Source organism: Dermacentor andersoni, chromosome 10 (assembly GCF_023375885.2).
Source record: "Dermacentor andersoni chromosome 10, qqDerAnde1_hic_scaffold, whole genome shotgun sequence".
Classification (NCBI taxonomy): Eukaryota; Metazoa; Arthropoda; class Arachnida; order Ixodida; family Ixodidae; genus Dermacentor; species Dermacentor andersoni.
In genome coordinates this window covers 60,097,851-60,221,545 of record NC_092823.1, presented here as the reverse complement: position 1 = coordinate 60,221,545, position 123,695 = coordinate 60,097,851, and the positions used below count along the sequence as shown (strand labels likewise).

Here is a 123,695-nt window from a genome sequence, read left to right as displayed (position 1 = left end):
AGCATAAATTTCCTAATAGCTATTGAAATAGTATTGAATAGCGCTTAATTACCTGCTAAATAAAATCAGGAAGGTCATATTGAATGGGTAATAAATAATTTAAAAGTAAAAAGAAAAAGAAAGGAATTTAGCAGGGCATTCGTTTAGATTCCGTAAGAAATGATCGGACAGCGAAGCATGCATCCCTGTGGCTGAATCCCAAAGTGGACGCTCCGAACGAAAGAATTGAAGGTTCTGTCAAGTCCAGGCCAATTCTTCGAAAAGGTATTTCCAACCATCTTTTTCTAACCGCAGTAAAGCGGCGACAAGATAGAAGAAAGTGGTGTATCGACTCTTCCTCATAACAAAAAGAGCAGAGGGGGGAGGGAACCAAACCCGACCTGTGTAAATATAAATTCAGCGAGGGTACGCGGCAGCGTAATTTGGTGAGGCAGACCTCAAGCATCTTTGTGTCACAGGATTCGCTATGCCAGGGAAATGCCAGGTGCTTATACTCTGGAGAAGCAGTCAAATGTGGGTTTGATAAAGCTAATCTTATTGATCGCATCCGAAATCTTGCCGCCGTGATCTGTGCTGTCACTGGTAGAATAGGAAGAACAGGGCCGGATAGTGATGCATTTGCCAGTGAATCAGCAGTTTCATTAAAAAACAAACCTTTATGCCCTGGCACCCAAATCAAATGAACACATTGCACATGGGCTGGAACTAGTAAGTGGAATAGTTTTAGCATGGGTGACTCATTAGTAGCGGTAAGGCAAGAGCATACTGAAAGGGAATCAGTCAGAATGGCAGTCGTTGTAATAATCGGGTCTAATTTGCGTAAAGCTAGGATTACTGCTAACAACTCGGCCAGAAAAATAGGCACAAAATCAGGCAATCTTAAAGAAAAAGACCAGTCGAGTGCAGGAGAAAATATTCCAATGCCAGCTTTTTCCTCGCACTGTGAGGCATCTGTTGCAATGATAACGTTTGTTTCTAGGCTGCTTAGGTGGTCTTGCAACATGGCGTTTAAGATGCCGTTCGTCCGTTCCGTTAGAAAAAGCCGCGCGCGTGGTCTTCGTGCCGTCATCGTCCTCGTCGTCGTGCCGGTCTTGCAAATGATTCCACAAGCTTCGCACTACAACTGATAGCGCTTGTGGCAGTTTGTGCTATAGCATTAGATAAGTTTAGAGCCGGATGAATCGCTTAAGCGTCTTTTTTTGTTCTTGCTGGTGATTTGATGAATGAGCCCACCATCGATTTGCTTTGCTTCTATGGAGATTTGTTTACGTTCAGCGATAAAATCTCAGTGGACATTTTCTTAGACCACGTCGTACTAACCATGCATGTCCTCATTCATAAAGTGCTCTAAACGCTTGTCTATTCATGGACCACATAATCTGCAAGGAGTATCCAGTATCACCGCCAGAATGAAACGAAATTAAACACAGGTGTCTTATTAATGCGTAAGCCATCTTTGGCGACCTCCGCAGCCATGTTACGCAATAAGTGTAATGCCTCGTATCTGCTGAAAAATGCGCAATTTGCAAAGTTAATTCATTTAATCGTTATGGTAGTGTAAATGTAGATGATTGGTAGCTTTTAAGCGATACGCAACAATTTCAAGCAAGAAAACATACATAAATGACGAATACACATAGAGATACATAAGGCTCCTAAGAAACTGCATGGGGAAGATTATAGTAGGGGTGGGCCAATTGAAATTTCGGGGTGGGCCAAGTTGAAATTTGGTACTAGGTCAACTTGGAAGTTTGGATGTGGTCCAACTGAAATTTGAGTGTGGCCCAACTTGAAATGTTGGGTGGGCCGAGTTAAATTAAGGGGCAGGCCAACTTAAAATTTGGGGGTGGGCCAACTTGAAATTTGGACAAGGGCCAAATTAAATTTTGGGGTTTGGCAACTTGAAATATGAACGAGGGCCAAATGAAATTTGTGGGTGGGCCATGTTGAAATGTGGGGGCGGGCCAACTGAAATTTAGGGATTGGCGAACTTGAAATTTGAGGGTGGTCCAACTTTAAGAACGGGCAAACATTAATTTGGGGGTGGGCCAATTTGGAATTCGGTTTGGGCCGACTTGAGCTTTTGGGCTTGACCAATGTCCAGTTGAACGCTGCTGAGCGTCCTTGAAGTTACGAACACCTAGTGGGCAAGCGAGCGCGTTGAGAAGCATGGCGCGTTTTCAATAGGCCTTACCATTGAGCAGTCAGAACGCAGGCAAGAGCTTGCGTGGACTAAGACGCGTGCATAACAAAGGCTTGCGAGAGCGACATCGAGGCGAAGTCACGAGGGGGACGTGGCATCGCGGCGAGAAAATCTGAACAGTCTACTAAATCTTAAGCATTCTTTGCCACCGGAAATGCCATGTGAAGACGCGCATTAGCTAGGAATAGCAAGTAATCAAAACTAAGCAAAACGAAGTCACCGACGAGCGGAACAATGCTCACGCGTTAGCTGACAATTTTCAGAATTTTCGCACCTTTTTTTCACTGCAAGCACTAAGCTCTGTTGCACTTAGCAAGAGTAAATGAATTAAATTTCGGCTGTAAAGGGGACATATTTTTCATCCGTCCTTATTCCGTTCTTGTAACTGTTCCTGCGGACTGAGTGCTTTGTACCCTCCAGTTTCTACTTGCATCGTACCGTGACACGCATCAAGAGATGTGACATGTGCGCCGCGTAATTTCGCTACCAGTGTTACCTCTTTGCAATGCGTTACGGCGCCTTGTAACAAGGCACGGAGCGCTGCTGAAGAAGCGACTCGTATAGCTACGCGCGCAGCTACAACCAGTCGGAGGTGCAATACGGTTTTTAACTATGGGAGCGCCTTTTGTGTTTCATATCTATCAAAACATGCAACCACCTTGAAGCAATTAACTTCGAAACTTTGAAACGTCGGGCTCAGCAGACCCCTGTGCAGATAGGATCACAAGTCGCAGGTCCTCGCCAAAGCCGAGCAAAGAGCTTAGTTCGTTCTCGAGAAAAGGACGCAGAACGACATCGCCGCCGAGACCGCCAAGTGCAAGCTGCCGAAAAAAAGCCACGACAGCTTCTACAGGAGCAACCTCACGTGCGGTCAGCTGAAAATGCGACCCGGCAGCTTCACCGCGAAGATCCTCACTAGGAGAGCCACTTCGCTTGATGGCCTTTACAGCAACAACGCTGAAGACGACTTCACGTTTTACCACGCCTCCGGAAACCCAGATCGAGCACTGGCTGTTGAATTCCGCAGACATCCCCCTCACACAATCATGCAACGTTGCATTGCACTGCTCGATCAGCACCACTGAGCCCTGTAAACGTACGTTCTCTGGAATGAATGAATGAATGAATGAATGAATGAATGAATGAATGAATGAATGAATGGAAAACTTTTATTTCCACTGAAAAGGGGCTGTCTCAGCCAGGGCCCGGCACACAGGCCGAGGGGGCATCGGGGATTTTCCCGCAGGCTAAGGACTAGCGAAGTCGCTTCTTCACGCCCTCAGCCTTCATACGGATGGCTTTCTGCTGGACGTTCGGTTCTTCGCTCCGCAGCCAGACCTCCCAGGCTTCTCTACTATCTATGTTTTGGCTGATCCATGGGGAACCGGCACATTCCCACATTATTATTATTATTATTATTATTATTATTATTATTATTATTGTTGTTGTTGTTGTTGTTGTTGTTGTTGTTGTTGTTGTTGTTGGGTTTTAGGTGCCAAAACCACTTTATGATTAGGAGGCACGCCGTAGTGGAGGACTGCGGAAATTTCGACCACCTGGGGTTCTTTAACGGGCGCCTAAATTTAAGCACACATATGTTTTCGCATTTCGCCCCCATCGAAATGCGGCCGCCGGGCCGGGATCCGATCCCGCGACCTCGTGCTAAGCAGCCCAACACCATAGCCACTGAGTAGCGACGGCGCCTATCGCCGCAGTCTCCGCATTTGGCGTCATTTTCGTCCCCTGTCTGCGTAAGATAGACCAAAAATGGGCAGAGGTAATTACCAGCTTCCAATCGCCTTCATATGCGCGCCTTGGAGGCGGGAGGTTGGAGGCGGGAGGTTTCTCCTTTCAAGTTTGTAAAGTTCAGTGATTTCATTATATGTGATTACACTATCTTTCATTTCCTCGTCTTGGGGCTGTTCCGCAGCCGCCCGGTGGTAGAGAGCTGGTGCCAGCTCGTGTGCAGCCTCATTGCCTGGGACAGATTCGTGCGCGGGTATAACATATAATGGATATTTTTCTATTCATTGGGTTACCTAGGAGTATGCGTCTAGCTTCCTCCGATATTCTTCCTTTACAAAGATTCCGAATAGCTGTTTTGCGATCACTAATGATTATGTTCGCCTGTGTACCAGTGCAAGCGAGCGCTATTGCGACTTCTACAGCGAACTTCTCTAGCGCGTGAAGAGGCCGTGATTTTGGGTATTCCGGCACCGTCTACGACAGCCGAGACTGCAGCCCCATGTCTACCGCACGCTGCGTCGACGTAAGCTACCTCATCAGCTTCACGTCACGCATGACTACACCTTAAATAAAAAGAAGACCAAGGAGATCTATATAAGAAATCCTAAAATGAAAAATACGTACTTTGTAACTGATTAAATCAAGCAGGCTAGTTAACTGTTTGTCGCTGCCCCGTTTGAGAGGGGATGTCAATAAATCGTCGTCATCATTATCATTATTGTCATCGTTTGCATCGCATCGTGCCACTTGTCACAGGATGTGAGATGCGCGCCGCGTAGCATCGACATGTGAACTTGCATGTAGCAGCTGCACGTTTCATGTAGCTGGACCTGGTCAACAAAAGCAGGCGAGCTGAATATTTGTCACCGCCTCTTTTCAAAGGGGAAATAACTAAATGATCATCATCATCAACAGCGCCGTATATTACCGCGGGTCAATGGATGTGACATGTGCGCCGCGTACTCGTGACACCTGTGTATGCCCTTAGGTGCACTTTACAACGCCTCCTCGCGAGGTACGGACCCTCTAGTGCGTAGTGCCGAAAATGGAGCTGCTATGGAGGCGCTCCTCCAGTTTACGCTGTGACTGTGCTGCCTCTGCCGCGCAGGCCTGATAATTTTTTGATTCGTTATGTTTGCTCACTATTGAAGGAATTCGTCACCGGCACAGGTCTTGCTGGAATATCGAATAAGGGAAAAGCTCGACTGCATCACATCGACCACCGCAGCAGCAAACGCCGAGCCATGCACCGAACGTCCAAGGAAACAAATGGATACTTGGTGTCGTGCGCGATTTACAAGGAAAGCGCTTGGTCACAGTGGACGCAGATCAAGGAACAGAACGGCGGCCTCATGACCAATGGCGACGTCGGAATACTTCGGCTCCAGAATTGTGCGACACCCACAGCGTAACACCCCGTGAAGGATTTTGAGAAGAACATAAAGATGATTCTCCAACTCCGCGAACTGAACCTCTGCGGCGCTCAATGTGACAGCACTGTCCTCCAGCGCGTTTGCATGTATAGGGGGAGGGGGGGGGGCGAATCTGTGGTATCATCATCACTAGCTCGCTAGGCTCGTACCGGTCGCCCTATGAGCGTTCTCGGTTTTGTGTGGTTCTGGGCGGATGTGGAGTTAAGTAACATTCCACAAATGTCAACTCACTGGCTGTCATCCGCCCCAGAGCAAACCAACGCAAACGTTTTATGGAGTGTACAGGCACGAGCTAGGGCAACTTACCAAACGCCACTCTTCAAAACGACGCGACAGCGCATCCAAAGGCTTGAAATAATTCGTACTTTAGCATCAGAAAAAATACAAGATTTCCGTAAAGAACTGGTTAAACTTGTAGGAGTGTAGCACACCCTATTGCCCAACCTACATACGAAGCGGCAATCCCTCGCATCAAAAGGCCACGTAAAAAAGAAAAGTACTGCCTTCCAAAAGACCTATATCGCGTTTCCGGCGAGCTGAAAGTTCGTCCCTCATAACTGTATTGGTGCAAATATATATTCCAAACTGCAAAATGCAAACCATATCTACGCACGTTTACTGCACAAATAGCTACGAGAAACGAAGACGCTCTCCATGCCAAATAAATGGTTGGTGGCAGATGTGGAACAATCTAAATGGGCGGTACTCTCGGTCTACGTTGAAAACTTTTAGACGTTTCGCCAACGCGCACCGACTGCCGCCGTTGCTCACTTTCTTCGCACAGCGAAACGTGCGAGCTTGATCGTTTGCGTGCGAAAGCCATTTCTCTGGGAACCACAGTCCATTCCTCTTCCGCATCCGTTGGTACAAGGACGAGACCCATGTATAAACTTGCGATGGTCACCGCTATCACTCCTCTCGGGATGAGCTTTAGATGTAATGGCAGCACCCTTTCCATGTGCTTCACGAGTGCCCCCATCACAGCGCCCAGGGAGCCGCACACGAAGGCGAAAGAAAAGCCCATGCTCCTCATTCGCGTGTGGAAAATTTCCACGGTATGGATGCAAAGGAAGACGTAGGACAAGTTGAAGATCAAGTATGACAGGGTGAATGCCCACGCCAATGGAACCATCAGACCGTAGCCGGTCATAACTAATTGTGCTGCCACCGTAGCTGCGCACCAGTGCGACAGCACGACGAGCGGGGCACGGTAACCACAGCTCTTAGTGATGAAATACGTTGACGACATTGCGAGCATGTTGAGGGACAGTGCGGTCCACGTGAGCTCTTGAAGCTGCCGGCCGACTTGATCAACCGGAAGGCTGAAGTAGCCGACGTGCATGGTGAACCAACAGCCGAAAGTGATGAAATACACGTAGCGTCCGGCTCCGCTGAAAAGGGCGTAGAAGCCGAGGCTTCCGGGTCTCGTTGGTCGCTCGGCAGAGCCTGCTAGTCCCGCCGTGATTACGGCCAACCGTACTTTAACAACCTCAGGCTCCTCGTGGTTCAGTGCTCCTGCACAGAGTGCGGCCCGCTCGGCGTCTTCGAACTTGCCGCTGGCGGTGAGCCAGTCCAGGGACTCCCCAGCCAGGTATACAACGATTAGTAACAATAACGGCGCCACCAGGGCCAGGTGCAGGATTCTCCAGTAGCCCGCTAACGAGGCCCCCGCTGTATAGTAGACTGGAGCGAGCACCACCGGGACGCTCGCCGCGAGTGCGACAAACTCCTCCCCTTTACGGATAGGCGTTGACTCGAACAGCAGGATGCTAGTGGTGAGCTCCAGGACACTTGAGGACGCTGACTGCAAGAAGCCTAGCCCGACGTAAGTGCCCAGTGTTGAGGTGAAGCACTGAGCCACGCAGGAGCAGTAGAGTACGGCCACCGACGCGTGCAGCACAGGTCGCTGACCGTACCTGTCACAGGCGAGCCCCATGAGAGGCACGCACACGACTCTCCCGCACATGAAGATGGCACGGGCGAGCGCTAAGAGCCAGGTGCGATCGCAGACCAAGTTCCACTCTTCAACTACGGTGTGGCCATTTGAGGTCATGTTGTAGTTCCAGTGTTTGCAGGGCACCTCGGTGGGTCTAGACATGGAACCCGGTAATCGGGGCCGCTCGTAGTGCGAGCAGTGGCTATAGCTGCCGTCGCGCCGCTGCAGAATGCTGGAGTTGAACCACTGCGCCGTGGACATGTACGAGTAGTCGGTCGGGGGCCGCTCGTAGTGCGAGCAGTGGCTATAGCTGCCGTCGGGCCGCTGCAGAATGCTGGAGTTGAACCACTGCGCCGTGGACATGTACGAGTAGTCGGTCGGGGGCCGCTCGTAGTGCGAGCAGTGGCTATAGCTGCCGTCGGGCCGCTGCAGAATGCTGGAGTTGAACCACTGCGCCGTGGACATGTACGAGTAGTCGGTCGGGGGCCGCTCGTAGTGCGAGCAGTGGCTATAGCTGCCGTCGGGCCGCTGCAGAATGCTGGAGTTGAACCACTGCGCCGTGGACATGTACGAGTAGTCGGTCGGGGGCCGCTCGTAGTGCGAGCAGTGGCTATAGCTGCCGTCGGGCCGCTGCAGAATGCTGGAGTTGAACCACTGCGCCGTGGACATGTACGAGTAGTCGGTCGGGGGCCGCTCGTAGTGCGAGCAGTGGCTATAGCTGCCGTCGGGCCGCTGCAGAATGCTGGAGTTGAACCACTGCGCCGTGGACATGTACGAGTAGTCGGTCGGGGGCCGCTCGTAGTGCGAGCAGTGGCTATAGCTGCCGTCGGGCCGCTGCAGAATGCTGGAGTTGAACCACTGCGCCGTGGACATGTACGAGTAGTCGGTCGGGGGCCGCTCGTAGTGCGAGCAGTGGCTATAGCTGCCGTCGGGCCGCTGCAGAATGCTGGAGTTGAACCACTGCGCCGTGGACATGTACGAGTAGTCGGTCGGGGGCCGCTCGTAGTGCGAGCAGTGGCTATAGCTGCCGTCGGGCCGCTGCAGAATGCTGGAGTTGAACCACTGCGCCGTGGACATGTACGAGTAGTCGGTCGGGGGCCGCTCGTAGTGCGAGCAGTGGCTATAGCTGCCGTCGGGCCGCTGCAGAATGCTGGAGTTGAACCACTGCGCCGTGGACATGTACGAGTAGTCGGTCGGGGGCCGCTCGTAGTGCGAGCAGTGGCTATAGCTGCCGTCGGGCCGCTGCAGAATGCTGGAGTTGAACCACTGCGCCGTGGACATGTACGAGTAGTCGGTCGGGGGCCGCTCGTAGTGCGAGCAGTGGCTATAGCTGCCGTCGGGCCGCTGCAGAATGCTGGAGTTGAACCACTGCGCCGTGGACATGTACGAGTAGTCGGGCGGGGGCCGCTCGTAGTGCGAGCAGTGGCTATAGCTGCCGTCGGGCCGCTGCAGAATGCTGGAGTTGAACCACTGCGCCGTGGACATGTACGAGTAGTCGGTCGGGGGCCGCTCGTAGTGCGAGCAGTGGCTATAGCTGCCGTCGGGCCGCTGCAGAATGCTGGAGTTGAACCACTGCGCCGTGGACATGTACGAGTAGTCGGTCGGGGGCCGCTCGTAGTGCGAGCAGTGGCTATAGCTGCCGTCGGGCCGCTGCAGAATGCTGGAGTTGAACCACTGCGCCGTGGACATGTACGAGTAGTCGGTCGGGGGCCGCTCGTAGTGCGAGCAGTGGCTATAGCTGCCGTCGGGCCGCTGCAGAATGCTGGAGTTGAACCACTGCGCCGTGGACATGTACGAGTAGTCGGTCGGGGGCCGCTCGTAGTGCGAGCAGTGGCTATAGCTGCCGTCGGGCCGCTGCAGAATGCTGGAGTTGAACCACTGCGCCGTGGACATGTACGAGTAGTCGGTCGGGGGCCGCTCGTAGTGCGAGCAGTGGCTATAGCTGCCGTCGGGCCGCTGCAGAATGCTGGAGTTGAACCACTGCGCCGTGGACATGTACGAGTAGTCGGTCGGGGGCCGCTCGTAGTGCGAGCAGTGGCTATAGCTGCCGTCGGGCCGCTGCAGAATGCTGGAGTTGAACCACTGCGCCGTGGACATGTACGAGTAGTCGGTCGGGGGCCGCTCGTAGTGCGAGCAGTGGCTATAGCTGCCGTCGGGCCGCTGCAGAATGCTGGAGTTGAACCACTGCGCCGTGGACATGTACGAGTAGTCGGTCGGGGGCCGCTCGTAGTGCGAGCAGTGGCTATAGCTGCCGTCGGGCCGCTGCAGAATGCTGGAGTTGAACCACTGCGCCGTGGACATGTACGAGTAGTCGGTCGGGGGCCGCTCGTAGTGCGAGCAGTGGCTATAGCTGCCGTCGGGCCGCTGCAGAATGCTGGAGTTGAACCACTGCGCCGTGGACATGTACGAGTAGTCGGTCGGGGGCCGCTCGTAGTGCGAGCAGTGGCTATAGCTGCCGTCGGGCCGCTGCAGAATGCTGGAGTTGAACCACTGCGCCGTGGACATGTACGAGTAGTCGGTCGGGGGCCGCTCGTAGTGCGAGCAGTGGCTATAGCTGCCGTCGGGCCGCTGCAGAATGCTGGAGTTGAACCACTGCGCCGTGGACATGTACGAGTAGTCGGTCGGGGGCCGCTCGTAGTGCGAGCAGTGGCTATAGCTGCCGTCGGGCCGCTGCAGAATGCTGGAGTTGAACCACTGCGCCGTGGACATGTACGAGTAGTCGGTCGGGGGCCGCTCGTAGTGCGAGCAGTGGCTATAGCTGCCGTCGGGCCGCTGCAGAATGCTGGAGTTGAACCACTGCGCCGTGGACATGTACGAGTAGTCGGTCGGGGGCCGCTCGTAGTGCGAGCAGTGGCTATAGCTGCCGTCGGGCCGCTGCAGAATGCTGGAGTTGAACCACTGCGCCGTGGACATGTACGAGTAGTCGGGCGGGGGCCGCTCGTAGTGCGAGCAGTGGCTATAGCTGCCGTCGGGCCGCTGCAGAATGCTGGAGTTGAACCACTGCGCCGTGGACATGTACGAGTAGTCGGTCGGGGGCCGCTCGTAGTGCGAGCAGTGGCTATAGCTGCCGTCGGGCCGCTGCAGAATGCTGGAGTTGAACCACTGCGCCGTGGACATGTACGAGTAGTCGGGCGGGGGCCGGCACCAGTACTGTAATGACTTTGCAGTCACCGCCTGGACCGTGATCAGAGTGTGGGACACAAACATGGCTACCTGTGCGAACGCCACCAGGAGCCCTTGGAATGTACCGTTGCCGAAGATGACCACGCTCTCAGCTGTGAGCTCCGAGCTTCTGCGTTCTTGCTCCCGGAGGAGTCCGAAAGAACCGCTGCTGGGGCCCCCTCCAGCTTTGTCGGTAAAACTGCGGTGAGACGTGGCAGTAAATGTTGCGCTGCCTGCCCGCGTCGTTACTGATGACCGCATCCTTCGCTTGCTCTTCTTCTGCGTGCGCAGGTGTCTGCTCGTGCATTGTATACCGAGGATGATGATCTTACCTCGAGGTTTGTAGCAAACAGACCTAATTCATTGATATGCCAAAAAATACGTTTACTGTTATTTAGAGCCTGCCTTCTTTATGCTTGAACGCAGTACGAAAAATCAACTGTCACATATAGTCTTCCTGCCTTTTATAGCGAAGTTCTCTTTTCCGCTTCCATCGATTGGCCGCTTCTTTCGCTGCCTGCTGTCTTGCGGATTAGCTCCCCACAGTACGGCACGCATATCTTCACTACGCCTACTTTTGAACATTTCTGTGTTGTTGTTGTACGATTGTGATCCCTGCTAGCTGCAAACTGCCGTCTTCCACGAGTGGGCGGTACCGGGTATAGTGCATGCAAACACCGGATGCAATCCGAAGCGAGGCGGCCCAAGGAGGCAGTTGATGAACATAGGCGAGAATGTCAGCTTCAAGACCAACGCACCCTTGTTGCCATGCAATCGTCGTCAATTCATCAACTATGGTTTTCATACCCTCTTGTCCCAGCATAGTCGTTATTGTGTCGTCCTTACGCATTTCATCATACCTGTGTGATGATTCCTTCTTGATCATTCCTCTGCCGCAGTCTGTGCGTTCTTTTATCGTCATCACTACGGCGCAAACTTCTGGCTGTGCTCATCATGTCGTCGTCATTATTCCATCGTCAGTAGTCTGTCATCATCATTTTATTGTCAGTGCATTGTTGTAAGAGGGCCACTGCCATTCCATCGTGGTCATTCCACTGTCATGAATCCTTTCTCGGCAGTCGGCAGTCGATTTACCGTTGTCGTCACAAAGTCATCGTCATTCCTCCATCTTCATACAAATGACATGCCGAGGCCGTCATGCCATTGTAATATTAACATCGTAATCCCATTGCCGCCATGCCGTCCTCTTCATTACTGCTTCATCAGGCCATCGCCATCATACCGGCGTCAGTATCATGATGTCTTCGTGCTGTCGTCGCCTCTCCAGCGCTGTCATGCTATGGTTTTCATACCGTCTTGTCACGTCGTCGTCGTCATTGTGTCGGTGTTGCGTATTTGTCATGATTCCGTCGTGGTCACTAAATAGTCATTTTGCCATGGCGATTCCATTGTTGTCACGCTATTGTCGTTATGCAATCGTCGCCGTTCCGCCTTCGTATGAGTCGTTGTCCTACAGCCATCTGGTGTTTATCCTTGGATTTCTGTTAACTAAACATGAGCTATCGCTATATCCGATATACATTTCGCTATATACAATATACACTGTCTTTGCGGTTACCACCACTTTGCTTTCACACTAGCTCGCAGGGATCTGCCATGGCCATGACGGCTTGAGGACGAGTGTGGGACGAGGAAACAGACGCAAATGAAATGACGCCGACAAACAACGAATGTGGCGCGTATGACTACGACCGCGACGCGACAATTGGATGGACATTTCATAATTATGGCAGTCTTATAAAACCTGCAGCGTGACTACGACGGCAGTGGGACAATGTTACAAGTCTGCGACGACTGTGGCGTGAAGACTATTATGTGGCAACGACCACGATACGACAATGTCGTAACGACTACGCATGACCACAATCGTACGAATAAGCTCGAATGACGATGGAACAGCCACGACGGCACCGCGACGTCGGTGCCAATATAACCGCATCACCGATGAACGAGGCTGCGGAATCACTACTTGGAAATTATGAAGATGGCATAACAACTGCAGCGTAACAACGACAGCATGAGAACAATAGGATGACGATAGATGCGTGACGAAGACTGTGTGACGATGACAGCATGAAGGGAATCAAATCACGAAGCTGACATGACGGCTATGGACGGATCACGACTGCATCACGACGCCGGCGTGAAAACTGTGGATTAACGCAACTGTGAGATACTACGCAATGAGGAAGATGGAATGAAAACCGCGTTAGTGTGACGCCATTGGCCTGAGAACGACATCACGGCGAGAGCAGGATGGCAAGCCAGGAATCAAGGAAAGACGAAGACGCAACGACAGCTACGGCATCACGACCACACATTGTATTCTATTCGGTAAACTTCAGTCTACGAATTTCCCAAAATATGTAACCGCATAGATCTATGAATTTATACGGGATAGAGCTTTATTGTTGCCAACACGGTAGTTCGACGCCCAAACACAAGCAGACAAGAGGTGTACAACAGGATTCCGTTCTTTCCCTTATATTATTTAATATTTTACTAAGCACAATTCCTTTGTATTCGGAAGTACATGCTTATGTTTACGCGGACGATATCGCATGTTTTACATCCGCAAATAATATACATTCACTACAACAGTCGTTGCAGAATTACTTAGGAGTGCTGGAGCTAGAGGGGTTATGTATGTCGTTAAATATTACCAAAGTGAGGCATTAGTATTCGCATTAACTGCACAGGTGCATATATATTTACAATACTGACAGGAAATCATTCCTCAGGTTGACGAAGCCAAGTACCTTGGTGCTATTTACGATGGCAAGCTCACCTGGCGCAGTCACATTGAACATATTAAAACAAAGGCAGAACGTGCCGTAGCTATGCTCCGCCGGCGCATCCACCATCGCTGTGAACTACGCAGGGATACCTTACTGGTGATATACAAAATGCATGTTCGGCCCATATTAAAATTCGGCTGCGCAATATTTTCCGGTGGCCCCGCCTACAAAATTAAACCTCTCGTACTTTTAGAAAGATAAGCTCTACGGTAATGCCTCGGGCTACCTTGATTTGTTGCTAACGCTGTTTTATAGCAGGAAGCTTATGTACCTACCCTAGATTGCAGATTCAGCGTTCTTATGGTTCAGGCATTTTTAAAAAATTATTACTTTTTAAAAAGACGTACGCAATATTCATTTATCACTCTCATTTATCACTCGCATTTACCACTGTCATTTACCAGCCAAATTGCAGTCGTCGAAACGTTCTGACGGCAGACCTGCAGCACGAAAACATTGTAAAGTGGAGCGTCATTTGCACGTCGCGGTTCCAAATGACATATTATGCAGCGACCCGTGCAAGCTAGAACTGATATTAGCGCTTATTTTATCAACACAAGGCGATACATCTGTACACAGGGACCTGCTTGGAAAACCAGTGAACAATATGTGTAAGACCGCGATCCCACCGGCTTTCAAGGGAAAAAATACGCCTAGTTAAATCACTGGTCGTTCACGTGCCTGCTCAAGACTGTCAGTAACAAGCCTTGTACATGTAAGTAGCAAAAGCAAGTTGATCCACACAAGTTGATACATGGAGATCCATCGCGTCGCTGTTCCGAAAGTTATCTGCCTTTAACGCACACGCATGTGCATACCTTGGATAATGCTTAAAAAAACGCCGAATTCCATTCCTTTCGCCTTTAGCTTATATTCTTTTACACTGGAATGGTTGTTGCAGCACGTGACAGCGCATCACATCATTTATTCGACGCGCCATTGCGACAGAACGCCGGTGCTTCCCCTCGCTGCAGAAAGCTGCCCGGTCGCCCCCGTTCGTTATACCCTGTACTTTCAGCGATGCATAACCAACGAACGCAGTCTTTGACTTCTGCTCATGTCTGCTTCTGCTTTGAATCTGCTCATGTCTGTCGTACACGCTCCTTGCTTTGATACGCACTGTGGTAGAATACGAAGGTAGTATATTCGACCGCTCACTTTCCAGGATATCATTTGCCCTGATTAGATAAACTAGCGGAGGAGATTCTAACCACTCCAATGGTTCGCCACGTTGATGGTTACGCCGCGGAAACGCGAGAATGTCGCCGACGTTATCGACTGCCCGCTGTCATTGAAAAATAAAGCGTTTCACAAAAGGGCCACTTAGGCGAACACCAATAAAAGTCACTGTTTTGCTTTGACGCTCTTCTAGAGTACCTGAAATGCCCCACTGCAGAAACGCTGCCCATCGTAGTCTTGTGCTACCTCTTTTTATGCCTAACTCCCCTTCCTCACGAGTACGGTGGCACAATGGCCGAAGTCCAGTTAGCATCCCTGCGTTTCCATTACCTTTTCGCTTTCTGTGCTGAAATCGCAACCTTTGTCTGATCCGCACAGAGACGGTACTGACATTGAACACAAAGGCATAGAGTAAGTGATCTACTCAGAGAGCACGTAGGGCACCGTGGTAACATAACTCTGAGATGGCCGCGATATACACATTGTGTAGCAGCTCGTAGTCAGCAGTGGCATTGTTAAAGCCTACCCCGTCACATTTCAATACATGACACATACTAGAATAGCACCTTTACCTGATACGTGTACCACCGTCACTTTCGTAGTTCCCTGTGTAAGGCACTGGTTAGCAGGAAGATGGAGTCTTGAAGGGCTTAACAGTGCTAGAACAAGGACATGTAGCTCAAGCCAAAGTTTAAGCACGGCGACGCGTCTTCGTCAGGGCAGTGATTCCTTGCAGAAGTTGCTACCCTGACGAAGACAGTCTGCTTGTCCGAACGGTGGCGTCAGCTACATTTCTTGTTCTATCACTGTTAATCGTCTGCATATCTCAGTCATCGCAGTTCTCGAAACGCAGACGCAGATATTTCCAGCGGATCCCTCAATCAACTGGTTCCCATCGTGCGTACTGTACGTATTCAGACTGCGTCAGCATCGCACAACATCGGTTTTATTTTCCGCGCCGAGTTCAACAAGTTACTGAACAACAGCGCACGTGCATTCCATTGCTCCCCACCGGATCTGGGAACCTTTAAAAGGCATACCGTGCTGGAGCAGCTCGTACGACTGCCCATCGATTTAATCTTCTCTGCACCAATATTTAAAACTAGAAGGTATCGCCGTTTCGCTGCCACATATGCGCATTACTTCTACAACGATCGTCTATGCAACCAGCTACTTTGAATAATGAAGATTACGCCACATTTGATATTGCGACGCGTCGACCTTCGGGTACTCTGCAAAGCAGACCGTACACAAGCCCCACTGCAGGTCCAGCCACGGCGCGCAGTTCTCTATGTGTAGCCGCACCCTGTAGTCGTCCGTGCGAACGCTTCGTAACGCCGGCAGCAGGGCGAACACATTATCCAGGTCGGACGGAAGTTCTTGCAGTCCGGCGAGGCCGCTGCGGCCGCCCACGTTCGTGTGGAGCGTGAGTCGTTCGATACAGTCGAGGGTCCGGTGTTCGAAGGAGAACCGCGGCAGGCCGACGATGAACGCCGTCGTCAGGGCGTCGTCGTACAGTTGCAGCTCGGCCAGACAGGGACACGAGCGGAGAAGTCCGAAGAACGTCCATTCGCTCATGGACCTGCCGATGCGCAGCGTGCGGAGACACTGGAACACGGTGTTCTCGTCGATCTCCTCGTCGCGCACGACGCATTCGCTGAGACCGAGACACTCCAGGCCGCGGCAACGCTTTGCTATGGCCGACACGCTGACGTCGCCGATGTTGGTGAGCCGCAGCGATTCGAGCGTGAGTCGGGACAGCGCGTCCACGACGTGGGGGTCGAAGCGGCCGTAGCTCGTCAGCGAGGCGAAGCTGAGAGACAGGTCCGTGACGTTGGAGAAACTTGCGGCGTCGGCGAGGGAGCGCTCCGCGGTTGTCGTCAACTGCGAGAGAAGGCGACGGATCGTGGGCTGATTTGCAGTCAGCGCAAGATCGACGACATTATTAAAAAGAAACTGCATTACCCTGGCTTTATAAGCAGATAAAGAACGTAAGTGCTTTATCAAAGGCTTAAACGCATGATAAGTCAACATTGTGTCAGGTTGCTCGCGACAGGTGAGTGAACTGGCGTCGGGGGAGCTTCCGTCGTCTGAGATGGGTGCTCAACATCCTAAAAAGAGTAAACTGGCGCATCTGGCGGTTGAATCGGAAGCATGCATATAACTTGAGCCTTGCGTGCACCTTTCTATTTAGATAGCAGATCGGTGCAGAGCGAGGTGACCTAATAAGCAGAGCGTAGCTAAATTGAGTTGCAGCCATATTCCGGCGTCGGTCTCGTTAAAGACGCTACCCGCCTCCAAAGAGCTACCGAATCATACGTCTGCTATATAAAAGACGTCCTCGCCTTTTGTAAATCTACGCGTGTATGGCAGAGTCCGACAAAGTAGGACATATCCTAAAAGGCATTGCGGATGACGCATTTAGTCTCCTGCTTTTTAACAACATTTCTAATGTCGACGCCATCATAAAGGAATGCCGCCGCTTCGACCAGCGAAGAACTTCGTGCTACCCATCAATTTTCCCGCCTGCTGAATACCGCCGCGACATCTGGCATCGACCAAGCCCGCCACCCTCATACGACAACGTGGCTTGTGCGTCGCGAACTCGAAGCTGCGTTTCCCGCCTTGGCCCTGCAGATGCCCTGGGACAACTACGTCGCAACAATATGTTTGATCCAATTCGCTAACCTAGGCTTCCCCTCCATCTGCCCTGTTAATCGCCCTGACGCTAGTATGACTACTCCTATGGACATGCCCTACCGCAGCCCACCCTTTCCTTCCCGTTATCCGAATCCATCTGAATGGAGCGCACCGTACGACAAGCCGATGTTTCTGCGGCGCCCGCATTGGTCACTACCGCAGTCGTTGGACGCCTCCGCCCCGAACCTCTTCACCCGCCGCTTCCTCGGAACTTCCGACGCCTCTGGTGCTGAGCGCCGTTACGCCCGCTCGCCCTCGCCACAACGTTGCGAGTCACGTCCGCCCCAACTTCGCCGCTCTAGTTGGCCACCGTGCTCAGAACCCAGCCTGCCGGAAAGCTAGACAATGCGGCACCTCGAGGTGGTGCTGCACTGTAGGATTTGCCGCAAAATCCTCCACTAACGCTATTGACAAGGCACGACCTCCTAGATGTTCAAGTAGATGGTAGCACTCACTCATCAATACCGGCGCACACATCTCCATTATGAGCGCTAACCTTCACCGTCATTTAAAGAAAGTTCTCACACCTCCCATCACTCGGGTCGTACGCATCGCCGACAGTATAACGGACGGTTGACGTAGTGGCAATGTGTACTGCCCGCGTAAGCAGTGCTGGTCGCCATACTGTCGTCCTTTTCAGGGTGCTTGCCCACTGCCCCCATGACCTGACACTTGGCATCGACGCCTCTACTTTCTCTCTCGATTATTCTGCGCTTACCAATTGTTCGACAAATACCGTCTGCCTTGAGCTGTCTCTCCCCTCCGAACCTCCTGTTCCACCCGAGATTCGCCTAAGTCCGACTGTTTTTGTTGATGTGCCACCGCAGGCCCTGACATACACCGAACTGTCACTTTCGCCGCCAGTTCCAGATGGTGATTACAACGCTGCACCAGTTACTGCAGTGGTTCTCACGCACAACGTCAGAGTCCTTCATACCGTACTGTCACCGACAACCGCGTGTGCTTTTCCGTTGTGAATTCTGGCTTCACAAAGCAAGTGTTACCAACGAGAGCACCACTGGCCACGACCAGTGCTTTACCAGATCGCCGCGTTGATACTTTTGCCGTCGACGAGTGCTGCGTGCCTTGCAAGTCTACCAGTTGTTCTAACGAGTACACTGTAAAAAATGACTGCAACTGGCCTCTTGCCTGGCGAAGCTGAAGCTCTCTGTAACTAATTTTATTTTTAGAAATATATTTTCGACCTAAATAGACCGTCCCTTGGGCCAGACAGCCCTTGTCAGACCCCGTCTTCACACCGGAGATGCTCAGTCAATTCATCGACGACCCTACCGGGTAGTGTTGGAGCGTTAAGGGCCGCTCACCAGGTCTGGCCATCTTGAGCTGACAAGCGCAGAGCATAAATTGCGCGATAACAATCATGTCTGCAAAGTATTACATCGGTACGCGCCACGGAAATATCTGAATTTTCAAACCGAACGCCGTTTTCCTTTCTCCTCGCGGCCGCCACGCTCCAAGCCGGAGAGTGACGTACTCATGTACCCGCGCCTACGTACTGGTGTCCGCAGTGCGATGTCGCTCGTGCTGATACGTGACTTCGAGAATTATTAAAGACAACATCTGTTATCTGTTTGATATCTGTTGCTTGAATTGACAAGTTGAAGTTTAGAGAAATAATAAAAGACACAAACGGAATATCTGCATGTTTTTTTTTTTTTTGTTTTACTTCGCACCAAAGCAAGACATGTACTTCCGCTTCGTCTGCTTGTTCCCAAGGTCATGGAGTCACGTGCACAGCTACCGACACTATGCCATTTTCTACCGTGTTCCAGCGCGTGATCATGCTCTGCGATCATGCTCCGTTTGTTCTACCTCAGTATTCGTGTAGCACTGAATTATACCGCTAGTCATGTGTCCTTGTGCACAGCGCGCAAAATCGTGCGCTGCGCGAACGAGACAACAGCTTGGGCGCGACGCCGTCAGCGGAAGTGCGTAGCGCCGAAAAAACAAAGCGAGGAGAAAGAAATGAAGGCGGGGCGAGTGAAGAGAGCGTCTTGCTTGGCAGTGGAGCCCGCCTGCTGAAATCATGTGTTCGCGGCACTGAAATACTTCTATCTCAACTAATAATGAGCCGATCTAAAACATGTTTGCGACAGAACGCTCCCTAGAGCACATGTAACAACTTTCCGCGTATAACCAAATTTACTATGGGGCCTGGCGAAGGGCCCTGTAAGACATTAAGGCAGAAGTGGACTAGATCATCGACGGCTGCAGAACTCGCAGCTATCCGTGCTGCACTGGAGTTTACTGGTCACATGCTAGCAAGATATCGTTCAGCTATCGTCAACTGCATGGGCGTCACCTTTCGCGTTAGTGAAAAAGGAAGACGCCAAGTAGCGATTCTGCGTTGACTACCAGCACCTCAAATGTATCACTACGATGGATGTCTATCGGCTACCCCGTACAGGTGACGACCTTGATTGCCTCTACAGTGCCCAGTACCTTCCATCCATCGGCCTTCGGTCCAGGTATTGGCAAATTGCTGTGGATGATCTCGATCGTGAAAACACAGTCTTTATAATACCAGACGGACTTTACCAATTTAAGGTTATGCCCTTTGGCTTGTGTAACCTTCCGGCCACCTTTCAGCGCATGATGGAATCTTTACTTCAAGGGTTTAATGGTTGGCTAGACCTTGCTCCTGGGTGAAGTTATAGTGTTCTCACCTACATTTGGCGCACTCCTTGAGCGACTCTCAGCCATTCTTTGTATTTTTCTCAAGGCTGGCCTGAAGCTCTATACCAAAAAAAGAAATTCATTTTGGCCATCGTCAGATAATTGCACTTGGAAATCTGGTTGATGCTTCTGGAATCCGATCTGACTCGGGAAAAATTCGCGCCGTCAGAGACCTTCCTGTGCCACACTCAGCAAAAGATGTCCCTTGCTTCGTCGGCATTTGATCTTATTTCCGCCGCTTCGTTAAAGATTTTCCCACCATAGCACAGCCTCTCACACACCTCCTAAGAAAGGTGTGCCTTTTTCACGGGGCTCTTCCCCAGCTGCCGCTTCCTCTGCTCTCACAACCTTACTCACCACCCCACCTGTCCTCGGCCACTTCCACGTTTCAGCCCCTCCACAGGTACACACGGAATGTGGCCAAGGAATCGACGCTGTCTTGGCGCAAGTTCACCGTGGTTATGACCGGGTTATTGTGCACGCCAGCCGCTTTTTGTCCCCTTCTGAGCGAAACTACTACATTACCGAGAGAGGGTGTCTAGATCTAGTCTGGGTGCGAAATTCCGTTCCTACCTATATGCCTGCCCTTTTGTATTGTCACCGACCATCACCCTCTGCGTTGGCTTTCGTCATAAAAACACACCACAGAGAGAGGCTTAGACGATGGGACTTGCGCCTGCAGGAGTATTCCTATATGGTATGGTATGGAGAACTTTATTGGGTCCTGAAGGTCAACCATACGTTGACACGGGCCGCTCCCACGTTGGGACTGTCAGGCCGAGCCCTTCAGCCACATCGCGGGCCTTCTGGACTGCCCGTAATTGGTCAGAGAGTGATTCACTATGTAGCATTTGCCGCCACCATTCTTGTTCCTTGTCACGGTCTGTGAAGACCGCGGGGCACTGCCAAAGCATGTGGTCAAGAGTAATGATGCCATTGCACTTATTACAGTTGGTTTGAATTTCCCTCTCCGGATAGATCCTGTTAATAAAATATGGACTTGGGTATGTTCTTGTCTGTAGCAAACGTAATGTGACCGCTTGGGCTCTGCAAAGCTTACCATGTGGCAATGGGTATTCCCTTCTGCTTAAATAATAATGCTTCGTGATTTCGTTATATGTTAATAATCGATCCCTGTGTTCCCCGGGTGAAGTGTAAGTTGCTCGGTCTTGAAGAGCACGGCTAGAAAGTCCTCGTGCTGCTTCATTTGCCACCTCACTATTCGGTGGTCAACAAATAAGGGCACCAGCACGCCGACACGGACTGCTTGTTCCGTTACCGCGTAGACACGCCAAACGTGGACGACACAGGTGCTTGCACCCGCGTTCTCTCCATCTCCCAACTTTGTCACATGGCCAACGAGCAACGCCGTGATGTCACTTTGCAGACCCTCATTGAGCGAGTTGAACTGCGCCTACTGACCTATACATACGGTGGTTCGTCCTCCAGAAGGGTGTTTTGTTCCGCCGTAATTTTCCCGTCGACAGTCCTTCTCTTCCCTGTGTCATACTTAGACACCTTCACTCAGCCGTTCTCCATGAGCCTCATGACGCAGCAATTGCAAGCCACCTTGATGTCACTCGCACCTACGACTGTGTCCGCCGTTGCTTCTACTAGTCCGGCCTTTCTCGCTCTGTACGGCGATACGTACAGCAAAACCAGCAACGCTTCACGTCGGGGATCTTCAACCCCTCGACATCCAAACTGAGTCATTCTTTCGAGCGGTTAGAACTTCTGGGTCTTTTTCCCGAGTCCGAGTCCAGCAACAGGTCGATCGCTGTGGCTACGGATTACGCGACGCGCTTGCCATAACCAGAGCGCTTTCAACAAGCTGTGCAACTGACGTCATATTAGTGCATGGTCGCGACAGCTACTCATGCACGGCGCTCGTACTTTCCTTTCCCAAATCATCGGCGCCATTTTGCAGTCTTGCTCTATAAAGCACAAGCTAGTTACATCATACCATCCTGAGCGATTGAACCACACCATCACCGACATGCTAAGTACGTTTCATCAGACCACCACGACTGAGACACTGCCCTATCCTACGTCGCGTTCGCTTACAATTCTTCACGCCACGAAACTGCCGGTTCTTCGCCGTTTTACCTGTTGTTTGGTGGCGACCTTGCATTGCCCGTGGACGTTTCACTTCCCTCTGCTAATGCCTCGAGGAGCGTGTACGCCCACGACGCCCTTGCCCATGCTGACCACGCGAGGCAGCTTGCCCGCACTCGTCCGTTGGCACCACAAGAAAACCAAAAGCCCGTTTACAATCAGCGGCACCATGACGTACTTTTCACCAGGTTCCTTTGTGCTACTTTGGTCCCCTTCCCGTCGAGTGGGACTCTTGGAAAAACTTCCTCCTTGTTACAAGGGCCCTTACCACGTCTTACGCCAAGTGACCGATGTCAGCTACGAGCTCGCCTCCGTCAGCTCTACCTTGTCATCTGGCCTCACCTAACCTCATGGCGTTCTTGTCGCATAGCTAAAACCTTACCACGCTCTTCCTGGCGGTCCCGTTTGATGCACCGTGACGGTGCTTCTTCCACCGGAGGGCATGTTACGATCCTCGAACGCTCGCTGTTTGTCAATATATTGTAAATAGTTTCAAACACGTAACAATATATTCAAACCTTTTGTAGTCATGTATGACGTCATTGGCGCAGCGTTTCATGTGCCAAATTAAGTACAGTGCTACTCCATAGACTACCTTCCGTTTTTGAACACGCTATTGCTCTACCACGGATGAAGTGCAGCCACCATTTATGGCACGCTATTCTATAAATCTAAACTGATTTAGCGTTCTGATTAGGCGGCCTTTGAAAGCCGGTTGAGTCAACACGCTTCTTACGAGCATGACACAGCACGAGTTCACATAGGGAAACCGAGCATCCCTCTTTCTATGTCATCATCATCCCTCGTCACACCTTCATGTCCCCGTTCCCCCTCCCCCTGTGCAGAGTAGGAGGCTAGAGAGCCTTAGCTCAGGCCGGCCTCTCTGCCTTCATTCAAATAAATGATCTATCTCTCTCTTTGCAGCCTCTTTGGTAAAACCAGGCATCGCACTGACGCCGCAAAATCTGCGCAGCAAACATCCGTCTACTGCAACTACACCAAACGATACTAAATGAGGATCTCACCCGAAGGCTTTTGATGCTGCGGCAGTAGTCGCGGTCCCTGGTGACATGGGCAACCTCGTCGGCTGTCAGTGCATCCGCCGCAAAGGGAAGCCCGTTCTCAGCCGTGAGCGTGCAGCCGAGCCAGGCTTCCTCGCTGGTGAAACTCACTGGCGTATGCTCGCGCTTGACGGACGCCGCAGCGGGAAGTTGATCGCCGCTACCACCGATATTCAGGTTGACGGCCCGGGCCATATTAAGCTAGGCAATAAAGGTGCATAATGACAGAAAGCCGAGTTGAGTAATTCACGGCACGGAAAGTAATGCGTACAAAAAAATGCACGCACAAATAAGGACGATAACCAAAGTACTGATAATCAGTTGGAAGCTCCGGTAGTACAGGAAAAGAAAGACACAAGCAATAACGAACACAAATCATAAGAGGTTGGTTTTTCAGTCAGGCGGTAGCTTCTCGGTGGAAAAGCACTAGAAAATGTGTTGAAATGAAAACGTATAACTGGGTATTCAAATATATTTTAAGGCCACATACCCTAATTATCGCATATTCATTTTTCTTCAGCAACGGCACATTGTAGTTGCGCGACGTAACGTTTCACAGATTTAAAGGACTATGTCGTAACGGCATTGAAAACCAGAAAGCCGATCACGTAACGCTAATACGTAGCACGGGCACACTGATGAGGGGCGATGGATCGTGAAAGTAGAATGGCGCAAACTACGACAAGAAAACAGCTTATTTTCAACCGATCGCTAGGACCAGAATCAACTATGAGGGTATAATGAGCATGCAGCGTGATCAAGCGAATAGCTGGAACTATCTCTCAGAAGAATAAAATTTGTCTCAAAAGATACAATAAGTACAGCAAGAAAAAAAAAACGCCCTATATGCTTTTAACCTGACCAAACAAGTTCCTTGCTAGCGCTGTGCGGCATGTAAGCCATGAATGCCCATGTCCAGGAATTCTGGACATTCTCCTTCGGAACTTCACAGCAACGCACAAGTGTGACTCAATGGGAATTTTTTTTTTTTTCTAATTTATATTTCAGAATATAGGGCGAGGGTCAAAAAGTTTCAAACGACGACAACAGGAGGGTAGTCCCTTCTAGCAACATATGCATTTTGGCACTTAGTCGGAACATTGGTGGTACGTTAAAGCAGTTAAAGAAAGTCAAACAGGGGCGGTGAAGTCCAACGACAGGAGAAAATCGTTTTGCACCCTCCCGCCAGAGGGCACATTGGCTTAAAAAAGCGCCAAATTTAAACCTTAAAGCGATTTATTACAGCTGACATTGAAAAGGTATTGGTAGAGGGAGTGTTATGCAGCCTGTTTGCACGTGCAGGCTTTTGAGAAGCAGCCGAGATGGTACAGAGTGGTTATGCATGTGCATGTCTTGAGCGTGCCTGGGTATGGTTCTATGCGCATGTTCGCTCTGTGTATGAGTGTGCGGGCGTGTGCCTCCGTATTTGCGTTTGCATGCGCGCGAGTGCGTGTATGCGTGTGTCAGCGTTCGCGACGTGTGTGAGCGTTCGCAGCGTATGTGGGTGCCTGCGTGTGTGCGCGCTTGTGCGCGCCCTTGCGGTGCATGCGTGGGCGTGTGTGTACGTGTACGCGTGCCAACGTGTGCTTTTCGAGTTTCAGCATGCAGGATTGCGAAAAAATGTGTGTGTGTGTGTGTGTGTGTGTGTGTGTGTGCGTGTGTGTGCGTGTGTGTGCGTGTGTGTGCGTGTGTGCGTGCGTGCGTGTGCGTGTGCGTGTGCGTGTGTGTGTGTGTGTGTGTGTGTGTGTGTGTGTGTGTGTGTGTGTGTGTGTGTGTGTGAGAGAGAAGAAAGAGAGAGACGCTGTTTAGAGACAAGACAAAGCGGACGTTGCGTACTACGCTGCGATGTTTTCCTTTGTTAAACTGTACTGCATGACCAGAATATAAGTTCTTTTAAAGTTTTTTTTTTCCTTTAAACTAAGTTCTGTGTTATCAATCTCGCACAGCCGGCGTATAATCACTGTCGCGCTCACCTATCACTGTTTCCAGCATGTGTGTGCGCGCGAGGGAAAGAGTGCGTGTGTATACGCGAGGGAGAGAGATAGTGTGCGTGAGTGTGCGTGCCAGCGGAGAGTGTGTGCGCGTGCTAGTGCCTCCGTATGTACATATGCTTGCACGCGAGTGCGCGTATGTGTGTGTGAGCGTTCGCGGCGTGTGTGCATGCCTGCATCTGCGTGTTAGTGCATGTGTGTGTGCGCTTGCGTGCTTTCGGCGCATGCATGGCGGCGCGTGAATGTACACATGTGCGACCGTGCTTGTTCGTGTTTCAGCATGCATGCCTGCGGACATAACTGTGCGTGTTTGTGTGCGCATGGATATCTGTGCGTACGATGGGCACGATGAAGAGGGCGTGTGAATGCGTTTGAGGAAGAGAGTGTGTGCTCGTGCCAGGGAGAGAGAGTGCGTGTGTGTGTGTGCGAGGGTATTTGCGTGTTTGCGGGTGTGAGCGAACATTTTCCTGCTTACACCTACTCTTGGAAACAAACGCGATGTGGAGACCATTAAAGCCCGTGTTTAAATCCACGAGACAACTACGAATGACACTGCAAAAAGAAAGCGCCTGCGATGTCAGTAATGCCGCCCTTGCCTACCACGGCCCGTAAGAGGCTGCCAAGCAGTTCAACTTCGTTATCTTGCTTCCGTCGGTGGCAGCGCAATGTCTTGAAGGCAATGACGTGCAAAATCTGCACTATCATTCGATCGTGTATCGTTTCGGTGACCAAGCGAGCTTTCGGCAGCGCACGTTTGTTGCTATATTGACATTTCAACTTTAAACGGCTTGCGTTCGGAAAAAACAATGTGAATAAAAATCGACAGTCGTCTGGCCGCAAGAAACATGCTCACGGAGCCGTGTCATTCATGACAGTATCTCAAAAGGCTGGAAGCGGTCAGGTCGACGTTACCCTCGACCTTTTTCCGCGTCAGCGAGGCTTTCAGAGAGCGCTTAATTGCAAGATATTTGTTCTTACTCTTACAGGATCATGTTCCATAAGCATATATTCGCTCAACTATACAATGTCGAAGGCAGGCTCCAAACTACTCATTCGCTTTAGCCACCCAAGATCAATTATTTAAAAGATAATCAACATACATTCGTGAATTACGCACACAACTGTTCAACTTGCTCCGTATCCGGAGGTTACCGTCTGAACACTCTAATGATAATAATGTCAGGAAGATTTACATTGATCTATTTCTTAAAATTTGGTGCCGTTAAAAAAGACCACCTGTATAGTGATAGTGCAGTAGGCATCTAATAAAGCAGGTGCGAATGCTCGGACAGGTTTTCTTGGTGCAATTCAAGTTGATGAACTTAGAACACACGCATCCAAGGATGCACCTCTGTCTTTACAATGTATTCTCCTACATTGTTCAAGAAATGCCTCAGTGCCACGGTACATCACAAAAGGTGTGTGGTAGCATTATTTGCTCTCCCTAATAGATTTCTGTGCGTTCGCGGCATCAGGCTTGGTTTTCTGGCATCATCAGGAATCAGAACAGTGAATTAGGGTCTGATTTATCTTGCATGAGTAATTGACAAATCGCGCAACAGAAGGTTCCCGGAATGATGTGTGATGACGACATTCTGCCACTATCCAGAATGAATGTGATTTATACACGAGCGAATGTTAGTTGCTACGCAGCGAAAAGCCTAGGCCTTAAGTTTAGCAGAGAGAAATCGGGAATTATGATGTTTAATGAAAAGACGAATAATTACATGGTGTCAATTCAACAGCAAGTCATACGCATAGTCAAACAATGTATATGCATATTCAGCCATTGCATATTTGCTTGCTTACGAGGGTATGGGCCATTCCTGATTATGTCGTTCTTGTTTCGGGTATGAGCCCCCATTGCAACGAGCCACTTTAGATTTTTTCGCCCTAATCAACCAATATATCGTTTGCCAATGTAGCCGTGCGGTTTGGGGCTGCCTCCACCACGGGCACTAGGTCGGAACTCATGTTTCCATTGACTGCATACGTATATCAGCAATAATTCTAGAAAAAAAGCGGTATTTTTTTATTTATGTGTTAACAATAGCCAGTTAAAATATATTCCGCAAAGCACTCATCCCAATACTTCAGTACGTTTTCTTCTAACACACACGTGCGCGCTACTGCATTTTATACAATGTACCATAATAATTTTGCATTGATTTCCGCCAGGCAGCTGTTTTTATTTTTAATGACGCCAGGAAACCCAGCCTGATGTCAGCAACGCTCATATATGTAATCGGGAGCGCGCACAATGTTCTCGCACACCTTGTGTGATATACCGTAGCGCTGAGGTGCTTCTTGTATAACGTAGGAGAGTCCGTAGTAAAAGCAGAAGTGTACTGTTGAGCGCATGTGCTTAAGTTGATGAACTTGAATTGCGACAAGAAAACCCGTTGGAGCATTTGCACCTGCTTTAACAGAAGCGTACTGCACCATGAATATCCAGGCAGTTACTTTTTAACGGCGCCAAATTTTAATAGAGCAATGTAAATCTTGCTGACATTATTGCTATCATTCCAGTGTTGAAATTGGTAGCCTCTACATACGGAGTAAGCTGAGCAGTTGTTTTCGTAATAAACGAAGGTACGATAATTAAATTGTCAATAATTGATCTTAGGTGGGTAACGGACATGTGTAGCTTGGAGCCAGTCCGCGAGACTACCTAGCTGAGCGAATAATTAATAAACATGCTTCTATTTTACAAATCCTTTACAGATAAACTCTGAAAGCATAACTTACGTTGAAAAAGACCGTCTTTAAGGGCGACCTGACAGAGCCCAGCCTTTTGTGATAATGTGATCAATAGCATCACTCCGTGAGTACGTTCCCTGCGGCCAGTGCACTTTTGATGTACATTTGTTTTGTTTTTTTTCTAAATCAAGCAGTTTAAACCTTTGATGTCAATACAAAAGCGAACGTGTGCCGCCGAAAGCTGGCTTGGGCGAAGTAGGGGTGCACGACGCAATGATAGTGCAGATTTAGCGCGTCATCGCCGTCAAGACGCAAGGAAGATAACGAACGCGAACCGCTAGTAGCTCCTAGCGGGACCGTGCCGATGGTGATGGTGCCATCGAGACAAAATACAGGGTGGCAATACTGACTGTACAGGCGCTTTCACAGCGAAGCTGTGTACCTCTGCCCCGAAATGCATTTGTCGTGTCAGGGAGCAAGAATTTTGGCCGATCCTGGAGGTTGCGAAGTATCGGGCTGTCACGCGGCGGAGGTGAAGCAGGCTTCAAGTGCTCCGCCAATACTACTACTACTACTACTACTACTAATAATAATAATAATAATAATAATAATAATAATAATAATAATAATAATAATAATAATAAAGATGCATTGTTTCCCGTCGATGGGCATGCTGGAATCATTTGTGAACCGCACATGGTCTCACGCGCAGAAGGCATTGCCGGATATGCATAGGCGGAAATGTATGTACAACCATACAACATGACTCGTAAGAGGAGAGAGGCACCGACTGTGGAGTGCAGTGTCTGCCGTACAAACGAAAGACGAAATTATGATATCCACTGTCTATATATGTATATTCAGGCACACCCAAGTGTGGTACTGAGAAGTTCATTACCACGCACTTTGCATTGGTTAGCTGCGATGACACTACCTTTGTGATCATCATTGAAGACTTCAATGTGGGCATTTGAAAACCAGAAAATAAATGGTTCACTGAGTTTGTGCATGAAGAATTTGGTTTGGAGTGCTACACCACTCGAAGTAACTCAATTAACCAACAATGGTCGTGCATAGATTCTACTTTGGCCAAGACATCTGTCTAAGGTTGTAACCGGACCAACCCGTATATATCACAGTAATCACAGTAAGGCTATCGTCACTACCATTACCAAGGGGTGACAGTGACAAGAACTTTATTAGAGTGTCCTGAGGAACTTGATTAGGGGGCACCCGAAGGCTCCCCGATCAAGTTGGTGGCTCCACCCACTACGGGACAGGGAGATGGTGACTCTCCGCGACGTCGCGGGCCCTCTGGACGGCCTGTAGTTGGCTTGTGAAATCCGAGCTCTTCAGCAAGGCGTCCCACTTGGACTCGTTATGAAAGTCGGAGCCCGCGTTGTACGGGCACAGCCAGAGCATGTGGTCGAAGGAGCAGCACGCGTGACCGCATTTGGAGCACGATTGCGGAAAGTTCGGGTCTATCCAACTAAGCGCTCTCGGGGTGAGGTACGATCTCGTCTGTAAAAGCCTGAAAGTAACAGCCTGAGCCCTGTTCAGTTTCGGACTTGGGGGAGGGAATTTTCTCCTGCTTTGTCTGTAATGTGACGTAATTTCGTGAAAGGTTGTAGGTTTATCTTTGAAGGGACAATCCTGCGGGAGAGCCGGACTGCTAGCTCTGGCGCGGTTCGTGAATTCACGCGCCAGGCAGTTGGCCCGCTCGTTAGGGTTGCAACCCGCTCGGTTAGTTGCATCGTCCATGTGTGCCGGGAACCATGCTATGTTGATATGACCTGCAGTTTCTTCTCGCGTATTAATACGAAAGCATCTGTTAACGATGTTGGCTGCGTGTTTACAAACTAGAGCGGACGAGAAAGCCCTGACCGCCGTGCGCGAGTCAGAGAAAATGGACGCCGGGCCTTTTGCGGCTTGAAGAGCCAAGGCTATCGCGGTTTCCTCTGCCTCGTTCGCGTGTTTGGCGTAGATTGATGCGGCGCTGATAAGCGTTCCGCGCGCGTCAACGACCGTGATTGCAAACCTGTCTTCGCTGCCATATTTGGCGGCGTCAACGAAGAATGCATCTGCCCCGTAAGGATCTATTCGTCGAAGGATGGCTCTAGCCCGCGCTCTTCTGCGACCTTCGTTATATATTGGGTGGATGTTCCTCGGCACGGGCTCGACCTTTATACCTTCACGGGCTAATTTAGACAGGGGGTGTCGGTTGAGCGGAGCCTGCATAGGGAGTTGACCAGCTTCATCAAGAATTTTGATTCCCGGCTTAGTTGACGAAAGCCTGGAGATCTGTGCAATAAACTGTGCTTCAATTAATTCGTCTGTGGTATTGTGAATTCCAACTTCAAGTAGTTTTAATGTGCTAGCGGATTGTGGAATACCGAGTATTCTTTTGACGCCGGACCTGATGAGTGTGTCGAGTTTGTTCTTTTCAATTTTGCTCCACTTGAGGTACGGTGCCGTGTAAGTAATGTGACTGATAAAGAAAGCTTGGAAGACCCTGAGTAGGTTGTCCTCCTTGAGTCCCCCCCTTTTGCTTGCGATTCTAGTTATGAGTCTTGGTATGTTTTTCGCCTGCGCGCTCAGCTTGTTTAGAGCTTCTGCATTACAGCCTTTGGCGTTGATTAGAAGTCCTAAAATTTTGATGGAGTTCACCCTCGGAATGGGGTGCCCTTCTCGTGTTGTAATTTCGACTGGCAGCGTTTCCAGAGTGGTGAAAATAAATACAAGACCGCTTGTGTAATCCTGTGTGATGTGCTAGAGCTTAGCTGGTCATCCACCTTCACAGAGTTGAATGACCCCTATTTTTTTTTCTTTTTGTTTCGCTTTGAGTTTCGCAAAGAAATAATGCTTAAAGACCGTGTCATTAGTCCTTGTCTCTGAGGATATAAATATTTCTTCAAATAATCACTATACCCCATTTGTCTCCGAGAGTAGGGCCAAGCAAGGAAATGCTCGCGCGCTCGCCCAAACATATACATACAAACACACAAATACCACTCTCTCTTTTTCACACATGCACACACAGACGCATAGATACACACATGTTCACCCCCATACACATTTACACACACATAAAAATGTGTGCACGCACGCACACGGAAATGCACGCATATACAAACGCCTGTGTTCTCACAGGCGCATAAACGCGCTAGTGCGCGCGCAGATTCAAATAGGGCGACACAAGCACGCGTGCGCAGACAAACTCAAGCCGACACGCGCGGACGCTCAAGACGTGCTCAGGAATATACACGCCCATCCCCTCCCTGCTGCCTTTCAAAACTATGCGCGTGAGAACTGACTTAATGACACTCGCTTTGCAATTGCCGTTGCAACGTCAGCTATAAAAAATTGCCTTACGGTTTAAATTTAGTGCTTCTTGAAGTCAATAGGGCTACTTTTTTTACCTACACTGGCTGCACGAGTGTAGTTTGTTTAGGAAGCCACCACTTTTTTACTTGGTGTAGAAAAATGTAGCTCTGCCTACCTACAGGAAGCCATTTCTTATAGCTGTAGTGTAGCATGAAAACTACACTTCCCGAACTACACTCTCAAAACAGTTGCACCCTTCAGGGTGTACATTTGTCCGACAACAATAATGGTCATCTGCCTTGCTTGCGTTTCCTTTCTTGAAAACTCGGCGCTCGCTACTCTCCTGTCGAGAATGTTGTGTGCCACTGCTAGCGCACATGCCGTTCTTGCCTTGGAAGTACCGGGCTCACAGCGTTAAATAAAAGAAACGTAAGCAAGGCAGAAGCCGATCATTGTTGTGGGACAAATATACACCCCAAAGGGTGTAACTGCTTTAAGAGTGTGCACTCTTTAAAAACATTGTACCCTTTGTGGCTTATATTGTCCCATAACGACAACCATCAGCTATCTTGTCCGTGTTTCCTTTCTTTAACGCGGCGAGTCCACTACTTCCCAGTCACGAACGGCTTGCGCGTTATGAGTAGGACACACGATTCTCGACAGGAGAGTAGCGAGCGCCGAGTTTTCAAGAAAGGAAACGCAAGCAAGGCAGATGACCATTATTGTTGTCGGACAAATGTACACCCCAAAAGGTGCAACCGTTTTAAGAGTGTGTGGTTTCGATTAGTGTAGGCCGCGGACGTCAAACAAGCAAGGTCGCGTCGCAAGCACCTGGAGCCATTTCATCTCATACTGAAGGCGCTGATATAGCAACGATATTTAATGTTCGCTGCAATGACAGTAGCGAAGTGCCTGCGTGACCATGTGTCGCACAGGAAGGTGAACTAATCATCCAAGAAGACAAAATTATCGTACTCAGAAATAGTGCAGACTTTTTCAGACTCCGCGCGGTATTACATACGCATTGAGAAGTCGTCTTCGTGCGCTGCGCTTTCGCAATGTATTTAGCTACAGTTTGTCTAGATTTGTTAATTAATTTAAAACCGTACATTGGCGTTTAGTTTCAGAGTAGCGTGAGGTGGGTAGCGCTACGCTTGTCCGCGGCGTCGTCAATCCGCGGTACCAGCGTGTGTGACGGGGATCATTGGTCCTAAAAGGGGCGATGGCGAGCGGTTACGAGTAAAGATCGATCTGGCGCTCCCATGGGTTTTGTCGCCCCTAACACTGAAATACGGAGCCAATAAGTGCGAAGTCCGGCGCTTTTCGTCTGCTGATGCAGAAGACGACGCACAGTGACGCTACAGCAAAATTCCGCCCTTACCTGTATGGGAGGCCATTCAACGTGGTCAGCGACTATCACGCCTTGTGTTGGCTAGTTAAATTAAAGGACCCTTCAGGACGGCTGGTGCGGTGGAGCCTCAGACTACAAGAATCCAACATCACTGTAACCTACAAGTCCGGACGAAAACACTTAGATACCGATTGCCTATGACGCGCCCCCATTGACCCGCCGCCGCAAGATGACGAGGATGACGACGCCTTCCTTGGAATAATAAGCGCGGAAGACTTCGCTGAACAGCAACGAGCAGACCCGGAGCTGAAAGGCCTCGTCGATTATTTGGAAGGGCATACCGACGTTGTCCATAGGGCATTTAAGCGCGGATTGTCTACGTTCGCATTCCTCTAGACTATTTTTTCTTCCATTATCGTCGTGGGTGCCACTGGTACTGTATAAATCTCTATAGAACTCTTCAGCCACTTGAACTATCTCATCCATATTAGTAATGATATTGCCGGCTTTGTCTCTTAACGCATACATCTGATTCTTGCCAATTCCTAGTTTCTTCTTCACTGTTTTTAGGCTTCCTCCGTTCCTGAGAGCATGTTCAATTCTATCCATATTATAGTTCCTGATGTCCGCTGTCTTACGCTTGTTGATTAACTTCGAAAGTTCTGCCAGTTCTATTCTAGCTGTAGGGTTAGAGGCTTTCATACATTGGCGTTTCTTCATCAGATCTTTCGCCTCCTGCGATAGTTTACTGGTATCCTGCCTAACGGAGTTACCACCGACTTCCATTGCACACTGCTTAATGTTGCCCACAAGGTTGTCGTTCATTGCTTCAACACTAAGGTCCTCTTCCTTAGTTAAAGCCCAATACCTGTTCTGTAGCTTGATCTGGAATTCCTCTATTTTCCCTCTTACCGCTAACTCATTGATCGGCTTCTTATGTACCAGTTTCTTCCGTCCCCTTCTCAGGTCTAGACTAATTTGAGTTCTTACCATCCTGTGGTCACTGCAGCGCACCTTGCCGAGCACGTCCACATCTTGTATGATGCCAGGGTTAGCGCAGAGTATGAAGTCTATTTCATTTCTAGTCTCGCCGTTCGGGCTCCTCCACGTCCACTTTCGGCTATCCCGCTTGCGGAAGTAGGTATTCATTATCCTCATATAATTCTGTTCTGCAAACTCTACTAATGAATCTCCCCTGATATTCCTTGTGCCTATGCCATATTCCCCTACTGCCTTGTCTACAGCCTGCTTCTTGCCTACCTTGGCATTAAAGTCGCCCATTAGTATAGTGTATTTAGTTTTCACTCTACCCATCGCCGATTCCACGTCTTCATAGAAGCTTTCGACTTCCTGGTCATCATGAGTGGATGTAGGGGGCGTAGACCTGTACAATCTTCATTTTGTATCTCGTATTAAGTTCCACAACAAGACCTGCCACCCTCTCGTTAATGCTACAGAATTCCTGTCTGTTACCAGCTATATTCTTATTAATCAGGAATCCGACGCCTAGTTCTCTTCTCTCCGCTAAGCCCCGCTAGCACAGGACGTCCCCGCTTTTTAGCACTGTATATGCTTCTTTTGGCCTCCTAACTTCACTGAGCCCTATTATATCCCATTTACTTCCCTCTAATTCCTCCAATAGTACTGCTAGACTCGCCTCACTAGATAACGTTCTAGCGTTAAGCGTTGCCAGGTTCATATTCCAATGGCGGCCTGTCCGGCCTGTCCGGAATGTCGAAATCCCACAGGTAACGCCGGAAGAAGTAAAGAAAGCATTGGGAGATATGCAAAGGGGAAAGGCAGCTGGGGAGGATCAGGCAACAGCAGATTTGTTGAAGTATGGTGGGCAGATTGTTCTAGAGAAACTGGCCACCCTGTATACGCAATGCCTCATGACGTCGAGCGTACCGGAATCTTGGAAAAACGCTAACATTATCCTAATCCATAAGAAAGGGGACGCCAAAGACTTGAAAAATTATAGACCTATCACCTTACTGTCCGTTGCCTACTAACTATTTACTAAGGTAATCGCATATAGAATCAGGAACACCTTAGACTTCTGTCAAGCAAAGGACCAGGCAGGATTCCGTAAAGGCTTCTCAACAATAAACCATATTCACACTATGAATCAAGTGATAGAGAATTGTGCGGAATATAACCAACCCTTATATATAGCTTTCGTTGATTACGAGAAAGCCTTTGATTCTGTCGAAACCTTAGCAGTCATGGAGGCATTACGGAACCAGGGTGTAGACGAGCCGTATGTAAATATACTGAAAGATATCTATAGCGGCTCCACAGCCACCATTGTCCTCAGTAAGGAAAGCAACAAAATCCCAATAAAAAAAGGCGTCAGGCAGGGAGATACTATCTCTCCAATGCTATTCACAGCGTGTTTACAGGAGGTATTCAGAGACCTGGATTGGGAAGAATTGGGGATAAAAGTTAATGGAGAATACCTTAGTAACTTGCGATTCGCTGATGATATTGCCTTGCTTAGTAACTCAGGGGACCAATTGCAATGTATGCTTAATGACCTGGAGAGGCAAAGCAGAAGAGTGGGTCTAAAAATTTATCTGCAGAAAACTAAAGTAATGTTTAACAGTCTCGGAAGAGAACAGCAACTTATAATAGGTAGCGAGGCACTAGAAGTGGTAAGGGAATACATCTACTTAGGGCAGGTAGTGACGGCGAATCCGGATCATGAGACGGAAATAATCAGAAGAATAAGAATGGGCTGGGGTGCGTTTGGCAGGCATTCTCAGATCATGAACAGCAGGTTGCCATTCTCCCTCAAGAGAAAAGTCTATAATAGCTGTGTCTTACCAGTACTCACCTACGGGGCAGAAACCTGGAGGCTTACGAAAAGGGTTCTACTCAAATTGAGGACGACGCAACGAGCTGTGGAAAGAAGAATGATAGGTGTAACGTTAAGGGATAAGAAAAGAGCAGATTGGGTCAGGGAACAAACGCGAGTTAATGACATCTTAGTTGAAATCAAGAAAAAGAAATGGGCATGGGCAGGACATGTAATGAGGAGGGAAGATAACCGATGGTCATTAAGGGTTACGGACTGGATTCCAAGGGAAGGGAAGCGTAGCAGGGGGCGGCAGAAAGTTAGGTGGGCGGATGAGATTAAGAAGTTTGCAGGGACAGCATGGCCACAATTAGTACATGACCGGGGTTGTTGCAGAAATATGGGAGAAGGCCTTTGCACTGCAGTGGGCGTAACCAGGCTGATGATGATGTCTTCGTTCACGCTTCAAAACAACGTACTCGTGAAGAACTTCTCACCAGTCTGCGCCAACTACCTTCTTGTTGTTCCGTTGGCGCTGCGTCCAGAAGTACTGCAGACCCTATACATGACGATCTGACCGCTGGGCACCTCGGTTTCTCCCGGACGCTATCGAGGATACAAGAAAGGTTTTACTGGCCGCGCCTAACCAGCGATGTCGCCCGTTACGTTAAGACATGCCGAGACGGTCAGCGACGCAAGACACCACCGACAAGGCCAGCGGGATTACTACAACCGATCAAGCCTCCTTACCGACCTTTTGAGCAGATCGGGATGGACTTGCTGGGACTGTTCCCGACATCAACTTCCGGAAATATGTGGGTCGTCGTCGCGACGGACTGTCGCACCTGCTTCGCTTAAACTAAAGCTCTACCGAAAGGTAGCGCAGCCGAAGTGGCGAAATTTTTAGTCGCGAACATCCAGATGTGACATGGTGCTCCAGAAGTCCTCATCACCGACAAAGGAACGGCTTTTACAGCAGAGCTCACCCAATACATTCTGCAATACAGCCAGACAAGCCACAGGCGGACAACTGCCTATGAAGAATGGTCTCACGGAGCAGCGCCTGAACAAGACCATCGCCGACATGCTAGCAACGTACGTTGACGTCGAGCACAAGACGTGGGATGCCGCCCTGCCGTACGTAACCTTCGCTTACGACACGGCGGTGCAAGAAACAACACAGATCACGTCGTTTAAGCTGGTTTACGGCAAGAACCCGACGACGACTCTCGGCGCCATGCTGCGGCACGTGATCGACGAAGAGAATCTTGACGTCGCTATCTATCTCCAGCGCGCCGAAGAAGCCCGACAGCTCGCCCGCCTACGGATCAAGAACCAGCAGTGTATCGACAGCCGACACTACAATCTCCGACGACGCTACGTTCAGTACCAGCCTGGCGACCGTGTTTGGGTTTGGACCCCAATACGTCGTCGAGGACTCAGTGAGAAACTATTGCGACGCTATTTCGGACCCTACAAGGTCACCCGACGTGTTGGCGAACTGGGCTATGAGTTCGTTCCAGACGGCATTTCGCATTAACAGCGGCGCCGCTCACGACCTGAAGTAGTTCATGTTGTGCGTCTTAAGCCGTTTCACCAGCGCTAATGAATTTTGGGGACGTCGCATAGCTGAATTTTTTATTCTTTTCTTTTTTTGGACTGTGTCACCTCGGACTTTGTTTCTTTGTTGTTACTTCAACAAGTGTCCTTTTGTGCTTTACTCTTCTGTTATGCTTGCTGCATCGGGACGATGCCTTTTGAGAAGGGGGAATTTACACGCCAACTCGTTTATCTTTTACGGGTGAGCGCTTTTACCGTCCACGAAATGTTATCGCTAAGGGCAGGGCGCGTCTAAATGTATCGGAAGTTTCTAGAATGTTATCGATGCTTCTATCCGCTGTCTGTTGTCACCGAACCTTGCGTAATCTGATCGCGTGTATGCGCGACACGAATGGCGTAGAACTTTGTGGAAGGCATGCGGGTCCCAGCGATTACTCTGGAACGTTCGACGACTGATCTGTAAAAGCCGACGCGCTTTACCCGCTGATCAGATCTTGGCCGATCGCCGACTGTGTTCGCCGCTCTCGTTGTGCTTTGAGTGTAGCCTGTTTTGTGGGCACAGGTTCGCCCAATAAAAGCTACTTTTGTCTTTCACAGTATTGCTACTGTGTTCTTTAACGTCACTACCACGTGACAATATATATATAATTTTGCCCTTTCAGTAACGCTTGAGTGTTCCTGTGGAGTACCACAGAATGTGTCCAGAATTCCTCGGCTTGAGATCCACCGTATAAAACATGAGTTTTACCAACTTTGAGTATGGTTACCATGTGGGAGGTCCGTTTTGTGGTGCGAATAATAATTTATTAGAAAAATCTAATTTGCCGCGACAAGGTATGTCCTGGGGAGATACGGTCGCTTTGTAAGTGTAACAGCAATGAAAAAAAGGTCTTGGTGTTACCCCTTTTTTTTAATCATGAAGCAGGTTACGGCTTAAGCTGTTTTATTCAACATTCCATAATCATACGGAAGTATGCTCATCAGAAGGACCAGTATTGTTCACTCGCGTGAAGTCTATCCACTTAAAGTTAGCTCCTACATTTCCAGGTGTTATCACTATGATTGTCCTTTTTTTTTCTAAGAACCATTGTTCCTTGGAATTCACTTCCTGCGAATGTATTGTGCCACGACATTGTTGTCGTTTGCAGCACGCAATAACACCTTAATATCGATGTGGTTCATGCATGGATGAAAAATAAGGTTCAACTAATCCGTGACATGCGCATAAATTTATATTGGTTAGAGTCTATTTCCATGAGCCATCCGTTACGCCAATTAGTTGCGGTGTCAAGGTCAGGTAGGAGTCGAGTTATACCTTTGCTATTCTCTTATTTTCTATAGATAAATCAGTCATTAGCGAACAGATGAACGATGAATAATTATTACCACCTTTCGCCTTTCCTCTTCTTATTACCATCTTCCTTTGTTTTTCAAAGAAGAAACTGTTAACTGATACGTTAAATATTGTTTAATAACTTTAAATCACACACAGATTCGATAGTGGTGCAAATGGCGGATGCTGATGACACAAGAATAGCAAAAGGAGTTATCAATTGCCTTACCATAGCACCTTCTCTGCATTCTCTGCATTCTCTGGCTTAATTATGAGCTCTGCAGATAATTTGTGAATACTGATTTTTCACTTGTTTTCATGCGTATTACGACGCACGCAGTAGGCATCCCCTGTTGTTACACCTAATCGTTGGTGTCGTCGTTGATGATCGTTCAGGAATGCACTGCCGTTTGATTTATATACTGTCGTTTACTCTTCAAGCAAGAGTTATACAAATAAGAGCACTTCCTTTAACATCTTCAGATCTCGTCAGAGTGGCCGTTACAAGGTGCTTGTGCACCAGCTCCTCCGAGTCGTTCTGCCTCCGGTCCCTCTCCCAGTTTCCCACAGCCCTGCCTCCACAGCCGAAACATCCCCCACGGCAAGCCCAACCAAAGTCGTAAATTTGAGGAGAGTCTCGGGCTACGGGGAAGCCGTCGGCGGAGGGAAGCGCCGTCCGTTCTGATGGCAGAGAATCTGGAGTATCTCAATTCACGATGCAAACAAAAGAACCAGACAAACACAACGAAAAGTCACCAGTGAGTACAAATGTCTTAATATCCCCGTTGTCCTTTGTCAGCTAAACTAGGCAGTGACATAATATTTTTAGAAATGGCTCAGGTAAAGTTACATACGGATGCAAAGTTTAACTCGTTTTGGTTATTTATTGCTTTATGTAAGCGTTAAACTTGTATTTTACGGCGTCTTTGGAGAACGAGACGTGACACTGGCTTCCATTGTGGAGAACATGGGGTTCAACGATGAATCCTATGCGTGCAAAGTTTTAAGCTGTATGTTAATATTACATGCAATTAAAATTCCTACTGGAACTGTTCGACAGAGTCACTTTCACTGGAAATCTTGTTGGATTCTGTAAGGTCGCAGAACGGCTCTGCATTTTTGAGATTGTCAAGTTATAGCTTCATAATGTTTCAGCCGTGTATTAAGAATAATAAGGGGAGAGCAGGACCGCTGTAAGGCAATTTGTAGCGCAGCGCTTTGAAAATCTCTGGTGCACACGGCAGTAGCATCTACTGAATTATTTAATCTGACCGTTATAGAATTCTCGAAATAAACACTTAGTGATGTTTAGCCAGCCCGACGTCGTTCTGATTAACATCCCGGCCTTATCCCTTTCTTTGCTCTTCTTTCTTCCCAAGCTGTTTTACAAACATATCCTACCAACAAATATATTGTTACACTACTCCGCACAACGCTGAGGAAGATGAGCACGAGCGTGGGGGTGAAGACGACGACGCTTTGGAGCCACACGCTTCACAGGTTACAACAACAACAACAACAACAGCGACAACAACAACAACAACGACGACGACGCTTCAGCGACTAGCCTGCTGTAGATTTGTCTTTGTCAATTACTGTAGATTACTGTACATTCTGTAGGTACATTTCCCGTCTTGCTTCTTCCTTCCGGAACATATTTCTTGGAGGTGTGGGTTACTGCTGTGCACGACGGAGCTCCGAAACGGACGTACGCTGGCCGTTAACAATAGACAGCTTTAGTAATGCGTCATGACGATACGTACGCTGCACGAAAGTGCTCTGTGGAACGTAGGAGCGCGTGTCGCGTTAGGGCTTTTAGTACTGCGATATGCCTACGTACGTAAGAGGGCGAGCGTTAGACGCCGGGCGCGTCAGAGCGCATTGGCTGCGCGTCCGCCAGTACGTCGAACCATCGGTCGAACTAGACGCTGTTGATCTCGCTAGCGTGATGTAACGTGTGGGCACGTTTCCGCTTCATGGAAATATATTTAGGTCTTTAAGACACTCTACTTTTAATACGGATGAAATGCACGAATCATATTGAAAAAAATAAAACCGAGTACTTGCTTTCTGAGGCTGGCACGGTCATTTGCGACGGACTGCGCCAAAAGCAGCTGGAGCCTTTCGCGCAAACAGCACACACTGAACATTTTCTCAAAAACAGAATTCCTATTTTTGTTATGCATTCCCACCATGCAGGATCTGGGAATGGCTTCTGCGCGTTCACTTCACGCAGCAAAGCCAAATCGTAGGACATTGAAAAGTACAGCCTTCCGCTGGTCGCCTTTGACGCTGCCATTTCGGGAAACTATTTGGTCTCGCGCTCTCCGGAACAAACGAGAACCACGAGAGCAGCATGCAAGGCTCCCTACGTACGCACGCACGAATCGGATGTGTGCGTACGCAGTACTAAAACCGTCGAATATGACGACCGATGGAGCCAGTGCAAATACAGCCACCATGCCGATAGACGCAATCACTACCATAACGCCGACAGTCATCTTGTCCCAGTCCCGCAACTCAGGAACATTTTCCGCGACAGACAATCTTGATGTCGATGAGCGGCTCCAAATGTACCAGCGCGTCAGTGCCCATAACAGGTGGTACCAAACTGTTATACTGGCTAACAATTTTCTACCTGAATGGAACGGCACGGGCCTGGTTTCGAAACCACAAGGAACAACTGTCGAGGTGGGAGCAATACAGCTCCACGATTTGTTCGGGAAATCTGTTGGCTGTCAGCGAGATGCGCAAAAGAACTTGGCTTCTGCGTCTAGGCATCAACCGATTCATATGTGACATACATCCAGGACGTTCTCACCCTTTGCCGCAGGGTTTACGAGAGGATGTCAGAATAAGGCAAAGTGAACCACGCACTGAAAGGCAAATTTTCCCACTATCGCGGACGTCGTTAACGAAGGCGGACGCTTCGAAGAAGCAGAAATTCGTCGCATCGCTCGCCAGTTCACGCGTCTTCCAAATACGGCTGCTACGTCGTTGTGCAAGGTCCTTCGCTCCGCGCGTCAGCCGTAAGCGTCAGAAAGCTTCGTGCGTATCATTCGCCAGAAGATGAAAGCCGCGGTGCCTGTTCGCTTCCAGACCTGCTCGAACGGTTCTCGACGGACGATTTCCCTTGTGCAGTCTGTCGTCGCGACCAGTTGAGTAACCTTGGAATTCAAACTGTCTGTTCCGTCAACCGATCGGACACCTATGCCTTTCCTACGGTCCCTCATTCGTGACGGCAGTGCCCCTCTCGACCTTTTCGCAATCCAGCGGAATAGCGAACATCTATATGGTATATATATATGGATATATATACCATAGAGAACCATAGAGCCATAGATTCCATAGATCGGCCGATTTGTTGCAACTGCCGAGGCGCTGCAGCCACATTTCCCCTCACTACCGCAATACCTGGACGTCATCCCAATATCAATCTGCGTTCCAACCTTACCACCGGTCACCAGGTACTCGTATAGTAAAGGAAGATTCCATAGAGCCATCGAACTCTACTAAGGCGTCCTCATCTACACGGCAGAGTCGTTCACCTTCACCACGACGACCTCTGTCTCACTCACTCCCTGTTTGCAGTTCTCCTTCGTCCATGTACCGGCGCTCTACGGGAAACTGAAGGGTGCAGCTCCTTGGAGTGACGCTGCTAGAACGATCCCGACTGCAATTGCTCTACTGACCTTGCCGACGGATACGGATTTACTTGATGTGTACGTAGATGGTGTCCCTTCACTGCTCTGCTAGATGCAGGCGCGTGCATCTCTGCGATGAGCGACCAGCTTCGTAGACGGTTCACTAAAGTTTCGCAATTTTCAACTTTGACTTCTGATATTACGCCATCTCCTGTTGACGTCTTCTTTGCCGGCTGTCTTTCCTCACCTAACAAACATGGTTGCTCCCGAACTTTCGCCTCACCACGCCGACCAGTTATGCCACCTGCTCTCCTCGTTCAGCAACATTTTTTACTTGGGTCGCCCGTTAGGACAGACCTCTCTCACGACCCACTGTATTGATACCGGTGACGCACACCCTATTCACAAGCGACCATGTCATGGTCCTTGCACAAACGACAAACAATTCAAACGGAGGTCAGGAATATGATCTCGAGAAGTCGTGGAACTGTCATTCAGTCCTTGGGCGTCCAATGTCGTTCTAGTTAAAAGGAAGGACGCCAGCTGGCGCTTCTGCGTGGATTACCAGTGCCTCAACAAAATCACCAAGAAAGGCGTTTATCCTCTACCAGCCGTTGATGACGCCTCCAACTGCCTCCACGGTGCAAAGTACTTTTCTTCCATCCATCTTTGTTCCGGATACTGGCAGATTGCTGTTGACAACATAGATTGAGAGAACATCGCGTTTATAACACCTGATGGCTTATATCATTTCAAAGTCATGCCTTTCAGCTTATGTGATGCTCCAGCTATTTTTTAACGCATGATGGACACACTCTTTCATGACCTCAAGTGGTCCATCTGTATTTGTTACTTAGATGACGCCTTGATTTTTGCTCCTGCATTCGCCACGTACCTGGGGTGCCTCTCGCACATTCTTTCTGCTTTTCTCAATGCTGGCCTTCAAATTCATTCTTCTAAATGCCACTTCGGACGCAGTCAAATTACTATCCTCGGTTATCTTGTTGATTCATCTGTTGCGCGCCCAGACCCGGGCAAAGTTCGTGCCGTACGGATGCTTCCCGTGCCAAATGTGCTAAATATATCCGGAGCTTCGTGGGCCTGTGCTCGTACTTCCGCCGCCGCATGCACAATTTTGCGGAGGTCACCCGCCCTCTGCTCTTGTGAAGGCAGACGTTTCATTTTCTTGGGGTCCTGAACAAGCAACTGCCTACTCGGAGTTTATCTCTCTCCTAACATTTCCATTCCTTCTTGCGCACTCCGACCAGACTGCTCCAACAGGAGTCCGCACTGATGCCAGTGGTCATGGAATCGGTGCCTGTTTTTGCGAACGTCAACGACGCCACGACCACGTCATTGCCTGCGCCAGCTGTCTGCTTTCTCCAGATGAGTGCAATTAGTTCATTACTGAACGTGAGTGCTTTGCACTTCTCTAGGCAGTGGCAAAATCTCGCCCTTACCTGTATGGTCGGCCCTTTACATTCACGAAAGACCACCATGCGCTCTGCTGACTTTCGTCCCTCAAAGACCCTACTGGTCACCTAGGTCACTGGGCGCTACGCCTACAGGAATACTCGTACACGGTTGCTTGTGCGAGTTTACACCAACATGCCAACTGCTAGTACTACCACCTAGACGATGCTCCTGATGTTCCTGTGTGCTATGCTTCTGCTTCTGCATTTTCGCTATGTGCTTCGCTGACCTCGCTACCGAAGAGTGCTGAGATCCGGTATACGTGGCATCATGTACAAGCTCACATCTAGATCATGTGATCCTTCTCTTGTTGATCCTTCTGTCCAAGCTGTACGATCTACCAACTTTTCGTCACTTCGGGGAATCAGTACGTACGACCGTGTCCGGCAACGATTCTTACGGCCTGGTCTGTACCGATCGGCCCGCCGCTACGTCGCTTCTTGTGAGTTGCGTCAACTACAGAAGAAGCCATCTGTTCTCACTTATGGTTTACTCCTACCTCTTGGCAATCCTACCGAACCCTTTTATCGCGTTGGTGTACGACTGTTGGCCCCTTTCCCCACATCTTGCTGATGCAACAAATGGACTGCCGTCGCAACTGATTCTACAACTTGGTTCGGGTTCACCAGAGCCCTTCCAACAGACGTAGCCTACTTCCTCTTGCACAACATCATGTTCACCACGGCGCTTCTCGTCAACTTCTTACCGACAGGGGTCGCTCCTTCCTCTCTACAGTTCTGGTCTACTTGCTCCGCTCCTGTTCTACCAAACATAAACTTCGTACAGCATCCCACCCTCAGACGAACGATCTTAGGGGGCGGCTTATTCGATCAATAACGGACAAGCTCTCCATGTGTGTTTCTGAAAACCATCTTGATTCAGATATTGCTCTCACTTTTGTCACATTCGCCTACAATTAATCACGCTACGACACTATAGGTTACTCGCCATTTTATTCCTTGTACGGCCGAGATCCAGTATTGCCTTTTTACAATACTGCCTACTACTCAAGAGCCCGTGTTTCAATATACCCGCCATGTAATTGCTCGAGCCCAAGAAACATGCCTAGTTGCTCACCGTCGCCTTTGTGCTTCTTAGAAAACGCAGAAAAGCATTTGTGACATTAGTCACCGGGACGCCGATTATGTTCCCAGGGATCTTGTCCTTCGGCGATCTCCCAGCCGCCGCTTCGGCCGCTCGAAAAAACTAATGTCCCGCTATTCCGGCCTTACCGGGTCCTTTGTCAGGTAAGCGACGTAACCTATGAGATCTCTCCGACCGCACCTACTACTCGCTCCATCCAGGCATCCCATGACGCCGTACTTGTCGGCTGCCTAAAACGCTACTAGTCCGTTTCAGCATAAAAATCAGCGGAATGGCGCTTCCATGCCAGGTGGAAATACGTTACACAGTTCTGCACAACGCTGAGGAAGATGAGCAGGAGCTTGGGACTGAAGAAGACAATGCTTCAGAAACTAGACTGCAGTAATTGTCTTTGCCAATTACTGTAAATTACTCCTGATTCTGTAACTTACAAAAAATTAAATTATGGAGCTTTACCTGCCAAAACCACCATCTGATTATGAGGCACGCCATAGTGGAGGACTCAGGAAAATTTCGACCACCTGGGATTCTTCAACGTACACCAAAATCTAAGTACAAGGGTGTTTTCGCATTTTCACCCCCATCGAATTGCGGCCCCCATACTGTAAATACGCTACCCGTCTTGCTTCTTCTTTCAGCAATAATATTCTAAATCGAACCTAACCGGAAGCTTTAGCTCCTACATGGGAAATGAACAATGGTTTCTTCTCACAATCACTGCACCGAAATTAATTAGTTATGTTGAACTCACAAGAGACCGTTAAAATGAGATTGCAGAAACCACGAATTTTTATTTAACTTCCACTTTTTTAAATTCTGAAAATATGCGAAATTTAAAGAAACGCTACCTGAAGTATACAACCCCGCACCTCACCAACAAAAAATAATGTCGCAATTCTCTAAGCTGCACCTAATATTTCATTTATTGCGGACGAAAATGATATAACATATGCCACCCTTAAGTACACCACTAATTCCTGAATGTGGCATTCGCAAAACCTTGACAAGCATTGTAACAACCTCACATACATCATAAATTCATACGTCAAACTTGCCCGATTGAGCTGCTCCAATATAGAGATGTGATACCAGTTTTTGATGCTAACAAGCGGATTTGTAAACTTCGTACTTCTATTCTTTTTTCAGATTTACTGATTTCCGACGTCTTGTCAATACTTCTATATGGCCTAAATCAAAATTATTTCTGCTGCAATCACTGATTTAACGTTCTCTCTTAAATGCTACACGTTCTCTCTTAAATGCAACAATTCTCATTCAGGTCATTGAGCTGTTTTCGCACAAAATCATGCCTTTTACATGTATTTGAGCGGCCGGCATCGAAGATAGGCCCTAGCTAAAGCTTCCTCTTATTCAATCATTCCGGTTCTACCGGAAACCCACGAAACACAAAGCTGACTATATGGAAGCCCACGGCTGCAGTGGTGTACAAATAATAGGAAAATACAACGAAGGAAACCAAAGGGAAGCTTTGCGGGAGCCATTATCTCGGCCAGACATCTCACACGGAATGCCAACGAGCTGTCTGGCAAGGTGTCTAACAAAATCGTCGATTCATTGCCAGTCGGGCAAGTAGCAGATAAGGCCGATACTTGAGCGCGCTCGTTTTCAAGTACCGAGGTGAAGCAACAGTCTCAGGGTGCGCTTCTTTTTATTATGTTTTCTTTTGTTGTGCGTCATGGCATACGTCACGGCGCGAATTTCAAATCATTAAAGTGGATACGCCACGTGGTGGCGAAAAAGGAAACCAAACGCTTGTCCAGAATTGCTGGGTATGCGTAACAGAAACATGATGCCGCCTTGACTCAAAATCTGCAATACACGATCCCTAACCTAACTACGGTGCGCGACAGCAATACTGGAAAACGTGGTCGTCCTGGAAGACAGCGTCGGACAATGGGCAAATGCAACAGAAAAACCACTCATTATACGAAATGCCGCAATCATAGACACGTCACTCCACCAGCTAACGACCAGTGCCTGGACATGAACAATTGTCGTTGATCACGCTGAACTCCAGCACGCACGGCGTCCGTATGAAAGCAAGAGCGTCAACACTTATACATGCAGCATGCCCTGTCAAGCGACGCAAGATAGTGTAAAAGTCAAGCAAGCGCTCAACACGATCGCCAGAACTTGTGCAACCAAACTCTGCAATCAGCGTGCATATCGCTCGCATCAGGCGAAGCCGCAACCCCGCGTGGTTTGGCCATCTCTATAGAGGAAAAGCTCCCCATGGCGTCCATGCTTGCAATGGGCGGCGATGGGCTACCGCGCGGTTACCGCGATGATGAATCTATTTGATGCTTGCCTGCTGCCCAGACGTCTGTCCAACGTAGACTGACAGCTGGGACACTCCCACATAGATAATTGTACTAAAACCTGGTTAGCTCGCAGCGTTCTGAGATGACAAAGGAGGAGCATAAAAAAATGCAGCGGATCCAGCGTGCCCTTTTGGTATACCTATGCAGCGAAGCTGTATTGGCGGCGAGGAGTTACGGAGTCGCCATCTATCGGAAGCGCCTCGCTGGCGTTGTATGAGGGATCACGCGGCGCCCTCCTCATAGGTTTTGATGTCAGCGCTCACGGAAAACACCACGCGGGAGCTCTCCCGCACATTCCTGTAAGTACTTTCGAAACGATATAACTTTTTTTACTGTCTAAATAATAATCTTGGGTAAACTGAAAGCACGGAATCGTTTACAGACGCTATCTCTTTACCGAATACGTACAGTGAACGCCACTGCGCGCGGTCGCCGCGATGGAGTCTCCCGAACCGGCTTTTTGCGTGAAAGGTAGACAAACGCTGAGAGCAAACTATGTGAAATATGTTCTTATAGTGTTTGTATAAGTAAATGGAGCATAATAGAATGAAGCCTCAATGCAGCGATCGCACAGGTTCGCAGCGACCGACTGCGCGTCTGCTTGGTTGTCCGCGCACAATGTTTTGCTTTCGCTGTGAGCGCGTTTTCGCACCGTGCCATGAGCTTTAGGCCGCAGAATGAGCATTTGACAGTATACAAGCAACCATTGTTCCGTGGACGCTATCAGAGGTGTTCAAAAATAATTTCATTGTAGAGGCTTCGACGCCTACGGGGACTGTGATGTGCCGTCGCGACGATTCAATCTTTTTTTTTTCTTCTAAATTCTTGGGCGTTTCAATATTATTTCTCGAGTTGGGTCGCACTGTATGTTTATCGGTGTTCTCAGCGTGCGATTTCCCACTGCTTCTTTTTTGTAATCCAGTGCATTAATTAATAACACAAACATGACCATATGCCATGCTTTTTTATAATGTGCTTCTTACCGCTCCCTTTCCACTTCGGTGAACTTGCCAGTATCTACAGCCTCGACAAGTTCATAGACCAAACCGTGAGGACACTAGTCGGGCAGAGGACTCGGGCGAACGTCTCAGTGCGCGTTTTCCGAACATAGCAGACCCGGCGCCGTAGCAGAAATCTTCCTCGCGTCTGTGCTTGCTGCATACCCGAGTTGTAGCCGATGACTGTTTGCCGGTTTTATGTTTCGCGAGCCAAGCTTCACGCAGCTTCTTGTCCTGCAGCCACGTGTGAATAAGGCTGACACCGGGCTCCATCATTGATAAGGAAAGTATACAATCACTGCATTTTACCAGTGCTGAGATTGGAGATTGTGCTGAGACTTGGAGACTGACAAAGAAGCTTGAGAACCAGTTAAGGACCGCGCAAAGAGCGATGGAACGAAGAATGCTAGGCATAACCTTAAGATACAGAAAGGGAGCGGTTTGAATCAGAGAGTAAACGGGTATAGACGATATTCAATAGACATTAGGAGAAAAAAAAATGGCACTGGGCAGGTCATGTAATGCGCAAATTAGATAACCGTTGGACCATTAGGGTGACAGAATAGGTAGCAAGAGAAGGGAAGCGCAGTAGAGGACGGCAAAAGATTAGGTGGTGCGACGAAATTAGGAAATTTGCGGGTGCTAGTTTTAATCAGTTGGCGCATAAGAGGGGTAATTGGAGATCGCAGGGAGAGAAGTCCTGGCAGTGGACATAAAATAAGTTGATGATGACGACTACGTAAAAGAAGCACAGGAAAATCAATCGCACGCTGAAAAGACCGATAAACATACAGTGCGACGCAACTTGAGAAATTATATTGAAACGTCCTAGAATTTAGAAGAAAAAAATACTGAATTGTCGCGACGGCGCATCACAGTCGCCGTAGGGGACGAAGTCTAGATAAAAAAATTATTTTTTAACAGCTCTGATAGCGTCCACTCGACAATGGTTACTTGTGTACTGTCAAATTATATTCTGCGGCCTAAAGCCCACGGCACGGTACGAAAACGAGCTCGCAGTGAAAGCAAAACATTTGGACATGCATGCAGACGCGCAGTCGGTCGCTGCGAAACCGTGGAGTCGCTGCGCAGAGGATTCGTTCTGTTACGCTCAATTCGTTTATACAGACAGCACATTATGAGAACATATTTCACCTAGTTTACTCTGAGCGTTGGCCTTTCTTCCACGCAAGAAGCCGGTTCGGGATACTCCATCGCGGCGACCGCGCGCAGTAGCGTTCACTGTACGTATTCGGTAAACAAATAGCGTCTGCAAGCAATTCTATACTTTCAGTTTGCCCAAGATTATTATTGACAGTAAAAAACTTCCCTCGTTTTGAGAGTACTGACAAAGATCTCCAGGAGGGCTGCCACGTGGTGTTTTTATTGAGCGCCGTAAGCCAAACCTATGAGGAGAGCGCTGCGTGATCCCTCATATACTACGCAAGGGAGGCGCTTTCGACAAATGGCGACTCCGTAAGTCCTCGCCCCCTATAACGCACTAGCAGAAGCGGCAGCACCAGCAGCATGCGGCAGCCACGGTCGGGAAAGTCCGGGATGGTAAACAAGGAAGTTTAGCTTCAATGTGCATCACCCATGAGTACCAGTTAACGACAGTTTGTCAACTCTGCCTGATTCTAGCGTCTCTCCTGTTCATCACGCCAACGCTATAGCACACTGGCCTTCAGCCCGAAGGCCAGTGTGATATAGCGTTGGCGTTATCAAGTGATAATAAAGCGAAACAACCTGACTACCGAATTTTCGCTTTGAAACGAATTTTTACGGAGCGATCCGTACATGGATGAACGCGATGCTTCGCAGATCGAAGACGACGACAACGAAGATGATTGCGCGTGGTCCGAATCAGTGATCTTCTCTTGGCCTACCTTTCTTTGTAAACATTCTCTAAAGATATCCTGCACCTAACTCTTCGGCTCCGTCAAGGTATTTTATCGGTGATTTACAATAAACGTTGTCTTGCGTATACCTCAGGCGAATACGAAACTTATGTGCGTGTTTTTCATCTGGTCAGTAACCCGTGTTTATATTTTTATAAATATATATGCATTTTTTTTTCTTCTTAGACTTTTGCCGGCTCCGCGTTGGAGGTCAGCTATGAGTTTCGGCGACTGCGGCGGTGAAGCCCACCAACCATTTTGTACCGGGGCGATAATACGCGCCTTCCTTTCTTGTTAATTCTAAATACGTTAAGAAGAGCTTAAAATTAAGCCGCCCGCGCACATTAAACTTGCATGCTTTTCTATAGACGAAGCAAAACTTAAGATCTGTTAGAGTTATACAAATTCGGGGGTTGTTTTCCTTTTTTTCACATTCACGCCGTTAGCGCGCAACCGGAGGAGGTGGATAAAGAACCGTAGTTTCTAAGAGCTGACGACATCTACAGCAAAAATTAAAATGGAACAGACTAAGCTCCGAGTAATTCGCAATAACCAACATTTAGCGACCCTCCGCTAAAAATTGCGCGTTTCCGCCGGCAACCCGATGACCCTGTCAAAGAAAAAGCTACCAGCACTGTGATTATTATTGCACACAATACGCAACTCGTCCTACCTTAGGGCAGTTGAACAGAAGGTTGACGAAAGTCACGGGCATCATCAGCAGGTGATCAGCGCCCATGGCTGGCGTGGTGCCGAGTAAACACTCAAGGTGCGACTGACTGACGAGTCCTTGCATTCTAAACTCCTTGTCATTCTGAAGCTTCAGGTCGTGGTACAGGACGAGGGTGGTGACCGCAGGAAACCATGCTGCCAAATCGGACGCGAGGTTCCTGCGTTTGGTCGGCCGAGAACGTTGCCTGGTTAAGGAAAATAAACACTACAGCTTCTATTTAGACGCGTCTAAAATACTAACGTTAGTGAACGCTACTCACGGTGAGAAGATTGTAAGCTTAGCTGACAGCGTCCAGTCAATTGCGCACGTGTAGACAAACGTAACTGCGGCTGGGTGGGGCATACCTGCCCAAATTGCAGCTTAACGTCGTATCAGTGGAGTGCATGTATCATACTCGGGGCGTGACTGTCAGACGCTATGGTTGGCCGATGAAGAAATACGCGCAAATAGGAACAGATGTAGCCCTTGATGCCTTATTCTAAATGACGGTTAAGAATCTTTACTATTTATTTATTATAGGCTTTACACACAACAAGATCAAAGAAATTGACCTGGAATACAAACCTGCCAGTAAGAAATAAAATGCTAGTCTTTCGAATACTGCCTCCTGCATTCAGCCAGCATGTCCCAATGGTGAACGGCCACGTCCATTGACTTTCACCACATCGATTTAGATTGGCACACACAAAGCATACCTCTAAGACATGCCCAATGTCTGTATGATTCCCTTTTACATGTAACCTTTAGATGCGCGTATTTTCACATCAGTTCAGGTAGGGATAAGCATCCCGAACTTCAAAAAACAGGTATAGTATCCTTCAAATTGACCACGATCTCCGCAGCGCAAGAACTCAATACTACTAAACCGGGAGATGAAATTGCAACGCCTTTAGTTCGTAAGTGCTGCTTTACTTTGGCCAGCCGTATTCACTAATATGTCCAGCATCAGGACGGACTAAATCTATATCTCTCAATAACAATTCTAGCATAAGAGCATTTAGCGAATAGGTGCCCCGACTAACTTTCCGTACTTAAACTGCAACCCAGCGATATTTCACATGGATCCGCCACGGTAGCCCAATCACTCGGGCATTGCGCTGCTGAGCTCGAGGTCGCGGGTTCAATCCCCGCCGCTGTAGGCGTATTTGGATGCTACCTAAATGCAAGAACACTCGCGGACTTACATCTAAGTGCACGTTAGACCAAAAGTGCAACAAAAGTGTGGACTGATCTCGAAATGTAGCGCAGTCTAAAAAAAAAAATGTGGGCATGACCTCTTTCACAGGCGCTCTTCATACAAACAAAAAAAAAAATCCGTTAAAGTTTCTCTGGCGCTGGCCGCAAACGCAGCCGCGTCACAAGGGTTCCTCGAGCACAGCAGTCCGATGCTTAAGCGCGATGCGCCGCGAATGCCCGGGGTGAAGGAGAGACTAATTCTATGTTCGCACCGGAGCACCACGCTTCTCGGAGGACAGGCGCGGACTTCGTCGGCCGCGCTCGCGGAAGGAGAGGCGAGAATGCGCGTACAAAGGCTGGGTGTGTTTTTAACTGTTGCGTCCTCCTACAGGCTCTTTGCAACGGTCGCGGGCGCGTAGGCGTACCGAAACGTCCGAGCTTGCGCCGTGGTTCTGGCGGCGCGACTTAAATTGTTCCATCACAGAGTCGAGTCGCAAGGAGAGTTAAAATATCATTGTAGGGTTTGTTCACGTGCAAAAAAGAATGACATGATTACGAGGCACGCCGTAGTGACGGACTCGTGCATTTCGAGCACCTACGGTTCTTTAACGTGCAACCAATGCACGGAACAAGAGCAGTAACGTGCTGACTTGGGCTGGTTGGTATACGTGTCTGAAGAAAACGAGTAACAGCGCTGAACAACGGGACGTGACTGAGACAGGCGAAGCGCTGTCTTTAGATTTGCAAACGCCGTCTTTGCAAACGTTTTCGCATTTCGCTTCCCATCGCAATGCTACCGCTGCCGCCGCGTTCTGCACGTCACCAATGTGATCTTTGGTGATGTACAATGCACGATAGAGAGCTGGCGGAGTCGGAGTACGGTCGAAAGATAGCTGAATCATACCCTGTCAACAAACTAGGGCAGAATGGGAAAAGCGTTCACGCAGTGTGGCAGCCGATAGAGGAGTGCCTCCTCTTTGGTAAGGGTCCCTCGAAATGGGCCTAAACACAAAACGTTGCACGCAGCTTTTCAAAAAAAAATAAAAGCTTGACAGAACGCAATGCTCGATGAATAATTTCATTGCTTGCAAAATCAATTTAGCAACGTCGCCACTCTCAATCTATTCGTAGCCAAACCATCGTAGCCGTTTGCACAATTATGATTGCTAGTGTCGAGTCATATGCGACTTTAGGTTTAAAGAAGCAGCGGCATGTGTTTTGTGTAGTCTCTTACTGAAAACGTACAAAGGAGGTCGGGCCACACAGTGTGTCACCGGCGAATCTCCTGCGCTCGGCGGTAACGCAAGGAGGCTTACCTCAGAAAACTGTAGTTCATCCGTATGTTAGGGATATAAATCCTGGCACCACTCACGCAAGGAAACACAGTATTAATGTAACACCTGAATCGTTTAACCACGCGTGTTTCACGTACAGGAGCTTTTGGAATAGTTTTCACGTGCTCCGTACGTGTATGTCTTGACGCATAGTGTATATTTCTCACGCGTCCACATTTAATGTTCAGTTCAAAAGCACCGCCAGTGTCGCGTCTATTCTTATCCATGTCCGTTCTTCGAGCGGCTAACTGGTGAACTTTGGGTGAATCCCAGCAAAAGAGAGCTAAGGTCTAGCAAAACAATCGAGTGGTGGCACTGTGCTAATGTTGCAACAGTTCACAAACGCATGCCCGTACCACAATGGCATTCAAGTTGACCCTGAGTGAGCGACTTCTAGACGACTGAATGCGGTCCATGAAATCAAAGGTAGAATTCGCAAAGCTTTAAGTATTTAGGCACAGTTCATTACTGGCAGGTCACTTTCGTAAGTTTAATTTCCGCTGTGCCGATCAGCATGCCTCTTCTTACGAATCGTTCCAGCGCACAAACTGTGAAAGCGTACAGCGTACAAGCGAACAAAGCGTACAAACTGTGTACAAACTCCCAAAGTGAAAGGTATACATTACCCTCCTGAAACCTATGGGAGCGTGCATGTTTTGTTTAACCAGCACTGATGAATTCCTGCGCTTGCACGTACAAATGCATCTGCAAATTCCTCTGCCAAGCAAGCGAGAGGTTTCTGCTTTAGCAGTGCAAGCGCTTCGAAAGGCTTACGAGGACGAGAATCACCAGCAAGGCTGCCAATGACTCGCCAAATTCTCGTCATTGGTGAAAAAACAGACAAGCTGGCGCAGAAGGACGCCCACTGCGACCTACAGAGCTTGTTCGTATGGCGACGAATGGCAGAGTTAAGCCTGTTATAGGTCGTCTTCAAGGATCTGTCGTCCTTCTTCCGCATCATTTGTCGCTCCGCCCTTCTGCGCGCTGCGCAAAGGTTCCTGAATGGAACGTCTGTTATGGACGCCCCGTTCACACTTCGAGAGCTACAGACAGCACTCAGCAGCCTGCGGCGTCGATGTGCACCAGGTCCTGACGACATTACCAACCAGATGATGCAGAACCTACCTCTAGAACACCGGAAGATGCTCCTAAGCTTTCTCAATCGAGTATGGGAGACTGGCGACGTCCCTCCTTCATGGAAGGTGGCTTGTGTTGTCCCAGTGCTGAAACCCGGCAAAGAAATGACAGACTTGGCCTCGTATCGACCTGTATCATTGACGTCGTGTGTGGCTAAGCTCATGGAGAAGCTGGCAAGTAAGCGTTTATCATGGTGGCTTGAAGATAGAAGGGCTCTGCCAACATGCATGACTGGATTCCGCACAGGTCTAAGCGCGCAAGATAGCGTCTTGGACTTGATAAGCCACATTGAACATCAAAGAGCTTTCGGCCTCTCAACACTAGCTATTTTCCTAGACGTATCAAAGGCTTATGATAACGTACTTCAAAGTTCAGTACTAAATAGCTTGATGGACATAGGCGTACAGGGCTATCTTCTGCGCTTCATTCACTCACTTATCAGTGATCGTAAAATCCAAGTGCGGTTAGGAAGTACCATAAGCACCGAAAGGGCGGTATCGCGAGGTGTACCTCAGGGAAGTGTTCTTTCCCCGACGCTGTTTAATGTTGTAATGGCTGGTCTTCCCGCTGAAGTGCAAAAACATTGCAGGCATATCCATATGTCGATATACGCGGACGACATTTGTATTTGGTTAAGCGGATATCAACACAAGCGTTTAGCTCTGATAGCTCGACAGGCCTTACTTTCAGTTCAAAATTACCTTCAAGGTGTAGGGTTGACTCTCTCGGTGGAAAAATCTCGCTTCATCATGTTTCCAGGTAGAGGAAGACGGTATGCGCGGCTGAAGATAGACATTGATCAATCTTGCCTTCGTCAATTGAAGTACAAACGCTTTTTGGGCGTAATTATTGACTACCGTCTACAGTGGCGACGAGCTGTGGACTCTATTGTGACATCACTATCTCCGCGTCTCAATGTGATCCGTAGAGTTGCAAGTGAGCAATGGGGAAATCACCCTTCTTCAATGGTCAGGCTGCACGATGCACTAGTGACGAGTCGAATAATGTACCAGCTCCCTTTAATTTCCCCCTCACTATCACAGCTGGAACGACTTGAGGTTTTGCACAGAAAGGGCCTAAGGAGGGCTCTTGGCGTTCCGCAGTCTGCTCCTAATAATGCAGTACTTTATGAGTCTCTATCGAGACCTCTTAGCCTAGTCGCTTCACAAAGGCTATTGATGCAAATTGGCCGCCTCAAACAGACGATAGCCGGTCGAGCCCTTCTACAGAGCCTTCGAAAGAGATCCGAGTCCCGAGCGTACTTGGCCCTTAATACTATTGGTTACCTGGGTCTTGACGCTAGAGGTCGAACTAAGAGGTTGAATCCACCTTGGTCTTTCGCGAGCCTCGATTGTTCGTTGACAATTCCTCACGTTCGTGCTAAGCGGAGTTCTCCTTTGGCGGCAACACGTTCGCTCGTACTGGAACATCTTGAAACTGAATATGCACGTCATCTTCAAATTTTTACTGATGGCTCTGTGGACAAGGTCAGAGGATCTAGTGCAGCTGCTTTTCATATTCCCGCTTTAAAGTATGATTGGTCGGTTCGCTTCACTACAGTCGTGTCCTCCACAACGGCCGAAAGCGTTGCCATTGAGGCAGCCCTAAAAAAGCTACGGCTTTGTACGCCTCAACCCGTAGTCATTCTTACAGATTCGAAATCCGCCCTTCAAAGGTTAGAGTATGGGTTCCCTACTGATGCTTTATGTCTAAGCTCCCTACGCTCGGTGCACACTCTCCTTATCAAAGGCTTCTCCATACGATTCCAATGGGTGCCCTCGCACATAGGTATCATAGGCAACGAGATGGCGGACAGCCTTGCCCATAGAGCGCTGTCTGGGAATCCTTTGAGAAAAGTGCCTCAAGAGGACAAGAGACTCTTCAGAGAAGCGGTGTCGTGCCACTTCCACTCTTTGTGGAGCTCACCTCACAAGCCATGTGTGACTAAGGGTCTCAAAAGAAACCAAGCCACTTTACTGCTCCGCATTCGCACGGGCTCTGCTCGTACCCCTGCGTGGATGTGTAAGACTGGCCTGGCGTTGTCACCATTATGTTCAACGTGTGGTGTGTGCGGTGACATAGAACATTACCTTATGTGCTGTACTCTGTATGACGCGGAAAGGAGCGTGTTATTCGGGTCCCTCAAGAGGACAGGAATTCCCCACAGTTCTATACAGGACATTGTTTTCCCGCGCGGGAACCGGTTAGATAGGAAGGAGGTTTCTCGCCTTCTTTTAAATTACCTGCAGGACACGGATTTGGCCTCCACATGGTGACCTTAGGTGTGACTATGTGTAGTGTAGTTGTGAGGTCTGTGTCTGATTTATATGATTTATGTATTTTAAGTGTCGCTACGGTGGAGCAATTGCCGGCAGCTACTGCAAGGCTAATCCCACCAGTAGCCTACAACCACTCAACTCAACTCAACTCAACTGTTTAACCAGCGTTCCGTGAAAGAAAGTGCTGCTTACGTCCAAGAAACACAAGCAAAGAACACGAAAAAGAAACGCGTAAGCTTCTGTCTGAAGTTATTCTGGCTCGTTCCTAATGGAAAAAGATATGCGAGCATTCGCCGAAGGAATGCTGACACGCTCACCTGTTATGAACTATGACAAGTGTGGGCACATTCTTCAAGGCCTTCTGGGCAGCTTCGAGAACAGGGCTGGACTCGTTGAACTCCTGGCACCCGGCGAAAAGCGCTGCCGTGACTTGCAAACTGCCAACCAAGTTGCTGTTGGTCACCAAGTCCTGCGGGCTCATGGTCACTCGCCGTTTCTCTTCGTTGAGCACGATTCCGCTCGGCGCCGAAGGTTTCCCTGTCGTCCACGCGCTTTCCAGCTTCAGCGCGACGAGGCCCTCGCTGTGGACGAGGTCGTCGGGATCTCCAAATTGACGTATTATCGTTGCCATCCTCTCTGCCGAAGCCATACTCCCAAAGCATGCGACACCTTTCCTGCGGATACCGCGGTACACAGAAGAAAACATTACATTCCAGCACGTGCTGAAGTTTAGTGCTACCAGCATTCAGTACTGACGTCGACAGAATTACGGTGACCTGTTTTTTTTTTCTTCTTTTCCCCTTAAATGCTTCTTGATCATATTTTGCAGCAAGGTATTATGCTCCCGATCGTTCAATACAACACTTGGCATTCTTACTTGCCTGCTTTGTCAAAACAGAAAAAGAGTTTGCCCTCGTGTGGCTGCTGTTCCTTGTCAGCATCAAGCCTACCAGCGAATAGTGGTGGCGTCTCGTCTACCCCCCTCCCCACTACCGCAGTCTTCCCCTGCTTGTTTTGGCTGCTTCTCGTCTTCCCTTCCTTGCACACCTCCGTTATCTCTGTGTATATATTGTGTCGCGGAAAATACATCTACAGTTACAAGTCAGCGTTGTGTTTCACTCTTTTTCTTCTTCCGTTTTTTTCTTTTGTGCTATTTTGGTTCTCAGCAATATGGTAACAAATCTTGAAGGCTCTACTGCAGACGCCAGAATTGACCACCTAACACCAAAGCTGCCACGATTTGAACATTGCCTACTGCGAGAGGCGCCGTCGAAGGCAACATCCATTTTCTTTCCTTTCATTTCTTTTTTTTTCCTGACAAATCAGGCAATTACCTCAGTGTTACATTGTGCGATGGGGACCATAAAATACAATCTCGGTACAAAATTTTAGCAAGAACAAAGCAAAGTTATGTACAAAATATTTTTCAAAAGGACAGACTGGTGGACTACTTGGTACGGCGTTATTTGCACAGTACCGTATGGACGACGAAAGAAAAAGACGGGACACAACGCAACGTTTTTTTGTAAGTACTTTAGAAAAATATTATTCTAAAGTATTTATCCCAAAAATATAGATAGCAGATTTGCGTAACCTTGCAGAATCACAGCCACATTTCCAGCAAAGCAGCTTCTTTTGAAAAGTTGCGACGGGACTTTCAATTCCCGCATATGACTCGCACGTTGAAATCCTTGCCCACATACAAAGCCTTCCAGCAATTGAATAACGAAGCTTTAATTTTACAAAGGCTGTAATTTGCGCACACACATTTCAACTCGCGAGCACATTGGCGTCAGTGGTCCTCCGTTTAGTACTAGACTGATCTTCGTGGCGTTTATTGCTCTCCCAGGGCAACGGGCAAACTGCTGCGCCGTTCGTAAAACACACTCATAAAGCACCATAGAATTTGCATACGTTTTTTACGGCGAAATCCACAACTAACTCACAGAGTAAACATCGCCTATACGTGACCCGTGATGTACCCTAAGGGATAGGCTATGAGTGATATTTATATTTCGTGAAATCGGCAATTTTTATTTCATCCAGTGCAAACAAGGTGCGTCCATTAGTTCCCTAAGTACATCAGCGCTGTTTCCTACGAACCTCGTAAACCGCATGAAAACAGGGGGGGGGGGATGACGATTCAGTTTTATTTCCAATGTTCCGCTTAAGGGGAAGCCTTAGCTCGGGCCCAACTTCGACGCGGCCTATTCAAATACATGTAAAACGCAAAAAGGCTTTTCTGAGATAACCCCTGGACCAATTTCACTTACATTTGTTGCATTTGAGAGAGCAAACTAAATTCTAGTGACTGTTGGAAGCGGAATTTCGATTTATATCCTGAATTTTGTTACAAGAATTTTCAAAAATTCGAAAGCTTGAAAAAAGTAGAAGCAAGAAGTTTACAAATTCATAGCTCTGCATCAAGAACAGATATGGTAGTTCTGTACACGGCATCCATTAGATCATTGAAAGCGCACAAATTCGATATGTCATTTTACATCTTACGTGAATTTGTGACGTTGCTTACAAGGGTTCTGAAAAAGCGGTATTTGCATATTACAAAATTTTTTTTGAGATTCACGTGTAACATGTCAACGTTATCCGCTTTAGATTCAATATTAGATGAAATTCACGGAATTGTATTCTTATTTTTTGTTGCTGGGTTGAGAGTTGTAAACTTGATAGTTTCGTTTTCTGAAAATTTTCGATTTTTGCCAATTTTTATTAAAAGATTGACGACCTAAATCGAAAATTCGAAACCAACAGTCACTACAGTTTAAGCTTTTCTTTTAAATGCAACAAACCTCGTCAAATTTGGTTAAGTGTTTGCCGAGAAAAACGAAGTCTCCTTTTACATGTACTTAGATAGGAGCACCCGAAAAAAAAATTAAATTATGGGGTTTTACGTGCCAAAACCACTTTCCGATTCTGAGGCACGCCGTAGTGGAGGACTCCGGAAATTTAGACCACCTGGGGTTCTGTAACGTGCACCTAAATCTAAGTACACGGTTGTTTTCGCATTTCGCCCCCATCGAAATGTGGCCGCCGTGGCCTGGATTCGATCCCGCGACCTTGTGCTCAGCAGCCTAACACCATAGCCATGCACTGAGCAACCACGGCGGGTGAGAGGCATCCGAGCTAAAGCTTCCTCTTAAGAGGAGGCTTTAGCTCGGGGTCTATGTCTGAACACATGGAAAAGGAGAAACCGTTTTTCTCAGTAACCACGGCACCAAACTTTTGAGGTGTGTTGCATTTAGAAGAAAAAGTTAAAATCTAGTGACTGTTGGTGGCGTATTCTTGACTGACGCCGTCAATGACCTGATAAGAATTTAAAAGATCACAAATCTGTAGAAGCGAAACAATAAAGTTAACTCTAAGTCAGCAATGAAGAACGATATTACAATTTTGTAAATTGTATCCAATAGTACATCTAAAGCGCACAAAACTGATGTAATACGCATGGCTCTCAAATTTATCGCCAACATGTGAGTAGGACTTTCGCACGACCCTTGTAAACAAGGTAAACAGTTTCACGTGAGACAAAATCCTACATCAAATTTGTCCGCATTGAATGCTGTGATGAATAGAATTTACAGAACTGCGATATCTGTTCTAGGTGCCCAGCTACGAATATATAGTAAGCTTCGTGCTCGCACATTTTTTTGACGCTTACCAATTTTTCACAATTCTTTTTCATATATGCAGGCCCTAAATCGGAATTCCGATTCCAACAGTGATTAGAGTTTAACTTCCTCTCACAAATGCAACAAATTTCATTGAGATGAGGCCCAGTGGTTACCTTAGAAAAACGTTTCTGCGTTTTACATGAAGTTGAAAAGGTGGAATTGGTGTTGTGCCCAAACTGAAGCTTCCTATAATGTTCGCCACAGTTTACACTAAAACTTCGATCAGTTCCCGCTAATGTATGCTCGGTGTGAGATCACTAAGGACAGTGTAAAGCACTGTGAAATTCCCGTAAACGCTTTAAGGTGAACGTTGAGCTTGGATGGGAAGGTGAGGCTCCTGTTTAGATACGTGGGAATGGACAGGAGAAGTCATTTTTCTGGGCAACCAGTGCACGAACTTAAAAGACAAAGTGAAAACCTATGGCAGGATACGAAATTTTTATTTAGGCCATTAATATTTTTTTATATAGTAACTGCTGAATATCACAAATGCTTAGAAAACGGAAGACATGTTGACAACTCTAACTCGCCAATAAAATATTCTACCACGAATCTGCAAACTGCACCTAATAGCACATCTGAAGCGGACGCAATTGACACATCTAAGGCCCCTTAAACTTCGTGAAGTGGCGACACTCTCCTCCTCCACCTCCTCTCCTCCTCGTTTCTTTTCTCTTTCACGCTCCCTCCTCGACCGTGGCGCCGCCTGCACTGCTCGAGCGTAGCAACGACGCCAGCATGCACTCCTCGCCACAGCGTAGGCACTTCTCGAGCAAAAATGGCGCTTATGCACGGCGCGAGGGCCCACGTGATGCTATTAGGCCTACGACAAGGCGTCGGCCTCCGCCTGAACGCACGAGGAGGAGGCGGCATTCTCCAAAGCGTGCCGCTACATTACGAAGCTTAAGGGGCTTTACCCTTTGCTGCCGTCGGTGTGTAAAACGGCGCCCGACAGACGGCAGTACCGAGCAAGGACAGAGCGACGTATACAATGAACTTCGTGTAACTTACGTAAATACCGGAGAAACAAGGGTTCGGTAATGTGCAAACCTCGGAATCGAGCTACGAACTTCAAACTTTTGCCAGACAATACACTTCTGCTGCCCCATTTCATTTCACTAAATGCAAACTCTGTCTCACGTCGAGTTCTCTCGGCCAACTAGGAAACCTTGAGTAAAATGGACGTACATTTGCTGTTTAAGGAGCTTTTTTTTTTTTTCGCAAGGGCTGTATTTAACTCACGCTGCTGAAACTATTTCCAGGCATCACACATACGATACCCCCTCCCCATCCCTCGAAATGCCAACAATGCACTTAAAGAAAAAAAGATCCCAGTTCCACCCGAAAGGCGAAGCACCGATTGCGATAGCAAATTAGTATATAACTACACGAAGTAAGGACAGTAGTTTTATCGGCCGTGTGAAGTTGCAAACATTCTCTTACTAACTAAATTAACAATGACAGAATCTGCATGCCTGACTCAACGAGGACATAGGAAGAAACAGCCAAACGGACAAGACAGTGCTGTCTTTGTATGTGCGCTTCTTTGTACGTCCTTGTTCAGTCGCGCTTACACATTCCATCGTGCATTCAAACCAGCTAGCCCGTCAACGTGTTTTAACTAAGTTAACCAGCACGATGTCAGGCGCGCGCAGGTAAACATGAACACACATCGCTCCATGACAGTGGAATCTGTCTGTGCAAGCGCTGGAGTTCGGATTCGCGGCCGCGAGCCAATTGACCCCTGTGCATCTGTCGCCTCAACACGTACGAAACGTCGCAAGCACAGCGCATACGAAGCTACCGGCACTACGCGCACTCTGCTGACATCGCAGATCGCTCGGAAGATGAGGCCCGCACCGGCGTGCACCTTGGCCACGTCGCCGACCTCTTTCAAGACACACGAGCGCCGGCAACTCGTCCCTACGGCTCACCTTCACACGCTTTCACCCATGCAGATCATCACAGCGACGCCTACAGCTGAAATGCGCCTGCAGTTTCCATATAATTGCCATCGCAATGAAACTGCGTTAATAGACGAAACTTCTGCTGTCAACAATGTGGGACGGACGTATGGTTCATTCAGAATTTCGGCTAAATTCGTGCCTGGCTTTTCTATGCTTGCAAGGTAGTCGAATGCCTGTATAGGTCATGTTCGATACACGTCAGCCCCAACAAGGCCCTCATTCGCTTTGAACTTAAAATTGCAGTCCCTTCTGCTTCTCCTTGGGAAGCGGGCAAACTTTCTAACCGTTTCAGATCGCGCCTGTGAACAGACAAACGAGTGCTGGACGATATTAATTCAGATCCACTCAACCCCCACACCTCAACATTTTCCGGCCCAGTACCTCTAATGCTGCACATTCTTTCTCAATATTGGCGGCGAGGAGTTACGGAGTCGCCATCTATCGGAAGCGCCTCGCTGGCGTGGTATGAGGGATCACGCGGCGCGCTCCTCATAGGTTTTGCTGTCAGCGCTCACTGAAAACACCACGCGCGAGCTCTCCCAGACATTTCTGTAAGTACTTTCGAAACGAGAGAAGTTTTTTACTGTCTAAATAGTAATCTTGGGCAAACTGAAAGCACAGAATCGTTTACAGACGCTATCTCTTTACCGAATGCGTACAGTGAACGCCACTGCGCGCGGTCGCCGCGATGGAGTCTTCCGAACCGGCTTCTTGCGTGAAAGGTAGGTAAACGCTGAGAGCAAACTATGTGAAATATGCTCTTATAGTATTTGTATAAATAAATTGAGCGTAACAGAATAAAGCCTCAATGCAGCGGTCGCACAGATTCGCAGCGACCGACGGCGCGTCTGCATGCTTGTCCGCGCACTGTTTCGCTTTCGCCGCGTGCGCGTTTTCGCACCCTGCCATGAGCTTTAGGGCGCAGAATATGAGCATTTGAGAGTATAGAAGCAACCATTGTTGCGTCGGCGCTATCAGAGCTGTTAAAAAATAATTTCATTTTAGAAACTTTGACGCCTACGGGGATGAGCCGTCGCGACGATTAAATCATTTTTTTTTTCTTCTAAATTCTTGGACATTTCAATATTATTTCTCGAGTTGCGTCGCACTGTATGTTTATCGGTGTTCTCAGAGTGCGATTTCCCACTGCTTCTTCTTTGTAATCCAGTGCATTAATTCATAACACAAACATGACCTTATACCATACTCTTTAATAATGTGCTTCTTACCGCTCCCTTTCCGCTCCACTAAACTTGCCAGTATCTATAGCATCGACAAGTTCATAGACCAAACCGTCATGACATTAGTCGGGCAGCGGACTCGGGCGAGAGTCTCAGTGCGCGTTTTCCGAACATCGCAGACCCGGCGCTGTAGCAGAAATCTTCGTCGCGTCTGTGCTTGCTGTATACCCGTGTTGTAGCCGATGACTGTTTGCCGGTTTTATGTTTTGCGAGCCAAGCTTCACGCAGCTTCTTGTCCTGCGGCTACGTGTGAATAACGCTGACACCGGGCTCCGTTGCGTACGTCCGGCACTGCGACACCGAGCAATAGCCTACCATGTTGCGCGCCTTCAAACGAAGCCACTACCTATCGTAGTACTTTCAAGCGTTGTAAAGGAGACACTCGAAGCGGGAAAATCTCGCCACTAAATGAGGACCGCAGCGTATGAGGGATTTTAGTGTCGTTTTCAGCTCGCTTCGGCGCTCCCGAAGCAGCCGACGCGGCCGCTATGTCCACGTGATCCCTAATAGCACGTCACGGCGACGGTGGCGCCAGCTTTTCCAGTGGTGGAGCTCGAGGCCAATATCCTCGGCGAATAATGCAGTTCTTTCGCGACACCGCGAAAACACGTGTATAAAGATTTTGAAAGCTTCTACTCACCCAAACAGCTTCGCTGTAAGGCCCGGGAGTACTGTCTCAAAATTTTGTTCATAATTCTAAGAGATTACACGATGCAGTGACATCATGACGGTTCAGGCAAGTTCGGAGGACGATCTAATCCAGATTTAATTGAACTGGAAGCGCCATCCCAACGCAAAAGTAAAAACCACAAGTAAGCTTCCGATCTCCGAGCCGTGGACAGTCATGGAGGCCATACAAAATAGATGAGCATGAGGCACAGAGACGGCGTCTACTAGGCGACGACGCACGAGCAACCGGCGCGTTGAATGTCTGCGCCATGCAGTGAAATGAATATGCGCTTCTTCGAAACGCTTACTTTAAACTGCGAAGATAATTGAAGAGAGAATCTCGAGCGACGCGCTCAGCACCTTGCGAACGCCGCGCTTTACATTCTCAATGGTAAGCTCACGTTATTATAGCAGTGATGGCTATGTTCTGACTTAATGAAGCTATCATGTTCGAAGTTTTCTGTAGTAATTCTGTAGTCGTCATATTTACGCACCAGCAATCCATATATCTCACGCACAAGCGGTTCAAAAGCTCGTGCGCGGGGAAACAACCACAAAAGAAGTATTGAGCACTGAAACACAGACCCGGCCAATGACAGAACTAGTTGGCATGACGCGTCATTCCACTGACCTGTCGATGGAAATTCCACACGCGGATTCACACGAAGTGACACCGATCACATTCCAAAGGCCCACAGCGGCACACCAATACTAACTGCAAGAACTGTCGGACGCAGTATTTCGCACAATCCATTCAACCAAGCGCGCAGCTGAAGCCGGGGACAGCACAGAACACTCCACAGAATTCGGCTAGGTTAAGAACTTCGGATTGGATTTCAGCGCCCTGTCAGCGGCTTCCGCGCTCAATATTTGGGCAAGATAACAATTTTCAGCAATCCAATTCGCTTCCGGCGCTTGTATCAAATAAAAGCATGGCCTTCGAGAGGAGGCTCCGTCACTGTAAGCGAGCCGTCGCCGGGTGTGTGAGTTGGACGACACCTTTTGATTTTAACATTATCATTCATTCAGAAGTGTGTGCGCTTCCCACGGCTAGTGGGTCTCGGCTTCACAATGAGGCCTCGACGCAACCTTCTTTAGTGTTTCCGCAGTCCAGCCAAGCGCGTCGCAGACTGCTATGAAGACTGCGCCATGGCCTCTGTGCACGGTGGCCTTGGTCGGCGTCATACGCGCCGGCCAAACTATTCGCAATACAGCTCAAGACAAGCCTGTTATGTCTGTTCGTATCCAATCCTGCTGCAGAGTCTAGTTCAAACCAAGCTTTCTTGAGGCGCGGCGGAGTGTTCCTGTGGTGAACACAAATATGCCGCGGATAAGGGCATATTTGTGTTCACCACATTCCAAGCAGCGTCGATGCTTTCAGCGCTGCTGCAGCGTCTGGTTGGAGCCGTACATTCTTGGGACGCGTGTGCGCGACATAGCATTCTAGTGGCGAATTTGCTAATCGCACCGGTGCGCACCGGGCCGCCCTGGTGCGATGATGATTGAACGGCGAATGAGGGCGCCCTGGGGCGCACCAGTTCGATTTGTCGAGGTTGCCGTAAGCATCGTTGGCGCTTCCGATAGCGGTGTCCAAATCCACGTGTTATAGGACTGCGCCCTCCCGGACTCTACAACTTATCAAGCAGAAAAGAATGGACTCGGTATATTGGCAGCGCCGGGAAGAACCACAGATACGCTATCACTTTGTCTTGTTTTAGAGCGAAAGCTCTACAACGCCATGTCTCCCAAGGTCATTCATCGCGTCGCCATGGCGTCGCAATGACCTTGAACCGCCGGAGCACAAGTAGATCAGGTGTGACGCCGCGGCACGTGATTCGCTGCGGAGGCGTCGCACTTGCGCCCGCTCGGAGCTGCGCCGTTGCGGTACCACGTGACCAGGCGAGGGTTCAACGGATAAATATAGTGCAACGTACACGTTACATCACGCCGGCGAGAACGCGGACTTCGCCTCGATTGCCACCACGTGTTTCGGCGTCGCACATGTTTGCGCCCGCTTAGGAGCACGTTGCCGCACTTTTCGCTGCTTTCGGCTTTCTTCCCGCACGCGAGAAGAGGCCTCGGCAGCACAATATGGAGTTTCGGCCACCCGGCGAGCCGCCGCCACGCGTCCGCCATCGACGCCATGCCAGCTTGAGCCGGTTGACACTCGGCCCCGCGACCCTCGATGAGCTCCGGGCAAGGGAGGACCTCGAGCGTCGCGCCACTCGCATGCTGGGCGAGTGGCTACGTGTACGGGCCCCCTCGTTGAAGATCCCTGCAGTTCCCCCCGTGCCTACGACCGCACCGGCAGCCCCAGCGGCAACTTCGGCGCCATCCGAGAACGGCCCTTGCGTGCAGGAAACCCACGCTGAGGTGCCGCTTCCCCTCTCGGAAGACGAAGAAATGGACTTGACCAGTTCTAGGAAACGCGCCCGCGAGAGCGAGGATGACGAACCTGCCAGGCCACGCAAGCAGCCGCCGAGCGTTCCCCCCTGCACCGTCTCCGAGCTCCAACTTCCATCCGACCCTGCCACCCGTGTAACAGCCGTCGTCTCTAATGCACCGCTCCCCGTCGTTGCGCCCCAACTGTCACAGATGCCGGCTGCCGCAGACGAAAACGCCGCCGCAGTGCTCTCTGACCGTTCAGCCCCTACTAAGCCTGGCCGAAAAAGGAAGCGACGCTTCCGCCTGTTTGCCGAGCTCATCACGGATGCGTCGCAAAACGCACATGCCTCCCCTGACAATGCCGCCGACACTGTGCTCTTCCGTCCCATCGGCCGCAAAAACAACTTTTTGAAGCTGTCTAGTGACCTTATCGCCGCCCAACTTTGCCGCATTGATGGCGTCAAACGCGTGCGAGTCAACTTTCGCCGTAACGTGGTTGCGGCAGACTCTGTGCCCGGTGCGGACCTGTCCCGCTTGCTAGATGTACACGCCATCGCGGACATACCAGTGAAGGCGAAAGCTCTTGGCAAGCACTCTTGCGTCGGCGTCCTTTTCGGCGTTGACAGCTCCTTTGACAACGACACACTGAGGGACAACATAGAGGCTCCCGTTCCCGTTCTCTCCTGTTCCCGCAACGGCGCAAACGTGAGCGTCACCTTTGCCGGCAACGTCGTCCCCACGGCCGTACTTCTCTTCAAGCAACGACGGCTCGTTCGACCTCGTCTGCCACGCCCACTCCAGTGCGACCGCTGCGGTGTGTACGGCCATGCCGGCGCCACTTGCTCATACGACGCCCGTTGCCTCCGCTGCGGAGGTGGTCACGCGACAAGCGACTGCGCCGCGCAGCACCCCGCGTGCGTAAACTGCAAAGGCCGCCATGCAGCAACTGAGCCGCGCTGCCCACACTGGCAGCTCGAAAGGAAAGCAGCCATCCTGCTAGCCTCCTCCGAGCAGCCCATGACTCGGAAGAAGGCGCTCGAGCTGGCCAAAGCTCGCGTCGCGCAACCTGAGCATCGTCAGCATCAGCAGAACGTGCCCCGCCCTTCAGCGACGGTACAAGCTGGCGTGTCGTTCAGCGATGCTTTACGTGGCCGCAGCGTCAATCCCGCCGCGCCGGAAACCACGCCGCCTCCCGCAGTTGCCCCTGTTGGCGACCCGAGGGACGCCCTGATCGCGGCGCTCGCCGCAGCTCTGCGGGCGCTCATGGAGACCGCCCCGCACATGGACGACACGGTGCGACAGATGTGCACCGCGGCCCTGGCCGCACAGCAGTCCCTGCCTCGCCATGGCTAGCCGAGCAGCGAAACGTCGGCCGCGCATACTGCAGTGGAATGTCCGCTCGATGCGCCGCCGGCACCCGGAGCTTTGCCAGCTTCTTCTCCTGCACGAGTACGATGTGCTCGCGTTGCAGGAGACACACGTACGCGACGGGGAGTGCAACCTTCCGGGCTTCGTCGCCTACCACAGTGCCGTCACGTGCCAACTTCAGTCTTGTGCCGACGTTCCGTGCCGCGATCCACTCCACCCACCCGGCCGCTCTCGAGCGTCTGTTTATGTTCGTGCGCGCCTTGGTCAAGCCGCCGTCTCTGTGTCCGACATCGTTCCCACCTCCGTGGAGTGCGTGGCTGTGACTGTGCGCGTTGGGGGGGTCGACACTTGTGTCGCCAGCGTGTACGTCCAGCCCGTGCAGCGATGGGATACCTCTTTCGTGGAGAGCCTCGCCGCGCGCATCGACGGTGACTGTGTTGTGTGCGGCGACTTTAACTCTCACCACACGGCATGGGGCAGCAGCCGCTGTGAGCCTAACGGCAGGAACCTGCTGAACTCTATCAACTCCTCTGGTCTGCTGATCATCAACTCCGGCAGTCCCACTTTCGTGCGTCGGAATGTGCGCGGGAGTGTGATAGACCTATCGCTGGTGAGCGAACGGTGCCATTACGAGTGGGTACGCAGCCCTGACACGCAAGGATCGGATCATTATCTGATCTCGCTTGACCCTCTCGGCCTCTGCCGCGACCGGATCCGCACCTACCGCATCACGGACTGGTCTCTCTTCAGGACGCTGTGTGCCACGCCTCCTCCTGTCAACACTGACTTCCTTTCACACATCTCAAGCTGCGTTACCGCCGCGACCAAGTCATGTACGGTGCCCGCTGGAACGCCGGCGCCCGACATGAAACTTTTGAACTTACGCGCGGTACGTCGACGCGCCGAACGCCGCGCCATCAAAAGCGACAAGGTGGAGCACTGGACTCTTTACAACCGCCTTGACGCCGCGTGCCGTCGTCATGCCAGGCAGCGCCGCAATCAGAGCTGGCAAAGTCTCTGCCTCTCCTTGGAGGACACTCGCGATAAAGCCCGCCCCTGGCGCATCCTCGCCGCCCTGCTCAGTCCCAAGATCCCCTGCCGCCCTGCACTCTCCATCGCAGCGGCTCAGGGCTTGAGTGCCGAGCAGTTGGCCGAACTGTTCGCGGATACGTTCGCCCCGCCGTCTGTGTGCCCTGTCGCAGCCGCCGTCGAACTTCCGCCGCACAACATGGTTGAACGCCTCGCTCCTATGCGCTACTTCCCAACGAGCGCAATTATGGAGCATGTAGAAGTGTTGTGTTCTGCTGAGTTCACGATCAGCGAGTTGCGCATCGTCTTGAACAAGCACAAACGCCGCTCCGCTCCCGGTTCCGACGGCGTTACTCATCAAGTACTCAGGAACATCGACGCAGCTCAACTTCCCTCACTTCTCGAGGTTTTCAACTCCGTCTGGCGCAGCGGCATCATCCCCGCCAACTGGAAAGAGGCGATCGTCGTTCCCATTCTGAAGCGCGGCAAACCAGCCTCGAACATCAGCTCCTATCGCCCAGTATCGCTGACCTCGGTACCCGGCAAAACGATGGAGTCGATGGCTTTGAACCGACTCGAATGGATCGCCTCCGCCCTCGACGCTCTTGCCCCGGAACAGAGTGGCTTCCGCCGACTCCGCTCGACAGCTGATTCCATCGCGGACGTTGTCGCCACTCTCGAGCACGCTGCAAGCCGCCACGAAGCCGCATACCTGGTGCTGCTCGATGTCGAACGCGCGTTTGACGGCCTCCCGCACGGCACCATCATCCAAGCGCTTCGCGAGCTGCGCATCACCGGCCGCCTACTGGACTATGTGTCGGCCTTTCTTAGCGACCGAACACTCAGAGTGCGTGTTGGCGACGCGCTCAGCGCCCCCCGCAGCGTGACCGCTGGTGTTCCTCAGGGCAGTGTTCTTAGCCCCTTTCTATTCAACTTGGCGCTTGCAAGGCTCCCCGATTTCATCCCGAAGCTGACAGCCTTCGAAGTCCGCGTGGCGATTTACGCCGACGACATCGCTCTTTTCGCTTCCGGGCCCACGAACTATGGCTACCAAGTGCGGCAATCACTGCAGTCTGCTATCAACGCCGTGGACGAATACCTCACCAGCGTGGGGCTTCAGCTCTCGGCGTCTAAAACCGAGGCGCTAATGATCCACCCCCGTGCTAGCCGTGCTCGCTCCGAAGTGCCCACGCTCTCGCTGCGCGGAAGCCCCCTCCCGTGGCAGAGAAAAGTTCGCTACCTGGGCCTTAACATCGACTGCCGCCTGAACTTTAATGCGGCAACCACACAGCTCTGCAGGGACGCCAGGAAAGTTGCAGGCGCCGCACGCTCCCTGCTCGCCCGTGGCCGCGGCTGCACACCGCATCTTGCGCTCCGAGTTTATAACTCGATCGCTACTTCGCGAGCGCTCTACGCACTCCCGCTCACCAACGCCAGTGCAGCCAACTGGAGGGCCGTTGACGTCGAACACCGCACTGCAGTTCGCCAGATGTACGCGCTTCCCCGCTTCTCGCAAGTGGGGGCAACTCTCGCCGAAGCGGGAAACTGGCCGCCCTCACTTCGTGCGAGGAAACAGGCGCTTCACCACATCGAGCGCCTGCAACGGTCGCCACAGGGCCAGTCTCTCGTGTGCCGCCTCCACACCCTCGAGGGCTCGGGCATGGGTCAGCATGCCACCGACTTCAGCGCCCGCATCGCGTCTCTGCCGCAACTGCTCCCCTTGCCGCCATCGCCGCACGCCTCCCCGCTCCTTGACGCTAACACCAGCGTCCCGGGCGTCACGAGCAAGCGCCGAACAGCACTGTGTGCCATGCAACAGGAGACGGCTGCATTGCTTCACGAACACCTACGTGATCGCCTCCTGGTCTTCACTGACGGCTCTGTCTCCAGTGATGGTTCCGCTGCTGCCGCGTGCACGGCACCGGACATCCCTGCGTCGCGTCAGTGCCGCCTCCGTTTCCCTGCCTCATCAACAGTCGCCGAACTCGCGGCCATTGACCTCGCGGCTGACCTTCTTTACGAGTGCGGTGCTTCGTCTGCTGCGATCCTCACGGACTCGCGCGCGGCTCTGTACATGCTGCGGAAAGACTATGCCGGTCTCCCACTTGTGCAGCGCGTGGGATCGAAACTGCGCCATGTCGTTAATCAGGGCTGCGACTTGGTTTTGCAGTGGGTCCCCGCGCACATTGGCCTGCCCGGAAATGAAGCAGCTGACGCCCTCGCGAAGGAAGCTCTCGCAGCTCTCTTCCCCCTCGCCACCTCTGTCTCCCGCTTCGACGTGGCCAGGACGACTATCACGCGCACCCTCCGCGCGCATCACCCTGACCCACGTGTTGCGGCGGGGACACCCCCTCGCCTCCTCCCCCGCGCCGGCCTCTCCCGCTGGGACCGCTCCTTTCTTCTCCGTCTCCGCGTCGGCTGCTACAACACCGCCGCCCGAGCGCACAGACTGCGCGGAACTGGCAGCCCCGCATGTGCGGTATGCGGCGAGGATGAGACTCTCGCACATCTCCTGCTGCGATGCCCATCGTTCGACGCTGAGCGCACCGCGCTCTGTACATCCTATCGTCGTGTGGGTCTACCCTGCAACACGGAGACAGAACTACTATTTCCCGCAGCCCACGCCTCCATCGCCAAGAGAGCGTTTGCTGCCCTTCTCGACTTTTTTGTCGAAACTCAACTGAGAGCGCGGCTATAAGCCCCGCATTGCTTCTTCTTTTTCAACCCTCTTGCCTTTTTTTTTCTTTTTTTTTTCTCCGCTCTCTTTCATTCTCTCTTAATCTTTTCCTTCCCACTTCCCCTACCCTGTGCAGTGCTGTTGAGGTGTCCTCCTTTGAGAGACAGTTACGGCACTGCACTTCTCTCTTCCCTTCACCCTTATAATCACTACACACACACACACACACGAGAACGCTCTGGCGCAGCGAACACAACTAGACGCGGCCAACGCGCTCCGACGCGCCCGGCGTCGAGCGACGCGGATCCGCGCGCCGATAACGTAGGACTGTAAACTCATCTTTAACAGCTGCTTCACCGGCGCTTGGTTGCTCAGTCTCGCCATGGATGACGCGCTGGCTGGGTCGTCTGTGCGTGCACTTTGGCGCAAGCGACAGGCCGAATCCAATCATCCACTAGGTATAGCTAGACAGCAGGTTATCAAGCTTAAGCTTGATAACCTGCGCATGGTAATTACCAAGCGCAGAAGCGTTCCAAGATCGAAGCTACTGCAACCGCCGCCGTCGTTCAGTAACATGAACGGGAACGAGAAGGAGACGAAGCCATGGATACAAGCAACGGCATCCAGAACGAACTTTTAACAAACCACACCCTTCAGCTGGCGGCAAGCTTGACTGCGATGGCCAGGTTTCCCCGCGACTTCGTGCAAAACCCGTTCGGCAGCGTGTGTAACGTGTGTGAAAGACTGTGGGCTAACTTTCATGAAACACTGTGTCCATTGTCGTTGCAAAACCAAGCCAAACAGACTTTTCACTTCTGCTAACTAGGCTTTCCTATAGTTAATCATCAGCCAATGTTTTAGCGCAGCTCAGGTTGGGTGTAAAGGGAAAGAGCAGAAGACAAGCAAGTAAAGATGACAGTATCTGCGCTAACTCCCAATTGGTTTATTTCGTGACACTGTCGAACACATCTTATACTGCCCGCACAGCACACGCGATCAAAAAAAAAAACCGAAATAAAGCATTATATCGGATAACTGAATACGTGCGGACCGACCAAGAAAATCTCATTCCTTGCGAAATAAAAAGATACAAAGGAGAAGCTCACGCATATATTGGCCAATTTCGAAATGCCCCCTGCCTCAATGATCTTGCGCGTGTTCATTGTGACTGCAATCCGTAACATAGTAGTTTGCACTCTGGTGCAGAGCTGTACGTTTTGCCTTGTACAGCCAGGAAGCCACTGGATGCCCGTTCTTTACACTGTCGCCACGTTCACGCAGATATCGTTAAGACACCTACCGCTCTATTCTATATAAATGTTGCTTTACGATAATCTAAATCTATACACAAACACCTTGTGCGTAGTCTGCAAACTTATTTTTGTGTCTTCTTTCACAGTGAGGATGGGCTAACTTTGGCTTAGCGAGCTCACAAACCCTGCTTAATCTATTGGGCTAGAAAGAAACTACATGAATGTCCGCTCGTCGAGCAGTTTTCCTGACACTGCGAGGTACGTTCTGAACATATGAAGTCGCAATTGTTTTGCTTCGTGTAGGAGGCGCGTTGGTTTCTTGCTGCCAGCGCTTCCTTGAATCTTAAGCATGTGTTCTGCCACAGAGATCTGCAACCCCCAGCTTGGGAAAACACTTTCTTAACAGATACGGTGCTTGAATTAGGTATATAAAAACGGTTTTATTTAGTGCAATAGGTAGAGCTGTCGGTCGCTTACACAAATAAAGGAAACGCCAGGAGCTTCTCTACTTCGTGTGTAGGAAGCTCGCCGGCACTCGATGCAGGCCCGCTCTACCCTTGTGCAGACGCAAGAACTTGCTTCAGTCTTAGAGCGTTTACTGGAGCGTTAGCTTTTCGTATAATTTTTTTTTCTTACATGGAGTCCCCGTATTCCACAAGCTGGCGCTGCTTCGCAGGACCTGCGAACTTTTAAACCTCTGACATACCATGGCCAAGGCTCGAAACTGCGCTGGAATCTGCAATACACCGTCACATTCAAAGCTTTAGAGACAGCCGTTACAACTAGAAAAATATGTATTGTAACTTAGAATGCACCGCCTTACCTTTGCCTGCTAAGTTGCAGTATTTGCCGCTCTAAATGGCAGAAAGCCATTGCGAAAGAGATTCTGTAGCTAGACAACGAGCAGCTGTTTTCGTAAAGCCCCTGTTGAAGCGCTTACGTATATATATATATATATATATATATATATATATATATATATATATATATATATATATATATAGTTCAGTACCACTGTAGCCTCTTTAATGCAAAATACAGACAGCAAATAGGATGTCGGCGCAAATCTCGTGGCACGTGAATCAACAGAGGCAGCACAGTCACCGGTGTGGGTGGCCACATCTTCATGCTCGTGCACGAGTTGTCCATGCGAGGGTTGCATTTCGACATTACCATCATAATTAACAAAATAGTATAGCGTTATCACGAGCGTAGTGCATGGACCTGCAGTGGCCACGCTCTTGTGTTGCGTTGCAGGACTACTGACACTGGTGCGCCGTAACCACTATGGCAGAGAAAGATAGAGATAATACAGCAAAGGTAAACAGACTCTGTTGTTCGTAAGGTCATGACAAGACGGTATGGACAGCCTCAGTTGACGAAGGTCGTAAGAATCCCTCGGACATGGAAGCCACGCGGTCTCGTGATTTCGCTGCCTGCATACACTGCAAAACGATCACTATTAGAAGAACAAGACAACATAACCTGGAAAAAAAACAATATGTACCATAGTCTGTTTCTTCATTGTTCATCCGTCTCTTTCTGTCATTCAGCCATGTGGCAGCTTATCCTATTAACAAATCTGTATGAGCGTCTGCCAGAGCATAGCAGCAACGTGTGCGGCGGAAAAGAACGCTGCCTGGCACTTCATTGCCGAGCTTGCAACTGCTGCTTTCATTACGAGCACACCTTGTTCCCTCGCCTCCTCTCCCGCGCCGGCCTCTCCCGCTGGGATCGCTCCTTTCTCCTGCGGCTGCTCGTCGGCTGCTACAGCATGGCCGCCCGATTGCACAGACTGCACGGAACAGGCAGCCCCGCATGTGCGGAATGCGGCGAGGATGAGACATTGGAACACCTTCTCCTGCGTTGCCCATCCTTCGACGTTGAGCGCACCGCGCTCTGTGCTTCATATCGCCGAGTCGGACTACCGTGCAGCACAGAGGGTGAGCTCCTATTTCCCGCAGCCCCCGCCTCCATCGCCAAGAGAGCGCTTGCTGCCCTCCTTGGCTTTTGTGACGAGACTCAGCTGAGAGCGCGGCTGTAAGCCCCGCTTTGCTTCTTCTTTAACCTTCTTGTTTTTTTTCCGCCATCTTTCATTCTCTCTCTAATCTTTTTCTCCCCACTCCCCTTACCCCGTGCAGTGCTGTTGAGGTGCCCTCCCTTGAGAGACAGTTACGGCACTGCACTTTTCTCTTCCTTTCATCTTAAAATCACTACTACTACTACTACAAGGCAAGCGCACATTCCAAACACCGACGCATAATTACTAAAGCTTTGTAGATCGCGTGACAGGGTAGCGCCTGTGTCAGAACGTCATCGATGGCTCTTTGTGTGAGCGAATTGATTTCTCAAAGCGAAACTTTTACTGCATTTTCTTCCGGCTTTCCTGGCACTGCTGCTGCGGTGGTCTTGCTCGCGCGCGCCGCTGGGTTTCGTGCAACAACAACAGATGGCGCTTGCCTCCGCGCATCCCGGCCGGCGCCGGTGCGGCAGCGTTTCACAGTTTGCGCGTATGGCACGCCCTGGGCTTGGTTTCCTGTGTGATAAAAAAAAATCATGAGCCATACCACTCTGTGAAGGTGAATGACCAGCCAACCTCTTGAGCGCACGGCACAGAAGTGACACAGAATTTTGAACAAAGCAACAAACCCTTATTGCCTTGATTGGTAGTCGTCGTGAGGAAAGTACCTTTGAAGAAAGCATACACATTTATTTACACACATTTGCATGGACGATTACATATATACGGGTTGTCCCACGTAACTTGAGCTGAACACTAAAAATATAAAAATGCCACGTAACTGGACAGAACCAAGGTAATGTTTTTTGCCGTCGCTTGAAAGTACAGATTTTTTTTTTTCATTCCGCATAATTAGGGAATTACTCTCAATAAATTATACAACTTCTTAATTGTTATAATTAGATAAAATGTCAATGAGAAAACTGTAGAGCAGCATGAAAAACTCCCGATGCACAGGTTTCTCTTGCTCGATAGGTGCTACATAAAACATTTTTCCGAGCGTGAAAGAAGCCCGCGAATACACACAAACTGCCTCGATCGGCCAATGGCGCATTGATGTATTCAGATGCACGTTCAGAGAAGCTTATTAAGACGAAAGCTTTACATGCGCCATCAAGCGAGAAAATCCGTCTTCTGGCGTTATCCCATGGTACCAAAACGCACGTGACCATGTGATGACGCCGCGGTCCTGGCACTAGGCCTGCTGCCTCTCGCACTGCGAAATTCCACGGTGAAAAGCTACGGTGTCGGCCGGAGGACGTGGCCCACACCCAAAAACCCAACCTGGCCTACACCGAAAATTTGATCAAGGTAAATTGAAGTAGATTAAGGTTGGTACAAACTAAATCAAGGTGTATTAAGGCGGAAATTTAATTTCAGGTGATAACTTACACAAGTCCTCATGCTTTCGCCTTCAAATCACATAAGGATAATAATTTGTATTGTAACATGTGAATTTTATTGGAATTCTTACGTGACTAGAAAACGTAGTATATATTCTTTGTGTGCTAGAATATTTTACTTTGAAGTTGTATTATTTTGAACGGTAATTGTATCTTCCATATCTTTATTGAAAGCTGTACCACCTGCTGCTTCGTTTTCTAACAAGCACGATGTACTTAGATTGCAGCAAACAAGATCTCTCAAAAAATGTATTTCAAATAAACTCTGATTTGATTTGAACTCCGATTTGACACTCGAGTGACTCAAATTTTGACTTACCTGTTTAGACAAGTATAGATTTGTTCTAAACTTAGGCCAATAAAGGCAGATACAGCGTAGTAAATAAAGCCACAAGGATGTCTTAAGCCCGAAGCACAAAGGTAAGACAAATCCATAACCATGACCCGCCGTGGTTGCTCAGTGGCTATGGTGTTCGGCTGCTGAGCACGAGGTCGCGGGATCGAATCCCGGCCACGGCGGCCGCATTTCGATGGGGGCGAAATGCGAAAACACCCGTGTACTTAGATTTAGGTGCACGTTAAAGAACCCCAGGTAGTCGAAATTTCCGGAGTCCTCCACTACGGCGTGCCTCAGAAAGTGGTTTTGGCACGTTAAACCCCATAATTTAATTTTTTTTAATCCATAACCATCATTCCTATGGTAACTCAGCAGTCGCAGATTTAGAACCCCTTATAGTAGTTCTTCTAGGAAACAGTTATTTACCACTGCCTCATGTACGGAAGAGGCAAAAAAAAAAAAACGCTTTTTTCCAACGGTCTACGCTAGGAGGAGCTTCTTGCGCTTCTAGAAACCATTTATGAGTGACAAGCAGGTCGTGACAGAAGCCTTTGCTTGCTTCGGGAGGGGTGCTAGCGTCATTGTTCGAAATTTTTTTTTGCCTTATTCGATTTCCTAATATTTGCACTGCTATAATTTTGGATTACTTATTTCGTTCGTCTTGATCACTTTTGCCGGTCTATCCAGTTTGACCGGATGTGCGAGTTTCTAAACTCATGCTCTTTTTTTTGTTACTAGGAGAGGTTGGATTTCTTTTTCTCTAGTTGCAGGAATTCTGACGAATTTCCGCATCTGGAACTACTTTTTGTGAACACCTTTCGTTAGTGCCTTGGACAAAAATAACAAGCATTCACCCCAAACACTTTGCTCTGGCCATGCAGGCGTATCCCACTAACAGTGCAATACACCAACGCGTACATTCGCCATGCCTGACTGCGATCGAGTAACCAGAATAGCGAAAATGTTGACACTCGGTATATGTTCAGCTCCGTTTAGAACGTTCTCTTAATCGAGAGTAAAGAAAAGCGTTCCAAAAAAATTGTCGCGCCACTTCGTTGTTGAAATTTGAAACATGGACCACATGAGCAGCTGGTCGCAGAGATCAGAGAAGTCCACCATCACATAGTTGATGAAGGACACGATATAATATATCAGTGGTTGCCTAGTCACTGTGCCATACGGGGCAATGATCGAGCAGACGCAGCTGCCCGATCCGCCCATGACGGCGTCAACTGCGTTGCCATTCCTCTTTCGAGAGCCGACGCAGCGAAAAAAAAGCTTTCCGCACTTGCGCGTCAATTAACATTAGCTCAATGGAATTCATCCGAATTCACAAGTGCACACCTTCATAGCCTGGACTCTGACTTACAGCTCCGTATTGCGCCCAACCTTCCACGAGGTAACTGCACCCTTCTAGTCTTTCTATGGCTTGGAGTATCATTTTCAAATGCGTAATCATTTCTTATCGGAACGGCCAACAGTCCACTTTGTGACGTCTTCGGGTGCAGCGAAATATACTCGCACACCTTTGCGAGTGCCCTCGTTTCAACCCGCAAAGAGCAGCCCTCTCAACCACCCTAGACCAACTGGACAAGCGCCCAATAGCAAAACCAACATCCTTGGAAACTGGCCTACGCGAACATCACCGCGATCCGCTATGAAGGCGCTGATACGTTACTGAATTAAAAGACACGTGACTTTGTGACGAATTGTCACTACACTGCGTGACGTAGGATTGGATGGTGACGCTGCGTAACACTAGGAACGCCTTCGTAGACCGCGTGATAGTGCCCACAGAAACAGTTCTCTATCTGCGTGTAAGTGCGTGTATGTTTTTTATTCCTTTTCTCTCACACCTATTGCACCCCTTTGCCTCTCCTCTGTTAAAGGGTAGCCAACCGGAGATAATCTCTGCTTGACCTCCCTGTATTTTCTTTGCCTTTCTCTCTCTCTCTCACTAAATATCAGATTCATTCCACAGTGATGCCGGCGGCGAACCTATCCCAAAACAGGAGCTGGCAGGCTTCAGCGGCAGAAGGGACGGTGCTTACATTTCTTTATGACAGGCTACTTTCGCTACTGCTGCGTCACAAGCACACAATTCTGCTGCATACTAGTAGCGACCATTTGCTTTGAAATCAGAAGCTTTCGCTAGCAGTGGTAATGTCGATATAGACAGCGTGCGTATAAAAAAATGTTTATTGCATTTGGCAATTAGATTAATCATCTACAGCAGGCACGTATGTCGCCAATGTGTAAGGGCTAAACAGGAGCATTAACAATCGCAATGTCTTACTTGCAGCCAGTATTACAGCACAGAATAGGTGGAAATAGGCAAAGAGATGCGGGATGACTGTCCAATAAAAACTACCTGAAATTCGAGGCGGAAGGAGCGGTCGAAAAATTAAGCAATAAAAATTTAACATTCCATACTTGAGGCAACATCGCTGTAGCATTTGGAAACGACTGCGAATGGTCGGTTCCACGAAGAGCCGAGCCGCTGTCTGCGAGCGAAGATCTAGCACTAAGCACTTCACTCCCAATCAGTCACAGGCACTCACATATTTACTAGGGGGCTTTATGAATGCCACGGCTTTCAACACGTCGTGGCGCACGAAAATAAGAAGGTCCTGAAAGAGCCGTTGTCCAAGAGCTGTCAAAACAAAGCTCGGCTGGCCACGGAACGCAGAAGAGAGGGCGTAAAAGTGCGTCCTCGTCGCCATCCGGGCCTCGTGGATGCGCTTCGTGGCCGTGCGGGGCGAGAAATCGGCGGTACGCTGAAGCAAGTCCAGAGGCGCCTCACAGGTATGCAGCAGCTCGACGAGAGCGGCAGCTTCCGCATACATGCCGTCCCTCAGGATGACCTCCGCGGCCCAGGCGAGTATCATCTCGTTCCTCTGAACGTGCGGCAAGAAACCACAGTCATGAGCGGCCGCCTCTTCCAGTTCCGGGCCGTGGTACACCTTCACAACAGACACCGACAGGTTGAACGAGAGGGCGCTAATCAGACAGCCCTTGATAACGCCGAAATCTTGCAGGTCGCTCCAGTAGAATTCGAGCCGGTTCAGGCTCCGGTTCAGCTGAAGCATGTCGGCGAACGCTTGTCGGACGCTCGCGGTCCACTCCCAGTGCTCGAGGGTCAAGAGGAGCACGCTCCTGGAACGTGCCAGCGCCTTGAGGATCAGGACGGAGGCGCTCGGAACGACGCAGCAGCGCAGTCGGACAACTTTGAGTGACTTGGCGCTCCGGATAAGCTGAGCCAGGAAATGACCGCCCAGTTTCCCGACATTCTGTGCGGGGAAACAATGCATGCAAATTTTTTTTAAACAAGACAAGAAAGACTTCACCGATCGGCGGCATATCAGTGACTAAGGACAGGCCGTTCTCATAATGCGGGGTGGGGGGTGGGGGGGAGCTTAATGACTGCCACATTTCTTCGGCTAAAATCAGTACCCTTGCTGTTTGTCAGAAGTGGATGGAAGGGGCGCGCCACCGCTGGTACTGAACCTTCCTGCCGTTCAGGCCTGGACTGAGGTCCTCGATAAAAAAATTTACTCTCTTAGCAGTAAACAAGCCCGAAAACGTTTTAGCCATCGCAGAAGTGTAACCTGCGAGTTGTGACATGTGGATGGAGGCTGAGGAAGTTTGCTAAAAAATACGCGCGAATGGAAAAAAAATGGTTGCGACCATAGAGCACCGCCTAGTAAGCATGACCATAAAAGGAACAGAAGCATTTTATCGCAAATTATGTTTTTGCCGTGGTGCATATGACCGTTCGCATAGACATAGCACACATAGCTTCTGATAGCTTACAGAACAGATTTAAAAAGGTAAAATTTTAACATGTTCTACATATTGAAGTCGTGGTTGATTTAGGAACGGCAGAGAAGTCGACTGAACTAGTTTACCATTCTACAATGCGTTTAGGTGTGTGCAGCTTGTTTGGCTTTCTAGACTGGTGAGCTGAGGTCAGACTACCAGGACCTTTGCTTCAGCAAAACGATATCGCCTTGTGCAACTCAAGGCACACTCGACAGAGTGACCTTGTTGGTCGAAGCGGAAAATGTGCATTGGATATGGTCGCTAGGTTCGATGACGCAATTTATCAGTAAAATATTAAGATGAAGAACCTAAAACCTCAGATAGCCTCTCCGATTAGAACTAAACACTCACAAGTTGTCTGCGCTAAGAACAGAAGACACTGCACATGTAGAGAGAGGATGCCAGCATAACATGCCAGATTATACATTCTATATTTGAGGCAACCTTACCGTGACAATTTTTTTACCTTTTGCTGGGATGAACATACAACATCAAAAGACACTGCATGTTGCAGTACGTTACATGGTAAATCAGGTCGTACGTGATGCGGAAGCTGTGGGTTCAGCGCTCACTGGCGTGCCGTCAATTATATCGCTTCTCATTGTAGGAGCACGAATACAGAAATACTTGCGTTGTGTCAGAATTATCAAACCCCAAGTGTCATGCTTTTATTCATGTAAAGTCCAAAGTATCGGCTTTGCTACGTAAAGTTTGGCACTTTCAAATTTTTATTTATGCTAGCCAAACTTAACCCATATAACCTATAGCAACGTTTTTGACGAGCAGCAGCGACTATTCAGTTATGCATAATTCAGTAGTACACGTTTCACCTAATCACCACAATTAATTGATTTCTCCCAAACAACCTTTCATTGATTTCTCTACAAATCAGCTCCGCACGACTAGAATTCAAGTTCGACAAGTCCTAATTTTCATTGATGTGGAACCGTGTCCCAGTATTAAAACCTTAATGTCTGCCTTTACCTATGTCTTAATATGGCAAGGTAATTTACTGCTTTCACTGATCACATAAGGCGACACAGGTTCCCGAATGTACAGACTAACATTCTGATGATTGATCTGTTCCGATTTCGCATGAATCGGTGCGCCATCTATTGCACATAGAGCGCCGTAACGCCGTGTGTAAGACAGACGCCTGCGACTGCGCCGATCGTTTTGAGACCACGAACAATATAAATTCATTTGAGAAACCTTCCTATGGCGCGAATCTTTGCCTCCTCACAATGAAACAACCTTCCCACGGGAAACGCAACTCGGCTTCCCACCAAACCCGGTGTGGCGAAACTTCTAGTGCAGTCACCGCTACTCGCACGAAAACCTTTTCGCCTTTGTCTTTAAAGGCGGGTGCAAGCGGTGACTACTAAAAAGGCTGAAATTTAGTATACAATAGAGAAAGTAGATAATACAAAGCAAACTTGAAACTTAATCTCACCTTATATACACAACATTCAAATACCACTAGAGCCTCAAAATATTATTAGGCCCATGAGTGACGAGCATAGAGGCCAAGTGACTCTCGAGCAAGTTATCACGGGGTCCCAGGAACCAGAATATATCCTTTAAGAATGCGCTGATGATGATCTCTCATGTCTACTATTAACGAATAGCCTAAATTTAGAAGCAGAACTTGAAGCAGACAAAATGAAACGTGGTTGTTACGCTGCCCGCGTGATGTGTTGCATTCTCGATGTCCTGTTCGTAAACTGTAGCTATACACTAAAGCAAGGATGAGCCAACTAGCTTAGAAAAAGCTGTTCTTAACTCTTTTCCTTATTGGCCCTCTATGCCTAAGAGTGGCTTTTGGGTTGACAAAAGTCAACATCGATCGAATATGTATTTCAGCGCCGTGATGAAGGGCCAGAGCGCATGTGAATCTAGACACAGCCTGAAAACTTTAACAGAGCACGCCGAATCAAAGACGGTACAGCGTATTTTCCTACTCTTCGTGTTAAATATGCATCCCACGCTGTACCGTGAAATATGCCACACCAAGAAGCCTAAGAATGTAAGCACAGCCACAAACGCTTTTTTTTTACACTGCAAGGCAATGCGTGCTGCTCGTGCCACTCAGTGACGTGGTTGTTAAGTCTATCTCAACGTGCATGTCTCTCAGTACAACGAACAGTACGTTTAGCCACGAAGCACATGCGTCCACTCTCGTGAACTACGTTAACGAGCATAGCAGATCTTACTTGGAGCGTGCTGACGCAGAGACTTTCCAGAGACCTCACCGTGCTCTTTAGGGCAAGCAGAATAGGTTCAATGTCTATCTCTTCGTCGTACGAGATGGACACGTTGACAAGCGTGGAGTTCCGTCGCAGCGCGTCGCACAAAGGCAACACGAGGCAGTCGTTGAAGACGACTGTGACCTTGTCGCACAGACCAGCTTCCACTATGTGCCTAAACAACAGCAACTGCTCCTCCGGCTCCCCATCCAGAGCTCCCAGGTTGAGTTCTTTAAACCGGCCAAATACTAAGCGCCTTTTGAGGGCAGTAACGAAGGACATGCCTTCTGTGGGCGTGAGGTTGCACTCGTCCACATGAAGCTCGCAGAGCGTCGTGCTCATTGCAAGCCCTTCGGCGAGCTGACTCACCGGTAGACGCGCGAGCACCGAACCCGAAAGCACCAGGATGACCAGCGAACTTTTGCCCACAATTCGCTGCAAGTCGTCGAGCGCGCAGTGAAAGCTCAAAAGTTTTGTTGTGTCGAAACAGGCCTTCAAGCGCTTGCAGGACGCATTGTTCTCCAGGAAATCCGCAAGCGCATGCAGCACTTGCCCGTCATGAATAATCGGCTCCAGGGTCAGTTGGTACAGCGAAGAATTGCCGACGAGACCTTGAAGTAGGCTTACCAAGCCGTGGTTGACGTGGACGTACAGCCTTGTTATAGTGAGCGACCGGCCGATTAGAGACAGCGCTTCCGTGAAAATGGACTGAGGTTCTTTGGCGGTCATCTTGATTCGAAAGTCCTGTAGTTTCTTGTGCTCAACTACTTTAGTGACGAGCTCGGAGAAGGCGATGAGGCTCATCTCTACGTCGATGAGAACGAGGGCGACCAGAAACGCGTTTGTTTCCACGAGCTTGGCCAGGGTAGTGACCTCATGATCAACCATGTGCACCATAGACAATCCTAGCTCTCTTAGTCGAGATAGACCGTCTAGAGCGCTTATCCAAGGCTCCGACCCTCCGAGACAAGGTGCTCTGAACAGATCGTTGCCGTGTATCTCGCACTTTTCCACAAACTCCGTGAGCTTCAGCAGAGACAAGAAGAGTGAGCCGTGCCTTGGTGCGGCGACGGGAATGGAAAGGACAACGCCACAGATGCAGCGATGCTGTCGCAAAAGCCACAGGTACAGGCAGAGGAACTTGACGTCGTCTTCCACACACAAGTCATCCGGCTCGACGTTCAGTGTCCGAAAGTGAAGCGTTCCTTTTTGCAGCTGGATCACCTCGACTCCGCGACGGTTGAACAAATCGTTCCACGCTAGCTGCAGACTGACCGCCCAGCACGGAGTGTCGCCGTCGTATGTGCAGAGGGGGCTGACAAGTAGAGTGGGCTCGTTAAGGTTCCAGAACTCTTCGTCGGCGGCGTTGAAGATAGCGAGCACGTCGTCCGCACTACCGAATGCATCAGCATCCGTATCGGCGAGGATTCTGGCGAAACCGGCAAGAGTGGCACCCGGGTCTTCCTGTTGAAGAAATAATATGGGATAAACGCAAGGACATTGGGTATTTACGCACGACAGCCATAATACCCATGTAACCGCGGCAGCCACGCAGTAATATTTTTGCGCGCTTATGGGTACTGACTTACTCTATATGTCCAAAACCCTAAGGCTTAAGCAACAAAATAAAATTCTTAACGGGGACACGAAAGTTTTACATGACTCTGATACAAGTAAACATAACGACAGCAAAGCACGGGACACGAAAGCTGCATGGAACAAGAAATAATTGGTGAAAGACACCGTGAAAGAACGTTTCTGAGCAATCAATGTCACGCTCTCGCGTCCCCGAGTAAAATTGGCAGTAGCTTAGCTCGGCTATGCCAGGATGTACGTAGCGAAAGCTAAGGCATAGCATGGTTAGCCTTGGTTAATCTTGATTGCAAGTCCAGGTTACTCTGCTTGTCTAGCTATGTTGCGGCATTTAGCCAGTCGTTCGGCGCGCTGTTCGTCTGTTTCCTGGGCGATTGTTTCCTCTTCATCTCGTTCCGATGTCGATTCCAGGCCTCCTCCTGCTTATCAGAATTGTCGCCGTCCATACTGCCGCCTCAACTGTGGTTGCGGCGCACGCGAGCTCACCTTTTCAATCCTCCGACATGTTATCAAGCATGCGACGCAGCTGGCGAAGCGAGCGGGGGTGGACGCAACGACGAGGAACGCGCTGTGACGTCATACCAAACGGCGCTGGCGGAAAGGCGCGGCGCTGCGCAGCGACGGAACACCTGTGGCTCGGTGCTACTAGTGGCGTACGTGCAGTAGTGACTAGGGAGCGAGAGAGAGCGAAATAACCGCCCCGAGGCGCGCGTTGTGACGTCATGTGCCTCCTCGGAGCACCGCCACGGCGAAATCGCAAGTTCGCGGCTAGTAAAGTTTTCGCTTTAAAACTTCCCTGTTCTTTGACAGGTACGCCAACGCGGCCTCATGACCGTTACGGTGAGGTTACGAGACGCGTTCCTTGCGGAAAGCCGCTGCGCGTTTATCTTGATGCGCTGTTGCGTCTTCTCGACTCATCGAAGCTTCGCTTAAATCTGCGTGGGATCTGCAAGTTTTCAGCAGTCACTTAGCCAACGTCTGATCCCGACACACAAACGATGGTTTCCAGTGATTCCGTGAACGCCGTTCTCCAGAAAGTAATGTAAGATTGTTAAATTTTGTCGATATGCTGAGTGCGAACTTGCGCATTGCGCGCTCTCGGATTGAGTACAAGATGGAGCGAGTTGTTAGAACAACCTTGTGGATATTGAAACGTCATGAACTTCCCAGAAAGCCACGTTCGTGTGTGAGCGTTTAGTCTCACGAAGGTATACGTGTTCTTTTTGAACATTGTTCAAGCTTGTGCTTACCGCAGGTATTTCTGTGCTATATATAATTGGCTGCAGTGCCAAAACTAACTGCATAAGTGTCAACTTATGCATAAGTGTCAACTTATGCACGTTATAATTAACGCAACGTCGGTTATATCGGGACGTTTTATTTACCGTGCTGGGTTGCTGTAGCCGAAACCAAGTAAATCGGGTGCTCGTCATAGCGATTAGTGAATATCTGAACATAGCGCGCTATGTATGTATTAATGTTAGCGAACGCAAATTGAGAGGCATTCGTTTCTTTCAAGTTCTTCCATCTCATTCTGATCTGTACTTTCGCGACAGTTAATTGAGAGCTAGCCACTTCAAGTTCTTAAATACAGCATTCAAATTCCAGATTAGAATATATACATCTTAACATTCCCCATTACCATGTACATGGGACACAGAAAACGACGGCTTCACTCTCCTTAATGCGTGAAACTAGCATCAAGGCTAGGCTGCAAAAACATGAGCTTATTTTGCTGCTTTCCACGCTATCCAGACGCATTCCGCGTCAACAATTGTTGCTTTAAGGTTTGGATGAAGCCGCATTGCCTGGGAATTCTGATGTACTATTGCGAGCTCCCTGAAATGGGGTAAGCCAGTGCGTGGTAGCTACTTTCGTTCCGCACGCTACGTCAAACTACGCTGCGCAAAGGCCGGCAAGACGAGGCAGTGCATATGAAAGAGACACACGCCGCGAATTTCACTGATGAACGCGCCCCGTGACCGTCCGCCCAGACGGTTGAGTGACGCGACAAAGCCGCAGCCACCACCGTCCACAGAATACAAGCCATGAGAACGGGCGACTGCATGTGCATCTCAAGCGTGCTAGCTGGCGTTCGGTGAAGAACCCACAGCTTGGTTGCACTCATACATCGGTTGAGAAATTGCGACCACCGCTCAAAAGCAATAGGCAGGTGAAACTGGCCAAGCAAGCTATTCGCTTCACAACAGAAACCGACCAGTAAGACACCCGACTGCAGTTCAGCAAAAACTAGCACTCACCTCAGCGGCACAAGCCATTGCTCCTACTTTCGCTCGGTCTAACTTGAACGATCACTTAAGCTGTGTCTCCACCCTGTGCACCTGAAGCAGACCGCCCTGGCTGCACCATGGAGGCCCCTGCGGTTCGCAGCAGCTTCAAGAACGTCTTTACTAATGTACAAACTTCGAGCGAGTGGCCAAGAATTATGAACTTATGACGATGTGCAAGCACTGTCCACGCACGGGCCTCGCAGTTTGTATCCCTGTGATGTCACCGCACACTTATCAGTGCAGTCTCAGTTGCCTGTGCGCACGGATGCTCTGAAAGACAGCGCTTGCGCTTACGTTCTTGAACGGGAGCACAAAATTGTCGGCAGCATTTTTCTGTTTTTTCTGGGCATGGGGAGAGGCGCTTCCGAAGCAGTCACTTTGTTCATGCTGGACAGTTAGTGGATTTTAAACCTCTGCCACGTTTACCTGAGCTGAAGTTAGCCAGTTAATGAGATAACTTTGCAATGAGCATGTGCAACGACAAAAGAAAAAAAATCCACACATGATTACGATAGTCCCTAATGCGAAATTTGAGCGCAGCTATATACGTGTTTTCATTTCATGATACGTTGGCTTTCATGATCTCGTGCGGCACGTTGCAGACGGAGTGAAGTGTGACGCGAGTGCTTGGCTAATCTGGAGATCGAGAGAGGCAGCGCGTGGGTGATGCGTGGCCGCAATTCAGAGCAGCCGTCGCAGACAGACCTCCCAGACGACGCACGCTATTGGCCGCCATCTCGTAGCCATCGTCGCCGCAGTACGCTTTTCTTCTCATGTGTTCACCACACTCTCCTCCTCCACTTTCCTCCTCACGTCTTTCATCAGGTGCTGCGCTCCACGTTCACTCTTTCCTCCTTCCCTGTACTCGTCCGCTCAGTTACGCCGACGCTCGACGCAAAAAGACGGCGTAACCCAACCTCACGACGACTCTAGACGTTAACGGGATTAGCAGTGAAGCAATGTAGCGAGACACAGTATTGCCACCGACGAAACGCGTCATGAATGAGCCGAGATACATGTAAATGGATAGTGAAGATTCCACAGAAGCCCATACGTCTTTAAAAAGCAGCCTGTTGCGACCGTCGCCATCTGTGTGTTAGGCAAACAATTTCTGTGAAGAAGAACTCATTAAAAAGCACGATGTCGCTCGCGGAAGCAGAAGCAACGTCGTGATGGTGGGATGTTTGACGGGAGTGTTCAAATTACTTTCCGTCTGGAATTTCAATCACTACGCGAACAGTTATTTTTCTTTTCTTGCCTTGCAGCTCACCTTGGCTTACGTGCCAGCGTGTCTTTAAACTATAGGAAGGTAGCAAAGTGAGCATAATAAGCTCCTAATGAAGGTAATAGTTTCCAAGCGTTCGTAAGAACGCGAGGGAAATCGGTTGGGAGTAAGCGACCGCGCCAGATAAATTTCAAGGACAATTCAGATTTATTCCCTTAAGATTATGGGCCTAATATACACAACCTAATTAAAGAAATACGTTTCGTGGCAGAAAAGTTGCCCATTGCAATCAAACATTTTCTGCGACATCGTGTATTCATGTGCAACGGTTACATAACGGGACAGTGTTGAACCTTTTAATTTAAAAAAGCATTTCAACCTGCTAATTTTGCTCCTTGTAGCACAGAGTTAATGTTAAGGAGGTTGAGTTAACGCTGCGCGACGTTTCTCGGCGCAGTGCTCCGTGTTCCACGTCAAAGCGGGACACGGCAAGTTGGGCGCAGCAGCAGTGCGAATATACACGATAACGCACAGTCTGCAGTCGCACCTTCGTTTGCGAATGAATGCCGCACCATAGCTCAGTGGAAATTCGGCATGAAGCGCACGCCATTCCTTGAAGAAATGTGCACACAAATGAAAGCTAGCGCCAAACCACCGCCCTCAATTGAGCGATGCGATTCCGCACGACTTATAAGTTGTACAGAGGTTTGCACAGCCTGGCTAGCTCTTCTACCCGCAGCACTGGTCTGTAGGGTTCACGCAGAGCTATCTACAAAATTGTAAAATGTTTTTACGACGCCAAAATTATCTCATTGTCAGTTGCTACTTTATTTTGCAGTTTATCGGTACCGTGAGCAAACATACGGGATGCGCCATAAATACTGTCACAAGGTTCATTCGTGATATTTTAAACGAGAATAAAAAGGTCTAAAAAATAATTTTTGATGCATTTGCCCAATATATTAGGAAAGCAACACAAACATTTCATTCAATATCTTCGCTCTTGGCCTTCATCGTGGCCATGAAATGTTTTGTGTTTGCTTCAATTGAGGCCCACAAGGTATGCCAAAAGATTTTCATGCATGCATCCCTCCAGCGATGCTTTCAGGGCCGCTATGCTGGTGTGCTGGTGTGGTGATGGGCAGGATCTCGTCTTCGAGAAGAGCTGACAGACGGAAGCGCACGGGATATACAGGTTGTTTAAGCGAATACTTTCAAATTTTTGTAAAAGTTGCCTATAGCAGATAGCTTAATTCTAGTTTATGAGCCGGTCTACTCGATGCCGAGGGACACTACTTGCGAAAAAAAATTGAAATGCAAAATCAACTAATTAACAATAATTCACTAATTAGCTTATTAGCTAATTGCATTATGGGACATATTGCAATTTACTAATTCTAGGCGTGGAGTTGGCAAGGCGGGTCCACTTGGAACGAATTTAAAGATGACACCGGCTTCGAGATATAAATTCCCGAACTTTGCGAAGAAATGCATTGGCGTTCCAGTTAACATGTTAAAAAAACGTCGTTTCATGCACTGAAGCACACAAGCAACCGGAACGCCATTTTGCTTTCTCCGCAAAGTTCACGAATTTATATCTCGAAACTGGTGTCGTCCTGAGAATTTGTTCCAAGTGGATCAGCCTTGCGAAGTCCATTAACAATTGGTAAATCGCAATATGGGTCATAAGATAATTCGCTAAAAAGTTAATTAGGGAAATCTTGTTCATTAATCGGTTTTGCACATCAATTTTTTGTGTGTGTTCGCCGCTTCGTGTAGACTAGCTCATAAACTAAAATTGAGCTATCTGCCAAAGGCAATCTTTAAAACATGTTGAAAGTGTTCGCGGAAACACCCTGCATGTCAAGGGAGCTTGTCGGCCACTCTTCAACCGGTTAGAAGCCTGACGTGAGTGCGCGACACCTGTGGTGTCAATTTCTTCGATTCTTGCAGGACACCGTCCGGCTGTAAAGTACACGATGGCTATCCGGTGTGGTACTGGACCCAGGGCAGCGATTGAGGCTCCAGAGTACATTGAAGGCCAGTGTCAAGCATTTTGCCTCTGGCACGAAAGCCAAATCAATCCGGCCTGTAGTGGTTACCACACCTGAAACCTTGGCAGATGCCATATCGGAGGTTTTTAACAAAGCTGCCTAACTGGCTTCACTGGCCAGCTCTGCTATGAGAGCAAGCACACGGAATTTCTTAGTGTTGTGACAGGCCTGTACCGCCAGGTGAAGACATTTGGCAAGGGCGTGTTCCCTTCGCGGCCTGTGCCAAGAGCAGCCCGCATTTTACAGAGAAGCTTGTAGCCTCTCGCTGGTCGGCAGTTCTGGTGTCCATGTCCGTGGACAAGAATATGGGCAGATCTCGCAGTTAGTGAAGCAGCGGAGGTGAAGCAGGCTTCAAGCGCTCAGCGAAGTGAAGCGAAACGAGCGCACATTGTTTGAAACCACGCATACAAGGTACTGAACAGCATTCATTTCAATAAAGAACAAGCACAAAACAAGCATCCGAACCACATAATTGATGGTAAAGCGCTCCTAATAAAAATCCGAAGCACGTAGCACTCCACGCATACTTATCCCGGTAACTATTACTGTTGTACAACCTCCCGCATCGGCACCACCTTGCGACGTGGGGATGTTGTCGCTAGCTTTTCGTACATAATAGAACCAGCCTAGCAACTAATTACCATGAACACGAGAAGCGGCAAAGGGAAATAATTGGCTGAAGGCTTAGCTTGGTTAAGCCTGGAAGATTGCGAAAGCAATATCCTTGGCTGCGCCTTGGTTCGGCTGATGGTGTGGACATGGTTGCCCTTTGTTAAACTTATGGCTATACATCATCCGACATAGCGCAAGGCAGCGCGCCGACCACTGCGAGGACCCGAGCTGTAGCCTCATTCATCCTCCTTGCGTGACGTCACACCAGCGAGCGCTCTCTCTCGGTAGCGCCGCAGCAGCGGCGCGCAAGGCTTCGCCTCCACCATCGATGCCGCGAGCTGGGGCCCCGTCTCTCGGTCTGGCGTGACGTCACACGGTCACGTGACGCGCAGCTGTGCGAGGAGGCGCCACGACCACCGATGAGCCGAAAGTGCGAGCAGTATTGCTTTCGCAATAAAAGGAGCGGCGGTGCGACCAGCGGCGGCGTATTGTCAAAATTACCATTACTGTGTTACCATTACAGCCATTACTCTAAAGCAATAAATCACTGCATACCCCCTTGGGAGTTGTAGTGGTCGTTTTCAACAGCTTCACCCTACATCCATTTTCGCAGGGCCCGGGTGGCGAGTAAATGTTTTTCTCGTCTTCCCTTTCTCTATACCTCCCTCTGTCTGTGTCTTCCTTTGGAAGTTCTAGGGGAACATCTAGAGGTCCCTTCGCACGGCGCTTCTCATTGTTGTCGACGACCCGTTCAGCTCCAAAGCAGCCTTCTCTCTGATCATAGCCTATAAGTGTCATTGGAACCTCTTCCTCACAAGGTTCCAATGACAGTCGTAGAGGAAGGATCGGAAGGCTGCTTTGGAGCTCAACGTGTTCCTTTTCTCACAAATTGTTTAACGCGAGAAATGGTCACAGAGACAAGATGACCACTGTGAGCCCAGTGGACAATGTTTCGCTGAATTTTTACAACTTTGTCGGCCACGCGAATGCAGAGTCCGGCAAACCTCAGCAATGAGATTGCATATCGGTGGGGTCCAGGGCCTGCCATATTCCAAAATGTAAACAAACCAGCATGAAACACGGTCAAAATACATAAGAAAGAGTTACGAAATGTTTGAAGAAAGGATATGAAGAAATGTGAAGAAAGAAATCAGAGGCACAAGTATGGATTGAAGCGTGTGACAATTATTATGGCGCGCGTTGCATGATGAGCCTATTCTCAAGAGTAATAAAAAGTGTTGGGTCAGCGAAATCCCCTGTTGCAGTTCAACTAGCGGCAATAACTGCGCGACGTTTCAACGGAGGAGCAGTGTTGTATTGGCTTTTATAGTGCCAGCGGGCAATGGGCTAATGAGGTATGAAAACAATATGAAATTCCAGTCGTCTACTACATTGGCGAAAGTCACTTGTATGCAGCAGCTGTAAGCGGAGTTCCAGCATAAAACAAAAGTGCGCTCTTCAGGCCATTAGTACGCTTTTTAGGCACTTCTTCCAACAGTCACCGAATGAAGTGGTATAGTTTGTGGTAAACACACCTGTAAGTTTTATTTGCAGCTGGAGATGTTATCCTCGTCAGAGGACTCGCATAATGTGTCATGTGCCATAATGTGCCCAGCGCGCTAGACACAGGTGGAACGATTCCTGAAATTGCAGTTCAACTACAACATACGGAAACATGCACATGTAATCGAAGCTATAAATCACATTTTCTCTGGTTGATATAGTAAATGGCTTCAAATAGGCGGCACTGAGTTATAGCTTTTTTTCACTTCCGCTTATGCTTACCATATGTAACTTCAGTCAAGACGAACCGACGTACAAAATCCCATTGTTTAAGATGTACTAATCCGTACTAACCCTGGTACTTGCGCTAATAAATTTCCAAACGTGACAAGATATCCCGACAGCTTCGTCAGGTGACTAGTGGGCACAGCGCGCATGCGCACGCACATAGCGCCACGCGGTGGGCAAGACCGCAAACGTGTGTATCATCTACGACAAGCGATTAGTCAAGAAACACCGTAGTGAGCCCACTTGGGCTCGCTACGCGCCTCGCCGAGCATGGGCCATTGCAGGTGACGCATCTGTGGGTGCTATAGTCATGCTAGTAAGAGGTTCCCACGCAATGCACGATTTCAGCCACAAAGCAGCTGGTTCGCAGCAGCACAAGTTGGAACAATTTATTAAGTGAATCGACACTCCAATATATCTTGCTCCGTGGATCTGACTATTCAGCCTGTTCGAGCTCAACTTCAGGGTGGGAGGTTTTCATGCTTTGTTGTTTCTTTATTAGGTGCTGTCTTGGAAGACATTGCTGCTTATTTTTCTCTCGTGATGTCTCGCAGCATGTGGGACCACCAACATTTATTCAGGTATTTATGGATGTAAAGGTTTGGCCTTGATATCCAGCTGAGGATATTTGTGGACAATACGTAGGATTTTTTTTCGTCGTACTTGTGTACAACTTTCTGTGTAGAATTAGGAGCACCTGCTTCCGAACAAGTAGATTTGCCATGCTTGTCTGACAGAGCGACCGGGTGACTCGCCATGGTTCCTTAGTGGCTGTTGTTGTTGGGCTACAAGCACGAGGCCGCGGGATCCAATTCGGGCCACGGCGGCCGCATTTCGAGGGTGGCGAAATGTGAGAGCACCCGTGTGCTTTAAGTGTACCTGATTTAAGTGCACGTTAAACAACCCCACGCGGTCCAAATTAATCCAGAGCCCCCCACTAGGGCGTGTCTCTTAATCAAATCGTGATTTTGGCACGTAAGTCCCCAGAATGTATTTTTCTTTTTGCAACCAGGCGAGCTTACGATGTAATGTTTAACCTAGTTTAGTAACGTCAGCAGCAACGCTGCTCCAACAAAGATATGGCAGGCTTTGTCCTATTTGTGTAAAGACTGCTCATCTTGTCACCGGACTACTTGCAGCACTTCTAAGGTCACAAGTAGACACTCACGCAGACAGCGCAGCTTACGTCAGACCCACGAATATAAGCAATGGTAGTCAGTTAATAATAATGATGCTGCTTATTGGTATCCTTTTTGAAATGGGGCCGGGACAAAAAGTCCCCTAAGCAGCTTAATTAAATCTCGTTTTATTACATCTATCGCTGTCTAACCTTTTGCCTATATGATCTGGATCTTGACTTTCGTACTTAAAATCTGTATTGCTAAAATTTGCCATTACCTACATATACAATTATTCTAATTCTATGAACATCTTTCCACCCTTTCTTCTACAAATAATCTAATAGTCTAACTTATCTCGACTGAAGATCACATAACCTTTCGATCTTCTTTGAATCCCAACGCTTTTGGTGAGTCGACGCTCCCTACGGGTCAATAAGAACCCCCTTGGACGTTGAAGCTAAAAGTGTTTCTCGACATGAACCTGGTCCTGTAATTTATTCAAGAAGCACAGTACATGCGTGAAAGCACGATGCATAATATTGCACTCCAGTAAAATCAGCAATGTTAAAAATACTAAATTTGTGCCCAGTACAGTTCAATCGAAATAGCCAACCTACGCACCCTTATAAGGCGCACACTGATGAAATCGCTCAAATTCAATGTGACCGCGAGCGCATGCCACGAAGCGGTGCCGAGCCATGACCGCAGCGCCTGCGTTCGCTGCGTTCCGCAGTGATTTGTCCTTGTTCGCATCCTTGATTTCGTGCAAACCAAGAGTGCCCACATCCACCGTGGTTGCTTAGTGGCTATGGTGTTGGGCTGCTGAGTACGAGGTCGCGGTATCGAATCCCGGCCGTGGTGGCCGCATTTCTATGGGGGCGAAATGCGAAAACACCCGTGTGCTTCAATTTAAGTGCACGTTGAAGAACTCCAGGTGGTTCAAATTTCCGGAGTCAGCCACAACGGCATGCCTCAATTATATCGTGCTTTTGGCACGTGAAACCACATTTTTTTTAAGAATGCGTACAACGTAAGCATTTTCTCACCAAAGCGGGAATGTCATTCATTCGCCGAGGTCACAGCTATGTTCACTGGGCAAACAGGTCAGTAAATACAGAGATGTATGAATGCAGAGTGCAGCCAAAGTTGTAGAGGGCGTTGTTACAAGATGAAAGAAAAAAAGATACATACAACGTGCACAAAAAGTGACGATGCACTTATTGCGTTTCAGAAGGACTTCAAAAAGAGCGCTTGTTGAAGAAACCTCAGTGCCCTTCCTCTCTGTGAAGAAGGATGACCGACAAAGCTGTGTATGTGGGCCCCTTAATGTCGAACTGCAACTCCACCGCGGGTTGGCCTGGCATTGCACTACCTTCGGGATAGGCCTCGTATGGGGAGTGCTTCACGCCTGCTTCACCTCCACCGCGGGTCGGGCCGGTGTTGCACTATCTCCGGGATCAGCCCACGTATGGGGGTGCTCAACGCCTTCACCTCCGCTGCGAGTCGGGCCGGTATTGCACTATTTCCGGAATCGGCCCACGTATGGGGAGTTTCTTGCTTACCACGCCAAGGACACAAAAATTTCCTTGGACTACCGGTAGAGGTATACAGCATCGCTGTAAAATGAGGCTTACCTGCTGTCTGTTCGCACTCGCTTGAAGCGCTGTCTTACATTTTGACCGGAGTTACAGCACCACTGCGCGTAACATTAAGAGTAGTAACTCTTGGATGGTATTGATTCTGTACACCTTGAATAATAGTTCCGTTCATGAAAAAGAAAAGAAACGTTTGAAGGTTCGCTCAGTAGAGCGTACCATCATGTCGCCCATGCAAGCGACGTACAGTTCCAGCTTGTGGCCGAAGTGCGCCCGATAACAAGCATCCAGATATCTACTCGGATGCACTTTCTTCTCATTCGCAACAACTATTGGCCGTTTCGCAGACCGCGCGTCACGCGCTTTTGTGTCGTGGCGCGCCAGCGGCCGGCTGATGGCGATAACGGAAGCCCGTAACCTCCAGCAGCCTTGCCGAGCTCCCGCTTGCATTTCGCGGCGTTTCCCGCGAAGTGACATTTCAACATGACGACATCCTGCGTCTACAGTCAACGATTGAACAGCTTCACCGTCCCTCGATAGAAGGGGCCTCAACGACCTTGATGGGAAACTTGCTTCCTGTCCGGAGCAAGTAGCAACAAGAATCAGACAAGCAGAAAGAAGTTTATTGGATGACGCGATCATGTTATCTCGGGAGGCATGCCGGACGTCACTGTAAAGGTGAAACAGCAGCACTAAACTTCACATTGTCTTTTGCTGCCACTTTTACGCCGATAACCTGAGAAGTCCGACTAAACCCCTATATACAATTCTGCGAAGAAAGGGAAGTGATATAGCGCTCTGTACAGAAAAGCCCTAACAAGTTGTCGAAATCGAAACACCAAAAAACATCGTAGTGCTGGAAAACCCCCGAAACTTGTAAGTTCACGATAGTACTCCACCTCTGCATTCAACTGCAAAAAATATTGCAGCAACTATTTCATTCCCAGTCTAAGCTGCTACTATCCGTAAAGGTCGGTTTGAAGACCCATGGCGCTCAAGACGTCGTCACGCATAGAATAAAGCATATTCTGAAAGAGCGCTCGTCCGAGAGGCGTCAAATTATACTCGACCCCATCGCCAAACGCAGAAAGCAAGGCATAGTACTGCGTCCTCGTCGCCATGCGAACCAAGCGTATGCGATTCGTAGCCGTACGTGGCGAGAAATCGGCCGTCCGCTGAAACATATCCAGAGGCGCATCGCAAACCTTAAAGAAGTCGGCGGCAGCGGCAGCCTCCAGGCACATTCCTTCCCTCAGGATGACGTCCGTGACCCAAGCCAGTATCATCGCGTTCTTGTGGAGAGACTGCAATGTGGCCATGTGGCATACTGCCACTTCGTCACGCTGCTGTCCCTGATACATCTTCACGACCGACACAGACGCGTTGACCTTGAGACCCCTCTGCAGCTGCCTCTTGAAAAACACGTAAGAGTCGGCGTCACTCCAGTAAAACTCGAGACGGTTCAAGCTGCGGTTCTGGCGCAGCATGTCAGTGAAGGCACATCCGACGCTCTCGGAAAGGTCCCAACGCTCGATTGTTAGAAGGGCCACGCTCCTGGAATCCGCCAAAGCCTTGAGGATATGAATGGACGCGCTCGCCTCGGTTCCGCAGCGCAGTCGGACAACCTTGAGCGACTCGCCTTTCCGGATGATGTGAGCTAGGAACTGGCCACCCACGCTGCCGAGTACCTGTGTGTAGAAACCATGCATGAGCGATAGTTAATGATCAAATTACTATATTTAGTATGCGACAAGTCTAGGACACAAGAGAGGCTTCTCTGATTAAAATAGGCTTGTTATCTATCTATCTCCAAGCGCTCGAAACTAGTTACTTGCGTCTGTCGAATACAGGGAGACGATATATGACATTGCCTTGACAGTAAACGCTGTACTAATGGGACGGAGCTTCTGCATGTAGGTGTCTACGACAACTATTCTGGCAGAGTTTGACAGCGCATTTCGTTTACTTGAGCAGCTTCGGAATTAGCGTAGCCTCCACGTGTGCTGGTTTAGTATTTGCCCTAACGAGGAAGAGGGAAGTAGAAAAATAATCATTTTACAGTCAGATTTATTGCCCTATCTTGCTGTCAAAAATAAAATGCTTATTGCAGAAATATGTGAAGTTAGGTATAAGCGTTGAAATGTCACAGAAAATGGCCGCCCGTGTGCGGCGCTTTCTACGCTGGTGTTCTTACAAGGCCCGAAGCTGTGGTGCATCCAGGTCCCTACCTTCTCCGGGTTTGATGGCAAGTAGCGAGTAGTTACTCATAGATTCCTAAATTTATTGTTTCGTTCTTAATAGAGAGTGGTGGTTATTTATAAGGTATCCGTATCCCATCAGTATCAAATTGCATGCTAACGTTCTCGCACTACCACTTTCGCTGCCTCATTTTTTATTCGTACAGCAGTGCATTGGAATAGCCTTCCTCGAGACACTACAGCCATCACGTGTTCATCAATGTTTCCAGAAAACGTGACAGCACACTGTTTCGCATAAAGAATTATTTGCCACCTTCATTTGTTAGCCCACCCCTTGTGTAATACCCGCTAAACGGTAGTATTTAAGGTCATAGGGTGAAGTGATGTATGTCTCATTTCCGTGTCAGAGGGGTACCCTTTGGGTACCCCTCTGAGCTAAAGATTTAGTTGAGTATACTTCATGGTAAAGTGTGGTGCCCGTAGTACTGAGGATGCAAAGAAACGTTACTACTCGACGTAAGCGTTCTCGTTCCCTGCTCGCCAAATAGTAACGCAGGTGCCTTTTCCTCAACGCCACGAGCTTTGAGCTCTGCCTTGGAGTCAATGTGTCTACCCTCCTGAGCCCCATTAGGGAGCACAGTAACTTACTTGAGGAGTGTCGATGCACAGGTTCTTCAATGTCCCCACCGTGTTTCTTAGGACATACAGAAGGGGGTCAATCTCCGTAGTTTCGCCATAGGAGAGAGAAACATTGACAAGCGTTATGTTCGTTTTCAACGCTTCGCACAAGGGCGCCACGAGGCAGTCATTATAGACGAGCGTGATCTTGTCGCTGACGCCTGCCATCAATATGTTCCCGAAAAGGTCGCGCTGCTCGTGCCCTTTGCCAAGCAGTGTGCCCACGTTTAGTTCTTTGAATTGACCGAATGCCGCGCACCGTTCGATGGCCACCACGAAGGACAGGACGTCGGCGCATGCGAGCTGGCAGCCGTCCAGATGTAGCTCCTTCAGCGTTTTGCTCACCGCTACTCCGTCGGCGAGCCGACGTGCAGCTAGAGGCGTGACCATCGATCCCGAAAGCACTAAGGTGCGCAGTGAACTCTTGCCGACGATTCGTTGTATGTCGTCTAGCGCGCGAGACACGGTCAGAAACTCGCTGGTATGGAGGCAGGCCTTCAAGTGTTTGCAAGTCTTCCGTTTCTCGAGAAAGTTAGCCAGCGCGCAAAGCACTTTTGCGTCGTTGATCGTCGGCTCCAGGGTAAGTTCTCTCAAGGACGTGTTTTTGAGGAGACCCTGCAGCACGCTTGACAAGCCGCGGTCGACGTGGATGTACAGCCTCGTGATGGTGCATGACTGGCCGATTAGTCTCAGGGTTTTGTTGAACAATGGCTCGTCTTCCATGGCGGTCATCTTAATGCGCAAGTCCGCCAGTTTCTTGTGTTTCACCACCTTGGCGACGAGCTGGGCGAAGGCCTGCACGCTCATCTCTACGTCGATCAAGATGAGGGCGATGAGGAACTTGTTTCGTTCCACAAGACGGGCCAGGATAGTGACGTCATTATCGATCATGTGGACCGCAGACAGTCCCAGCTCTCTCAGTAAGTACAAGTAGTCTAGAGTGTTTGCCCTCGGCTCGGCCTTTGCGAGAGATTGTCCTTTGAGTGGATCGCTGCCGTGTATCTCACACTTTTGCACGTAATTCGTGAGCCTCAGCAGTGACACGAACAGACCTGCATGCCTCGGGGCCAGGACAGGAATCAACAGGACGACTCCAGAGATGCACCGATGCTGTCGCAGAAGCCATAGGTACAGACAGAGGAACTTGACGTCACCAGTCGCCGTCAAGTCCTCTGGGTCAACGTTCAACGTACGAAAGTGAAGCCTGCCTTTCTGCAGCTGGATCATTTCAACGCCGCGATGGTTGAACAAGGTGTTCCAAGCTAGCTGACGATCGACCGCCCAGCACGAAGACTTTGCTTCGAATGTGCAGATGGCACTGACACGGGTGGTGCTGCCTTTGCAGAACTCCTTGTCAGTGGTCTTAAATATGGCGAGGACATCGTCCACACTGCCGAAAACAGCAGCATCCGCATTAGCGAGGATTCTGGCGAAGCCGGTAAGTGTGGTGCCTTGGTCTTTCTGTTTAAGAAATAATGAGGGAAACACACAAGCAACATTAGACGTGCGCGATTTCTGCAACAGCCATAATATCCATTAAGCCTGACCAATCCAGCTAAAAAAATTACATTGCTAAGTGTAGATGCAAGTGGTGGGAAATCTCTTCGACTACAATCATAGTAGCCTGTAAAGGCGCGTACATGAACTGTTGCGGTTTAATAGAAATGAATACCAACTCATCCCAACTGGTCTCTCTCCGATCCGAGACACTGACAAGGGGAATAGAGGTACAAAGATAATAGCTCGCCATGTCTATCACGAACCGCCAGTAGGCAGTCGCGGCCATGCTGCAAAATTCTATGAACCGCCAGTGTCCACTGCAGAGTACAAACTTGAAACCTGGCTTCTGACTAACCTAACCGCTTCTCCGGTGTCGCATGGTTAAAGGAAAAATCACATGTGGGCACTCGCGACCTTCATGTTTTTTATGTATTCTCCGTTTAGGCGCAAGCTACCCACGGCTGCAACGGAGTACGTAAAGAAATGGTCGAACTTGCGCGAATCGCTTTGTTGCTGCGGGGTCTGAAGACGAACTCCGCATCTAGGAACACACAGTCGTTCCACACCACGCTCGCAACCCGTAGCGCGAGTAATCGCCGGAAAGGCGGGTTAGGACAAATAGAGTAACCTGCTGCGTCCATTAAAACAATATTTATTGCTCAGATGATGATCATCATGATGTGCGGTGTTTAATGGCGCATGGGCCAGCTATGGCCAAAGAGAGCCATGAAATATGGTAATGCATTTTCTATGTGTTATCTATTGAATCATCGAATCGAGTTGCAACTTTAGATGTCATGTGGCTGTAAAGAGCCCTAAAACCGGGTCGCTGTAAACTGTGTAAATATGCGACATCGAAATAATAATAATGGCGTGTGATAAATACCAGCATAAACTTTCGCTACGAAGAAGTGATATAAAAAGCTGCGTGCAAGCACTACTGCCTCCATAGGGCTCTTCAAGTAACCTGCTGAAAGGCACGTGCTCTAAATGTTTACGTCACTGCAGCTACAGCTCTGAAGGCGAGGCACGGCTATGCATGACCCCGCGAAATTATTTCTCAGATGTTCGCGTTATCTAGAAAGCTAAAAAAAACTATTTCGAGCTTAAAAAACGTTTCGCCACTAATAAAGAATACTGGGTGAAGTGGAATATGTTGGCAATGCGCCGATTGAAAGTACTTTTTGCGCAAAAGTTCTATTTCCCTTTGCGGGACGTGGACACTGTATATCACTGTAAAGGCCCTTTTCTGGTGCATAAGTGCGAATAATAATTAGAGGATATTAGTTAAAAATAAAACCTAGAAATAAACCACTTTTCGTTATCACTGATCTAAATCGTGTTTCCGTGCGATATCTGGTGCCAAATACCTATGGCGACATACCCTTTGTTATGTTTTCACTCAGTCAAATGCACATCCTCTGGAACGAAATGTTGGATCGAAAGGTCGACCCTATGACTCAATCGGCAACTTATTTAACTCACATGTCCGTCCAATTTTTAGGCACGACTCGAAATTCGTCCCGATTGACAGTCTGCATTGGTGAGGCACTTGTATTTACCACTACTGAAGTGTTCCTTGTAAAGAGCGACCAAGACCTAAGCAGCATGCTTACGAATGAAGAATAACTATCAACAATACCTTGATTTCGGTGAGATGGTTTATCTTGATAGTGTTCCTAAAACAGCGCTATGGACGATGACGAAAAGTACACAAACGACAAGACGGGCGCTGCACTTCCAACTAGCGTTTATTTAAAATGGCCGGCTGTTTTGTACGCGCGGCACATTAGGCACAGATCATAAAAAAGACAGCACATTGAATCTATTCACGCGAGCAGATACCTGGAAAAAAATTACACTTATTTTTTCACGCAGCTACAAAGAACGACCGCAGACACATTTATCACCTGCTTTCCTTATATTATACCATTAAACAATTTCAGGTTGTCTTGGTTCCTTCGCGTTAAAAATTTTCTTATCAAACACGGATATACATGCACACATATTGCAGTGTTCAGCCAATTGGCTTCCGTGTCCTTTTCGAGCGTCATTACTGTGATGTCTTGTCATGTCGTTAAATCACCGGCTGCTTGTGCCCTAAGTTTAAGAAAGGTGCTTGATTGTTGGACACTGTTTTTCATATCACCTCATTTTAGCATTTTTTGGTCATTCGACAATTATTTGTTGAGACCCAGCAGTGTCCAAAGTTTCCAGTGACATAAGGATAAACCACTCGGTCGCGTGATCGAATCCCGGCCGCGGCGGCCGCATTTCGATGGGGGCGAAATGCGAAAACACCCGTGTGCTTAGATTTAGGTGCACGTTAAAGAACCCCAGGTGGTCGAAATTTCCGGAGTCCTCCACTACGGCGTGCCTCATAATCGGAAAGTGGTTTTTGCACGTAAAACCCCATAATCTAAAGATAAACCACTCGCTCACACACTCGGTCGGTTGGTCACGTTAAGCACCGGTAAGCCGGTAACACGTGCAAGTGCACCTCGAAAGTACAAAAGAAATGGACCAACCACATTGGCTTAGAAGCTATGGTGGTGCGCTGCTGCGCACGACATCGCAGGATGAAATCGCGGCCGCTGCGGATTTTCATGGAGGCGAAAAACACCCGTGTTGCGTGAATTGGGGGCCACGTTGAATATCCCCTGGCGATCAAAATTAATCAAGAGACCAATATGGAGTGCCTCATAATCAAACCCTGCTTTTCGCACGTAAAAACCAAGATTCTGAAGCACAAAAAAAAACGGATTTCGCCGGCGAATGTGCCCAGCAACCGCCAGCCCAGAGCATCGCCGCCACCACCGCCGCCACCAAGTATAAATGTTTACAAAGCTCTCGCACGACACCACGGGCCTCTCAAATGTGCTAGCTGCCTTTCGGTGGCAAATGCAACTCGCGCACGTGGCGAAACTCAGACCACCGTTACAGAAAACGAGTGAAAGAGACACAGCCGGCCATTCGTTTCAAAATAGGAGCCTACAGCTCAGACGCTGACAGTCGTCCAACAAAAGCTAGCACTCACCTTTGCGAACCAAGCCATGGCTCCGACTTTCGCTTGGTTTAACTTGAATTGCCACTTTCGACGGACATGTACGCACAGCACATCTGAAGCAGACCGCTATGGCGGCATCATGGAAGCCCCTGCGGTTCGCAGTCACTTCTGAAGCTCCTGTACGAAGTACAGTTGTTCCAGTATTCCGATTGCGCGGCAAAAAAATTGATTTGACGCGCCCATACTACCGGCACTGCGTGCATGTATGCACCGCAGTTTGCGGCACTATGACGTCAAGGCAGGCTTATCGGTGCGTGTTCAGTTGTGTGTGTGCGCACGCGGACGCTTTGAAATGCCGCGCTCACGACCTACGTGCGATTGCGCAGCTATCAATTTGTGCACGCTAAAGGTTTCCGGAGTTTATCGCCCATCACGTTTCACTTGTATCATCCGTGTAGCAAGATTACTTGGCCCCATTGCAACTATTGTGTGCTGCAAAAAAAAATTAAAATTCCAGAAGTGAGAATTATATTTGAGTGCGACGACATGCGAAACGTTTTTTGGCAAGAGAAATATTATCGCGTGTCATGGTGATCTTCTGGAAAGAAACAACGGCTACCGCAGCTACAACGTGTGTGCGAACTGGTACTGTCGTGTAACAGAAATGACACAGTGGCTTTTGAAGCTGATATTCTTTATTACACTGAACTAACTTCGTTTGCTTCGTTTGGGTGGCGCAGCGCTTACGCTAAGCGAGCGGTTTTCGTTCCACTAAGGCAGACGCCACCTCCGCGACGCCACCTTGAAGTCTGTCGACGTGGAAGGAGAGACTAGTGTTTCAACTTTCGTGATACCGTCCCTATAGGAAGCTCATGGCTGGCCCGACTCGAGGGGGTTTAAATTTGAATGTGAATTTCTATTAGACAAAGTACAGCCTTGCAAGAAACATTTTGAGAAGCACCTCGACGCGCTGGATCCAACGACAGCCAGAGAAAGTAGCCAATTGCAGCTGCTTTCAGCAAACTTCAGTCTTGCCCGGTTCAACCAGTAGTGAAATTATCGGACTGCAAGGCAGCGCCCTAGGTCCTCTGGCGAGGATTAACACAGTTCATTTGCCTACAACTGTACTTACGCAATATCACACATCTACGCACTTTATAATATCCACTTGGATTTTCAGTGGTTTCCATCGCCCGTCGGCGTGTCCGGAAATGAAGATGCTGACTGTCTTGCGCGCCAAGCACTAACAGTGAGATTATCACAAAACGTCCAGCGAGTATCATAGAGCCCTTTGTCAACCACTTTAGTACCTTGGGCTTCCGCCATTTGGCACTGCTTAACCAAGAGAGTCCTTGTTAGAACACGTTCGCGCGCAGACAGCAAGATTGCCTACGTGGCGACACAAGATAGGGATGCCATCCTCACGAAGGTGTTCGTGCTGCCACGAACATGGTGACATAATTACCTGCTAGAATATCGAGAATGTGTGGAAGAGCGCAAGACCCTATTTGACGGACTGAAACACAAAGTGCGCTACTGCCGTGGAAGTGATCTTCCGTCTTGGACACTGGATCTTAAGGAGAAAAGTTGTTCGCCTTCTCTTGGCACAGTGGTACTTCCGACAGGGTAAGCTGTTGTTCTCGAGCACAAACGGGCGTGTGAGGATGCAGAGACGAATGCCAAGAGGCGTGGTCGTGCAGTCGAAACTCACTAGCAGTGGGCGGCGCATATACTTTCTGCTAGTAACAGCGCAAAATGGAGACAAGAGACGAGACAAGAAGACACCACAAGCGCTGACTTTCAACAACGTTTATTACGAAAGAAACACGGCTTCTTATCAGCAGGCAAACAGCAGGCTAACAGGAATCTAGGCATCCATATCAGAGATTGCCCCTCAAAAGATAGCGCTGCAGAATTCAGATGCTGTAAAGTGCTGAAGAAACACAATGACCAGCTGGTCCGGGAGATAATTGAGGCAGCCGAGATTACCAGACTTCGTGACCAGTGCGTTAGCACGGCGTCCTTGTTACTGACAAAAAAAGCACTTGAGCTTTTGCATGTGCAACCACTTTCTTGAGTGCAAAAAAGAAAAAGTGCATGTTTCACATCATGTGCGATCACGTGACTGCGACACGTGTGGGCAATGGTTATAAGAAGCCGTGTTTCTTTCGTAATAAACGTTGTTGAAAGTCAGCGCTTGTGGTGTCTTCTTGTCTCGTCTCTTGTCTACATTTTGCGCTGTTACTAGCAGGATGGAAAACCAACAAGCCCAAGCTGCTATTCTAGCGCATATACTTTCTTACATTGCCGTAGGATAACAATTTAAGCATCTTACAATTTTCGTGTTCCGAGGGAGAGTCGTGGATGCAGCCCAGTAGCACAATGCATCCCCATAAGCTCACTTCAGGCTTAATGAGGGGGCGGTATTTTAATTCTGTGTATGGCACTACGCTTGGTATGTTCTCTCGCGGCTGAAATATTATTTACTGGCAAACTATTCCCAGATCCTCACTAGGCGTTCCATACTGCTGAGATCAAAGTTTAAGGTTTCGTAATGTAGCGCGTTCTTAGAATCAACATTCTTCGACGCGTCGTTTTGCTTTGCCTACAAGAAAGGCAGCCTTGCAAAAGGGCGGCTTTAAGAAAGCTGTTGCATTACCCCGTATGCGGTGTCGCGGAAGTATAAATGCTGAATTACCTGAATGCTTGTTTATTGGGTCTATAGAATGCTTGTGTGCGTTGTATCGCAAGAAGCGTGTCACCACTCATGGTTGATTCGCAGGTTATAGCACTGATGAACCTGTAATAACTGATTATGCGCTTTAGGCAGGCAGCAGCAGGCTTCTTGACATGCAGGCACGAGTTGATTTTTAACTCCAGCGAATATTAAAGTCTGGTAACGCCAAGTAAGTAGCAAAGCCCGACTCTGAAGCGTTGTTTGTAATCTATATTAGTGACGTCGTGGATGTCACTCAGAACACACCAGTTAAATTTTAACTATACGCAGATGATTGTATATTGCATTATGAAGTCATGAATGCGTATGGCCAGTTATATGAAACTGTGTTCTTTCTTCCTTCTATGCTTGAAGTGATTCCTGGCAACTAAGAAATAACTAAATTAAGACAGTCTCAATGATTCTCCCGAACAACACCACATCTTTGCATTCTTGCTATAGTTTAAGCAGTACTTACAACTCACATGCATAAGGCCTTAAATACCTCGGGGTAGCTTTTTCTCATAACAGTAAATAGCAGAATCACACAGACCGCATCCACTTGAAGACGCTTTGTAAACTAGCATATGTAAAGCAAACGCTAAAGGACGCTACTAAGTGTTGCAAACTAACTGCATACAAAGATCAGGCCGATTTCGGAATATGCGTCAGTGTCTCTCAATTCTTCTTGTGATGCTAACAAATTTAAATCTGTGCAGAGGAACGCGACAATATTTATATACAACAGATATGACCATCATTGTTCACCTTCGTCACACGCCCATGACTTCTTCATTAATTCACTTGCACACAGACTCACTTGCGAACATCTTGTCACCTTGCATAATATCATGCACGGGTGAACGGTTATTGTGGCACTCGAGTTATTCGAGAAGTACCCTCTAGGTGCAATTTGAAGCACTCACCACATTATCTAAGTTCCATTCCAACCACGCTTGAACAGTTTATTTTTTTCCCATCAACAGTCGAACTCAGGAATGTTCTTCACGGCTCACTTTGGCATTTACATACCCCGCCATTTGAGAAGCAAACCCCTTCTTCGTGTATATAATCAGTTCTATACCTTCTTGGGTAATCTAATAATTTATTAGAATGTATGGACCCTTCAATATGAGCTTTTTCTACAAGCAATTTTGTTTTGTTACGACCAACGTTTATATATATTACACGCTTCGGTTTATTGCACAACCATTCAGTTTCATCTTTTGTTTTATACTAATCTATGCCGTGTCACGTTTGACTTATTAGCTATTTAACCAATTTCTGTACCTCCTCCTTCAGGGTCTCACAAACAGACGGCGGTATACGTAAATAAAATGAATAAATAAAGTTCTCACTAATTTTGATAATACTAGGAGAGCAACACTCATTATTGCGCAGGAGTTAGGCTATCTTTCAATTGCCATTTTTCTTGGTGTTCTCACCTTAACACAAACGTATGATTCAAACTTCAACCCCAGCGACACTAACCGTGGTCATTCAACGAGTTTCCACGGAAAAATGATCCTGCGAAATAGTTACAAGATAGGCGTTAAGCACGTTAGAAACCGTTAAGAAAAGCTCGAAGGAATTTAATTGAAGCCCATAATTCCATTGACATGTTGGTACAATCAACATGCCAACGCTGCCTGATAGTGCTCTAGTAATCCTAGCATTAAAGTTTACGCTCGTCAGTAGCGTGGTCAGGATTCTGTTTCAGTTGAGTTGAAATGTAGTGGCATCACGGTGTCACGTTTCTACGCTGCAGAATGCCAACAAGTCCAGGAAGCCCCAGTTTATAAACAAGTCCACATTGTTAGCCTCATCAAAAATGTGCATCTGGGAACAGAAAGGTGACATTATACGTCATTTCTCACTACTGGCAGTGAAGTAGCTTGAGTTTCAGCCACTGTCTTTGTTCATCCCTCTTTCTGTTGAATCCTTTAACAAAAAAAACAGAATCTTAACGCAACATAAAACTTGAGCACTGCTGCTAAAGTTGTCTTTCCATGTTCAGTGCACCCCAAGTCTGGAAATGTGAGTGCACGCAACTTCACAGCGAAGTCTCTCAGACTACGCTCGTGCAGCTTCTTTTTGCTTAAAAAATCTAGTGAGTGTGTCCGCCATAGTTTTTAAGCTCTTTCCCAGTGCCGCACTTCAATAAATAAGGCCATCATTCTCAAAATGACCTGTGAAGTACGAGTCGTCATCCCTGTTGGCCTCATATTGAGGACACATAGTTGAGATCCACAGCTCGGACATGAGCTTTTTGCCTACAACTTTGCGGGCCGCATAGCCTGCAACATATTGCGTCAAAGCACTGTTGGTTTTTTTTTTTTTCTCATAGTATCCTGCATGGTCGTCCATGGAACGTGTAGACAGCAGCAAATCCTCAACGTCATCAACATTTCCGCTGTCAAACAAGTTATCTAGTACGTCTAGAGAATACGTGCCTGATACGGGCGTGTCAGCAGTGTTCAGCAGTGCTCAGCACAGATTTACTAACAGCTAGCGAGCAATTTCCCCCTCTAGGTGGCTTTGCCAAGTCATAAAAAGGTAGTACGTTTACACTCGCCAGGAACTGTGATATTGTTGGATGATTTGATTTGATTTGATTTATTGATTTCCATTTACACACACACACACATGATCATTGCACCCTGGCGATTGCCTAATTATTCCAATGAGGTTTTCCAATTTCTCTAGGCTCAAGCGTAAAGTTAACTAGCACTTGAATCCCACAGTGTAGCATAGGTAGTTTAACAAACCTAGAGAGTCTTTGATAGTGAGCCTTAGCTCAGCAGCTGTGTTTTCTGATAGGAACCCCCTCCAGCTGGTTTTCCTTCGTTTCCCAACTGGTCCGGGTAAGCTAGGAATTCTTCCAGGAAGAATGCATTAGCACTGCCACGCCTCAGTGCCTTGCTGCTGATTCTGGATGTCATGACACGAATAAGCCGATTACAGAGATTAACGAACTCTACAGTCGTTAATCAGCTTTTGTCGCCTTCCTCAGGTGCAGCCACGTTCTCAGTCATTTCCTCGTTCAGCGTCTCCGAGGTCACCCTGCGCCGCTTTGCAACCGGTTCCGGCTCGCAAAGGTCTCTGATCTTTCGATTCGATACAATCTTGGATATGAGGTGCATCGAGTCGCCCTCAAATATTGTCGGTACAGCATCTAGTTTGAGCCGCGCTTTCTCCCGGGTGATCTCGTTCACAACGCCGTTCACAGTTATCTTCAACGCTCCATGTAGCCATATTCAAAGTTCTTTTCGCATACTGCCGCTGTCGGTGTCAGTTCTCTGTCCGCTCTTTTTATCCTCTTCTCCCACTATGACAGCCGTGAAGTGTCAGTCGGTGATTTAAACACATTTTCCATACTGGAGCGGTACCCACTATTGCACAGCGGCACAATACACGCGCTTTCCTTGCAAGGCTTCTTGACGCTTGAAATACCGTAGAGCTGGCGTTGACTCCGGCAACGATGTGAAAGGGAACGAATTACAACACCTAGTAAAAGAAAAGGCGCGCACACACAGAAACAAACAGCCACGATAAAGCCCGACTAAACTAACCCAACCACGACTACCGACAAAATGAATGCAACAACTGCGTCAGAGCGACGCCGGCGACACGCTTTGTACAAGCAGCGCCCCCGATCGGCCACTATAGGCATCCATTGCAGACGGCGCCACACCCTCCCATTGGAGACAGCGGGAGCTCGGCGCACTAGCTAGTATATTCTAGGCGCTATAGCAGCGCGCTGGCCCCGGCTACGGAGCTGGTTACACCGAGGCACAACGGCGACGGTGACTCGAAACGCAGGAACAGGAGTCAAAGAGCTGCAATCTAAAATGGGCCTTCTTGCCGACTGTTGGCACTCTCAAGAAGCGTTGTCTTATATTTTGGCCAGTTTAGCACCACCTTGCATAAAAATACGAGTATTAACTCTTGAATGGTGTTTGTCTTGCACACGTGCAGTAATTAACAGTTGCGTACATGAAGAAAACCACCGTTCGAACGCTTCGCTCAGCACAGCGTGCATCATGTCGCCCATGCAAGCGACGTCCACTACTAGCTTCCGGCCGAAGTACACCCGATAGCAAACGTTCAAATATCTGCTCGGATGTTCTTTCTTCTCATTGTCATGAACTACTGGCGTTTCGCAGACAGCGCACCACAAGCTTTCGTGTCGTGGTGAGCCGGCAGCCTGCTGGTTGCGGTAACGGAAACCTGTAACCGCCAACGCCCTTGCAGAGCTTCCACTTGAATTTCGTGGTTCACGACGTTTAGCGCCACATGACATTTCAGCATGGTGTGATCGTTCGTTTACCATCAATGCTAAGGCAGCACCAACATCGCTCGATAGAAGCGGCCCAAAACGTTCTCGATGGGGAACTTGCTTTTTGTCCACCATAAGTAGCAAAGAGGAATCAGACAAGTAAAAAGACGTTTATTGGATGACGCGGTCATGTTATCTCGGGAGGCATGTTCGACGTCACTGTAAAGGCGAAATAGCAGCACTAAACTTCACATTCTCTTTTGCTACCACTTCTACGCCGAAAACTTGACAAGTCCGAGTATACACGTACATATAATTCTACGAAATATCCGAGGTGATACGGAGTTGTATACAAAAATGCACTAAGTAGTTGTCGAAATCGAAATGGCAAGCAACATCGTAGTGCTGGAAAACCTGGGAAATTTTTTTAAAGTTTACTATAGAATTCAGCCACTGCTTTCAACAACAACAAAAAATGTTGCAACCCTCTCAAACCCATTGTAAGCTTGTACTATCCATAAAGTGCGGCTCTGAGATACCCGTGGCGCTCGACACGACGTCACGCATAGAATAAAGCATATTCTGAAAGAGCTCCCGTCCGAGAGGCGTTAAATTAAACTCGACCCGATCGCCAAACGCCGAAAGCAAGGCATAGTACTGCGTCCTCGTCGCCATGCGAGCCAAGCGTATGCGATTCGTAGCCGTACGTGGCGAGAAATCGGCTGTCCGCTGTAACAGATCTAGAGGCGCATCGCAAACGTCGAAAAAGTCAGCGACAGCGGCAGCCTCAAGACACATTCCGTCCCTCAGGATGACGTCTGTGACCCAAGCCAGTATCATCGTGTTCCTGCGGAAGCACTCCAACATGCCGAAGTCCCATACTGCCACCTCGTCACGCTGCTGGCCCTGGTACATCTTCACAACCAACACGGACGCGTTGACCTTGAGACCCCTCACCAAGTGGTCCTTGAGAAGCTCGTAAGCGTCGGCGTCGTCCCAGTAGACCTCGAGGCGGTTCAGGCTGCGGTTCTGGCACAGCATGTCGGCGAAGGCAGACCCTACGCTCTCGGAAAGGTACCAGCGCTCGATTGTTAGAAGAGCCACACTCCTGGACCTCGTTAGAGCCTTGAGGATAAGGTCCGACGCTCTCGGCTCGGTGCGGCAACGCAGTCGGACAACCCGGAGCGAGTCGCCTTTCCGGATGAGGTGCGCTAGGTACAGGCCACCCAGGCTACTGAGTACCTGTGTGCGCAAACAATGAATAAGCGATGTTTAATGAAAAAATCACTATATTTACTAAGCGACAGGTCGATGACACAAAAAAGGCTTCTCTCACTAAAGTGGGCTTGTCATCTAACTACATCTAAGCGCTCGAAACTAGTTGCTTGCGCCTCTCGAATACAGGAAGACAATATCTCACATTCCCTCGACAGTAAACGCTATGCTCGCGAACTTTCGGCTGCAATAAAGAGAAAGCTAATGGGACAGAGCTTTTGCATGTGTGCCTGCGCCAAGTATTCCGGCAAAGTCTGACAGCGTTTTTCGTTTACTGAAACAGCTGCGGAATTAGCGTAGCTTCTATGCGTACCGGTTTAGCATTTGCCCAAACGAGGAAGAGAGAAACATAAAAATGATAAATTGAAATTATAGGTGTATTGCCTTATTTTACTGTCGAATGTAAGATACTTATTGCAGAAATAGGTGAGATTAAGTAAACGCGCTAAGACGTGCGACAACCGTGAGAGAAAAGGGCCACCAGCGTGCTGCGCACCCTTATCTAGTGTTGTCACAAGGCCGAAGGTCTGGAGCATCCTGGTCCCTACTTCATCCGGGTTTGCTGACGACTAGCCGCCGGTTACTGATTGGTTCTGAACTTGATTGTTGCGTTGTTATTCCTCTGATAGAAAGTTGTCGTTACTTATGAAGTGATGTAAGACTCATCTCAGCGTCACAGGGCTACCTCCTCGTCTGCGTCCATTCCCCCCCGAAAATCTTCGCAGTCAAATTAACCGTCTCCAAAGTGCCGCGAGTGGCCAGTCAAGCGGCAATGTTACGTGTATTCGCGGGCTTCTTTCACGCTCGGAAAGAACGCGTTAAGTAGCTCGGATTGAGCAACAAAAAGGCGCATCGGGAGTTTTTCATGTTGCTCTAAAATTTTCTCATTCACACTATTCATCTAATTATAATATTGGAGAAGTTGATTATTTGATTAGGAGCAATTATACAAGTAGGTAGTATGAAAAATATAATCTGAGTATCTCCAAGCGACAGCAAACAACACTACATTGGTTCTGTCCAGCTACGTGGCATTCGCATATTTTTGAACTCTGGCTAATCATAGCGTGAACGCCTTGTATATTTGGTAGCTACACATCTGTAGCGAAAAAGCGCCTCCGAATGTGTTTACAGAGCCAGTCGTATATCCCCAGCCGCCTGCAGTTCGAGCTTGAAGGCCTCATCTGAGTTTTTACCCGTTTCCGTCTATGCATCTAAATTCATGTTTTCTCTCCTTCAGACAAAACAAACGCGGGTTAGAATGTGTAACTATTTTCAAGGCCGCTCACACTTATACTCGCTCTGCCTCCGTAGCTCTGTTTTCATTGCCTCAGAAAGTTCTCCGCGAGTATGGATAGCTTGAGCCAGGGTCCGCTGGCAAAAGTGATGCTACCGCTAAGTAAACTCCCTCAACAAACGAGCGGAAGATGGCTGAACGGCACTTGTAGCGGCCAGTGCGGCCATCGAGGCATTGTCCGTTCGTTTAACGGACAACGCCTGCTTACCCAAGAGCGCAGAATTTCAGCACTGCCTTTGAATACAGGAAAGGTTGTTTTCTTTTTATGGGTGTCACTCGCGATATCAACGAATGTTCAACCTGCATGAATCCAAACTTTTGTAGCATTTTGCCTTGCAGATAAATGCTAATCGTGTGTTTTAGGGACTTTAGAAATGCTGAGGTAGGTCTGCCCTTTGTGACATGCTGTGGAATACATCGACGTGTTAGGCGGTCGAAACAGCTTGCTTTCCTGAACTCAGGATTAACCCAAGCGAAACGATTTTCTGTGCAGCCATACAACCATGCGATGGTGCGGATTAAATGCTCGTGCTCACTGAATTTCGCACCACTCGTATTCAACGAGCTCAAACACAGGTGTTTGGTTAGTTCTTACTTTTACACAGGTGCCCTTCGTACGAATCCCCAGCCTAATTAAAGAGAACATTAATCTGCAATTCACGCAATATTTGTTCACATGATAAACAGCGATTGTTTACATTTAGCCCTGTCATTTTCTCAGCGAATATACACACTGCATTTAGAACCTTATCGTGCCTCCTAATGCGAGTCATAACATGTTTCGAGCACATTTCGTCCATACACAAAGCAATATTTTAACTCAGTCAATGATTTACTTGGAAATACTTCATGGCAAAGTGCGATACCCGTAGTACTGAAAGTGCGCAGAAACGTCACTAGTCGACGTAAGCGTTTCTCGTTATCCGCGGGCCAATTAGTAACGCAGATGCCTTTTCCTCAGTGCAACCACCTTTGCGCTCTTCCATGGAGTCAATGTGTCTACCCTCATGAGCCTCATTAAGCAACAAAGTGACTTACTCGAATAGTGTCGATGCACAGGCTCCTCAGTGTCTTCACCGTCTTTCTCAGCACATACAGAAGAGGCTCAGTCTCCGTATTTACGCCATGGGAGAGAGAAAATTTTACAAGCTTTATGCTCATTTCCAGCGCATCCCGCAATGGCGCCACAAGGCAGTCGTTATAGACGAGCGTGATCTTGTCGCTGACGCCCGACTTTACTATGTTCCCCATTAGCTCGCGCTGCTCGTCCTCTTTGCCGAGCACCGTGCCCACGTTGAGTTCTTCGAATTGTCCGAATGCCGCGCACCGTTTGATGGCCACCACGAAGGGCAGGACGTCGACGCACGCGAGCTGGCAGTCGTCCACATGCAGCTCCTTCAGCGTTTTGCTCACCGCCAATCCGTCGGCGAGCCGACGGGCCGCCAGAGGCGACAGCGTTGATCCCGAAAGCACCAAGGCGCGCAGCGAACTCTTGCCGACAATCCGTTGCAGGTCGTCAAGCGCGCCAGATGCAGTCGGAAACTGGCTGGTATTGAGGCAGGCTTTCAAGTGATTGCAAGACTCCCGTTTCTCCAGAAAGTCGGCCAGCGCGCACATCACTTTCGCGTCGTTGACCGTCGGCTCCAGGGTTAGCTCTCTCAAGGACGAGTTTTCGAGAAGACCCTGCAGCAGGCTTGACAAGCCGCGGTCGACGTGGATGTACAGCCTCGAAATGGTGCGCGACTGGCCGATTAGACCCAGCGCTTTGTGGAACAATGGCTCGGGTTCCATTGCGGTCGTCTTAATGCGCAAGTCCTCCAGTTTCTTGTGCTGCACCACCTTGGCGACGAGGTGGGCGAAGGCCTGCACGCTCATCTCTACGTCGATCAAGATGAGGGCGATGAGGAACTTGTTTCGTTCCACAAGACGGGCCAGGATAGTGACGTCATTATTGATCATATGGACCGCAGACAGTCCCAGCTCCCTCAGTAGACACAAGTAGTCTAGAGTGCTTGCCCTCAGTGCATCCTTTGCGAGAAATTGTCCTTTTAATGCATCGCTACCGTCTATCTCACACTTTTGCACGTATTTCGTGAGCCTCAGCAGTGACACGAACAGACCCGCATGCCTCGGTGCCAGAACGGGAATGGACAGGACGACTCCTGAGATGCATCGATGCTGTCGCAGAAGCCATAGGTACAAACAGAGGAACTTGACCTCACCAATCGTGATCAAGTCCTCTGGATTGACGTTCAAAGTACGAAAGTGAAGCCTTCCTTTCTGCAGCTGGATCATCTCAACGCCGCGAGGGTTGAACAACCTGTTCCAAACTACTTGACGATCGACCGCCCAACACGAAGACTTTTCTTCGAATGTGCAGACGGCACTGAGACATGTGGTGCTGCCGTTGCAGAACTCCTCGTCGGTCGTATTGAAGATGGCGAGGACATCGTCCGCGCTGCCGAAAACACCAGCATCCGTATTAGCGAGGATTCTGGCGAAACCGGTAAGTGTGGCGCCTTGGTCTTTCTGTTTAAGAAAGAATGCGGGAAACACGCAAGGAACATTAGACATGCGCGATTAATGCGACAGCCACAATACACATTGTACCGGAGCAATCCAGCTAAAAAAGTTGCATTGCCAAGTGTGGATGGAAGTGATGGAGAATCTGTTCTACTACAGTCATCGTAAGTGTCTCTAAAGGCTCGTACCAGAACAGTTGAGGTTTACTAAACATGTATAACCAGCTAATTTCAACTGGCTTCTCTCCGAAGCACTGACCAATGGAATAGAGGTTTAAAGATAATGGCTACCCAAGTATTTCACGAACCGCCAGTGGTCCGTCGCGATCACGCGGCAAAATTCTATGAGCCGCCAGTGTCCCCTTTAGAGTACAAACTTGAAACCTTGCTTCTGATTACTAACCTAACTGCTTCTCCGCCGTTGCACGGTTAAAGCAAAAATCACATGTAAGCACTCATGACCTCCAGGTTTGTCAAGTATTCTTCGTTTAGCCACAAACTGCCCACAGCTGCAAGGGAGTACGTAGAGATACAGTCGGCCTTGAGAGAATAGCTTCGGTGCTGTGGGGAAAGAAGACGAACTGCAGATCTAGCCACGCACAGTCGTTCCGCGCCATGTCCCAAACCCGTAGTGGAAGAGGGAGAGAGAGAATGGACAGGAAAGGCAGGGAGGTCAATCAGACGAGCACCTCGTTTGCTACCCTACAATGGGGTTGGGAGAAAGGGGAATAAAAATATGAAAGAAGGGTGAGGCACTGAGTGCGTGTGGGAGGATGCACAGGGACACTATAAACGGTCTCTTACGCCGGTGCACTTCAGGTAGTGTACTAGTGCACGAATCGCTTTTCGTGCCAGGGACAGGTGTGGCCATGGTCCCAGTATCTTTAACTCGGAGAACCGGCTTGAGTCCAGTGGGTTTGTCCGCAGAGAGAGGCGTTATACGACGTAGCGAGGGCCGGTGCACAATAGGTGCTCGATAGTTTTGCCGCATCCACAGGAGTCGCATACTGAGCTATCAGCCATTCCCATACGATAGGAGTAGGCGTTCGTGAACGCCACTCTCAGCCACTAGCGGAACAGTAAGGCTGTTTTGCCGTGGGAAAGGCTAGACGACAATCGTAGTAGTAGCTTGGGGTTTATGCAATCGGCACTTGAAAGCATTTGATCTCAAGAAATCTTGCAAGTAATCACTGCTAAGGCGGGTTCGGACGAATAAAGTAACCAGCGGCGTCAATTCAAACAATGCTTTTTTTGCTCGGATAGTGATTATCATGATCTATGGTTTTTAATGTCGCAAAGGCCAGCTATGGCCAAAGAGAGCCATGTATTTTCTATGTGTTATGTATGGAAGCATCAAAGTGAGTTGCAAATTTAAATGTAATGTGACTGTAAAGAGGCTTCAAACTGGGTCGCTTTAAACTGTGTAAAATATGTGATATTGAAATAATAAGAATGGCTCACGCTAAAAACAAGATAAACTTTCGCTACGAAGAAGTGATATAATAAGGTGCGTACAAGCACTACTGCCTCCGTAGGGCTCTTGAAGTAATAGGCTGAGAGGCACGTGCTCTAAAAGATAATGTCACTGCAGCTACAGCTTCGAGGCGAGGCTCTGCTATACATGACGCGGCTAAAGTTATTTCTAAGATGTTAACTTCACCTAAAAAGATACATACCTGTTTCCAGGTTAAAAAAAAGTTTCGTGAATAATAAAGAACGCTGGGTGAAGTGGAATATGCTTGCGATGCGCCGATTGAAAGTACCTTTTGTGCACAGTTTCTCTTTCCCATCGCAGGACGAGTACACTCTATATCGCTGTAAAGGCCCTTTCCTGATGCATAAGTATGAATATTCATTTGAAAACCTTATTTAAAAATTGAACCTACAAATAAATTTCACTTTTGAAGGCATAAATCCTGATTCCGTGCGATATACCGTGTCATACAGCTGTGACGACGTACCCTTTGATATGTTTTCGCTCAGTGGAATGCATATTCAGTATAAAATACGCATGTTGGATCGAAATGTACAACGTATGATTCGATCGTAAACTCATTTCACTCGCATGCTCGTCCGACTAAACATGTATACGAATGACTGGACACTCGTCCCGATTGATAGTCTGTACTGATGAGGCACTTATCTTTACCACACCTTAAGTGTTCCTTGTGAAGATCGACCAAGACCTAAGCAGCACGTTCAAGAATGAGGAATAACAATCAACAACACCCTGATTTCGGTGAGATGGTTTATCTTGACAGTGTTCTTAAAACAGCGCCATGGGCGAGGACGAAAAGTACACAAACGGCAAGACGGGCGCTGAACTTCCAACTAACGTTTATTTCAAATGGCCGGCTGTTTTATACGTGCAGTTCATCAGGCACAGATCATACAAAAGACTGCACATTCAATTGATTCACGTGAGCAGATACCTGGAAAGAAATTACACTTACTTTTTCACGCAGCTACAAAGCCGGACAGCAGACGCAGTTATCTCCTGCTTTCCTTATATTATACAGTTAAGCTAGTTGACGTTGTCTTGGTTCCTTTACTTTAATAAATTGTGTTAGCAAGAACGTGTATACATGCGCATATTTTGCATTGTTCAGCCAAGTGATTTGCGTGTTCTTTTAGAACGTCATTATTGTGCTGTTCTGTCATATCGTTAAAGCACCGGCTCGTTGTGCCAAATGTTCAAGAAATGTGCTTCATTGTGGGACAGTATGCTTTTGATATCGCCTCATTTTAGCATCCTTTCCTCATTGGACAATGATTTGTTGAGACCCAGCAGTGTCCAAAGTTTCCAGTGATATCAGAACATACTCGCTCAAACACTTGGTCGGTTGTACACGTTAAGCACTGGTAAGCCGGTAACACGCGAAAGTGCCTTTCGACAGTAAAAAAGAAACGAACCCACCGCCTAGGCTTAGAAGCTGTGGTGCTGCGCTGCTGAGCACGACGTCGCGGGACCAAATCGGGGCCGCTGCGGCCGCATTTCGATGGCGGCGAAAAACGCCCGTGTGCCGTGAATTGTGGGGCACGTTGAATATCCCCCGGCGATCGAAATTATTCCAGAATCCAAATATGGAAGGCCTCATAATCAAATCCTGGTTTTCGAGTGTAAAAACTAAGAATCTGAATCAGAAGAAAGGGAGTTCGCCGGCGAATGCGCCCAGCAACCGCCAGCCCAGCGTGGCGCCGCCACCACCGCCACCAAGTATTAATGTTTACAAAGCTCTCTCGCGCGACAACACGGGCCTCTCAAATGTACTAGCTGCGTTTGTGTGGCAAATGGAACTTGCGCAGGCGGAGAAACTCAGCCCACCACCACCACAGAGAACAAGTAAAAGAGCAATAGCAGGCTATTTGTTTCAATATACGAGCCTACCATTAGGACGCTCCCAGTCATCCGACAAAAGCTGGCACTCACCTCTGCGGCACAAGCCATGGCTCCGACGTTCGCTCGGTTTAACTTGAATCACCACTTTCCACGCACGTGCACGCACAACTCATCTGAAGCAGACCGCTATGGCGACAGCACGGAAGCCCCTGCGGTTCGCAGTCGCTTCTGAAGCTTCTGTACGAAGTACAGTGGTTACAGTATACTCTGATCGCGCGGAAAAGATTCGTGATGACGCGCCGGCACTAGCGTCGCTGCTTGCATGTATGCCCCGCAGTTTGCGGCTCTGTGATGTTAAGGCAGGCTTATCGGTGCATTCTCATGTGGCTGTGTGCGCACGCGGATGATCTAAAACGCTGCGCTCACGACCTACGTGCGATTGCGCAGCTATCAATTTGTGCACGCAAATCGTTTCGCGAGTTTATTGCCCGTCACGTTTCACTGGCATTATCCGCATAGCACGATTAGTGGGCCTCTTCACAATTGTTGCGTGCAACAACAAAAAACAATCTAAAATTCCAGAAGTCGGAATCACATCTGAGCGCGACGACATGCGAAGCAATGTTGTTTGGCAAGAAGAAAGATTATCGCGAATCATTGTAATTTCCCGGAAAGAAATAACGGCTACCGCAGCTACAACGTGTGTGCGAACTGGTGGCGTATGTGCTAAGGAGATGACACAGTAGTTTTAAATGATTTATTACACAGAAGTAACTCCGTTTCCTTCGTTCTAGGCGGCGTAGCGCTTACGCTGAGCGAACGGTTTTTGTTCCACTAAGGCAGACACCACCTCCGCGACGCCACCTTGAAGTCTGTCGACGTGGAAGGAGAGGCGAGTGTTTTATCTTTCGTGATGCCGTCCTTATAGGAAGCTCATGGGTGGCCACACTTCAGAGGGCTTAAATTTGAATTTGAATTTCTATCAGACAAAGTACAGCCATACAAGAATCATATTGAAAAGCACCTCGACGCGCTGGATTCTACGACAGCCAGAGAAAGTAGCCAATTGCAGCTTCTTTCAGGAAACTTCAGTCTTGGCCGCTTCAACCAGTAGTGAAACTAAAGGACTGCGAGGCAGCACTCCAGGTGCTCTGGTGAAGATTACCGCAATTCATTCGCTTACAACTCCATCTCTGCAACATCACACCTCTACGCTGTTTAGCGTATCCTCTTGGATTTTCCGTGGCTTCCATCGCCCATCGGCGTGTCCGGAAGTGAAGATGCTGACTGTCTTGCGCGCCAAGCACTAACCTATAGGCCAAAGGTGAGAGTATCACAAAGCGTCCAGTGAGTATCATACACGCCCAATGTGGACCACTTTAGCACGTTGCGCTTCCACCATTCAACACTGCGTTACCAAGAGACTTAACCGATCGGAAGCGTCCTTGTTACACCATGTTCGCGCCCAGTCAGCAACATTGTCGGCGTGGCGACACAAGATAGGGCTGCCGTCCACACATACGTGTTCATTCTGCCGCGCACATGGTGACATGAAACATTACCTCCTAGAATGTCCAGAATTTGCGAAAGAGCGCAGGACACCACTTGGCGGACTGAAAGATAAAGTGCGCACCGTGGAGTAATTGACCTTCCCTCAAGGACAATCGATTTTTAGGAGAAAAGTGTTTCGCCTACTTCTGGCACTGCGGAACTTCTGACAGGATAAGCCGGTCTTCTCGAGCGCAGACGGACCCGTGAGGATGCCGAGACAAATGTCAAGAGGCGTGGTCCTGCAGTCGAAACTCACTAGCAGTGGGCGGCGCGTATACTTCCTTACACTGCCGTGTAATAACCATCTAAGCATCCCAGCGTTTTCGTATAGTGAGAGGGAGTCGTGGGCGCGGCCCAGTAGCCTAATGCTTCCGCATAAACGTCACTTCATGTTACATGAGAAGCCGGTATTTAAATTTTCTCTATGCCATTACGCTTAACATGTTCTCTAGCGACTGAAATTTTGTTTAGTAGGAACATATTACTACATCCTCACTTGGCATCCAAAGTTCAAGGTACCGTAATGTCGCGCGTTCTTAGAATCAATATTATTTAACATGCCCTTGTGCTTTGCCAACAAGAAAGACTGCCTCGCAATTAGGAAACCTAAATAAACGTGTTGCCTTTCCCGTACTTTCAGTGTCGCTGAAATATGATTGCTCAATTACCAGAATGGTTGTGCGCGTTTTATCGCAGCAAGTGTGTCACCACGCATGGTCAATTCGTAGGTTATAGCACTGATGAACCTGTAATAATTGATTATGCTCTTTAAGCAGGCAGCGGCAGGCTGCTTGACATGCGGTCACGAGCTGTTCGTTTAGTCCACTGAATCGTAAAGTGTGCTAAGGCCTAGTAAATAGCAAAGCCCGAATCTTAAGCCGTCGTGGAGGTCTCTCAAAGCACACCAGTTAAGCTGTAATTGTACGCAGATGATTGCACATTGTATTCTCAAGTCACGAATGTATATGACCAGTTACTGTGAAACTGTGTTTTTTTTCGCTCTGTGCTTGACGTGATTCTTAGCAACTAAGAAATAACTTACTGAAGATAGTCCCGATGATGTTCACGAGCAAGACTACACCTTTGCGTTCTTGCTATAGTTTCAGCAGTACTTACATCTCAAGTGCATACAAATTGAAATACTTCGGGGTAGCTTTTTCTCATAACAGTAGATAGCGGAAACACACAGAATGCATCCACTTGAAGGCACTTTGTAAACTAGCATATGTATAGCGAACGGTATAGGACGCTACAAAGGGTTGCAAACTAACTGCATACAAAACAATAATCAGGCCAATTTCGGAGTATGCGTCTGTTGTATCTCTGTTCTTCTTGTGACGCTAACAAATTGGAATTTGTGAAGAAGAAGGGGACAAGAGTTATATACAACAGATATGCCTGTAATTTTTCACCTTCGTCGCGTGCCCATGAATTATCCCTTGATCCGCTTCCACACAGATGCCCTTGCGAACGCCTTCCCACCATGCATAAGATCATACTCAGTTCATCAGTTAATGTGGCACCCGTCTTATTTGAGAAGTACCATGTCGCTGCAACTCGAAGCACTCACCACCTAACCTGGGTTCTATTCCACATTGCCAACCTGATCAAAAATCTACTTCCCAGCAAGACCTCCAGGATCACAGCACCCGGCCTGACCATAGGGGTACATGCTAAATTCTCTGGGGTCCATGGTCAATTATTCGAACATTACACGACGCTTTGCATAAAATGCAAGTCATGGTGCACAACTTATTTCCCTTCATTATCCTTCGATTAGAGGGCTAGATGCGGGCTTCCATTTGTCTAACCACTACAATCAGGTCCCAACACCCGCGATGACATTTTTGAAGCAGAGAAGACGTACTGCACCTCGCATAGCCTTGATGCAAAGAGATTGAAGCAGCTCGAATACGGAACGCAATTGAAGGCGATGTTTCTTGAGCATATTTTTCTAAGTTGGCTAACGATAAGCGTTAGCTCATTATATGAAATATGCCTGCCTAAACCACTATTTATTTCGCAAAAAAATACCAGAATTAATCGAAACCGACGCGTTTGTTAGCAAGTGGTAAAGCTGTACTGTTGCTTTTCACATGCTATCACTAATTATTATTCCCCATTACTATGACGCAATGAGGATTACCTATGTTGCCATTAAGCGCGCGAGTCAATAATTTTAGGCCGAATCTAGCAATTTTTCTATTTCCTACCTAATTTCATGTGTTATAATCCTACTACTAACCATCCGCATTGCAGCTGTCCTTCAGTGCAGGGGCAAGTTCACAGCCTGCCGCCGTCTGAATGCTGTATTGAAATACAATGTTGTAAAAAAAATTAAGCAAGGAAATGAAGCTTAGCATAACTGAGTACGAATTACGCCTAAAAGGTCAAACGCAAATATATTGCAGCTCTAGATTCAACACTTTTGTTGCCTTGGGCGTTCTGAATAACGACTCCAAAACGTGCCTAGATAACAATGTCACCATGAGCTTGGAGTCATCCCGCAAGGCTTGCAGGGCCGAACTTGAGATGCGTTTGGCTTCATCCTCAAAACGAGACATTCAACAAATCAACTATCGCAGGTATTGACATTTAAACAAAATGTGAACAAGTTCTAATCGTTCCGTGAGTGTAGGTGTTGCTTTGTAGTCCTGAAAATCATGGTTTCTTCTTTGCCGAGTTTTCGCTACTCTGGAGGGTACACCTGACGCTCGAGTCTGTAGTGTTGTAGTATCGCCGATTAGTTGGTGGGCACGGCCTCCGCCCCTACTACAGCGCGTCAGAGAGCATATGGGGTGAGCAGAGCCTGGCTTACGTGCTCGCGGGCTGCGGCATGAACCGATTCGTTCCCCTATATTCCGTCGTGTCCGGTTAACCAAGTTACGCAGGCGTACGGGAGCGGAGTGCTTCGTTGGTTTAGCATTTTGAGTGCATCGGCCAAGATGAGGCCCCTGTAGAACTTTCTACAGGCGGCCTGAGAGTCGGTGAATATAACCGCTGCCTGTGTACGTGTGGTCAGGTGGTGAGAGTGATTGACGCATCTTCACCCGTTTCCCGATTGCGCGCCTTGATTGTTGCCGATGCTAATTCGCAGTCTCTGGAGTCTGTGACGCTGAGAGCGTACGCGTTTCAATGCGTACTGTGTAGCGGGCGTCCCGGTCTTGCTTGAACCTTCGTTTGATGGCGTCGGCTCTAGCCTGTCTTCTACTATTGTGGAATATGGGATGCATGTTGCGCGGGACAAGTGCGATACAGAGGGACTCTCGAACGTCCGGTAAGATTCACTCATTCTTGTCCCTGTCTGCGATGTATGTCTCGGTGTACTTCGGGTGTCGGAGTACTGATCTGCCGGTGGGCGTGAGCTAAGTCGGTCCAGTTGGCGATTCTTGTTTGCTTCAGTGAGCTCTGGCCACGCATTGTAGACGCTCATATTAAAGAGACGTGTAGTGGAGGCCATGGAGGGGAGGGGGAGTCCCAGGGTGACTTTTATTTTCTTCCTTGCCACAATGTTGAACTTTTCTGTTTCTGCCTTCTTTAGGCCAAGTATGGCGGCACATGTGATGGGGCTGGCAAGCAATCTTCGTTGAGCCCACTTCTTCGGTTTGAGATCCTCTTGACGAGGTGCGTCAGTTGCGAAATAGTGTGTTGTAATCTCGCTAGGTCTGCCGCTCCCGATCCGTGCTTGTGGATGTGGAGTACAAGCATTCGTTTATTCTCGACTTGCGGGGTTGTTGTTCAGTTGAGGGTGACGCTGGGGTCGGGCTCTTCATAGTTGGCTGCTGCCCCTCATTCTTCCCTTCAGAACGAGGTGAACAAACTTCTCAGCGGCGCAGCGGAGGCCACAGTTTCGGACACTCCTGACAAGCCACTTCCTTGCCTTCCATTGTTCGAAGCACTGGTCCAGAGGGTGATGTCATCATCGTATATTGCGTGCCACAGATCTGGTACGGTCTTGAGGAGCTTGGGTAGCTCCATCATAGCCATGTTCAAGAAAAGCGGTGAGATGAGCGACCCTTGCAAGGTACCTCTGTTGGGAAGTTCGAAGCTTTCACTGGGAATGTTTCAGATCCCAACGGCTGCCGTGCGCTCCGTGAGAAAGTTTCTGATGTGTGCGAAGGTCTTAATGCCGCTGCCGGTGCTTTCGAGGTTGTTGAGGACCACGTCGTGGCTGATGTTATCAAGAGCCTCCGGAAGTCGACTGCCACTATGTAGTACTTGCTTCGATTGTCAAGGTGATCGAAGAGTTCTTTGAGTAGCAACGGTACGTCCTGCATTGAGAACAACTGCATGAAGGCGAACATGGTGTCCGGCAGGTGCCCGTTAATTTCGAGGTAGTGGGTTATGCGGTCGTGCACCATGTGTTCGAAGAGCTTTCCCATGCACGATGTGAGGGAGATGGGGCATATCTCTTCCATGCCGAGAAGTTAGTTGGGCTTCGGGGTCATGGTGATCTCCGAATGATACATACCACTGGCAGTTCTCCTTTCTCCCAGCGTTCTTTTGTAGTACCGGGGGAGAGTAGCGATGTCCTGCTGTGGTAGGTTGCGTAGGTGTTTGTTCACGATTCAGTCTTTGCCGGGGCTGGTATAGCTAGTGAGCTTGGATAGGGCTATGGGCAGCTCGGCCGGCGTGAAGGATCGGTCGAGTTCTCTGTTCGGTTTTCCAGCGTATTCATTGATGTGAGTTGACGCGCGAGAGAGCGCGTCTTTATAAGAG

General features: G+C 48.9%; 4 protein-coding genes across 4 annotated transcripts; all 4 read right to left on the bottom strand.

The window, feature by feature from the left end:
- Nucleotides 1-15,412: 15,412 nt before the first annotated feature.
- On the bottom strand, nt 15,413-64,596 carry LOC126543840 (uncharacterized). The gene is made up of 5 exons (XM_050190969.3): nt 64,423-64,596; nt 56,543-56,899; nt 50,240-50,456; nt 23,016-23,252; nt 15,413-16,362 (listed from the first exon to the last, which is right to left on the bottom strand). Exons 2-5 carry the CDS (start codon nt 56,872-56,874, stop codon nt 15,649-15,651), a joined length of 1,500 nt encoding a protein of 499 aa, XP_050046926.2. The 5' UTR covers nt 56,875-56,899; nt 64,423-64,596; the 3' UTR covers nt 15,413-15,648.
- A 13,848-nt stretch (nt 64,597-78,444) lies between these two features.
- LOC129388300 (uncharacterized) lies at nt 78,445-86,418 on the bottom strand. Its single transcript, XM_055078447.2, has 3 exons — nt 86,186-86,418; nt 82,299-83,795; nt 78,445-79,553 (listed from the first exon to the last, which is right to left on the bottom strand). Exons 1-3 carry the CDS (start codon nt 86,201-86,203, stop codon nt 78,807-78,809), a joined length of 2,262 nt encoding a protein of 753 aa, XP_054934422.2. The 5' UTR covers nt 86,204-86,418; the 3' UTR covers nt 78,445-78,806.
- Nucleotides 86,419-95,215: 8,797 nt separating this feature from the next.
- LOC129388299 (uncharacterized) lies at nt 95,216-102,240 on the bottom strand. Its single transcript, XM_072284755.1, has 3 exons — nt 102,027-102,240; nt 97,460-98,950; nt 95,216-96,301 (listed from the first exon to the last, which is right to left on the bottom strand). Exons 1-3 carry the CDS (start codon nt 102,042-102,044, stop codon nt 95,573-95,575), a joined length of 2,238 nt encoding a protein of 745 aa, XP_072140856.1. The 5' UTR covers nt 102,045-102,240; the 3' UTR covers nt 95,216-95,572.
- Nucleotides 102,241-109,142: 6,902 nt separating this feature from the next.
- LOC129388298 (uncharacterized) lies at nt 109,143-117,703 on the bottom strand. Its single transcript, XM_055078445.2, has 3 exons — nt 117,516-117,703; nt 112,602-114,092; nt 109,143-110,233 (listed from the first exon to the last, which is right to left on the bottom strand). The coding sequence occupies exons 1-3, from the start codon at nt 117,531-117,533 to the stop codon at nt 109,481-109,483; spliced, it is 2,262 nt and encodes a 753-aa protein (XP_054934420.2). The 5' UTR covers nt 117,534-117,703; the 3' UTR covers nt 109,143-109,480.
- Between the last annotated feature and the right edge of the window lie 5,992 nt (nt 117,704-123,695).

Bases quoted from the DNA above. Each gene is read 5' to 3' on its own strand.
- LOC126543840 (XM_050190969.3), bottom strand. From the start codon at position 56,874: ATGGCTTCGGCAGAGAGGATGGCAACGATAATACGTCAATTTGGAGAT. The intron at 50,457-56,542 runs GTGAGCGTGTCA...GACCAAACGCAG, and splicing joins CTTGTCATAGTTCATAACAG to GAACCTCGCGTCCGATTTGG. The intron at 23,253-50,239 runs GTAGGACGAGTT...TTTATTGCCTAG, and splicing joins TTCTGTTCAACTGCCCTAAG to CTTAATATGGCCCGGGCCGT.
- LOC129388300 (XM_055078447.2), bottom strand. The intron at 79,554-82,298 runs GTAAGATCTGCT...TTCCCCGCACAG, and splicing joins TCTGCGTCAGCACGCTCCAA to AATGTCGGGAAACTGGGCGG.
- LOC129388299 (XM_072284755.1), bottom strand. The intron at 96,302-97,459 runs GTAAGTTACTGT...TTCTACACACAG, and splicing joins TGTGCATCGACACTCCTCAA to GTACTCGGCAGCGTGGGTGG.
- LOC129388298 (XM_055078445.2), bottom strand. The intron at 110,234-112,601 runs GTAAGTCACTTT...TTGCGCACACAG, and splicing joins TGTGCATCGACACTATTCGA to GTACTCAGTAGCCTGGGTGG.